At 37.6% G+C, this 127,357-nt stretch overlaps 8 protein-coding genes across 13 annotated transcripts in view; 6 read left to right on the forward strand and 2 right to left on the reverse strand.

Moving 5' to 3' along the window:
* The window catches only part of cux1b (cut-like homeobox 1b), a 20,480-nt gene extending 14,495 nt beyond the window's left edge, over positions 1-5,985 (forward strand). Inside the window, exons 16-23 of the mRNA XM_051129985.1 lie at positions 1,048-1,111; positions 1,254-1,366; positions 1,457-1,573; positions 3,623-3,706; positions 3,807-3,863; positions 5,064-5,144; positions 5,253-5,317; positions 5,442-5,985. Of these exons, the coding sequence (XP_050985942.1) occupies positions 1,048-1,111; positions 1,254-1,366; positions 1,457-1,573; positions 3,623-3,706; positions 3,807-3,863; positions 5,064-5,144; positions 5,253-5,317; positions 5,442-5,490 (630 nt within the window). The 3' untranslated portion in view covers positions 5,491-5,985. The remainder of the gene's footprint in view (positions 1-1,047; positions 1,112-1,253; positions 1,367-1,456; positions 1,574-3,622; positions 3,707-3,806; positions 3,864-5,063; positions 5,145-5,252; positions 5,318-5,441) is intronic.
* A 5,548-nt stretch (positions 5,986-11,533) lies between these two features.
* LOC127177202 (SH2B adapter protein 2) lies at positions 11,534-32,044 on the forward strand. 2 transcript variants are annotated; one of them, XM_051129338.1, is made up of 10 exons: positions 11,534-11,682; positions 15,842-16,733; positions 21,495-21,596; positions 21,737-21,828; positions 23,387-23,487; positions 23,643-23,798; positions 24,329-24,364; positions 25,283-25,488; positions 27,360-27,531; positions 29,187-32,044. In XM_051129338.1, exons 2-10 carry the CDS (start codon positions 15,873-15,875, stop codon positions 29,486-29,488), a joined length of 2,028 nt encoding a protein of 675 aa, XP_050985295.1. In that variant the 5' UTR covers positions 11,534-11,682; positions 15,842-15,872; the 3' UTR covers positions 29,489-32,044. The 2 variants fall into 2 exon arrangements, with proteins under 2 accessions (XP_050985295.1, XP_050985296.1); XM_051129339.1 differs by lacking the exon at positions 24,329-24,364.
* A 3,864-nt stretch (positions 32,045-35,908) lies between these two features.
* On the reverse strand, positions 35,909-36,999 carry dnajc30b (DnaJ (Hsp40) homolog, subfamily C, member 30b). Its single transcript, XM_051129340.1, has one exon. It carries the CDS (start codon positions 36,851-36,853, stop codon positions 35,984-35,986), a length of 870 nt encoding a protein of 289 aa, XP_050985297.1. The 5' UTR covers positions 36,854-36,999; the 3' UTR covers positions 35,909-35,983.
* A 427-nt stretch (positions 37,000-37,426) lies between these two features.
* bud23 (BUD23 rRNA methyltransferase and ribosome maturation factor) lies at positions 37,427-43,823 on the forward strand. The gene is made up of 12 exons (XM_051129341.1): positions 37,427-37,601; positions 39,610-39,647; positions 39,909-40,004; positions 40,096-40,178; positions 41,561-41,657; positions 41,746-41,842; positions 41,935-41,985; positions 42,351-42,436; positions 42,568-42,613; positions 42,690-42,751; positions 43,088-43,177; positions 43,483-43,823. The coding sequence occupies exons 1-12, from the start codon at positions 37,554-37,556 to the stop codon at positions 43,535-43,537; spliced, it is 849 nt and encodes a 282-aa protein (XP_050985298.1). The 5' UTR covers positions 37,427-37,553; the 3' UTR covers positions 43,538-43,823.
* Positions 43,824-49,927: 6,104 nt separating this feature from the next.
* stx1a (syntaxin 1A (brain)) lies at positions 49,928-76,901 on the forward strand. 5 transcript variants are annotated; one of them, XM_051129860.1, is made up of 10 exons: positions 49,928-50,164; positions 55,203-55,277; positions 56,472-56,571; positions 60,901-60,975; positions 61,619-61,701; positions 61,812-61,920; positions 65,676-65,749; positions 67,112-67,249; positions 71,427-71,537; positions 76,168-76,901. In XM_051129860.1, exons 1-10 carry the CDS (start codon positions 50,135-50,137, stop codon positions 76,243-76,245), a joined length of 873 nt encoding a protein of 290 aa, XP_050985817.1. In that variant the 5' UTR covers positions 49,928-50,134; the 3' UTR covers positions 76,246-76,901. The 5 variants fall into 5 exon arrangements, with proteins under 5 accessions (XP_050985817.1, XP_050985814.1, XP_050985815.1 ...); XM_051129857.1 differs by lacking the exon at positions 76,168-76,901 and adding an exon at positions 73,307-74,539 and having other exon boundaries at positions 49,929-50,164; XM_051129856.1 differs by lacking the exons at positions 71,427-71,537; positions 76,168-76,901 and adding exons at positions 71,219-71,329; positions 73,307-74,536 and having other exon boundaries at positions 49,933-50,164.
* Positions 76,902-78,979: 2,078 nt separating this feature from the next.
* Positions 78,980-87,459, forward strand: rabgef1l (RAB guanine nucleotide exchange factor (GEF) 1, like). The gene is made up of 9 exons (XM_051130060.1): positions 78,980-79,168; positions 79,691-79,875; positions 79,951-80,087; positions 81,573-81,748; positions 81,903-81,987; positions 82,647-82,779; positions 82,847-82,938; positions 85,221-85,477; positions 85,735-87,459. The coding sequence occupies exons 2-9, from the start codon at positions 79,697-79,699 to the stop codon at positions 86,149-86,151; spliced, it is 1,476 nt and encodes a 491-aa protein (XP_050986017.1). The 5' UTR covers positions 78,980-79,168; positions 79,691-79,696; the 3' UTR covers positions 86,152-87,459.
* Positions 87,460-90,688: 3,229 nt separating this feature from the next.
* otol1b (otolin 1b) lies at positions 90,689-110,125 on the reverse strand. Its single transcript, XM_051129730.1, is given in 6 exon segments — positions 90,689-92,446; positions 92,527-92,598; positions 92,699-92,708; positions 92,711-92,790; positions 94,426-94,832; positions 110,079-110,125. Coding segments are annotated over 6 exon segments (1,500 nt in total). The 3' UTR covers positions 90,689-91,562.
* sptssb (serine palmitoyltransferase, small subunit B) lies at positions 108,926-111,741 on the forward strand. The gene is made up of 2 exons (XM_051128580.1): positions 108,926-109,174; positions 110,649-111,741. The coding sequence occupies exon 2, from the start codon at positions 110,683-110,685 to the stop codon at positions 110,923-110,925; it is 243 nt and encodes an 80-aa protein (XP_050984537.1). The 5' UTR covers positions 108,926-109,174; positions 110,649-110,682; the 3' UTR covers positions 110,926-111,741.
* Positions 111,742-127,357: the final 15,616 nt, after the last annotated feature.

Consider the following 127,357-nt stretch of genomic DNA (forward strand, 5'->3'; position numbering starts at 1 on the left):
AGTTTGCATTCCAGGGGATAAATATAACATTATTGGGGTCGCTTCAACCCACGGACATCGAAAAACAACCCACGGCAACAGTGTTAAAGTAGCCCAATTCCACGGGAAAACCACGGATTTGGTAACACATTTCAGATTTTCTTTTGGCTGAGAACATTTCAGACCGAGGGACAGAATGAGGGTTGAATTTTTATTTTTTTTTTTGGTGCAAAAAACTTGATTTACACTTAAGGAAGATATTAAAATAATTAAACATAATTAAAAATATATATATTTAAAAAGGTTTAAAAAATAATAATAGTTTTATTCAGCAAGGATTATTCAAATTGACATGACAGTAATTGACAGTAAAGTAATTTGTAATGTTTCGAAAGATTTTTAAGTCAAAATGCTGTTCTTTTAAAATTATAAATATTCAGCAGCACATCTGTTTTCAACACTGAATGCAAATCAGCATATTAGAATGATTTCTAAAGGATCATGTGGTACTAAAGACTGGAGTAATGATGCTGAAAATTCAGCTTGGTAGCACAGGTATAATTCACATTTTACTTTGTATTCACACAGAAAAAAAAACTTATTTTAAATTGTAATAATATTTCGCATTATTAGTTTTTACTGTTTTTGATCAAAATAAAAATGGCAAAAGAGACTTTTCAAAAACATTGAAAATACTACTGACTCAAAACCTTTGCATGGTGGTGTAGTAAGTTTTATGTAATGTAAGTGTTGGCAAGTAAAATCACTGACTTCCTGTTGAAGTCTTGACCAGATTTTTTCTGGAGAATGGAGTCGAACACTGAAAATGCAGTTAGTAACTTGATCGGAGTGTGAAGAATGCTGATGCACACTTTGTAGGAGGAGTAAAAAAAACTGTATGTGAATCTGTTCCAAATGGCAGCTGTGGAGGATTACAGTATTCTGCAGGAGATATATGGACTGACAACTGAACTCATCCCAATGACAGCTTTACACACAACAACAAAATACATCTTGACACGAATTACAACAATTTATGATAGTGATAGATTGTTTTTTGTCATCTAGGGTGCAGACAGCAGCGTGGTGATCGTCCCTGAGCCCATTAAAGAGGCCACCGCTCTGTTCTCAGGTAAACTAAAGCACATATGACTGCTGCTAATGTTTATATCAGCAGCTCATGACTCATATAGTGCTGATGTGCACATTATACGGACTGTCATCAGTCACTCTAGTCATCGGATGTTCATACAGCTGTTTTTCTGTGTGTTGAGGTGTGGGCGGCTCTCCTCAGAAGGATCTTCCGCAGGGTCAGAAGGATTCTCTGCTGTCCATCATCTCCAGTCAGAGGGAGAGATTTCGCTCCCGTAACCAGGAGCTGGAGGCTGTGAGTGCACGTCACGTCACTGTAATGATTCATGTTGCTCTGAGAAAGAGAGGCTGAATGTGCCGTGTTGTTGTTTTTCGTGTCCTTCAGACCAACAGCTCCCTGCAGCAGACCTTACAGGCTCTTCAGAGCGAGCTCGACAGTCTGCGGGCCGACAACATCAAGCTCTACGAGAAGATCAAGTTTCTGCAGAGCTACCCAAACAAAGTAAGTCATATCACAGCGAGTCGACCATCATCTCACTCCTGTGTGGATGTCAAATAAACGTGGATGTTTTATCACTAAAATGATGAAATGGTCTGTAGCTTCTGTAGAGCATAGGTGTGTGCGATATCGACAGAAAAATAATATCTCAATAATATCTGGGGTATTTTTCTGGGATAAGATGCGGTCAGCAATCTAATGAAAGCAGTATCAACAAATCTTTGCACTGAAGCTGCATCTGGAGTGGTATTTTAATAGACCTGTATTTAAACAAACTGTTTAATGCAGCTCAGAGGTGGCTTGAATGCATTTACACTGGGATTACACATCACCACTTCTGGGTCCAGATACCACTAGAAAACAACAAAATGTGCTAATATACACTCACAATGTGATGTAATACTACCAAAAAAATAATAATCCTAACCTTTAAGGCCAATACCGAAATCCCCGATATCCAGACAATGATAATATAAATCTAAATAAATATAGAAATTATTTGTGTTTGGAACGCTGTGAGCATGAAGACTGTAGCGTACACCGTAAGTTTAAAAGCGCTTAGCTTAATTGTTTAATATGAATAAACAGTGCTCATAAATGGCTGCTGAGATAGTATTCTCAAGTAAAGCGAATTGAGGCTTGGACGCAGAAACAACATTTTTTACATCACCACTTAACATGCATAAATAATGTGGGATTTTTAAAAATTATAATATTGAAATACAGATGTTAAAAAATTAAATTATACTCAAATATGAAGCTAAAAATGCCAGTAGCTGGCGACTTGTCCCTGTCCTAATGAATGAGTCATTCATTAAAACAACTTAATCAAATGGCTGATTCGTTTAAGAACCAAGCAAGTGACTCTTTATCAGAAGAATCAGAATCAGAAAGAGCTTTTATGCCAAGTATGCTTGCGCATACTAGAAATTTGTTTTAGTGTCATTAGCTTCCAGTACACAGAGACAACAACAACACACAGACAATAAACATAAGATGAGAATAAAATACACACATGTAAATATAAATAGACAAAAATTTGAAAAATAAATTGAGAAATGAATAAATAAAAAGTGGTATGTACAGTTGTGCTACAGAATAGAATAGAATAGAATAGAAAGAGGTAGAGATGCAGGGATGTGCTAGGATGGGGGTGGTAACTAATAAAAAAAATAAATAAATGATTGCACATTATATTGCACAATGAACATTTAAGGAGAATTGCCTGGGGGGAAAAAACTGTTCTTGTGCCTGGTTGTCCTGGTGTTTGGGGCTCTGTAGTGCCGGCCAGATTTTAAAAGTTCAAAGAGATGATGACTTGGATGTGAGGGATCCAGAGTGATTTTCTGAGCTCTTTTCCTCACTCTGGATGAATACAGTTCTTGAAGGGTGTGCAGGGGAGCACCAATATGAATGGGTCATTGATTTGTTGACTCAACTTGATAGTTCAAAAACATTTATTTATTGAAAAATTAAACCCTGCTGTGTGTTGCTTGGAGATGCACAATAGTTCTGTGGATCTGATTGGAACTGTTTTTGTTGGTAAAACGGTAAAAACTGAAAATATTTTATGTAAAATGTAACTCACTTAATATGAATTTCTTTAATTAACTCAGATTTTCTGAATGATTTTCAATCATACTGATATTTAGGGGAAAAACACTTTTGTTTGTGTGATATTGCTTAACTATGCCATCTAAAAATATAAGACAAAGCATCATACAGGGCAGAATTCGTGTTGAAATTTGGGGAAATTCTAACAGCTTTCTACTCGGCTCTTAAGACTCTCAAGACGTGTTTTTGTTTGGTTTTTGCAAATTAAGTGACATACTCAGTGTCAGCTTGCACATTTTCAAAACAATAATTATGAGCTTATGGTAGATGATGCATATCGCACACACCTTAGCAGTGCCGTGAATATTGATGGTCTGAACGTGGGCTTCAGTTAGTGTAATCAAATCTGAAATATCTCATTCATAGGCATGAATGAGATTGTAGGCCCCATTACAGCAGATTATGAATGCTAAAGACTGACGTGTGTGTATGTATTAGGCTGGAGACAGTGATGATACAGTGATGCGTTACTCGTCTCAGTATGAGGAGAGACTCGATCCCTTCGCCTCTTTCAGCAAAAGGGTGAGAACACGAACATATTTAAATTTCATTTTTGGAATTGTTTATTGGTTTTGTGCATTCAGGTTTGTTTATGATGCTTAAAATGTGATTTTCTCTTCAGGAGCGTCAAAGGAGATATCAGAGCCTCAGCCCGTGGGACAAGGCCACACTCAGTCTGGTGTGTAACCCGTGTTTGTGTTGATGTCTTCACATACAGTAGTGCACGCAGTGTTCTTTTACACATGAGCTGCTCAGTTCCCAGTAAATACTGCTGTTACTCACATCAGATTATAACAGTAGCAAACAACAATGTTCAGCTGTCAGTCAAGTCCCATCCTACATGTTTTTCATTTTTATATATACCACAAAAAAAAAAAAAAAAAAAAAAAAAAAGCTGTGGTTTAAATTTTTAAAAGCATAAAAATAACAACAGCCCTAAATATTTGATTGTAATTATTCTATTAAAAGTGTTATTATAATCTTTAAAATTATGTATTTTTTAAATGTATATATTTATATTACATTAGTATTAAAAAAGGAGTAGTTTAGAGTATTTGTTTTAGTGGTTTAATTGGTTTATTGATTTTTATTTATTTATTTATTTATTTATTATTTTAAGCACTAGTTCACCCAAAAATGAACATTTGCTAATAATTTCAGACCATCCAAGATATAGATGAGTTTGTTTGTTCATCAGATTTGTAGAAATGTGTCATTCCATCACTGTCTCACCAAAGGATCCTCTGCAGTGAATGGGTGCCGTCAGAATGAGAGTCCAAACAGCTGATAAAAACAACAATAATCCACAAGTAATCCACACCACTCCAGTCCATCAGTTAACATCTTGAGAAGACAAAAGCTGAAACAAATCGATCATTAAGACATTTTTAACGTCTAAAATACAAGTCCATACTTCGTAATGACAAGCCAAAATATCTCTAAAGAAATATTTTGGATTTTAATGTGCGAGGACAACATATTGTTTTCACTGCAGGAAGCTGTATTATGAAATATAGAGCTGTATTTTGGCCAGATTCAATGGTTTGAAGTTAAAAGCATCTTAATGATGGATCTGTTTCTTACAAATGCACAGCTTTTGTCTTCCCAAGATGTTCACTGATGGACTGGAGTGGTGTGGATTACTTGTGGGTTATTGTGATGTTTTTATCAGCTGTTTGGACTCTCATTCTGACGGCACCCATTCACTACAGCGGATCCATTGGTGTGATGGAATGACACATTTCTACAAATCTGATGAGAAAATGAACTCGAATCTTAGATCTTTTCGCAAATTTTGTGTTGTGCTCTTGTGTTGTAATGTTCTGTCATTTCCCTCCCCTTTTGCTGTCTGTGCTGATGTTCGGCATGTCCGTTTTAGGGTCGTGTGATCCTGTCCAATAAGACGGCCAGAACGGTGGCGTTCTTTTACACGCTGATTTTGCACTGCCTCGTCTTCCTGGTGAGTCACATGATCCTTAGTTTAAACTGTCCATCACAGCTCATGTTGACCTGCTCTGAGCCGCTGTGCTGTTTGAAGTGTTTTGACTGTGTGTCTGTGTGTGATCAGGTGCTGTATAAAGCCGCCTGGAGTGAGAGTATCGGCCGGGACTGTGCTGCATTTTGTGCAAAGAAGTAAGTGTTTTTACCCTGTACGAGTTTCCTGAATGAGATTTGATCATATGAGCCTCTGGTTTTGAACCACTACATGTTCACATACCCACACACTTCATCTTCATCTTTCTTTATCTTCCTGCAGATACTCAGACCACCTGCACCGTTTCCATGAGAATGGAGACGTATTGTAGTAGCGGCTTCTATCCACTAGAGAGCGCCGTTCCCATCAATCATATTTTTATGACATGAGAATCATAGATTGACATTGAAATACTGGTACTGGGACCAGGTTAGTTTGGGAATATACTGGGTTAAATAATATTAGTATTATCGATACTGTTCATTTACATAACGAGATGTTCTGCAGTTCATGTTGAGCATTTCTTCTCTGTTTCTGGCTATTTTCCTTCATTAAATCAATCAAGTCAATCATCTGTAACATCTGTAACATCTGTCTAGGGGTGATCTCTTGTTCTTACATACATGATACTAATGCTTTACAGAAAAAAAAATGGTGGTAAGGGTTTATTTAACCATGTGCCAGATATAGACACAAAGCATCTGACACTATATTTATTTTTATTAACCTTTATTTAAACAGATCATCTTTTTCTCTTCATTTTGTATATTCAACTGTTGGGACTTTAGGGATAGTCTCTTAAAATTAAATTTAAGCTTTCATTGAACGTGTGTTTTTCTTTATTATGAGATTAAGCTGTCGTTAGATCGCTGTCTCCATGCCTAGACAAATAAGATCCAGCCCCGGACGCCAGATCCCGTCAGAAAATATCAGTTTGTCCAGTCTCAGAACAGCTCGTCAGCAGAGAGGTCTAATACCTAAACCCTGTTAACAGGAGGTCCAAAATACCCAAAACACTACTAACAGTCTTCTATCACCCAAGAAGTTGACTGAGGAAAAAGCCAATGAAAGTGAAGAGCAGAAGCAGGTGATGAAGTAATGAGGGTAGAAAGGAGCAGAGTTTATTGAATAGTCCTAGTTGCATATATCTCAATGCTCAGACTTCGTCTGAAGAACACAAATCCAACAAGTACTGTTATACCAAACTGATTCACAACAACATCCCATAAACCTTGAGTTTCTATAAACATTCCCTTGTATCTCTTATTCATGAAGACAAACAGCCCTTGAAGCTACACAGTCATAAGACTAAACAACAGTGGAAAATATATATACAAAAAACAACTATAACATAATATAAATGACTAATCAATTAATGAATCAATAAAATTAATATATAAATGACTATAATGATTATTATAAATGATTATATGATTAAATGAAATAATAAAATGATGAAATGGTTAATGATTATAAATGAATAAATGAATGAAGAATATATCAAAAGAAAGAAAAACACAACGCCTGAGGCGAAACACACACAGTTTGCATTTGAGGATCGTCAGATCCTTCACTACTACAGATGATCATTCAAATGTTTGGGGTCGGTAAGATTTTTAATGTTTTTGAATTTATTGGATTAAAAATACAGTAAAATCAGTAATATTGTGATATATTATTTCAAATTAAAATAGCTATTTTCTATGTGCATGTCTGTTAAAATGTAGTTTATTTTTGTGATCAAATCTGAATTTTCAGCATCATTACTCCAGTCTTCAGTGTCACATGATCCTTCAGAAATTATCCTAATATGCTGATTTGCTGCTCAGGAACCATTTCTAAATATCAGTGTTGAAAACAGTTGTGATGCTGAATATTCTTGTGTGAACTGTAATGCATTTAATTTTTCCAGGATTCACAGATTCATCAGCATTTATTTGAAATAGAAATCTGTCACTTTTGATCAGTTTAATACAAGTATTGCTTTCTTTCCAAAAAAAGCAAAAGAAAGGGAAAAACATACTGACCCCAATCTTTTAAATGGTACTGTACACGAACCAATATTTTGAGATATTTCCACATTTTCTTTACTGAGGAACATCTGTGGAGCAGCTTTAAATATATGAAATGTGTGAAATGGCGTGCAGTACTGCACTCTGAAAGCACCATCATTATTAATAAATGATCAGCTTCCTGTGGGCTGCTAGCGGTGGTCAGAACAGAGAATATCTCTGGACGTACATGGATAATGCTCAAGCAGTGGGCTTCGACTCATGGGTTCGTCATTTTCATTGGGGAACCAGAAGTTAAAGGCTCATTGTGTAATGAATAATTAGTGAGACAGAAAACAATCTCCTCCATCAGTCTGCAGACATCCAGCGGGGTGTTGTGCGCTTGAATAATTCATCTAACGGCTCTTAATGAGTCCAAACCCTCAGCAGTTCATTCTGCTGTACATGAGTGTGTAGAGATTTCCCAGGAGCGGCTGGAGCTGACCAAACACGAGATGTTTTCAACATAGCTCCACTAACATACATGATCCGGGTTCTACTCCAGATGCTTATTGTGCTTAGTTTTATTGTGTTATTGGAGACTGAGTTTCAGAAAGCACTCCTTTAGTGAAGCGCAGCATCAGTGCAGCTCCTCTTTTCATTTGACCCGCGCGACCTCTGCTCCTGCGTTTCCCAGCATGCTGTCAGCATCGAACGGCCGCTGTAGCCACAGAGCTGCATCATCACAGTGGCCTGCCTGATTTCCTGTGACATCGTCTGTTGGAGTTCTCAGCCCATGTGACCGGACCCGACCAATCGGAGTGTCTGAAGCAGTGATGCGAGAGACTGATCTTCACTGCAGCTGCAGATTATCTGTCTGACTGAAGCTGCTTGTGTGTTTAATCTCAGCTGCATACTTTTTTTGTAGTTGTTTATGACTCCCTGAACCTGCAGCCTGTTTGATGTGAAATCCTTGATGTGAAGTCTGAGGGAGTCAAAGATAATGATAACCGATGTATTCACACGCTACTTCAAAGAATCCAAAAATGTGGTATTAACGAGAGCAAACTGCATGATCCAGTGCTGATGCTGAGCTTGAACAGAATTATAACTCTGATCCTACATATCATGTTGAAACACACATTCTTCCATGTTTAAACACCATTTGACATACACAGAATGAATATGATTTCACTGGCTGCTCCTGTGCTTGTCTGTAGACTCACAGTCCACACATTCAGCCCTTGTTCTGAAGGGTTTGTCTTTTTCTGACGTGATTCACATATCTTCTGTTATTTGACATGGCTGTCTGGTTTAGGAAGTGAATCTCTCAGAACACATTTCACATGAGCATGAGTCAACAAATGGCAGGACGATGGACAGACACTGGCAAAACTGAGTGTCTTCCGTGCTTTCATTTATCATCAGTCGACACGCAGAGTCGACACACATTGTACAGCTACTTTATCTTTTAAAGTAAGTAGCAGATGTGTGTTTGAGACACTGAGAGTGTTCCCATGAAACCTGTGTTGTTTGATGAGTATAGCACATGTGTCTAGAGTACAACTCTTCATGAACGTGTGGATTCTCTCTCCTCCCACAGTCCTTTGCGGCTCAGTGAGTGTTTAGACGCTGTGTTGTGATGTTCAGCATCGTTGTGTGTAAAAATTCAACAGGCATCGAGATCCAAGACTGTGGTCTCATAATTTATGTGCTATATTTGTACATCTAATAGGTTGGACAGAAGCCTGCATGATAGTTAGGGTATTTCACTAGCAGCTGAAGTTTAGCTGAACTGAGTTTTGTTCATTTCAAATGTCCTATGTGAAAACACCTTTAAAGCAAACTCGATCTAAAAAAGTGGCACACGAGTTCAAGGATTTCATAAAAAATGTTGATTGTGTTCTGTCTGATCTGACACCTCACCCTTGAAGAAGTCCACTTCCAAAATAAAGATTCACATAATGTACTCACCCCCTTGTCATCCAAGATGTTCATGTCTTTCTTTCTTCAGTTTGAGGAATACATTTCAAGTATTTTTCTCCATATAATGGGCTGATATGGTGCCCCGATTTTGAACTTCTAAAATGCAGTTTAAATGCGGCTTCAAACGATCCCAGCCAAGGAAGAAGGGTCTTATCTAGCGAAACGATCGGTTATTTTAATAAAAATAATACGTTTTAAATATTTTTAATCTCAAACGCTCGACTTGTTTTGCTCTCCCTAAACTCTGTGTATTCTGGCTCAAGACAGTTAGGGTATGTCGAAATATCGTATTTTCTCCCTCAACTTCAAAAATCATTTAAAAATCATCCTACATCACTGCAAAAGTACCGACACAGTCTTTGCAAAGTGAACATGCAAAGATCAAACACCCTTAACAAAAAAGGTAAAACAGTGATATAGGACGATTTTGAAGTTGAGGGAGAACATGAGATGGGAGTTTTTCGACATACACTAACTGTCATGAACCGGAACAAAACCAGTCCAGACAGAGTAAGACAAGACGAGTGTTTGACATTAAAAAGTATATAAATTGTATTATTTTTATTAAAATAACCGTTGTTACGCTAGATAAGACCCTTATTGCTCAGCTGGGATCGTTTACACCCGCATTTGTGATCGTTTGAAGCCACATTTAATCTGCTTTTTACAAGTTCAAAATCGGGGCACCATATCAGTCCATTATATGGAGAAAAATGCTGAAATGTTTCCCTCAAAAAACATAATTTCTTTACGACTGAAGAAAGAAAGACATGAACTTCTTGGATGACACAGGGGTGAGTACATTATATGTGAATCTTTGTTTTGGAAGTGGATGTCTCTCCTTTTAAGTAAGATTGACAGAAAGATGAGAGATGGGTTACAATTTTCACTTTAGACATTCTACTAACTATAAGTAAGTTTGCAATGACATGTAAACTAACTCTCATTCTAAAATGTGACCCAGGACCACAAAATCATTCATGATTGATACATCCATTGAAAACTAAATAAATAAGCTTTCCATTGATGTGTGATTTGTGACAAACAAATTGACAATAGAATATATTTCTCTGAGATACAACTATTTAAAAATCTGGAATCTGAGGGTGCAAAAAAATCAAAATATTTACAAAATATCTTCATGCAGCATGATCATAAAAATGTTTTTGACTCATACAATGTATTGTTGGCTATTGCTACAAATATACCTGTGCTACTTATGACTGGTTTTGTGGTCCAGGGTCACAAATAGCCTACCGCTTATATACATTCAGAAAGTTTTCAAGTTTTGTAGATATTTACACAAAGATCAGTCATTATTCAGGTGGCGACACAGCATCTGACCACTGATTTACAAAAATCATTTCAAATTTAAGAAGCTACTGATGAACACATTCTTTTTTATTCGATTCGCTCTGTAGGTTATTTAACCGTTTTAATGTCTTTAGGAGGCTTTTGTCTTTCAAATACATTAAAATGCACAAATTCATAAACTTTTTGTCATCTGATCCTCTTTCACCTAATATATTTACTTGAAGTGCCCCTGAGATTTTAAAATAAATAAATGATCACATCTGCATGTCCATTGGCTCTCTGACATTGGTTATCGTCACATGACATGCAGGTGAACAAATAAAATAATTCATTTTTTAAAACTTAATCTTTTTTTTATAGATTTTAAGTTTTCAATGTAACATTTTTAATCATTTAAATTTATTATAATTTATTAGTTTTTTATTAAATTAATAAACCCCCTGTAGTTCCTTTACAAGCACCAGTTCGGGAAACCTTGACATAATATATTGTTTAATGCACTTCATGTTGTTAATAACAAATGCACTATATTTTCTTACTCTTTGTATTTTTATGCTATGGTACAATATTATTCTATTTAAATCAATGTGATAAACGAGATAATTCAAAAGTAATCTAAAAGTAATCAGAAAGTAGATTATATTACCTAAAATGTGTCATTTTTGTCATGTAATTTGGAATCAGTAACGGATTACATTTAGGAAGTAATCTACCCAGTTTTAATTATAGTGAACAGAATGACTAAAGTAGACTATCAAAATAAAGTGTAACCGATAAATGTAACAACAATCTTACTGATATATGAACAGAAGCGATGGCTGCGCATACAGTATATAGTATAGTATGGAGTATATTGTAAGCACAAGCTAGTACTCCATAACGTCTCCATGAACGTACAGCAGCAGTGTGTATTTCCACTCATGTGATCTGATCCTAGTGAGTTTTCAGCCTTGATGGAGGAGGAGGATGATGCTCTGAATCACCTTCACTCAATGGTGACCAATGACTTCATGACGTGGCCCATTTAAGGACCAATCAGAAATCGCGCCGCGTCCCCTTTAAGAGCAGCTGCATTGCCTGGAGAATAGATGTGCGCGCGTCATGTATCAGTCTCTATACTGCTCACTTATGGATCATATAGCGATGCGATGTGCTGGACTCCTTCACAGACCTCCGTCGATGGATCTGGAATAACAGCACCGGCATCAGATGCAGTGACGCATTTATCGGAGGTGAGAATGAACGCGAGTGATTCAGGGGAGTGCGTTCGCACGGACGCGTCCGAAAACGCGAGTCGAACGCGTCCTGAATGAACGGCCCTTTGCTCTCATTCATTATGCGCCGCTTTACCTACGTATATGCTGTTTCTTTATTTGTTTAATGCTCGTGTAAATGCACGCCCGTGTGCGGTAACTAATGATTAAAGCGTAATACGGGTCACAGTCGCTGGTTCTGGAGATGCTGGTTCAGTGTTGGTCATCTGCACTGTGTTTTGTATCGATGTAAACGTATGTATGCGTGCTTGTGCGTGTGTGAGTTATTGATTCAGGCCTCGTGCACCGGCTTCATTCACAGGGATGCACAGCATCATCCACCCAATAATAGACAATCTGAAATAATCAAATGATACATGCATGTGTGGACACATGCATACACACAGCATCTTACTGTACACAGACACACATACAGGGCCATCCTGGGGTTTGAGGGGCCCTAGACGAGAACATCTAATTGGACCCTACTGGTGTAAACATTAAAACATCCATAAAACCACTGCAAATGAGAATGCTTTTCCCAGCATCAATGTTTTAGGTTAAAACTGAATGTAAAATGGAAATATGTAGTCTATTTGAAATATGTGTACGAATGATACAAGAAGTTTAAAAATATTGTCACTTCTGTAAATTCCCTCATAGTTGTGTGTAAATGTTAACTTGGAGCAACAAAATAATTGTAAACAAAGTGTGGCAGAGTTAAACATACTGGAAGATTTTATATATATATATAGATAGATAGATAGATAGATAGATAGATATAGTCAAACCAACATTTATTCAGACACCTTTAACATTTCTTATATTATCACAGTTTATTCGCTATAGTTTAAAATGCTAATAAATACAATAACATCTCAAGAATTAAACTGTGCCAGAACAAATGTATCTTAATAATGTAAGATAACTTTGATAGAAAGGTATGGCCAGGTCAAAGTGTCAAATCAAATTTTTGGTCCCAAATTTTTATCAGTTTTACTGTATGAACAGTTGGTTTTATTTTGCTATCCTCACTTACATAAATGAACTATAGTGTCCTGCACCCACTAGTAAAAAAAATCTCAAAAAATACATCTGGTGTCTGAATAAATTAAGGTTTGACTGTATGTATGTAGTTTGGTCAGCATCACTGGCAAAGTGCGTGCTTAGACAAAAAAGAGATCAAGAGATAAATGCTAAAATGTAGAATTTTTTTCACAGACTCTTTTAACCTCATTTGCTATTTGCCCTGTTAGTCTATAATTAGAAATATTCACAAAAACTCTTTTACAATTATAATAAAATTGTACAAAAATAAATGTTTATTTCAAATATGTGTGCCAAAATTAAAGGCACCCATACAAATCAAATAATTTGAATATTTTCATAACGCTTGGGTTTTAAGGTTCCTCCATTGATATGAACATTTAACTGATAAAACATTATTTCCTGTTTCACTGGGCTGTAAGCATAAGGCGACACGCGGGCCAAATTTTGAATCATCCATCACTATCTGAGAAAAAGAGAAGAAAGTAGTTCAGTGGTTGAAATGCTCATTTCCCCTCTCTGGGCAATAATTAAGAAGTTGAAATCAACTGAAGATTTTAACAGTGGACTTGGAAGAAGATGTGTGTCTGCATTTGTTTTACACACAGTGCGGTGTTTGGTTTGAGCAGCCAAACAGTCTTTAAGGATCAGAGTTGGAGAAATGCAGGATCAGAAAGTCTCTAAAACAACAGTAAGACCACCTAGGTAACCAAAACTTGTTTGGGAAAGTTGCCATAAAAAGCCTTTGATGTAATCAAACAACAAACCCATTTCAGGAAGCTTCAACTGGGCTGTGGTCGGATCTTCCAGCAGGACAATGATCCAAAGCACACCTCAAAATCAACAACAAAAGAGTTCAGTGACTACAGAATGAAGGTTTTACCATTGACAAAACCACATAGAGAACCTGCTAGAAAAGAGTCCACAAGCGTGGTCCTTCGCAATCTTAGAGAATTTGTATGAAGGAGGGTCTCTCATTACACATTATGAAGAAGACTTTGAGCTGTTATATCAGCAAAGGGAGGCTCTACAAAGTATTAAATGCAGAGGTGCCAATATGTTTTTCTTTCAGTTGTTTTACTTTAATTAAAGGTTAGATTTTTGTGAATATTTTAAATAAAAGACATTTTTCCATGGCCTGTTTTTCTTATATTTTTCAAGGGTGCCAGTATTTGTGGAGGCCACGGTATTGTACGGTATCAGTGATCTTGTGTAATACACTTGTCTTAAAGTCACGTGTTCAGTGAATGGCTCTTATTTTCAGACAGATGCTGGTCTGTGTGTCTTTGCACTCAGTGTCATTCTCTGCATTATGATTGGAAAATAAGTCTACTGTCCAGAGAGAAGAAACTACTGTGTTTGTGACACAGCAGTGATTAATTGCTCAAAAAGTTTTTTTTTTCTTCATGTTTAAAGTTATCTAATTGTGTCGGTGGGTTCATACATATATGAATTCTTCATGTGCACACTTCTGTTTGACTGTCTGCCGTTTTAGAGAGCTTGTGTTTTCTTTCTGACAGTGCTGTGGCAAGGCAGATTGAGGTCTGCTTTGGTTAACCCTGCTGACATGTTGTTTTGCTTCTGCTGTTTCTTTATGCCACAACATTTACAAAATATAGGTTGGGTAAGTGTTGCATGTACATCATGTGGTAATGGGTTTCAGTACCATTCCCATACTGTGGGTTCGGCATGAGTATGAGTAAAGTCTTCTCTGTTTCATATATTGTTTAAAAAAGAACATTTCCTTTAAACATCCAAGTTCCAGCATCCAAGATGATAAAATAAATGTTTTTGAGCAGTACAGAAATAAGGTGCAGCCTTGGCCATCATATATTCAGTTGTAATGGATATTATGTTTATATTATCATACTTAGGCTTCATTCACTTCATTCATTGATGACTTGGTGAAATTTTCTTTTCCCAGTTCCTATTTTTCAGTCCCAGTTGCTTGTTATGACTTTTGTTTATTAACTTACGTGTTTGATTGCACAGTAATTCTAATAATAGTTCAAACATAATTTATTATAAACTAATTCTAACATTTGTTATGGTGCTTGCCTAGTAGGATTTCATTACAGTAGACCAAAGCTGCCTAGTAAACCTTGAGACCTTGATTAGCTTGTTCAGGTGTGTTTGATTAGGGTTGAAGCAAAGCACCCCGTGTATAAAGCAATATAAAGCAAATAAGCAATAATAATGTACAATCATGCAATTTGATTGGACTAACCAAATTTATACTTGAAGGTGGTGATTTTTCCAGGAAAAACACTTCAGCCCTACAGTTGTATTTTGTGGAAGTTGCACTAAAAGTGGACTGACTTTGCTGAGACATTTGTGATGACATGCAGCTTTGGCCACATTTACACTTCCGTTCTCGATGGCCAATTCTGATTTGCTGACTGTATCTGAGTTTTTTCTGATGACCAGCTAATATATATTTTTAAAAAACGACCCATCTAATTATCTTTATTTATACTGTACATTTCACAAGACAACTTCAGTAGACGTACTGACAGGCTGCCACATCTGCAAAACAAAACCAGCTCAATTGCTGTTTAAAAGTAAAGTTTTTTTTTTTTTTTTTTTTTTACAACTTTACCCTTTTGGTGAAGGTCCCCTTCCATCAAAATAGACTGGGGGAGAAATTTTACTTTAACACGCAGTCTAAAAAACAACCCATGGCAACAGTGTAAAAGTAGCCCAATTCTGCAGGAAAACCACAGAATTGGCAACACTGTGTACTGACTCTGAAAAGCGTCCACCTGAGTTGATGTTATTTGCCATGTGCATTTTTCAATGATGTGCAACTCACATTGATGGTAGAATATCCAATCTGTTCTCTCAAAAGGCAAACACAAATGCATATATATCCGATTCATATCTTATTTATTTTCAAAGGAGGCCTGAAACTAATCTGAGAATATCAGAATCCATGCACTTTTTTCCTGCTTACATGTTCATGGGTCATATCCAATCTGTGCCGCATGGGAGAAAGAAATAGGGTCACTTGAACCATGTATTATAAATGTGGTCTTTTGGTTCACACTTTCTGATTAGCTTACTGACCTGTCTCTCTCTCTCTCTGTGTCAGTGGTTTGCCAGGGCATTGGCATGGCCTAGTAATGAATGGCGACGGGGCTCCCAGCAGCCCGGAGCACTCCTCCTGCACGCTGCCCGATTGGAAGGAATTCTGTGAGCTTCACGCTCGAGCTTCCGCCGCCGATTTTGCCTACAAGTTCCGACGATTCATCAGCGAGAACCCATGCTACGACGCGCCCGGTGCTGACGCCAACTTTTCGCAACATTTTGCTCAACACTTCTTGACCTGCTTCTCTGCCGCCCTCGACCAGATTCAAGGTCCCGGCTCCCCTGGCGAGTCCTCCGCTCCAAAGTACAGCATCGTGCCCTTTGTGGGCATACAGAGCTGCACATTGCCCTTCAGCCACGACCTCTACCATCGGCGGAAAGACGTGGGGGCCTCGAGCGAATCGCTGGATAGCATGGACAGCGGAGGGGGAGGAGCCAGCGGACAGGAACAGCAAACTCCCACCCGTAAGATGGCAACCGTTAGCCAATCCAGAAGTTCGGAGGATGTGTCTTTAGGGCGACGTAAGGCTCGCTTCAAGAAAGGCTTTTCCCTCCGCAACATGAGTCTGAGCGTGGTGGATGGGGTGAAGGAGATTTGGCACCGCAGGGCCTCTCCAGAACCAGACCCCTCGGGGACCACCAGGAGGACCAATGGAGCTGAGTCCGTGGGGTCCGAACACTGGAGCCAGAAGCTACGGCTACCCCGGGGCTCTCAAGGCCATAAGGCAGAGCTGTTGGAGATCCAGAGGGAGGGTGCCCTTAGATACATGGTGGCTGATGACACTAACTGTATGGGGGCGGCACAGTGGCAGAAATGCAGGTTGCTGTTGAGGAAGACCGCAGCGCAGGTGGACGCAGGAGAAAAGTTCCAGCTTGAGTTCTACGTTCCACCAAAGGTAGAAGAACACTCTGATAAACTTTCATTAGTATGCAGGTTTGATCAACAAAATCATTCTTATATAGCAGAGGTCTTCAACCCTGCTCCTGGAGACCCACTGTCCTGTAGAGTTTGGCTCCAACCCTAATCAAACACACCTGAACCAGCTAATCAAGTTCTTCAGTATGACTTGAAAATGGCAGGTAGATGTGTTGGAGAAGGCTGAAACTAAACTTAGCAAGATGGTGGGTCTCCATGAGCAGGGTTGAAGATCTCTCAGCTCCCTGATCAAAACACCTGAACCAGCTAATTAATCTCTTAGGTAGCACTTGATAATTACATCCATCTGTGTTGGAGCAGGGTTGAACTCCTCCAGGAACAGAATTGGCACCCCTGGGAAAGATCTTAATCTATCTGCATGGGCAATGTGGACATCTTAGACCAGTGGTTCCCAACCACATTTCTGGAGGCCCCCCAACACTGCACATTTTGCATCTCTCCTTTGTCTGAGACACCCATTTCAGGTCTATACTAATGAGCTGATGATCTGAATCAGGTGTGTTTAATTAAGGAGACATGGAAAACAGTGGTTGGGAACCAGTATCTTAGACCATTTTTTTCCCCAATATTGTTTGTTTTTGTGTTAGTCTCCCTCTGGATTTAGACTCTTATATAGCTAAAGTTGGAGTCAGAAAATCAATTGTTTTTTTTTGTTGTTTGCAGTGGGTACACTAGTCACATTGAATTGCTTGTGACAAGGCTCAGATTCAGACAATGACAGTACAAGCACATATTAGACATTTAGATGAGAATGGTTTAGATCAGGGGTCACCAGCCCTGCTCCTGGAGAGCTACCGTCCTGCAGATCACAGCTTCAACCCCAGTCAAACACCTGAAACAGCTAATGTGGTGTTCAAGGCTACGTGATAATTACATGTAGGTGTGTTGTAACAGGGTTGGAGCTGAAGTCTGCAGGAGGGTAGCTCTCCAGGAGAAAGGCTGAAGATCCCTGGTTAAGATGAATCAGTGGTGGGCAATGGGTTAGTACAGTGTTTCCCAATCCTGGTCCTGGAGAACCCAAAACACTGCACATTTTAGATGTCTCCTTAATCAAACACACCTGATTCAACTCATCGGCTCATTAGACTCCAAGACAGGGGTCACCAAACTTGGTCCTGGTGGGCTGGTGTCCTGCAGAGTTTAGCTCTTAGACTCCAAGAAAAATTGTTGAGGGTTCTCCCAGACCAGGATTGGGAACCAGTGGCTTAGTAAAAGTAACATGCTATTCAGAACAGTCAACAGAATGGTAAATACAAGTAAAATAAAAATTAAGTAGTAAAACTTCATAGCAAATAGTAAATAGTAAAATGATTGTCTAAGTGTTCAGAAGTGGCAATCACGGAGGGTTCTTGTGGTAGATGAAGAACTGCTGGCTGTTAAGTAGTCTGATGGCTTGAAAATAAAAGCTGTTTGTCAGTCTGGTTGTCTGTGATTGGATGCAATGGTACGGCAGCTCCAGACGGCAATGTCACAAGCAGGTGGTGAGCAGGGCGAGCGCAGTCCTTTAAGATATAACTGCGTGTCTTACTCAAGCTGCGTGCTTGGTAAATGTGCTATAAGGCCGGGGGTTTACTTCCACTGATGAGCTCAGCTGTTCTCACCACTTCCTAAAGAGTTTTGCAGCTGGAAATAGAGCTGCTCCCGTACCATACAGCAAAGCAGCATGCGATGCAGTGGTTCTTGTAAGGGAGATTTCCCTAGTTCTCAAAACTTACTGATTTTCTGCTTTTAAATTTACTGTATCGAGAACCACAAGATTTGTGTTTACGGTTTCCTTTTCTCCTTTATAAATGCCACTCACAAACATTCTTGCGTGTGAGGCAGATTCAAATGAGGGAGCACAAGATTTTGACTTTTTCTAAATTATGTTTCTTAAGGAAAACATTTCAGGAATGTTCTCCATATAGTGGACTTCTATGGTGCCCCGAGTTTGCACTTCCAAAATGTAGTTTAAATGCAGCTTTAAAGGACTCTAAATGATCCCAGCTGAGGAAGAAGGGTCTCATCTAGCAAAACGATCTGTTATTTTCTGAAAATAATATATATATAAATTATATGAATTGAAAAATGTACAATTTACATACTTTTTAACCTCGAATGCTTGTCTTGTCTAGCTGTGATGTGCATGCTCTGTGTAGTCCGGGTCAATACAGTTAGGGTATGTTGAAAAACTCCCATCTCATTTTCTCCTCCAACTTCAAAATTGTCCCACATCACTGTTTTAATGGTACTTCTGCAGTGATATAGAATGATTTTTAAGTTGGAGGAGAAAATGAGATGGGAGTTTTTCGACCTTCCCTAACTGTATTGAACCGGAATACACAGAAACCACGCAGAGCTAGACAACACGTACATTTGAAAATTTTAAAATTTTTGAAATTTTTTTTTTTTTTTTTAGAAAATAACAGATCGTTTTGCTAGATAAGACCCTTTTCCTTGGCTGGGATCATTTAGAGCCCTCTGAAACTGCATTTTGGAAGTTCAAACTCATGACCACCTTAGAAGTCCACTATATGGAGAACATTGCTGAACTGCTTTCCTCAAGAAACATAATTTCTGAAGAAAGAAAGACATGAACATCTTGGATGATCTCATTTACATCCAACTATTTTTAGCTGTACAAAACAGCTTGTTTTGCTGCTTGATATTGCAAATTGGTGTGTCTTACCATATTATTTTAATGTGTTATTATAATTAAGCACACATTTGTTTGTAGTGCAAACAGTTTTATTGTTTACTGCATGTTGTTATTCTTCTCATTATTTTCCTAAAGCGAGCTCATGAACCGGAAGTCTTGCTCATAGGCTTACTTCTGCGTTGAAGAATAAGGTGGATATATATATTCTGCTAATGTCCATCTTGTGCACTGAGCTCTGTCTCCTCCCTCATCATGAGTGGACACGCCCCTTAGTGCTGATTGGCTACAAGTGTGTTTTTGTGCTCAACCCAATTCACTTTTCAATAGCATTTTTAAAAATTGCTTACTGCACCTTTTAATGGTTCTTTTTGGAGGTGAATGTTACAGTCACCATCCTCCTAACATTGTGCTTCAAACGCCATACTAGCTTACAGAGATGTAAGTAAATGTCAGGATTTTTTGTTTAATAATAATAATAATAATAATGAAAAGAAACTTTTAGAAAATGAAATTATTTATTTCAGTTTTGGGATATTGTAAGAACCATATTATTTTTTTGTGTGTATTTTTCAACTGTCAACAACTTCTGAAAAGTAAAAAAAAAAAAATTTGAGAAGCTGCTCTCAGAGTAATTTTAGCATTACACCAAAAAAACTGAGAACCACTGGGTCTAGGTTTAGGGATTGGTTCGTTTGTAGGCTACTCCCATGTAACCAGACCTCAGACTAAACGACAAGGCTGAGAACCGTCCACTTTGCCAGGAAGAGCCCACCTGACTGACCAGCCACATTTGTTTGGTGTGCATTTAGGTGGGTTTATGTGTGGGATTTTCCGACATGGATTACCACAGTAATGGATGTGTGCAAAAAAGTGTAATTCACTTTCAAATTATCTTTCAAAGACTTACTGAACTTCAAATCTAGTAAGCAGTTATTCTTAAAAGCACTGATGGATTGATAAACTGATAAGTGCTTTTCCAGTTTTGTGTGAAGCATGCATGAGGCAGTCAGCGAACAGGACTGTGAGATGGTGATATTTGTCTGTCAACTTTATTTGAAGACTGTCTTATGGTGTTTGATTCCACTTGACATGAGGACAAACATTGTGGCTCATGCATAATAATTTGAGTTTATTTTTTCTGACATTGAGTTAATCTAGTGTCACTTCGGCTGGCTTCACATGAGGTGATTTCATGAATGAACAGATGAACCGGACGTACGTTAGTACTAAAGTTTTCCTCATTAAAAATGAGTCAGATCCAGACTCTTAAAATCCAATTCCACATTTTGGTTTTGTTCAGAAAGGTTCAGAGAGATTTTGGGAAGCTGATCTCAGAGCAATTTTAGTCCCTCAAGACAGTACTAATAACTTCCTTTTCCTGAGCAAACTAAAGACAGGGTAAAAATAGAGGGGGAATGCGTATCCATGTTAACTACAACACAAACAGACCTATCAGTGAGTTTCTGTCTCCTTGTATACTCACAGTGCTCGGAAACTAATAAAGCGCATTATGACTGTAAGAGAGATTCCTTGAACAAATGGAGTCAAAAGCACGTGAGAGACAGAAGCTGAAACAGAGAGTTCAACGTCATGAATTAGTCAGATGAGGTCTGTGTCTTCAGGCAGTAAAGCTTCAGTCATCAGTTTCACACTGATGTTTTCAGAACAACATCCTCTTTCCTAACATGAGACTATAATTGATGAAACTAGAAGTTAGGCAGATAAAAAGACTAGTAGTTTTAGAAAGTATGCATGTACATGTGTGGTTGGTTGTTGCAGGAAACACAGGGCTCAACAGTAAGAATGTCCCTTGAGAGAGTTTTGGTCCGGATGACGGACCTGCTCTGTTTTGTTGATCATATGTTTTTATGCCTTGCAATAATTTTTAGGATGCATATTGTGCTTATTTCAATATGTCACTTACATATCACAGTTGTCTAGCTGGCTTTAATAGGTGAATTTTTTTTTTTTTTTTTTTTTTTTCGTTTTTATAAGTGTGAATTTATATCTGTCATAGTCAGTGCTCACTAGATTTTCATGTTGTACAGTATGTGTATTTGAACGGCTGATTTGTGTTTGTAGTCATCTAAACCCAAAGTGAGCGTCCCGCTGTCCGCGATCGTGGAGGTGAGGACCACCATGCCTCTAGAGATGCCCGACAAAGACAACACATTTGTGCTCAAGGTACTCTAGAAATCCTTCATCTTAGACGCTCACGTATATGTTATGTATGTAATTTATCTTTGAGAAATGTAAGCTTGTTACCTAGTGGATCTAGATCAATGCTGTCAGTACAAACTGTGGTGTTGTGTTGTTGATCACAGGTAGAAAATGGTGCTGAATACATTTTGGAGACCATCGACTCTTTGCAGAAGAACTCGTGGGTCGCAGACATCCAGGACTGCATTGACCCCGGGTGAGACTCCTCTGATGGAACCAAGGATTATTAGAGTCCTAAAATTATGTTCCTTCACAGTACATCAAAATCACATGACAAAATCACAAACTAAATCAAGATATGCACTGACTGACAGACGTTGACACATTTTTGAGTGATTCTCTGATACTATACAGTCTTTACACTGGTCATAACCTTTTATGAGTCAGCGGCATTAAATTATATTAAAGTATCCCTTAGCTTACTGCTAGTTGGTCAGACTAGTGTTTAAGGCACAAACATAACGAAATGTACTTGATGTCAAGTCAAATCAAAAGTATTTTCACAATAGTCATGGTTTCAAAACAGCTTTGCAGAAAGTCATACTATTGTCTATAAGTTCATGCTTAGTATTTTTGTCTTGTTTTTATTTCCCACGTCTAAACATTTTTAAATCAAGATACATTTACTTGAGAAGCAAAATAAGATATTAAGCATTGTTTTCTGAAAAAAAAAAAGAATCAAACTTAAGTGAGATTTTATCTTAAAATCAGGGGAAAATATCTGCCAAATGGATTAAGAAAAATAATCTTGTTTTGCCTTTAAATTAAGATTGTTTCTTACCCCATTGGCAGACATTTGTTCTTGTTTTAGAAAAAAAACATTTGTACTAGAAAACGCAGAAATACCAAGAAAATTATGTTTTACACTGAATGCCTTTGCATTTTACTGTACAGCAAGTTTTAGTGCTGATAGTACCAATATGACAATATAAAATTATATTTCAAGTGATCCTCCAGAATTAGATGTAGCTGTATTGTAATTATAGTGTTGTCTAGTACATGTATGAGTGCAGCAGTAAATGTCTGAGCATTTAAAGGGAATTAACAGATTACGATATTGGTCAGCATTGTTCAAAGTGAAAGAGGGTGATTCTCAAAAAATGCTGATATGAATGGATGTCATAGGTCAAAAGGTCTAATACTTGAGAACACACTGGGAAAAAGTATTTACTAATCTGAACTGCATGTGAAGTCACCCCTGGTGAAAAATGAATATACTAAAATGTATTTAAAATACATTTTTGTTATGCTAAGTATACTATAAATACATTTACACATTATGTACTTAACAAAAATACCCTGCAATTGTGCTTTTAGTATACTAAACTGGTATATTTAAAGTCTGCTAAATTGGAACTAATTTTGTACTTAATGCACTTTAATTGTCCAACTAAAGATATACTGAAGTATATTTGATTGTGCTAAAGTGGAACTTCAGATACACTTTAAATATCTTACATTTAAAGACTGATATTATTCAAAGATCATACAGTCCAGTAGTGACATTAAAACACATTTTAGGCTAAATATTAAGAAATGTGCATTGTGCACAGGTAGTACTCCAAACAACATATAATTATTATTTTTCTATCAATAAGTCTCGAGCAATATGTCAGTTAATATGTTAATAGACTTATAGAAATGCCTTTTAAATCTATTACCTTTTTACTAGGGACATCAAAGTAATGTTTTAAAAGGTTGCATTTGAAAGAAGATTGATTTTTCATGATGTAGTTGCTGTCTCTGTGTTATAGGGACAGCGGCGATGACATCGAGCTGGCGTCATGTGCTCACAGCCAAACGCACAAAGACTTCTCGCTGGTGTCGTCCTGCAGCTGTGAGCTGTTGTGTGATGGTACGTCATCATGACGCGTCTGCTTCCACATGTGCAGCCTGAATCAATAGTTCAGATGAATGCAGATTTCTGATTAATTCTGTCTGTACACATGATGTGTTTCTCTTAAACTGAAACAGGAAGAGTTGGGTTTATGTTCTGGATGTGTTGTTCAGGTTCACACCGTGGGTCTGAGCGGCTGTGCTCTGTTGCTGCTGATCAGTCGACTTTGGGCCGCTGTCAGGAGCCGCCCGTCACCCAGCACCCTTCACATGTCCCGTTAGAGCGGTTCCTGCAGTCGCCAGAGGCCCAGAACACTAACACAACGTCAGGTACACACACCGTTACCTCCACAATGCCGCTTGGCTCGGGACAGTCATCTCTCACTGACTTTAGAACAGAATGATTCACTGGTTTCAGTGTGAAAGTTATTTTTTAAATAAAGAAATAAAGAAAGATTCCAGGCAGTTGAATCCAAGGAACAGTGATTGAATTCAATGAGTCAGTTTCACTTTCATTAGGTTTCTTTAAACGCTTCCTTTAATGTATTTTAGGCAGTAAAAGGATAAAGATGGACTTCATGCTGCACCAAAAGTAACTCGAAAGAAAACTCATGACTATTACAGAGTAGTACACACAGCCTGTGCGTGACACATTTCAATAAATAATTTCATGCAAATATCACCACATAAAATAACATGCTTTTAGTTTTGGATTGCAAATAGGAGAGACAGAGGCTAGTCGTCACACAGAGAAGCACTATACATCAGTTACTTATTTTCAACTGTAACATTTCAGTTACACTGATAAAAAAAAATCCAAACATTATCCATTAACTTTCAAACATTTCCGTTAACCCTAGAACATAACACGGTGAAGAGCAGAATGCAAAATACAGGTAAAGCAACTTTACAAAATCAACACAGAAAATTACTTACCATATTTTGTGTCCCATTTTTACAGATTTTTGTATTTTTATTTTTTATTTTGTTGCTTTTTACTTTTAATTCTGTTCCAAAATGACAGTATCATCATGCTATGTTGAGTAACAAGCGAACACAATAAAACACACGAGGATGAGAGTTTTCATAAATGTCAGGTTGGGGCAAGTTGTCACAAGTTTATCTGGGCAAATTGTCCTTTGTGTTTTATATGATGTAATTTCACGTAATGTAGGTTTCAGAATTATTTATATATAATCATAATGATAGTAATTTCTTTATATATGCTATTCATGAATAACCATTTTATTTCAGACAAATATGGAAAATAAATTGTTAGACAAACAGGGAAATTAAACTGGCTGGAGTCGCTTTGCAGCACATTTAAAGTAGGCATTATGTCACGACACACCAGGCCGTTTTATTGTTTGGGATGAGAATGATCTTGTTTGTTGTGTGTCAGTGTAGAGTCCAGACACACTAAATCGTTATTGTTTTGGTAAGTGTTTATAAAAAATATATTTTACAGATATAATGTTCCTTGCTTTTTTATTCATTATTATCGCAGAACCACTGTGTTCAATCTAAAAACATACAGGACAAGTCATTGCATAAACTTCCAGTGATTTTTCTGTCAGGTTAATGATATTTTTGATCAGCTAACCCAACCCCTACCCCTAAATTTACCCATCACAGAAACGTGCACAACACTAGATTTACATCAACATCTTTTGGCTGATTTATAGGCCTTTTTAACTAGTGCAGATCAGTCAAATGTCTCACTAATGGAGTATTTCACTAAACAAGAGATTTACTAACAAGTATAGTCAAAACGAGTACAGACACACACCATTCACATTGCTCTTGTCATTTAGGAAGCCCAGGTGAAACACCAAGGGAAGTGGAAGGAGATGCCAGTTTGGCGGGTTACCCATGGTTCCACGGGACCCTGTCGCGGGTGCGGGCGGCCCAGCTCGTTCTCGCGGGCGGCGCTCGGAGTCACGGTCTGTTTGTGATCCGCCAGAGCGAGACGCGTCCGGGAGAATACGTCCTCACCTTCAACTTCCAGGGAAAAGCCAAGGTGAGCAGCGGCATTCAGCGTTTGTGACAACCATGACATCTGTCATACACCTGCAGGGAACATGTTGTTATTCAAGACTCAATCCAGCTTCCTGTATATATATATATATATATATATATATATATATATAGGAATATACTGGGAAACTAATGCTGATATTTTTTAAAATTCTTTTTAATATTCTTAATATCTTAAGTCATTTTGCTTCTCAAGTAAATGCAGATATTTACTTTACCAAGTAAGAAAAATTATTTATTCAGTGGTATAAATATTTACACATATTGCACATGTGCACAAGGGCCATTCTACAGAATTGGTGCAAAGTCATAGTTGAAAACATGTTGAAAAAATGTGTCTTTTTCACAAATTTTGTATGTATGCAAACTGTATAATATACAAGGTAATTGTGCAGTTAATTCTCATATTGTATTTTCAGAAATTTTTGGAATATTTGTACTCTTCCCAATTTTGTCACTGCAACACAGTAAAGTTTAATTAGAAGGGTTATATTGACCTATTAAGATTTTGCTTACATTTACATTGTAAATATATTTGTTTGCTATTTTATTAAAAAATTGTCAATTGTAAAATTGAAAAAGGTATATCAGTAACAATTGCAACAAGAGATTTTTTTTGTATTTTGAATCCAGTAAAAGTTAAGGATTCAATAGTGTGAATATACATCAAACCAAACACTATCATAACATTCTAGTTGATAACTCAGTATACTTTATTTTTGACAAAACATCCCATGTTTCAGTGACAATAATGTTTTCGTAGTGACTACATCACATTACAGTATTTTAACTATCATACTACACACTATTAAACATACTAAAATACTAAACATTTGCATAACTGCACTAAAATTTTGTTTATTTCCCACAAATATGAAGATTATGTGTTCCCTTTTGTCACTGCCAAAACAATGAGACATACTTTTATTTAGATACTTTTTTAGGTACTTTTGGGCCCAGCTCAGAGATGCTAATCAGCACATGGTTAGCAAGCACAGTTCTGAATGGTTGTACACGTATAAAAACTAAATTTAATGGAATAACATACAAAACGTGCTTAATTACATAAAAAAAGTGTTCGGTAGTGACATTCCTTAAAGGGTTACTCCACCCCAAAATGAAAATTTTGTTAATAATCACTTACCCCCATGTCGTTCCAAAACCGTAAAAGCTTTGTTCGTCTTCAAGAACACAATTTAAGATATTTTGGATAAAAACCAGGAGGCTTGAAGTAAATACTACTGTCAAGACCCAGAAAAGTATGAAAGACAAAATAGTCCATCTGCCATCAGTGTTTCAATCTGAATTTTATGAAGCGACGAGAATACTTTTTGTCCACAAAGAAAATTAAAATAACAACTTTTTTCAACAATTTGCCTCATCTGCATCACCGTAGTGCCAATATCCGCTGGACGCAAACTGCATACACTGTTCTGTGTCAGACACACCACACGGATACATCTATGTTCTTAAAACAATAATGGAATAAAATGCAAAAATATTTCTTATATCATTTTCATCATTTGAAATTGAGGGGTTAGGGTTCGGGACAGCCCCTCCCAATTAAAAGTACCCAATAAATAATGATTTTATATATTAAGCTTACTGATATTTTAAATATTATTGCGTTTCAACAGATAATAGAAGGAACTTAGTAAACATCTAATATTTGGGTACTTAAAGTGTGTTTTTTGGTTGTGGGACAGCAGTTTGTACCAATTCTGTAGAATGGCTCATGTATAATAATATCACCAAATGACAAACAACTCAAATGAACACATAAATAATTAAAATGGACAATTGTAAGAATTTTGCAGTTTATAAATCGATGTGTCATGTTTGTGTGTTTGGCAGCACCTGCGTTTGTCTGTGAATGACAACGGTCAGTGTCACGTTCATCACCTGTGGTTCCAGACGGTCGCCGACATGTTACGGCACTTCCACGCACACCCCATCCCGCTGGAGTCCGGCGGCTCCACCGACATCACGCTTCGCTCATACGTACAAGTCCAGCGGTCGCCCACAGGTGCCCAACCACAAACACACAGTATACACACACGGTGATGAGACAAAACCAGATTTCCCAGGATCCCTTCTGAAAAGCAGCTGACAAATGACAACACGATACACCCAAACAGACAGTGAGAGAGGATTATTGTCTGACTATCCAGCTGATGATTCACGTCTGTTCTGTGATTCATGGTCTGTGGTACCAGGCACTAGTGGCACTATTGTTCTAGTTGACCTTGAGTGAGATTGTTATAGTATCAGCATGAAGTCTGGTCCACATTGCAGCTTATTCTGGTCAAAAAATGGTCAGTGAGTCAAAAAGAGACTGACCTGAAGTGTCCAAACACAGTTTGCTTTGTATAGTTGGATGCTGTTAATCCTGAATACATTATTAAGAGAAAAGTGGAGTAAATAAATCAGCTCTCATATCCAGTTTACTTGGCATTATGTCTGAATCAAAGTTCATGAACTTTTTTGACTTAACATGACTTAACATTTAGAGCAGGGTTTTTATGGGTTAAGGTCCAAAATCAGAGCAGGAAGTCTTAAAGGAGAAGTCCACTTCCAGAACAAAAGTTGACAGATAATTTACTCACCCCCTTGTCATCCAAGATGTTCATGTCTTTCTTTCTTCAGTCATAAAGAAATTATGTTTTTTGAGGAAAACATTTCAGCATTTTTCTCCATATAATGGACTGATATGGTGCCCCGATTTTGAACTTCCAAAATGTAGTTTAAATGCAGCTTCAAATGATCCCAAATGTGGTTGTAAATGATCCCAGCCGAGGAAGAAGGGTCTTATCTAGCGAAATGATCAGTTATTTTCATAAACATATTACAATTTATATACTTTTTAATGCCAAACGCTCGTCTTGTCTTACTCTGCCTGAACTGTTTTTGTTGCGGGTCATGTCAGTTAGTGTATGTTAAAAAACTCCCATCTCATGTTCTCCCTCAACTTCAAAATCGTCCTATATCACTGTTTTACCTTTTTTGTTAAGGGTGTTTGATCTTCTTTGCATGTTCACTTTGCAAAGACTGTGTCGGTACTTCTGCAGCGATGTAGAATGATTTTGAAATGAGAAAATACGATTGGAGTTTTTCGACATACACTAACTGTCTTGAGACAGAATACACAGAGTTCAGGGAGAGTAAGGCAAGACGAGCGATTGAGAATAAAAAGTATTTAAATTGTATTTTGAAAATAACTGACCATTTCGCTAGATAAGACCCTTTTTCCTCAGAAGTTCAAAATCGGGGCACCATATCAGTCCATTATATGGAGAAAAATGCTAAAATGTTTTACTCAAAAAACATAATTTCTTTACGACTAAAGACAGAAAGACATGAACATCTTGGATGACAAGGGTGTGAGTACATGATCTGTAAATTTTTGTTCTGGAAGTGGACTTCTCCTTTAAATTGATAAAGTCATGGTATTAAATGGTGCATATACTGCAAAAATGAATATTTTCCTCAGTATTTTTGCAGTAGAAATATCTAAATATCCATATCTAGAGACCAGAATATTGCAGAAATGTAGTTCTTTTTTACCAAATTTCATGTTATACATGTTGTCAGCTGTTTTATAATGAACCAATAAAACACCACCTTGAAGGTCATGTGTTAGTTTTCAGTGATTTGACTTTTCATCTGGGTGTGTCTGCACAGATGCGACAGCTCCTCATATCCCACCTGCTCCACGGGACGCCCCGGTCTGTCGGGCGGAATCGACCCCGCCGACACATCAGCTGTCCGGCGCCGCCGCCCCATCAGACCCGGTGTTGTCATCCAGCTCGTCCTCGTCGCCGATGGCTCAGCCGGCAGGAGTGCTGATGGGCACCGGCCTCCACAGCCGCAGCAACAGCGCAGAGAGACTGCTGGAGCCCGCGGCCGCCGGCGCCGACGACTACCACGACAGCGACGGCTCGCGGCGGACTAGAGCTGTGGAGAATCAGTACTCCTTCTACTGATGTCCCGACGCTGAACTCCAATGAAACACGTGCTGCTGTTCTGCTCGGCTTCATGATAGTCAAGTGTTTTTAACTGCTACATCAAACTCCAAACTAGCTGGAGAGGTTGGTCAGTTATTACCACAAGCAGATGTCAGAATGTTTTTCTCTTTGTGTTGTTTCTGATTTGATGCGTGTGATTTATCCATGTTTAGTACTGATAGGTTTCTGAAAGAAGTCACAAAGGCTGCATTTATTTGATAAAAATACAGGAAAAAATGTAAATATTATTACAATTTAAAATAGCTGTTTTCTGTCTGATTATCTGTTCAAATGTAATTTATTCCTGTGATCACAGCTGGATTTTCATCATCATTACTCCAGTCTTCAGTGTCACATGATCCTGCAGAAATCATTCTAATATGCTGATTTACTTGCTTTATTAGTGCTGCACAATATTTTTGTGGAACTTTATTTTTCAGGATTCACAGATGAATAGAAAGTTCAAAAGAACAGCATTTATTTGAAATAAAAATTGTTACATTACGAAATGTAACAAATGTTTTTTACTGTCACTATTGATTAATTGAATGCGTCCTTGATGAAGACAAGTATTAATTAATTTACTTTTTTTAAAAAAGCTTACCCCAAAAGCTGCAAAAACATTTTCAACGTTGCTAATAATCAGAAATGTTTCTTGAGCAGCAAATCAGCATATCAGAATAATTTCTGAAGGATCGTGTGACACTGAAGACTGGAGAAATGATGCTGAAAATTCAGGTTTAATCACAGAAATCAATTACATTTTAACATATGTTCACATAGAAAACAGCTATTTTAAATTGTAATAATATTTCACAATATTACTGTTTTTACTGTGTTTTTTGATCAAATAAATTCAGCCTTGGTGAGACATTCATTACAAATATTAATTATTCCAAACTTCTGACCGGTAGTGTATATTTGATATTCCTTTATATAACAACACACATCATCAATCATCAACAAAAATTCACTGAAAATGATCATCTGAGAGGTGCCGTCTTTGATCAGTCACTCCATTAAACTCTGTTTTCATGTCGAGTCAGTCACTGTGCATTTCTTGGAGTGTTTTAGCTGGTTTGCACATTCATGTTCTCTTCATGGTCTTCATTCAGTGACCGTAAACCCCTCCTGACCAGGATGTTTTTACTTATCACTAATTGTGGCATCTGGTGCAGTGGCTGGACGACACTAGCATCATCATCATCGTCATCATTATCGGGATTTATGCATCTGTTAGAGAAGAGGACTTGTTCTTCCTGAGTTACCTGTAGATCTTCTTGCAGTGTCTTTCAGCTCTTGTTGGGGATTCGGTGGGATCTGAATGGACTGTCTGTGATAAATGATGTTGTGAACAATATAGTTGAACGGTTTCAGATGTGTTCATCAGCGGTCTGTCAGTTCTTTAGAGAGATCAGCACTGATCTGATGTGTCTATTAGCAAATCAAACTTAATGCTAATCATATTTTAATTATGTTCACCTGTGTGGCCATGCATTATTCTAATGTTAGTCATTTAGGACATTGATAGAGTTTGGGATGTACTACCTTTGTTGTTGATTTATACAATAGAGTGTAAAATGTAATATTTCCCATCACTCATCTATTTGGTATTTTTCAAATAATGGCCAGAAATGTAAAAGACAAACCTTTTCATGGGCTGTGATGATTTGGACGTCACTACACTTTTATGTAAAGCATTTTCGTGGTGTTTTCCTGCACAAAGGGCTTCTAAACATCTAACCATGAGGTACTCATTCTCATGTTGCTCCAAACCTGTAAAAGTTTCTTTGTTCTGTTAAACATAAAAGACGATGTGTTGAAAAACCTCGGTAACCAAACAGTTGCTGGCACCCATTTGCTTCCAATCATTTTTTCCCATTTTTTTGCTATGGAAGTCATTGGGTACCAGCAACTTTTTGGCTACCAGCATTCTTTAAAATATCTTCTTTTATGAAGAAAGAACTCCTTTTTGGAACAGCATGAGGGTAAAATGAATACATTTAAATTTTTTAACAAACGCAACAGAATCACTGATAATCAAGGTAAACCTTTATAACGTCAGTTTGATTTAAACACTTATATTTTAACATAAAACTGTTTGCTAAATAAGACTCTTTGTTTGACCACTTCACACTGAAGGCAGATGAGAATCATATTTTAGGAGATTCTCTCACATCTCCACAGGAAGTGAAGTCAGACCGTCTGATTGGCTGTTTCCTGTTCAGCCCTGATGTCATGTCCATCATTTGATTTCTGTAGCGTGTGAAGCTGCTGACGTGATTCCTGCTGTCAGAGGGCCGTCTGTGCTTTTCTTCGCACGTTCCATGTGCTGAAACATCATTTTTTGGTCGTATCTGGATGACGGGACGGTTCTCTGAATCACATGAATAAAATCCACAGACCTTCACAATATTTGCAGTTTTAAACAGTGACTGCACAGCATAACGCGTCTGTTTGAGTACATGTACAGTATGTTCCCAAGTGTCATTATTCTCATGAATTGTGTAACACTTAAAAGACGAGTTCTTGTTTCTCATGTGTTTGGTTTGGTTTGTGTGCTGTCAAGTGTTTTTCACTGATGTGGTTGAACCTCAGATGTTACAGCCTTCTTTATGCTTGAAGAACAGTCATGATTTTTAACTGTTATAAGTGACAGAACCAAAACGGCATGCACTTCACCTTTAAACGGATCATTTGTTGTTAAATGTGAACTGGTTGTGTCCCAACAGTTCAGTGTCACCCAAACCTCAATCTATTTTGTGTTTAGCTTTTGCTACATGGACGTTTTGATAAAAAAAATTTGGCTTAACAGACAAAACCTATCAATGCAGCTGCAGTAGAGGTCGACCAATAGTGGATTTTGTGGATATGTGAACTGTGGGATAATAAAGTGGGGAAACAGGCCACCCAGTGGACAACTGAAATGTTGAAAAGACATCCAACTGATGTTAAAACTGAAGTAAAAAAAACCAAAAAAAACAGGTCAAGTGTGCAGATGAAACTGACGTCAAAACTTGACATGCTGTTCATATGATGTAAAGTGAACATCAAACATATTGGTGGGATTTACTATTTTCACCCAATTACCACTGGAAGAAATTGCCATCCAAACTAAATTTAAAATGATGTTACAACATCTTGATTAAGTCTTGACTAATATTTGATGTCAAATTGATATCAAGGTACCTGCTAGATAATAACTAATTAATTATATGATCAGTAAGTCATGGTAATTTATGTTTATTACAATAATTTAACTCATCAAAATATGCTGAGCAGGGCAATTTTTTTTAAGTGACTTGTTAATCATATTTAAAAATGCAAGGCAGCAACTGAACATTTTTAAGTTGAAATAGATGGGGGTTTTTATAGTGTAACAATAATGGCTTGACCATGAAAATGTTTTGTAATTATTACATGCTAAAACAAAACTACACAGAGAAACATCCAAGCTGAATCACAAAGTAACTTCAAATAACATAAAACAGGTGCAAACCAAACCAAAGAACGCTCTGCAACATATCAAGGCTTTTTGGACTAAATATGATGAAAAAAATATTTATTGGATGCATATTTTGTTTTTTCACGTTTAAAATTTTCCTTGGTTTGAGAAATAGATGAATGTTTAAAATCTTTGTTTATCTGCACACTACCAACAACAACAAAACAATCGGAGCAGGTTAAATTCTATAAATTATAAATATTCTATAAACAATATAATATAAATTCTAAATGATACTGGTTGACCTCTGTGCAGTAGCACACTATTTATATATAAATTGCCATTGTTTTAACAGTATTACTCAAGTCAAGTCACCTTAATTTATATACTGCTTTAACAATACAGAATTGTGACAAAGCGACAGAATTGTTACTTCTCTAACAGTCACCTCTCCTGCTGTCCAGTTTGGTCTTTTCAAACCCAGTTTCTATGAAACACATGCTATACCGTGTGTTTAATTTTTAAATGTCAAAGGGGGTTTACTAGGGTGGTCCAAAGACATGTTTTTAGGTTAGTTTTTTTTTTTTTTTTGGTGAATAGTAGTGTTGAAGGGTCACTCAAGCATCAAAATAAAAAAAAATAAAAGAAAATAAAGAAAAAGTCACAGTATGTAATTTGTTGATTTAAAAAAAATAAATAAATACACACTGAGGAAAAAAACAAATACGCAATTTAGATGCAACATGTTAAATTGACTGTCAAGATAAATACATAAAATACACGCACTAGTCTAACGGTCAGCTCAGTCATGCTGTGACTGTTACTGAGTCAGTCAGGAAGTAGTGGCCTAGCTTTTACTTTATTAATTGACAAGAAAAACATGCTTTTACAGATACTGTCAGTACTCTTGTAAACACTGAAGCTGAAATGTTCCAGCTACTTTTATCAGCAACATCTTGACCAAGAGATGCTTTACTGAGTTTGTTGTGAAGAACTTGACAGACATACAATAAGCTCAGAGCTGAAGCTGAAGTCGGCTGATGGGTCTGGCTCACATGATATTTTTGTAAACACTATTTTAAAGGTGTGCATTGAGATTTAGGACATTTTAGCAGGCAGAAAATGTCCACTGTCAAGGGCGTAGTGATGTATGGAGCAAAGCTCTCACAGGAATCACTTTCAAACCTATCAGCCTTCTGCTGGTTAACACAGTGAATCTGTGTTACTAATTACTAAGTGGATTCTGCACCTTAAGGCAATGCAAGTAGCTGTTGACAGTCATGATACTTCTTGTGCCACAGATGATTATAATGTGATTGTGAAAGTGCGAGTGCTTGAGTGACCTCTAAATACACCCAAATCTGCTTTAGAGTTTGAATATATTTTATTCAGATGAAGTTGTTTGGATAAATGGTAGTATTTTCGAGGTAGATTTTTAAACAGTGTAATAGACACCCTCTTTTTAATTCACTGATTTGTGTCATTTCTGTCATGATGGAACACAAACGGACCTTCAGACTGATGCAGAAATGTGAGTCCAGTTGTGTTTTACTGAGTTTAGAGTGAAGAACTTGACTGGCCTGTCATTCTGCAGTGTAGCATTAACGTTAGAGGGGAGTGTTCACATATGTTTGGCCATACGGTGCACTTTTTTCCTAATGATATATTATTTCCCATTTATGATTTTAGATCACACATTTGAGGAGAAAGTATTTTGTGCTCATTTTCTCATGTGACATGACAGACGTGTGCCAATCATCATCATGATCTTTTAATGCAGCTCCAGTTGTAGTTTCCATGCATCTTTCACTTCTTGTTTTATTTAGTCATTATTTGTTGTCTACTACTGAGTTCTGATTTTATAGGAATCCTTTATGCTAATAGTGGAATGAGTTTTAAACATTCTGAGATTTTGTATCAAGTGATGACCTTCACATTAAACTTTATATTTCTGTGAATAAAGTGAACGAAAAACCACAAAGAAAGGTTTTCGTGATAAATGCAGTCTGGAGAATGCAGCGAGATTTATGATTACACAGACTGAATCATATGTGACCCTGGACCACAAAACCAGTCTTAAGTCGCTGCGGTTTATTTGTAGCAATAGCCAAAAATACATTGTATAGGTCAAAATTATAGATTTTTCTTTTATGGCAAAAATCATTAGGATATTAAGTAAAGATCATGTTCCATTAAGATATTTCATAAAATTCCTACTGTAAATGTATGAAAACTTAATTTTTGATTAGTCATATACATTGTTAAGAACATTATTTGAAGAACTTTAAAGGTGATTTTCTCAATATTTAGATTTTTTTGCACCCTCAGATTCTTTATTTTTAAATAGTTGTATCTCGGCCAAATATTGTCCTATCCTAACAAACTATACATCAATGAAAAGCTTATTTATTCAGCTTTCACATGATGTATAAATCTCAGTTTTGAAAAAATGACCCTTATGACTGGTTTTGTGATCCAGGGTCACATATAGTGAGTGTGTAAGACAAGGCATCTTAAAGAACAGAGGTTTCAGAGATTATTTTATACTAACATACCGCATTCACATCAGTGTTTCCTACACAACCCCATGGAAAAATATTTTTATATAAATATAAAAGCTCTTTTGCTCTTTTAACATCAGCAACAAATATGCTGAATACAAATGCTTTAATTTATATTTTATATATTAATTCGGTGTAGATTTTGGCCTAGGACCAGACAAATCTTCTAGGACTCACAAAATTTGTCTCATGGCCAAGTACTGTGCAGTGCACTGGTTTGCAGTGCAAATAGTTTTACCGTTTGTTGTTCTTCTTGTTAGGCTAATGAATCAGAAATTTTGCAAATTCACAGGAAAAGTGAACAATAATGTAAATGCAACACTTGCTATTCAAAATGCATAGACTGTCTAAATACATTCATGAATTCTGACAAAAAAAATGAAACGGAGACCATTTCATGGTTAAAAAAGTTCAGATCTAACAACCATTTACAATCAAATCCCGTCGCAATTCAAGTGCACTATTCTTTCAAGATCTCAGGCTTATAAGAATGACGCCTCCAAAAAGCAGCAGAAACGCAACCGTCACTTCGTTCATTTTCATCAGTTTCCACTTTCTTAATTTGTCCTGCTGCTGCTGCCGCTGTTGTTCTCGTCTGTATCTCATCTGCTTTTCTCTCTGCAGCTGCTCGCCGTAATGCGCCTGATAAAACGCGTCAAAGTCGAAGTGAACGTTCGCGTCAGGGGCGCGTCGAGGCCGCTGGCTCTGGGGGTTTGACGCGTGTGAGGATGAAGGTCTGCCGGCGTTCTGCACGTCGGTCTGGTTGAGTACGCCACGGTCGTACTTCTTCCTGAGGCCGCTGTTGCCGAGCACACTGTAGGCTTCAGCGACGAGCGCGAAGAGCCGCGCCGCGTCCTCGCTGCGGTTCCGGTCCGGGTGGTTTACAAAGGACTGTTTATAATACGCGCTCTTGATCTGCGCCTGCGTGGCGTTCGGGGAAACTTTCAGAATGTCATAGTAGGCGGTTCGGCTCCGGTAGAGAGGAGCGGAGCTCTCCTTTGCTGTCCTCCAGGTGTACGCACGCGTTCCCCGCAGCGGCGAGTGTTTCTCCAGCAGCAGTAGGGTGCAGTAGCCTCGGACCTGCGTTTGTGTATTCATCAAGCATGTCCTTTCGTGAGTCCTGACAGTCCATACAGAGACAGCGGGCTGATGAGAAGTGAGCCGATCACAGGTCAACACTCCCACAGGTGAACTTGAACTGGCGGCGCTTACAAACTCATCTGCACACGGACACATCGCTCGCGTATCAGCCGCGGACACATGATGATGCGTCCGGAGTGTTATAAAAGCAGAGAGTTTGTGTGCTCCACTTCTCCAACAGCCGCTGACCTCCGCCATGGCCACTGCAGCCCAGACCCTGCATCCGGCAAACAATGATGTTAACCAATTAGAAACGGGATACGCAGGAAGCAGCGTACTATTGGCCAATGAGATGTAGAGTAGACAGAAAATTGCGTGAGTGGGTGGACTTCCGTTACTGAAAGGCTAGTATGGGCGTGATTAATTATTTACGGTGTGTCTACATAATAACTCTGTCATTTTAACACCTGCATCTGTTCTATTAAACTGTAGTATTTCATTATATCGGTGTTAATTATTGTTCAGATCGCCATCTGGAGCGCTATGTTGACGCCGTCGTCACATCTGTTACTTTTCTCAGCGCTTTTGAGAATGGACAAATCACAGTCGTCTGTGGTTAATACATAATTATTTGTATTAACGCATTGTGTAGAGACTGATGCACAAAATCTCCATTTGTATATCGAATACCACTCTTTCAAATGAATACATCTAAAAAATTATACTCTGTAGTATGTACATCTCTCGAGTGAGACAAAACACATTGTGGGATTTGAACCCGGTTTAAGTGAGGATTGAGATTTCTGAGCCTCTGAGCGCCGCCTGCAGGAATCACACGTCCGTCGCTCATAGATGACGTAATCAGCGCTGGACACACGCTTTCCTCCATGTGTTGTTCCTCTGGCAGTGTTGTGATCTGTAGTAACTGTTTGCAGGTTAATTTTCAGTTAGTATCATCATGTCTTCAAGCTGTCGTAGACCCGAGCATATGGCACCTCCAGAGGTGGTGAGTAAACGCGCTTGGTTTATTGTCACACTGCAGTCATGCATTGAGTTTTGGTTTTATGATTCAACATGTACTTTACATACAACATATACAGGACAGCGAGCTCTTGTCAGCAGGACAGGTGACTAATGTATTTATAATCTAGATTAGTGACAGAACTGTAAATATGATGAGTCCGATGATCTGTTAGTATCCGTGACACACAAACAAACACAACTAGTAAGTTATTATTTACATCCACCAGTAACTACTCCATCTTTACTGTACATTCAGGTTAATCACACTTTAAGCACACTGTTATTATTTTTATAGTGTCTTCTGAGTGAATTTAATTGCTAAATGATCATTATAAACAAATATTTATACATTATAAGTTAAACTGTATCACAAATTGAAAAGAACAGGATGCAGTTTTTTTTCAAGTATTTCAAGAATATTTTTAAAGAGTACATTTAAAGATATTTTTTCTCTTTTGCGTTTTTAAATGCTTCTAAAAGTACGTTCTGTCAGTGCTGAGAACTAAGAGAAGCACAGAATATAAAGAACATGAAAACCTTAAGGAATCAGCTGTCCGTGACAGGCCTAAACCAGACAAGACAGCAGCACAAAAACACACTCAGCAAAAATTTGGCTAATTATTATCAGTGAAGCCCCAGAAAATATAGAGATGTCATTTTTCAACATCGCACAGCCATACAATAAACACCTTTGAGATGAAACAGTAAGTCTGATCTCAGCGTCTGGCCTCACTGATGCTCCTGTGTCTCGTTGAACATTGCATTTTACAGAATGATGCAAATGCTGCTAACATCTTTACTCATGGATGCACATATTGTCATTCAGATGCAGGAGCCTCCGTTAAGTGATGGGGTCACCTTGATCCTGAAGGGTTTTAGTTTGGGATCCAATGCCTTTTCACACGTTGATAATCAGAAAATATTTGGATATAATTAAAACACTTGTTGCTTCACAGAGCCCTTCAAACTGTACTGCAAATGCTTAATATGAAGCTTGAAAATGAAGCGTCATAATGTAAAACATCACCAGATGGAGGCTGTGCCTGTGAATGAACTACTGCATTTCAGATTTTACAAAATTAGTAGGGTCATTCCATGTCTAATCTACCAAATTTGAGAAACTTTGAGAAAAGAAAGGCAGCTATAAATGGTGTTGCTTTGCTAAAATGTTCAGTGTCATAGATGACTATTCACTATATTGTAGAGGAGGGTCATAGTATTTTTTGAGATTTGGAGCCAAATTATAGAAGTGGGAAATGACAATGAACAAAATCCCTTATTCCAAATATCACTGAAACGGATCCAAATATAAAATCTTATAAATGAGAGCAAGTTAATGCACCTCAACCTGGCCATTTTCTTGTATTTATGGCACTGAGAGTCCGGGGTGTTCTACACAATTGTTTTGACAGAAGGAAACGTGATACATGTCTTGTTTCAACATTATTTATTCTTCAGACATTCCATCTTAAATACAATAAGTATCAGCTCTATACAAAGTGACCCACATTTGTTTTCAACAACTGAGAATAGGTCAAATTTAACAATTCGCCTATAAGCCCCATATCTCTAAAAAAGACCATATAGAGCCTTAAAAATGAAGATACCAAAAAATAAATAAATAAATTAAGGACCAGAATCTAAAATTATATTAAGATATCTTTAATCCTTTTTTTATTTACAGGCATGCAAAATTTGGTATACAATACCATAATGAAGTCTGTAATTTGGCTCAAAACTCCAGGAGGAAATTGTCATTTTGATCCCCTCTACAAAATAGTGTATTATTTGTTAAATATTCATCTATTGCAATTGGCTTTTGTATTTATTAATGCAAATCATACATTTAGGCACAGTGAAAGAAAATAACATTGATTATTAAGCAAACCCGTTAATCAAAGGGAATCTCCACATACATTTGCCCATATACTGTATGTGCTGATTGATATCATTTATGTAAATGCTTTTTGTTGTTGTTTTTACATTTACAGTTCTACAATGAAGAAGAGGCTAAAAAATACTCCCAAAAGTGAGTACATTGACATTTACAGTAGTAATGCTGGTTCAGTCAGGTTTGTTGTTCTACTTTTCACCTGCACTGCCAAAATTGTACATGCATTTTGTATATATAATTTTGCACTATATGTGACCATTTGAACCGTTTAACACTATAAAATAATTATTATTCACTGCAGTGTAAGTCATGAATGCATACACAAGTTATTTAAGCACGCAGAGTACGTCTATGATGTGGATTGAGGGATGACGTGTGTCTGTCTGTGCTGTGCAGCTCTCGGATGATAGAGATCCAGACGCAGATGTCAGAGCGAGCTGTGGAGCTGCTCAGTCTACCTGAGGATCAGCCCTGTTACCTGCTGGATGTGGGGTGAGCGCTGTGCTGCTACTCATGATGTTGGTCTGTATGAACATGTGTTATTAGGTTTGTAATGCTGTGTTCACCTGCTTGTATCCGTCAGCTGTGGCTCTGGACTTAGTGGAGATTATTTAACTGAAGCTGGTCACTACTGGGTTGGTGTGGACATCAGCACAGCCATGCTGGGTGAATATACTACACACACCAACAAGGGGTTTTAAAACAGGAAACATTGTTTTTCATGCACTGGTCAGTTTTTAGATTTTGGCAAGACACTCCAGGGGAATATGAATGAATAGATATCTCCGTACTTTCCTGGTTAATGGATTCCATTAATTGCAAAAATTCTGAAATGTTTTCTGTTTAAATACAGTTCTAGAGCAAAATACATTTCTAGAAAAAAAAATCTGAACATTGGATAAAGCCAGGTTTAGAATTTTTTGTTAAGATATTAGAGTTTAGCATTTTTTAAAGAGGGGATTGTCATTTTATCTTTTTATCTCTCCATAAATCTGAAAATGCTGTCAACAGACAGAAAAAAATCAGGCAAATTATGTATTAACAAACCCATCTGCAGATCCCTTCAGAATATAGACAAGAATAAAACTGTAAAGTCTAGTGTATGTAAGTGGAGAAAAAAAACACACATCCTTTAAAGATACACTACCAGTCAAAAGTTGTTGGACCGTAAAATTTTTAATGTTTTTTAAAGTCACTTCTGCTCACCAAGCCTGCCTTTATTTGATCCAAAGTACAGCAAAAACAGGAACATTTTCAAATATTTTATATACTATATATTTTATATATTTTAAAATGTAATTTATTTCTGTGATCACGCAGTATCACATGATCCTTGAGAAATCATTCTAATATGCTGATTTTCTGTTCAAGAAACATTTATTATCAATATTTAAAATAGTTGAGCACATTTTTTCATGATTCTTTGATGAATAGAAAGATCCAAAGATCAGCATTTATCTGAAATAAAAAAAAAAAAACTTTTGTAACATTACATTACATACACTATACCATTCAAAAGCTTAGAATCTGACACTGACACTGTTACATATACTTGCCAACGCAGGTTTTTACTGGCATTTGGCGCTTGCCGAGTGTAAATTTTAGGTGTATATATATATATATATGTATAGGAACTGGGAGGAATTATAGAAATTAATATTTTTATTTAGCATCATAAATTCATTAATCATAAATTTTATTTAGCACGATAAAGATATTTAGAATGTTACAAAGATGTCTGTTTCAGATAAATGCTGTTCTTCTGAACTTTGTATTTATCAAAGAAACCTGAAAAAATTCTACTCAGCTGTTTTCAACATAATAATAATAAATGTTTTTTGAGCAGCAAATCAGAATATTAGAATGATTTCTGAAGGATCATATGACTGGAGTAATGATGCTAAAAATTCAGCTTTGAAATCACAGGAATAAATTACATTTTAAAATATATTCAAATAGAAAAGTGTTATTTTAAATAGTAAAAATATTTCAAACATACTGTTTTTGTCATACTTTCTAATTGTGCTTTTAAACGCTGTGCTGGTCAGACGTTGCCTTGCAGCGAGAGGTGGAGGGAGATCTTCTGCTGGGAGACATGGGTGAGGGTTTGCCCTTCAGACCGGGGATGTTTGACGGCTGTGTAAGGTATGAGCTCATGAGACTGTGTAAAAGCAGAAGGCTGTATAGAAAGTTTGATGGGGGTGTGAGTGTTAAATGTGCATGTTTCCATCAGTATTTCAGCGCTACAGTGGTTATGTAACGCAGATAAGAAAACACACAGCCCTCCGAAGAGACTGTACCGCTTCTTCAGCACACTGTACTCATCGCTGGTGAGTACAGTCTTTGACCTTTCCTGTATATGTCATACTGTGATCATTATTTTCGAACAGTAGGAATTGACAAACGTGTATTGTTGTTGTAGGCGAGAGGAGCACGCGCTGTCTTCCAGATATACCCTGAAAACTCGGAGCAGGTAGGTATCTAAAACCAGAAAGTGGACAGATATTATTGTCACAAGGTCCCCAGTTTCCCAGCCTGCATCCAGTTTGGACGACTGATGGATGGACATTCACGCTGTGCTAGAGCTTTATTTAACTGGGCCAACTGGTCCCATGCTATTATTTAGCCAGTCATTGACACCACAAATAAAACTCTATCAGCCACTCTATTTGCATTCTAATTAGTTAATTCATTTCAATGTTCCCAGCCAATCAGATTCACATACTCATTCATATTCATTATTATGATTTATTCTTTACAGTCATTTTCAGTAATAATGTTCACTTGACATCAGCAGATTTTAGGTTTGATGTTTGTGTTTTGTCATTTTTCTCTCAGCTGGAGCTGATCACGGCTCAGGCCATGAAAGCCGGTTTCACAGGCGGGATGGTCGTCGACTATCCCAACAGCAGCAAAGCTAAAAAGTAACTATTTTTCATCTTAATATTTTGATGATCGTTAATCAGCAAACATGTCTTTAATTGTATTGTGCTGGAGTATCATAATGAGTGACATTTACATTGTTTTTTTTATTATTTTTTTTTTTTAACGTTAGATTTTTCCTGTGTTTGTTTGCTGGTGTGTCAGGTGTCTTACCCAAGGTATGTACAGCCTCAGCATGAATACACACACACATGGATACAGCATGTTCATGATGAGCTTGTTTCTGATTTTCAGGGTTTAGATTCAGAGTCGTCTGACAGAGGCGTATCAAATCAGGCTCAGTTCACAGCACAGAGGTAAACACGAGGCTGTGCATACATTATTTCACCCATATTTTGACATTATATTTTTCACAAACATAACATTTTTTTAAACATTTTGCATTTAATATTCGTTCTGTTTATATAAAATCACTTTTGTAAATTTAATTTGATGTGAACAGCAAAATGGGCTTCAGCCATTAAATATTTCATGATGGTTTACATTTTGGTTTAAACAGGTTTACATTTTGAATTTTTAAGCAACATATTTCGAACTCTATATTGCAGATCACTGTAGAATGTCATTTATGGCACTAAAGTGAATAGTGGGTGCTATACTGTACATTTCCTCACTATCTGTTCTTTTTAAAGGTCTCGTTTCAAAAATATGAAAGGAAAGTCCGCCAAGAAGAGTAAGGACTGGATCTTGGAAAAGAAGGAAAGACGCCGCCGACAGGGGAAGTACGTTTTAGCTTTTGTTATTATTAATATTTCACTGTATCGGCGGTGTGCAACAAGAACTCATTATCTGTACTAATCAGCTACTTTGACCATAATACTGAACTGAATATATTGGTTCTTGCCTTCAGTGGACAGTTTCTGTTTACTCATTGGTGATAGAAACAAGTAATAAAGTAAAAAATTGTAAACGGGTCTTTATTGAAAGACTGAAACTCTAGGAAATCCTTTGAGAATTATGGTACTGTATGAGTCTAATTTATTTTTGATATTCATCTGTGGTGTGTGTTCTGTTTCTCTTCTCTCAGGGAAGTTAGGGCTGACACTAAGTACACGGGTCGTCACAGGAAACCTCGCTTTTGATCCCTCAACTGCTTCACGTGAGCATCTCATCTTCACTGCACAGAAGACTGTGGGCTATTCAGTCTACTGGATCCAGTTACAACTCATATCTGTATTGACCAGTCAGAAGCCAGAACCAGAACTATGCGCTTTGAGGAAATGTATTACAGAACAATAAAAAAAACCCATGTGGAGTGGGAGTGGGAGCCTCTATAAACAATTAAAGGACTTCGTGTTTAATAGGATCAACATTTGGATGATGTCTGAATTAACAGAAGCCTTAATAAACCATATTTTATCTTCTCAATTGTGATTCTTAAATGTGCATGTAAATTATATACTGCACCCATTATGGTGCAGGTTTACAGTGAACCTGAAGCAGTGCATTATCTCCAAATATTTTTTGAAGAAGTTCACTTACAAACACAGTGTGAATGCGAGAGATTTTGGTAGTTTATCAAGAATTCAAGTTTTGTGCATTTGTTGACTTTCACACCGTTTCATATTTTTGCTGTGGTGGAAAAAAGCTAATTTCCCACATTATTAATCACTAAAATAGAAATACAGGTTTTTATTTTCATTAAGACAAGGGCAGCATAACAGTTTATACTGTATTTATGTATGAAGTAGCGTGCCAGATAACATAAATGATGTGTTTTCATCTGCGCTGTAACCTTGAAGTGCTATTTACTTAAAACATGTATTTATATGTACTTCAATTTTCACAGTGAGTTCTCACCAATTATTTTACACAAGTAGTATATACTATGCAGTTTGTAATAAGACAATAACATGAGGAAGTACAGTTTCAGAGTTTGTAATATTTTCCAACAGAATTTCTTGTGTTTCGTAAACTTATAGTGAATGCAATGGCAAAATGTACATTTATAAATGTAAAATTTGGCAAGAAATATTAATTATAAACTTAAAGCGTGTTATTTCAGAGTCACCAAAAACACCTTTTTCTTTTTTTTTTTTCTTTTTTTTTACAAATTTAAAAGTCAACCCAAAATATTTTGAAATGAACAGAAATATTATTAATGAAATTTAGAAAGTTTATAATTTACTGGACTATGAAGCATTTTAATAGACTTAAGCAACCAAAAAAAAAGTCAAGCCAAAAAGCTTCCCACTGTATAACACACTCAACCTGTTATTCCAAAAACTTACATAAGCAGGTAAAAAAATAAGAAATATGAGGTCTCTTAAGAACTGATCTTTTTTTCTTTGACATGCTACTGAAAAGACATTGTTTAACAAATAGATCATTTTTTTTAAGAAAACAGGACACCCCTATTATCAAGTTGATTCAGTTAAGGAGTATTTCAAAAAGAATTATTTATTTTTTATATATTATATTTTTGTTATTCCAGATAAAATAACTATGTGGAGAAAAAAATGATAGATTAAGGACTGACTGTGGGAGAAGCTAGAATCAGAGTTGCCAGGTTTTCGCAACAAAACCCGCCCAACTGCTACTCAAAACTACACCAGTCACCTTTTGAAGAGGGTCCCCAGTAAAAAATCGCATTCCAGGGGGTAAAATACGCATTTTTTGGTGCGGTTCCCCTGGTAAAATTCACATTCCAGGGGCTAAATATTGAGGTCGCTTCAACCCACAGGCATGAAAAACGACCTGTGGCAACAGTGTTAAAGTAGCCCAATTCTACAGGAAAACCACTAGTCTCAGCCTCAGACGTCTGATGCATAAGGCACACTTAGCTAGAAACACTTCAGGAGTTTCAAAGTCATCATCAGATTGGTTAGATTACACAGGATTTCCGGGAGACGTGTGTCGCATTCTTTAACATTCTGCCTGGAAAAAAAATGCTGTGGCGCCAAACCCCCTCACGAAAGAAGACAGCTGTCGTTTTTACAGCTGTGACAATGAGCGCTTATCAGGATCAACTAAATGCTGGATTTTCAAATGTATGTGAAAAATGTAAAGTTTGTGGCACAGAATCTTTAAAATATGTCAGAGTTTAACACACCATTCTGTTATCGTGGCGACATTTACACTCCCCTAAACATGACATAGCACAAAACGAAACATGATTGGTTGCTGTGCCTGTCAGTCATATAGCCTCTTGGCCTCGGGTCTTGGCCATTCTAAGCGGCCAAAGTTCCCAGACCTTCTGCCGTCAGTCTGAACGTCTGGCTATGCAAGACTAGAAAACCACAGACTTGGCAACACTGGCTAGAATGAACCCAGGATCCTGATCAACAGCAGTGGATTCATGTGAGGTGAAGATTCAAGGAGATGTACATGCAAGGTCACACCAGAGGCCTGGAGGGCCAACCTATGTATGATGATGCTGACTCACACACCTGGTTACACTTACAGATGGTCTCAGGCTCCAGGACAAAAGTGGCCTCTAGCATTGTCTCTGGATCTGAGATGGTGCTGACAGGGTCTTCCTCCACATTACTAGTGGTATAAGGGGATTCACATCCAATCAGAACCCACACCAAATATGCAACAAAGATCCCTCACAGACCATTCATGAGTAGGCATGCCCTCAAATATTCACTAAGGCTGGTGTAGAAACATATGCAGAGCAAGCAGTCTGGGTAGTTAATCTGTTAATTTTGGGTCTGATATTTTTGCAGTCTCTACTAATGAGCTGATGATTTGAATCAGGTGTGTTAGATGAGGGAGACATGCAAAATGTGCAGGGCATGGGTGCCTCCAGGATGGGTTTGAAAACCACTGCTCTAAACCATACGGACCAATCACAATTGAGCACTTGTGCAGTGGGTGGAGTCATCCACTATATAACATGCCACTGGCCTCAGAATCTTTCTCCTTCAAGCAATGTATTGGAATATAACTCTCACCTTTGATTTATGCCTTTTCAAAAAAATATTACTCTATTTGCTGATCCCCTTTTAGCATTCTGGAACCAGGAAGATGGCCCTAAAAGACTGTAATGCGTGTGGGGGTCCTCTTTATCTCCTGGACTTACACAAGCCCATGCAAGGTGCCTCTTGATAGATTCAGCTGTCAGCACTGTGAGGAAATGACAGTCAGAGTTATGCACACAAGGTCTGCCGAACACTTTTCCGGCTGCTCTCCACTTTCCCCTACTGCTGCTATTGAGCTGTGGGAGCAACCTTAATGCTGGCTCAGCACCCATGTAAGCCATGACTGCCAATGCCTTCGCTCTTTTATGTCGAAGACAGTCTTCACCCCTCTTATGAGGCTTGCGAGCTGATCTCCTTTGGTACCTTGGATGATGACACCATGTCCACAACAGCCTCGGCAGAGAATGACCAGTGTCGCAGGTCACACAAAGTTAATCCAGTTGGGGTTTGGGCCCATTACACTAGAGCAAGGGTGACCAAACTTAATTCTGGAGGGCCGTGTCCTGCAGATTTTAGCACCAACTTGCCTCAACACACCTGCCGGGAAGTTACTAGTATGCTTAGTAAGAGCTTGATTAGCTAGTTCAGGTGTGTCTATTAGGGTTGGAGCTAAACTCTGCAGGACCCCGGCCCTCCAGGGCTGAGTTTGGGCTCCCCTGCACTAAAGCCATGGGAGATGGGGGCTCAGCAGGCCGAGTTGGAGCCAGTGGGTCTGAGGATCAAGGTGAAGATGGAGGGAAGGAGAAGCCTGGCAGAACCAGAGGGATAAAGGGACAAGGTGCAGCCAGAGGCGTGGAAGACCATGGTGGAGGCAGAGCAATGACTGACCAAGGCGGAGCCAGAAGGACGAGGGAGCCCGGTGGAGCTGACCCAAATGTTATGTGTTGGTTTCAGTCAAACACAATAAAAAAAATACGTAAACCTGAGTACATAACTCTCTACATGTTTTCGGTTGCTGCTGAGGCTGGCATTTGTGCATCTACTCTGATGCCGTTATGATAAAGCCAGCATGGCTGTCGTCATTAATTATTGATTGACTTTATTGTTTGATACTGTTGTGTAGTGCCAGCAACGCTGCCACTTTCATTGTGTATGCCTGCTCAAAGCAATACTTGTTTAATGTGAGTTTATATTGGCTCGCTCCCAGCTGGCTAATGCTGAGGGTAACTCATGGGTAGCTCCTGAGTTCTCACCAGCAACTTTGCTCTAATGCAGGGATTTCCAATGCTGCTCCTGGAGAGTTACCGTCCTGCAGACTTTAGTTACAGCCCTGCTCCAACACACCTGCCTATAACTATTAAGTAGCCCTGAACAGCTTGATTAGCTGGTTCAGGTGTGTTTGATTGGGGTTGGAGCTGAAATCTGCAGGACGGTATAGGTCTCCAGGAGTAGGGTTGGAGAACCCTGCTCTAGTGTTTCCACAAGGTCTACCATGGTGTGGCTCGAGTCTTTGACACGTTACTGTTCTGACTTGTATTGCAACTTTTCCCTCACTTATTAGTCAGGTGGTTGCTGTAACACAGTGGGATTTTTTTTTATCCCCATCGCATCAGCTACTGATGCAATGTCAAGTGAATCCAACTTGAAAGGGAATGTCTTGGGTTTCTTAACTTAAGCGTGGTTTATTAAGAGGAGGGAACGAGATGTAAAGTTGCCATGTTCCAGTCTCCAGAGTCTTACAGAAGCAGCTGCTTTTTCAGTCGAAAGATTCGGAGACAGTGACAGTCCAGTGTCATGTTATATTGCAGATGGCTCCACCTACCTCATGTGCGCGCAATCATCATTGGTCTGTAGGGCCGACGTCGCCTATCCCTGCCCTACTGCATTGTTCGTGTAAACCAGGGGGGCCGAAACTTGGTCCTGGAGGGCCGGTGTCCTGCAGAGTTTAGCTCCAACCCCAATTAGACACACCTGAACTAGCTAATTACGCTCTTACTAGACATACTAGAAACTTCCTGGCAGGTGTGTTGAGGCTAAACTCTGCAGAATACCGGCCCTCCAGGACTGTGTTTGAGCAAACCTGGTTTACACGCACAATACAATAGGGCAGGGATAGGCAACGTTGTTCCTGGTGTCCCACTGTCCTGCAGAGTTTAGCTCCAACCTTGACAAAACACACCCGAACAAGCTAATCAAGGTCTTCAGGATCACTAAGGCAACAGCCAGGTGAGTCTTTTTTCAGGGTTGGACGGAGCTAAACTCTGCAGGACATCGGCACTCCAGGACAGACATTGTCTGTCTCTGCAATAGGGCTTCAGTAATCTTGGAGAAAAAGATTACTTACCCCATAGTGCAGTGTTTGTCAGTTCTGTTCCTGGGGACACGCAGCTCTACACATTTTATTTGTCTCCCACCTAATGAGCTGATGATTTGAATCAGGTGTGTTCAATAATGGAGACATACAAAATGTGCAGAGCGGTGCATCCCCAGATTGAGAACCACTACCATAGTACCAGCTACTGATGCCATATCTTGTTCCATTCCTCTCAAGAAACCATGGCTACTTTAGGTAAAAATTATTTTACAATATTTAAAGGAGAAGTCCACTTCCAGAACAACAATTTACAAATAATTTACTCACCCCCTTGTCATCCAAGATATTCATGTCTTTCTTTCTTCAGTTGTAAAGAAATTGTTTTTTGAGGAAAGCATTTTTCTCCATATAATGGACTGATATGGTGCCCCGATTTTGAACTTCCAAAATGCAGTTTAAATGCGGCTTCAAACGATCACAAATGAGGTTATAAACGATCCCAGCCTAGAAAGAAGGGTCTTATCTAACGATCGGTTATTTTAATAAATCGTTTGAAGCCGCATTTAAACTGCATTTTGGAAGTTCAAAATTGGGGCACCATATCAGTCCATTATATGGAGAAAAATGCATAAATGTTTTCCTCAAAAAACATCTTTACAACTGAAGAAAGAAACACATGAACATCTTTGATGACAAGGGGGTGAATACATTATATGTGAATCTTTGTTTTGGAAGTGGACTTCTCCTTTAAACTGCATTAATAAAATTGGGAACAAAACCAAAAATATTTAAAGATTTAAGAATAAACTCAAATGGATCAAAAACTTTTAAGAATCAAGAAAAAGCATGATAAAAGAAAATGATTAAAAAACTAATATTTTAATATAATATTTTAGTATCATGACTAATATTTTTTAATGGTTTTTTAAGAGACTTATAGGTTGCCATTTTTAAAACTGAGAATGGTCCTAATAAGGTTTAGAGGGTGGTAGATTACCATAAATACTAAACCTCGAGCATAAATTAAAACATATTTTTAATCTAATCTTTTTAAAATTCTTCATAACAGTTAGATTGGTTCTTTAAGATGTCGAAATTTCTTTCATTTGGAAAAAAAAAAAAAAAAAGGTCACAGTCATCACCTTCTTGAACGAACAACACAAGTTATCTAACGAATTTAGATGGCTGAAGTTCAGACAGATTTCGATTGTTACATTGATTCACTGGGAGTAAGAGAGCTGGTGAGTTTCTTAAAATGAACAACGTGTTCGCGGATATCCGGCAGGTAGCAGGTTGGAAATAAACTTTGCAGGACGGTGGGTCCAGGGTTGAAGATGTCTAGTATGCAGTAGCTACTAGTGTGGAGTGAGGCGAGCGGGCGTTGCGCGCTGTAGGGGTTAATGAGCGCGCTGCGCGTCACACACTGTGAGCGGATCCAACTTTAAAAAATGAAGCTCTTCTCTGCGAGCGATAAACGCGTCAAACTGAGCGAATGAATCATGAAGGACCGCACGCAAGAGCTCAGACATGTAAGTATGATTTATTCAGTCAGACTGAACTTTATATTGATGTTCTATGAAGGACAGACGGGCATATTTCATACTGACGTCAATGTGCGTCTTTTGTGATAATTTCATATTGATCACTTCTCAGAATCACAGATCGATATTGATGGTTATTGCTTGATGCTTGTTGCGCTATAGTTGTAATTAAGGTTATTGTGCGAAGTTGGTGAATATGAGCGCAGTGAATACGTGTTGTTTTTATTTGTTTTATTATTTACACTAACCTTTTGCACAGACGAATACGCGGTCAGATGATTCACAGGTGCAGAAAATCCCCATTCATGGGTTTGTCTGCTTGTGAGAAGAGCTGAGTTGTATCACGATTTATTTACCTTTGAGACTGAAATTAAATCATGTTAATGTTAAAATAGAAAGAGTTTTGTATTTGCTTACTACAAGCTCGTTTGCACACATCAAAAGTCAAATCACATCATTAACAGTTACATCGCTGAAAACTAATTTATCATCATAAAGTTCACCAGGCAGGTGTAATAGACGTGTTTACATGAGAAATGATGCTTCAACTTTGTGATTTTCTGTGTGGAGTGATCTGAGTCGAGCACAGTAATCATTAACCAGTCTATCCTCACTATCACTGAGCAAACAGAGGACATGAGAGTGATTCTGTCCTGTTGTGATTCTGGTTGTGTGTCATGTATTGACTTACTATTTAGTTCACTTCAGGTTTAAAGCAGCAGCACACAGGTACATATGACACTTTACAGGTGTGCAGGTGGAATGAATGCATCACTCACAATGTGTTGTGTCTACTGACACTATGACCCAGTCATGGGTGGGAGTGAATTAGAGGTTGAGGGCAGCAGGATGAAATCAGCCAGAGGGGTAAAACTGACCCTCTGTAGTCTGTCATTCTCTGGTATACTGCTTTTCATGTAGAATGCATTGCTACGGTGTGTTAACAACAGCAATTAAAAAGTCTTATTGTTTACATTGACTCAAGTTTAATTTTTATGTCAGTGCTGTTGACAAAAATGTCTCAACAGTTTCTTTGATTTTGTTGATACGATATTTACAGTAGATTATATTTTGGTGAGTTTACCTTTTCGCTGGTATCTGGTTTAGGCCTGTCATGGACAGTTAATTCCCAGAGCTTTTCATATTCTTCACATCTGTGCAGTGGGTCAGTTCACAGCAGTGATAGACACTTTTTCATTAAGGGGCGACATTTGCCACCTTAAATTTATTTACTGTTTGTTGGGACATTTTATCTTTTTATCATTTTATCATTTTTCTTTCTTGTATGCATCATCTCATCCTTACATTAATTTAAAAAAATCAGTTATAATAGTAATGCACAGTTAGCAATGAAATGAAATCAATAACAAAGTTCATTTTTCGAAGTGGCACAGGCACCGCATCTATATCAGCATTTACATGTATATACAATTAAAATTGCATAAATAATGCTATGAGATAATTGTTTTAAAAATAATATTTTAAACATGGAAATGTTAAACTATAATTGCCAGTAGGTGGCTGCAAGTCACTGTCTTAATGAGTCATTGAATCATTTATTCAACCAATTTGTTTAAATGGCTGATTATTCAGGAATCATTGCAATTGCAGTTGTGCTCCTTTTAAAAAAAACAGCATGCTTGTTCATGTGATATTGCTTAAAGCAACTGTATGTATGTGTTTTTACCTTGAAATACCAGTTTCACAATCATTCTGATGATACACTGATTTCTAATAAGGCGAATAGCTTCTGTTTGTTTCCCACACTGCCCCCCAAATGTCTGTTGTGAGAGTATGTGAGTTTGGTGTGTTGCTGTACGGCAGAAACAAATGCATGCGTTCAGCCAGCATACAGTGATGTATTTACCACAGTGAAGTCCACACACCTAAATGTAGGTGGCTTTAAAGTTGCAAAGATACAAAACTAGCTTACTTTTTGTTTATCATAGTATAGTATAAGTATATCATATAAAAATACAATACAAAAACTCTGAATTTCGGGGTCATTCTAAATGCTGTGTACTATTAGTGAAAGTGTGCACATACTTGATAATATCAGCTGCCACATCTTTAAAACAACAATTCTGATATTATATTTCAGACATGACACATATCGCCATACTCTCATAATGACACACACAGGATGAAGCAGTGTTTCCTGAGGGTTGTTTATATGTTTATTTAGGGCATATGGAGGTTGTGTTCTAAATAAAGACTCATCTGACTGTGAGCACACTCATTTCCATTCATTCACTGTGCTCTGGTCATTTTCAAACACATGCTGAAAATGAGCCTTGTCAGTTACCTTCTATTACAATGAGCCTTTGCAGTTAACAAGTATCATAAGCAATTAATCATGAGTTTGACTGCAACATATAATTGCTGTAATAGTGTTTACCATCTGTTCGATTACATTAATGCCATTAATTAACTGATTTTTACTTTACATTTATGCCATATGTACATCCACTTGACATAGTCATTACTAGTAAGCTACTACTAAATATACTGTAGAAACTTAAATTTTCTGTAAAGCTGCTTGCAACAATTTTTATCGTGAAAAGTGCTATATAAATAAACTTGAATTGAAATGAATTAAATGAGTAGTTTTTTATATTTTCAGACATAAATGATCATTTCTTTCCACACAGTTGTCTTAAAGTGCTCTCTGTTGGGGCTGGGTGATATGGACCAAAAACCATATCTCTGTATTTTTTATGTGAATGGTGTGATTTGACGGAGAGATGGGAAGCCTTTGTTCCCCTTCTGCTCATTCATTTTCATTGCTAAATAAAATGTATTGAGATGGGTTATTCCCATTTCTAGTCAGATTGTATGTATTTTCCTTTTCTGACAGTAGTGGTGATGCAAGGTTTTCCTACCGGCATATTAAAATGCAATAAATATTTTTTTATGTGGAAATGTAAATAAATGTATATCTGTTCATGATGTGAGATTATCATTTTAAGTATTTAAAAAAAAAAAAAAAAAAAAGTAATTTCACGTCCTCCCCAATGTCCTCCAGTTGTCACGGTACATGAGAGGAAAGGTGCAACATGAAGATGAAGTGCAATGAGAAGTCTTTAATATAATCCACAATAGGTAAATCCACATAGAAAGGGCAGGAACACACATACACAATGATGAGACCAGACAACAAACATTGATTTGAATGCAACTTATAAAGACAGGTGATTACGATGAACTTAATTAAGACACAGGTGAAACAAGGTTAACTAATGATGACACAACGAGGGCAGGATCAGGAAAACCATATATGGGCACAAGAGGGGAAAAACCAATACAAATAGTCCAGGCTACGAAAACAAATAAAGTGAATGTATCTGTGTTTTTATCCTGTGAATTATATGCAAAATTGGTTAAAATATAAACATTACATGGTAAAACAAAGTAATTGTTTTTTTTCATGCAGAAGTTGAAATCATTAAATAAAGTTAGATAGGAACAAAGAACACACATTTGCAAATCTGAACATATAAAAATGACAGCCTATCACATTTAAACCCCATTATAATAGTCCATGTGCTACTTTATAAAAATACAATTATTTGTGTTTCATTGGAAACCAAGGAACATACGAAGTAAACATAGTAACAGAAACTGAAGCTGTGATAAACAAGAAATATTTTAGTAAAATGTATATTTTAGTGATTTATTGCTCGGTTTGATTCTATTCTGTTCTGTTCTGTTGAAGCTGGGCCATTGGGCAGTCGTCATTGTTGAACCCTGGTTGCACTTATCTAGACTACCATCAAACTTCTCTGAAAGTGACTTTTTATGGGATAGAGTGAGATTACAGAAGGGAGTGGGTAGAGACTGCATGTACTGCATTAGACGCTCATTAGTTTCACAGTGATATTAGAGCTGTTTTTGCAGTACATTAAAATACTTCAGTCTGATAAGCTATAGTCCTACATAGGGTCATGTGGATGCTGGAGCCGGGGTGTCATATTTAGACATATTTTTTTAAAACATTACAGTTATGTAGGCCTGTCACGATAAAAACTTTTTGTTGTACGATATATTGCCCCAGAAATAATTGCGACGAGCGATATTATTGTCATTTTAGGACCATTTTATGCCACTGAATATATAATCATAATATAAGAGCATAATAATGCAAGAAGACCTACACACTTTAAAGTGACAGCATACTTAAATCATGGAAATTGAGTATCAAAATATTAGATACCTTAAAAAAATTGAATAAACAGTAAATAAACATTTTCAACAAAAGGTATCAAGTAGAAAAAGGGAAAATGCACAAAGAATTTGTATGGAGATTTTTCCATCTACAGATTTTCCCTGACCTTCTTTTCTCTGTAAATTAAGGGTGCACAAAAACTGCTGAAAAACACAATCCCTACTTAGCAGTCAGATGTCCCTATGCACAAGGTACAGATCCCTAAACAAGGTCATATCTGCAGATGAAACTGTTTTGTAGAAGCATTTTTTAAATTTGAACGAGCACCTTATGACGACACCACATCATGTGCGAGAAGCTGCAAAAGACACAGGCGCAAGTGGAATGGTGACATTATTTTTTATGTAAATATAATGGGCAATATATTGCATCACCAAAAATGATTGAGGTCATGTACATATATTGCGTGATAAGTTGATATATTGATTATTGTGACAGGCCTACAGTTATGTTACCTAAACGACTGCACATTTCAGTATAGGCACAGTCAGTTGAATGTATTTGCGTTTTTACAGTTGGTGGTAAAAATGTTTCATTGCCGGATAAAAAGACTATTGCAAACTAAAATAGCAGTGGACCGTTTTTTTGTTGCCAGCATTGTTGATTGTTCTGTCCCTAACGATTGTACGGGCACAGATCTAACAAATGGCTCGTATGCACTCTAAGTCACTTTGGATAAAAGCATCTGCGAAATGAATACATGTGAATGACACTGCAACTGTCCCTGCAATTATTACAATGACAAGTTCATTTTTTAATGATAATGAATCACCTAATGACTACTGTATTGTTGTTCATCAGGGAAAAGAGACGGAAGAGGTGGATGAGGTGGCCGTCAGTGTTGAAAAGGGTTTCATGGATGAGTTCTTTGAACAGGTTTGATATTTACATTACTTTTTCACTAATGAAATCTCTGGGATGTCTGTTTCCTAATCAGCCACACACAGGAAGATGCTGCTGCATAATGCTCTATAATGACACGAGATGAACACATCATGTTCAAGACTGCCATAAAACAGATTCACACAACTTAAATGTGTTTGAACAGAGTCCGCAGTGAACTTTGCTGTTGCATTGTATTTATCAAGTAACACTGACTGCTTTTTTTTTACCTGTTATATAAGATACATATGTAAGCATACACAATACATATATACAACAGGAATTGACCCATGCACAGGAATTATTTATTTACAGTATTATTTATTAATTTAAATTTTGTAAGACCCTCTAAATTTTGTGACTCTTAAAGAAACATGGCACTTTTTTTGAAAATAGGCTCCTTTTCCAACTCCCTAGAGTTAAACAGTTGAGTTTTACCATTTTCGAATCCATTCAGCTGATCTATGGGTCTGGCGGTAGCACTCAATCTCGCTCAAAAATGACCAAAGAGTTTCGATATTTTTCCTATTAAAAACTTGACTCTTCTGTAGTTACATTGTGTACTAAGACTGACAGAAAAGGAAAAGTTGCAGCTTTCTGGGCTGATATGGCTAGGAACTATACTCTCATTCGGGCGTAATAATCAAGGAACTTTGCCGCCATACCATGGGTGCAGCAGCTGCAATGATATTACACAGCACCTGAAAATAGTCTCCCTGTCCTTGATTATTACGCCAGAATGAGAGTGTAGTTCCTAGTCATATCAGCCTAGAAAACTGCAACTTCATTTTCCGCCAGTCTTAGTACACATTGTAACTACAGAAGTCTCAAGTTTTAAATAGGAAAAATATAGAAACTCTTTAGTCATTTTTGAGCGAGATGCTAACGGCCTAATCTGATTCAATGATCTGTGCTAAACTATGCTGAAAGTGCTAGGAGTGCCGGAGATCGGCTGAATGGATTCGAAAACGATAAAACTCAACTGTTTAATTCTAGGGGAGTTGGAAAATGAGCCTATTTTCAAAAATGGTGGCATGTTCCTTTAATTCATTTATTTGTGAATCCACTCTGTGTGTGTGAATTTATTTGAATGTGAGTCAATTCTAACCCTTCAGAGATGTGTGAAACAAGATTTCCTGTTAATGAACAACATGTATTTGATCCGTTCTGATCTTCCTCTTCTCTCAGGTAGAAGAGATCCGAGGGTTCATTGACTCTTTGGCAGAGAAAGTAGAAGAAGTGAAAATAAACCACAGCGCCATCTTGGCCTCTCCAAACCCAGACGAGAGTAAGACCCTGCTACACATAAAGCCTTCGTAAACTCACAAACGCAAATGACAAATAATTTGCGTACCTCAGTGAGAACTTAAGTAAACATTTTACTTAAGTTCAGGCAAAACATCTGATGTTACAGGTCTAATTGTTCTGTGTTTAGTAAATGCACAAGTGTGACCTTTGCGTACAATTTGTGTGTGGTTACAAAAAGCGGATGGTGGGAGTATAGTATGTGTCGTAATATTTTGGTGCGAAATTTGCCTCTTGCGCACTGTGGGCGGACCCTCATGAACATTCTGGTACAGTATTTTTATAGCGACAACTGGACCAAATATTGCCAGCCACAAAAGAGAAGCAGATGTGTACCAACTGTAAAACATCACACTGAGTTCTTCTCTGGTTGGGTTGTGTTACAGCCTGATGACGCTCATGACTGACACACTAAAAGCTAGTGTTCTCCAACAATTACAGCAGGTCTCTGTTCTTTAATTTACTCGCAGTAAATGACTGTACTCTGTACTGACACAGGAAGTATTAACGGATTGACAGATCTTGTGGGTAGTGGTGAAAGAGATAGCTAAAACAGTTCCTGGGGACAGAACGAGCAGCACATGACTTGAGTCTAAGGCACAGATTATAACTGTGTCCCAAATGACGCACTATGCACATATACACTATGTTCTTATGCACTATGCACTCAACCATGTAGTGTATGAATTATATAATCTTATTTTGTCATTCATAAATGGAGTCTGATAGCCCCTCCCCCTTCACTATGTAATTTAAGTTAATTTATTCATGAAACTCATACAGACTTACCTTGAGAAATCAAGATTAATAAAAGCAAAACATGAAATATAGTGTCTATCGACCGATAAAAGCAATTTATTTCACTATCGGCCGAATGTATCCAATCAATCAAAAGGCAGCGAGTCAGACTGAAACTCATACTGGGAGGGAAGAAAATCTCTGTTGAATTTAGGGCTGTCAAAATTAACGGGACAATTAGGCATTAATGGTTACAAAAAACCTCTCTACGCATCTGGATGCATGTAGCGGGCATCGCATCCAATAATCACAAAGAGCTCTGTGCTTGCTCTCTTCTGATAAGTCTCAGTTTTCAAATCCTGTACAATCTATCATGAAAACAGCAAATGCCGTTTCAGTGCTTTTAAATGTGACATGACAGATTGTTATTGCACCTCATTTTAAGCAGCAGCACGGAGCGCGACTCTTTTCCAGTTTAAAAAGTTACAGCGCAAAATGCACAATATAAGCTATGATGAAAGATGTAGTATGGCTTACCAAAATGTATCATGTCTAATGTAATCGCTCAGTCAGTGTTTCAAACACGGAAAGATGCCAGTAAACAGATTGTGAACAGTATGTCACTTAATGTGACATTTACCTCAGCAAAGTTGAATCTGCTGTTCACAAATCATTAGTTAGCCATAAAATAACACTAAAGTGGAGGTTTTTTTTTTAAAGTTTATGGGACATTCTACCAGAAACGTACATTATTATATTATTATTAACAAAAGTGGTTAACATTTAACCCGTTCTTTCTCATCAGTATTATATGTGATTTTAACGGGAGTTCCTCTTTTGCTGTGCTATAAGCCGAGCTTCGGCCGAGCTTCTTTCCTTTTCGCTTTTGAATTCACAGCCGTCACTTTTTACAATAAAAGATAATTGTCTGTTGTGCTTACATCTATTCACTGTTTAAAACTAAAACAAATGCTTGAAAGACAAGCTAACTTATATAATGTTAATTAACATAAACGAATAAGACGAATAAGATGAGGCATGGCTTCACGTGATCAGAAAGATCTGACTCCTGCAGCACGCGCTTTATGCATGGAGCACAGCAGACGCTTCAGAGCAGAGCAGAACCTGCACTGGCACAAATGCTATCACGTTTTAACTCGCACATTCTCAAAAAACTGTCACAGTCTAGAGCCCTGCAAATGATAGGGTTCCATGTGTAGTTAACAGCATCGGTTAGGACAGGTTTTTTTCCTTAAGAAAATCGAACTATTGGTATCAGTATCGGCCGATATCAATCTGAATAATCGGCTACCTGTATCGGCAGAGAAATTCAGAAACGGTGCATCTCTAATAAATACCAAAAAAAAAAAGTATCCATGCAGAACTGGAACTGGTTGTCAGATGACAGTCAGAAATAACAGATAACACATGTGAACATGATAACTTGTTCTGATAAACACAACAGATATATTCAACTCAGAGAAGAAAGTACTACAACATTAAGTCCATGAAAATGAAACTAACAGAAGATAACTGTGACAGGAACTTGCACTGTAACAGAAGAGATCAGGTGGGATGAGAGAGAGGAGGTTGGGGCTCTGGATGAGGAAAAGGAGCAGGAGAAGGGCTGTTGGGAGTGGCCAGGTGGTATAGACCACTAGTCAGTGGAGGGAGCAGCCATGGTGGAGGATGTGGCTGATGAACTCAGAGTGACTAATGACAGAACAGAGGAAGGAGGAGCCAGTGTAGCCTTGGTGGGGATGCTAGGTGAAACCCAGGTGCCAACTGACCGTGATGGTGCAGGTAGAGGTGAGGACCCAGGCCAAGCTGAAGAGCTGCAGGTGATGAGTGACACAGAAGGTCCTGGAGCCCGAAGTGAAGCTGCGCCGATGAGCAGCCGAGGTGGAGCCAGGGTGCCCAAGGACTGAGGTGAAGCTGGAGGGAAGAAGAAGCCTCAGAAGAAGATGCAGACAAGTACCCGTAAATCTATGGCGTGCCTAGAGTGACGACTGACCAAGGTGGAGCCGAAGGGATGGGGAAGTCCTGAGGGAGCTGAGGCAGCGAGGAGCAAAGGGCAGAGGGCTGAGGCAGAGTGATGGGCTAGGAAGATTGATGCGGAGCTAATGGGTCAACGGCTCCAGCGGAGTGAATGAGACTGGGAATGGCTGGTTTCAGTGAAGAGTGCAGGAGAGGAAGGCTTGGTAAGGAAGCAGGCTCAGTGATGAACAGGTCGGTGATGACAAAGAACTTTCAGTGCTGGATGTGATGACAAAGACTGAGTGAAATCAGCGTTGACGAAGACTCCGAGCTGAATGGGACCTGCGACAACAAAGACACAGTGCAGGAAGGGATCAGTGGTTCATGGGTGGGCACGGTGGGCATCAGTACTTTTGTTTCCCAATCCATTCTTCCAAGCCATTCTTCTGTATCCAGCTCCACCAGTATACCCACTGGCATGAATATTGTGGCCAGCTCACACACCTGGTCAGTCGGGATCTCAGGCCCTGTTTACACTTGGTATTAAGATGCGTATTGGTCGATCGGATCACAAGTAGACAATGGAGACACGTACCCATTTTTTTCCCTCTCTTCTGGCCACTTTCGACCAGTTCTGACCACATTACCCCCATGGTGCTGATTACGTCAAGAGGAGGGTGAAGGGGTGGATCCTTCTGTCAGGGTCAAAACATGTGCAGGAGGGCTTAAGTTATTGCGCACCAATGTTAATAAAAAGCTTAGACAAATTTCACACATTCGCACAAAAGAGAAAAAGCAGCCGCTTTCGTTTCAGCAGTGGTAGCCTCAAGACCCCACCGAACACTGTGGATTCACACTAGAAGTCAGGAGTGGTGGAAAAACATTGTACTCGGTGAGTTTAATGATCATCAGTGGCTCGAACATTTACGTATGTGACGGCGCACATTTAACGTTCACTGCGATAAATGGCCACAATTGTTTTTGAACCATCAATATTAGGTCAGTAGGCGGTCTTTTGTGGTTGCTCGAATGCATTCGACCACATGAACGTCTACACCACGAAAGCAATCCAGTCGAATGCGTTTTCAACTACTTGTAGAAGTGGTTGAAAGTGGACAAGCTCAAAACGTTCGTTTATTATTTGAAGCTGTTCATCATCAAGCCCCCTCCAAAAGTGAGAACTTATTGTATATCTCCTAAACACTTGGATTATATGGCATGTGTTGCATGGGACCAACACCAGAGTAACAAAAGGATGACTTCATTTTCATTTTTGGGTAACCACTTTCAGAAGAACTGAACATAAATCTACAGAAAATCTACATACATACATGAATATTCAGACAAAGCACTGTAACTCTGTGTGATTACAAATGAGTTCATTCAAAGACTACATAAAATTACTAAAAATGCATTGCATTAAATGAACAAAGTCTTATTCCTAGAAGGGAATCATTAGTAAATAATGTTTATGTCTTAGTATATTCTGAATATGCTAAATACATTATATACAAGAACAGTCCGATAGCTGGAGATCAGTAAACATGCTGTTCGTGTAAACATGTTCTGTGTGTCTTTTTCTTTAATTTTACAACAGAAACAAAAGCAGATTTGGAGGAGTTGATGACAGATATTAAGAAGCTGGCTAATAAAGTACGCACCATGTTAAAGAGTGAGTCCTTCATCCTCAACAACACACATGTTGCAACCACTTACATGTTCATCCCACACAGTGCTAGGGAGGGCTATTCCAGCGTTTAAGAGCCAAATGGATCTACAGTATGGATTTTATGATATTTTGAGTATTATCTGGCCATAATTGTGCTCTTGCAACAAATGTGATGGACTGTAGTGAGATAGGAGCTCACTTAGAGCTTTATAACTAGTCAGCAGAATTTGTATGAAGTGTAATAGGGAGTCAATGTAGTGACAGTAAAATTGTCTGATATGAGCACTCAAGCTTCAACTGGTTGAAAATGCAACATCTAATTTAATAACTGTACTGGACGTCCTCATAGTATTGCATTACAATAATCTAGTCTTGATATCATGAATGCATGAATACGTTTTTTTGGCATCAGAAATAGAGAGCAGTCCATATCATTTGCATCTACTATCATTCACTAACGTGCCACAAGATGATAAAGTGATTAGTGATGTGTTTTGTAAATGCAGAGCTGACTGTAACATCATGATACTGATATCAATATACACAATCACACATTCTAGAGGGATTTGGAATAACGTTGTTTTCATTCATTTATCTTTAGCACTAGTAAATAATTAACCACAGGGATGACTCCTCTTTTTTTTAGATATCCAGCAGAGCATAGAGCAGGAGGAGGCACTAAACCATTCAAAAAACCCATCAGCTGATCTGAGGATTCGGAAAACACAGGTGAGTGGGTTTAGACACGTCTCCGTTACCACATGTCAGTCTATTACTCACTGAAGACTGGAGCATATGTTGTTTTGTGTATAATAATATAAAAGGTTTCTGTTTTTCAGCACTCCACCCTGTCACGTAAATTTGTGGAGGTGATGACAGAATATAATGCAACGCAATCAGATTACAGGGAACGCTGTAAAGGACGGATACAGAGACAGCTGGAGATCAGTGAGTAAACACAAACACTGGTGACACTTTAGTTTTGGGACCAATATTATTTAGTATTAGTGTGCATATTACTAGCATATTGGCTATTTTTTAGTACTTTAAAAGGATGCGTTTATGCCTTCTGGATGACAATATTTTATATCTGTTAATCCAACCTATACCTAAACTAGCTTACTAACTATTAATAGGCAGAAAATTAAGAGTTTACTGAGGCAAAAGTTGTAGCTAATAGTTGAGAATGAGATGAGAATTGGACCTCCAAAAATATCCACTACGATAATATTTACATAAATAATAATTGTAATAGCTATAAGCAATTAATAAAAGAGAATAGTTTCAAAACAGTCAGCAATAATGATCTTCTATGAATTTAGGTTTTAGTCTCAATTGCTTCTGTCTCTTCACATAATTCCTGACTCAGGTTAAAATGAAGAAGTTGGGTTTTCCATAGCAAAACTTTTATTCTGTGGTCTGTGAACTATACTGTATGTTTGTGTTGATTTTGAGAAGATCCAGCCATGGCCCAAATTAAGCTTCCTGATCAGTCAGGTGTTGATTCAGTCTCTACTGGTACTTGGGGTTCATTAAACTATTTATCCTGACAAGATAAGACAAAGCCTCAAAATATCCAGCATCCAATTCAATACTTCAAAGTGGGGATGAGGTACTTATCTGCATCTTTCTGTCGCCTTCACCTGTCACTTTCAGCTCATCAGACTGTGGAACTCAGGTGCAGGAGGTGCTTGAATTTATTCTTTGATGACAGCAAAGTCTTTTTAATGGCACCCCTCCCAAACATGTAGGTGGTGTACTGGGATAATATGATAATTATGTATATATATATAAATAAATGATATATAATTATATGTAAAGGATGTACTTCTAAACTTTAATTATTGCCCAGAGAGTGTAAATGTGTGTTTTACCACTGAACTATTTTTAGACATTATCTGATTTGTTCAGCTCCGCAGCGGTTGGGCTGCATTTACACTGACACTGACACTGACTGTCAGAAAATCTGATTTTTTTACTCATATCTGTCATGGATTAGGTATTGTTGCATATGTGTAAACACAGAAATCCGCATGGGATCTTCATATGTTCTGAGCCAAATCCAAATGTGGTTTTAAATCAGATACAGAACTGATATTTAGACATCTGCCTGTTGTCTAAAGATGTAAATCCGATTCCCATTTTAATCCCAAGCCACGTTTACTCACAATAAAGATAACATAAAATGGCTTTGACACTGAATGTTATATATTTCACAGCAACAAGATGATAACATTTCAGTTTAATTAATTATATTTTATCTTACTGTGCTTCTGTTTTTTTACTTCATAATCAATGACTATTTCATCAAATTTTGTGCTGCAAACATCATTGGCATTTTTATTATATCCATGCTTGATCCCTAGATTGGGATAAACCACATATGTGCATTAAAGTCAACAATATAGAAATAATTTGATCAAATGTATATAGTATAACCAATGGAGTTGAAGTGAGTTGTACGAGTTGTAGTTTACAGGAGAAGTCCACTTCCAGAACAACAATTTACAGATAATGTACTCACTCAGATTTTCCTCAAAAAACATAATTTCTTTAAGACTAAAGAAAGACAGACATGAACATCTTGGATGACAAAGGGGTGAGTACATTATATGTAAATTGTTTTTCTGGAAGTGGACTTTTCCTTTAAGTGAACGTAAACAGGTGGGACGAAAAATGAAAGCTGCATTTAGCCCACTGAACATCAGGTTCCATACGCAGGATTCCTTTAAATTAGGGTCAGAAATTAACCATTTCATTTATGGGCAATATTTTCTCCTAGAAATTGATTTCAAGTAGCATTTTTTTACAAATGTTACAATTTTTTTCAAGTGTTTTTAATTTGAAATACTTACATTTAACCAGTTACTTTAATCAGTCTGAATATTATAGACTGGTAGCAATAAAAACAAACTGTTATATATATTATATGTAAATAATATATTTAAAAATAGGAATTCATTAGGGTAGGGCTGCAATATTATGACAAATATCAAATCATTATTGTAAATTATTGCTCTTGATGTTGTAATAATGATTATTGATGTTGATTAATAGAATACATATGTAGAAATGTATATTAAATTTTATTCTGGCTACATAGACACATATGTCGGTTCATTACATTAGTTTAATCTAGTGCAAGTTATGCTAAAGCTGTGAAATGAATCTTTTACTTTACATCTTTTCTGCACTCCATTGTTAATGAAGAGCGAATTTGTGAGCATGCAAAATTCAGTCAAACTCAACAAAACTCTGCACTGACTAATCAAAACTCCTCTGATTGGCCATTGTGTTCATTAGCTCAACAGAAATGTATGTGATTGATTATGATGCTCAATGAGGCCAAAAATTGACAAATTTATACTTTTTATTTATTTTCACATTTCAGGCGCAATTTAATCATGCAGGAGCAATTTTTGCCTCTTTATCATAGATTCCCTGGGAATCAAACCCATGACGCGTGCCGTTGTTAGCATCATGCTCTGCTGTTTGTACGTCAGACTGGGTTCTGTGTCAAAAGGTTTTTTTCTTGTGACTCCAAAAGAGCACACATGCTTTCCTCACTGGAGGACTTGGAGGTCACTCTGAACTGCTTTTAGTTAAAAGTGCATTTTATTTATTTCCCTGATTCGTTTATGCCATCATGTTTTTGCCAACATTCGGATGCCAAGGCATATTGAGCTGTTTTGTGTGGTACTGTCTCGTGTTCCTTCGTCCTGTGTAGGATCATATGGTGCTGGGGAGAACAGATAACCCCCATCCATCTGTCATCGGCTTCAAGCTGGAACCATAATAATCATCCTGCCAGCTTGGGTGAAAGACTGCTAGTGTTTGCAATCTGTTACTGACTACCAGGAAAATGTAGTAAAGCTGCCCTGCTGGGTCACGAACACACACGCCACGACAACGTCCGCAGTATAGCTCCGCATTTGGTGTGTAATCAAGAGTGAGTCACGATACATACAGATCACAGATGTGTGATCACACCACACAGTTCGTTATTAACTCAATGAGCTACTAATTACAGACTGTCAGGGGGGAACAATGCTGCGTGTCACCTCAGTGTTTCAGACTAGTGATTCTCTAGTCTCATTTCAAAAAGTGCAGTAGGATTGTTTTTGTGTAATTAGTCCTTTGGATAAACATTTTCTCCATAATGGATTTCCTCATAACTTGACCCTTTACATTATATTTTCTGTAAAACCCAGAACCAGAATGATTAACCAGTTATCACTGATAGGAAGTAAGAGTTGTTGTAGTAGTCATGTTTAGATATTGGGTAGAGTTAAGGGATCTAAATTATGGTCAGGCAGAATAAAGCATTAATTTGTAAGTGCTAACAAACAGCCAGTATGCTAGTAATTTGCATGGTATTAAACAACTAGTTAATAGTATTGGTCCCTAAACTGATGTGTTACCAAAAACATTTACCCATCAACCCCTGTGTCATATTGTAGTCTTGAGAGATGTGACAATCAGTAAAGAACAATGAAAGGTAACTAATCTCTAATCTATTTAAAACAGTTATTCAACCTCTCACATGTCACATGACATTAAAATATATGTGTAGAACAAATATGCATTGTATGTGTGTCATTTTACATCAAAGACAAAAATGTTAACCCATGCTACTTTGTCCTATAACACTAGCAAGCTGTTAAGGTTTTTTTTTTTTTTTTTTTTTTTTTTTTTTTTTGCAGCGGGAAGAAATACAACAAATGAGGAATTGGAGACCATGTTAGAAAGTAACAACCCCTCCATCTTCACTTCAGGGGTGAGTGGATGTATACAACATCATGTATACAACATGTAAAATCTAATTAGTTGGGCTTACTTAAAAAAAAAACATGCAAACCGATTGCCTTAAAAAAAACTAAGTAAAGTGAAACAGGAATAGTATGTTGTAGTGACAAATGCTTAGTATAGTTTACTTAAACGGGAGTTCTAGTAACTAAAAAAGAACTGTAGGGGGTACTTGATCCTTTACTTTAGGTTTACTCTTGACTTAGTATAGCTACTCACTGACTCCCAGAGTGCATTGCGACATGAATAAATTATGCAATTGCTTTGTTTTACTGTTGTTTTTTATTTTCCAGTTTTATTTGCTGTCTTGTGTCAGTAGTAGCACATCAAAAAAAGGCAAATAAAATGGTTGTTACGGTTAATAAAAATAAATGAAATTGAGTTGTTACCATTGTTGTGACTCCCGTGCTGAATGTTGAAGTCTGTGTGACTCAAGCACATCACCCCAAATATTAAAAGATTATAGCTACCCAAATTAAAAGCTTCTCAAAGCATCTATGAGGAACAATGAAATGATAAAAAATCATTAATCAACATAAAAAATGATAAAAATCAAAATCAACATAACAATGCACTAGCCAATTAGAAAATAGGTCACCTTCTAAAAGCAATCTATTTATTGCTTTTTTTCTTTTGAAATCAAGTTGCTCTGATTTCATGTTGCATAATAGGAAAAAAGCTATAATAATATAAACAAAGTTCCAAGTGCCCAACCACAGGGAACACTAATCACTATAATGATAAGTTAAAAAAACAAAAAGAACACATTTTCAGTTGTATTGAAAATTCAGCATTCAAGAGAACTACAGTAAGCATCATGTTTACACAGCACAAACAAGAATAGAACAAAATTTACAAATATGCTTGTAGCCTCTGTGAATTTGATCTAATGGCCATGAATCTTTCACTTCTTTTATTCTTTGTGTTCTACAGAATCAATATTATACAGTTTGCCGCAGTCTGCCTTTTTTTCTGTCCACTTCTTAGTGCCTGTTTTGGCAGTTAATTGTGAGCAAGTAATGTTTGGGTTAATCAACCGATTAATCAGTGACATTATCACAATAAGATAACCCTGCTTTCTAGAGCTACCTGCAAGTGGGTTTTATGGAAAAAAAAGCTTTGAGAATTGATGACTATGGTGGGATGGGGTGCTAACACATGCTTTGGTAGCTGTAAAGATTTGTATTTCGTGAGACAGGAGTTTTCAGCCACTCACCTTTTCAGAACATGCTGGACTGGGTTGTTTGTTGTTGTTTTTACTCTTATTAAACCAGCCAGTGATTAAAGCAGAATTATTTTGGAAATCATTCTTACCTTCTCATGTTTGCTCTAGATCATCATGGACTGCAACATCAGTGAACAGGCTATGAATGAGATTGAGACGCGGCACAATGAAATCATCAAACTGGAGAACAGCATCCGTGAGCTGCACGATATGTTCATGGATATGGCCATGCTGGTGGAGAGTCAGGTAAACATCACTGACAGATGACTTCACTGTTAGAGAGTGACTAATTAAACATGACAGCAGTCTGAACATGTGTGTATGGACATTCTGTCACATCCAAAAGCATTTTGTGTACCATTAATAACACAAAATCCACAAACTGACCAGCGGATATCTGTTTTTACAGGTCATAATCAAACCCAGTTAAAATTGGATTTAGTGCGACACGTGAGCCCCAGTCCTGCAGTATTCGAGACACTTGATCTGATGACTCACATTCACACTGTAGAGGACAGACAGCAGCTAAAGCAGCTGTAAATCAGTTGCAGTGTAGGCCAGTCCGTTATTTAGTACATGGTGTACCAGTCAGCTTCTCCTAAATGAACGAAACTACACAAAGGCTAACATAATGGGATATCAAGGAAACAAACCAGGGTGTAATCAGCAACCAAGGAAACAGGAAACAAGAACACGGAAACAATGGAATGAAATAAACTTCAAAACATCTGTATTTTAGCAGCATGACCCATGACCACTCCATTTGATGTTTTTCAAAGACCTGTTTAATACTCTAGGACTGGGGTTTTCAACTTTGGCCTTCAAGGTCCACTTTCCTGCGGAGTTTAGCTCCAACCCTAATCAAACACAACAAGCTAATCAAGGTCTTCAGGATCATAAGGAAGTTATAGGCAGGTGAGTTTGATGAGGGTTGGAACAATACTCTGCAGAAGAGTGAACTTTGAGGGCCAGTACTGACCATATGCACGCATCTTGTTTTAGACAAGACAGCTCAGTCATTTCTGGTCAACTGTACTGTGTCGTAATACAAGTGTCCTTTGCTCGTTTTCTCTACATAATCCATTCACAATTCCAAGAAAAGGTTTGTTTGTCTAAGAGGACCAAACGTCCATGTATACCGTTTCAAGAATGACAAATGACATGAGTAAATCTGCTAAATATGCGCTAGTCATTTTATATGATTGACAGTAATAACCGAACTAAACATCTGACAAGCCGATGTCAAAAACAGAGCTGTGCTTTAAATGATTCAGACTAAATTCAGAGTAACAAAACTACAGCAGTAACAAGTTGTGTTGGTTAAATATAGGCTACTTAATAGCTTTTACAGTTTAAGATAAAACTGTTATTAAATGTATGTAAAAAAAAATTGTAGTTATTAAATTAAATCTAAAATATTTCAAATTCATATTAATTCATATTGAATGCATTATTTATTCTTATACCATTAATATTTAACTTATTTAATTAAACTATATGTAAGTAATTAAATAATTATAGGCTGTTTGTGTCAGTGCTTATTTATTTATTTTATTGACTTTCTGCGCTTGCTATACTATATACTTGAGTGCGGTAAAAGTACTAAAAATTGTTGTACTAGTAATTTTATAATAAATCAAAAAGCAAGACATGAAAAACTGTGGGAGTTGAAATGGCAGCTGCAGCCAATGAGTGAACCTCTACTGCCATCTTCTGGTTATAAGAGTAATTTCATGTCATTTTCATCTTAAAAAGTCGTTGTTTTCCATGAAAAAGCATTTTTTCCATGTTGTCTTTATGAATGAAAAGTTAATCTTTGAAGTGAATTTTACTGCACAGCTGTAGAGTTGAAAAATAATAATGGCTTTAAAATATTACAAGATTTTAAAAATATTTTCATGACTATGAAGGCAAGTTTTTGATTATCAAGAATAATGTTTCAATGTTGTTTAAGAGAAGCATCTCTAGCTTGCTAATGTTAGATTAAACAGTTATGACAGTGTTTAGCTGTCAGCATTTAGATGTACAACTTCGTGTCTGTGTATTCTCTTGGGATTACCAGGCTCAGAATTTAAATTATATGTTGTTAAATAATATGAAACTGATGCCTAATATGATAATATGACCCCAGCCTCAGTCCATTCCTTGTGAAGTTCACCCAAATTCTTGAATCGATTTTGCTTGACAAGCCTCTCAAGGCTGCGGTTCTATCGGTTGGTTGTGCATCTTTTTCTTCCACGCTTTTTCCTTCCAATCAACTTTCTGTTAACATGCTTGGATACAGCACTCTGTGAACAGCCAGCTTCTTTGGCAATGAATGTTTGTGGCTTACCCTCCTTGTGAAGAGTGTCAATGATTGTCTTCTGGACAACTGTCAGATCATCCGTCTTCCCAGTGATTGTGTAGCCTAATGAACCAAACTGAGAGACCATTTTGAAGGATCAGGAAACCTTTGCAGGTGTTTTGAGTTGATTAGCTGATTGGCATGTCACCATATTCTTATTTGTTGAGGTTTGGTGGGTTTTTGTTAAATGTGAACCAAAATCATCACAGTTAAAAGAACCAAAGACTTAAACTACTTCAGTCTGTGTGCACTGAATTAATTTAATACATGAGTTTCACAATTTGAGTTGAATTACTGAAATAAATGAGCTTTTCCACAACATTTTAATTTATTGAGATGCACCTGTAAATAGCACATATAAAATGAGCTATATCGGAAATTTACGAGCTGGCTTATCATTATGCGGAAGTTCTAAAGAAGGCTCCGTGCATATGGTCAAGGACCTACCGCTCAGTCTGTTATCAGTTGTACATTATTAAACACTGCAATTACTCTACTCTGTCTTAAACAAATCACTAGCTATGTTTCCATCACCCTTGCACAGTATTGCATCAGAAATGTGTGATGAAAATGCCAAATAAAAAAAAATCCCTTAACTTGCAAAAAGTTATGCTCGCTTGGGGTGTTGACTTGATGGGATGGCATAACCTGACTAACCAGCGGAGTGATCTCATTACACAGCATTTGAAATGTTGTTATGGTCAGAGTATATTTCTGTATAATTTCCTCACAGAAATGTCTTACCTGACTGCATTCCCAAACACCTAGCATTAACCTCCTAAAGCAATGACCGCATTTACTGTGTTTTGTATTTATCAGGAAGTGACGATTTTGTTCTCTTTGACTCTTTGAATGGAAATGGTGCTTATTTGCAAATGTTTTATGCGATATTGCAATTTTGCTCACAATTTAAATTTGCAACTTTGAATGGAAACGCAGCTAGTGACTCAAAAACCAAAAGTCCCATCCTATATTTTTTCTCATTCAACATGCCGTGTCACATACTAGAATGGAAAAGACAATCCGCAATTTCCAGTTTCAGAGTTTGAGTTCTGCCTATTTAAACATTCAGGCAAATTGAGCTCTCCTTTGTGTCTTATCATGGTTGAACAGACAAGTACACATGCAAATTATGTCAAAATTACTGTCCTGTCATGTATTATAAGCGCAGTCAGTTATGTCATAAATGACTGTAAACAGTTAGGTGAAAATTGGACGTGTGTTAGTATATTAGAGCTGTGCACAGTGTTAAAGTGACAGTAGCCTAATATACCTGCTGCTGTCTGTGTCCTTATTGGTGCTATATATGATTTTTATATATAAACAGCGATTTGCTATGTGAAGACAAAGTGCAGTAATGACATTCTTTTGCAGAGAGTGAAGTCTGAACCGCTCTATGAATTAATCCAAGCTTTTCTGTTCAGTCTTTCAGCAGCAGCGGGACAGCTGGCGTTTTTATTGAATGTGAGGCTGTTCCTTTGTAACAGTTGCCATTTGGAGTCGATAGCCTTGTGGGCTCTGTTCAGACGTGTTGCACGGTTCTACTTTGCTTCTTGTCTTTCTGTACTGTCCTATCGCAAAAAAGGCAAAGCTGACAAAAATAGCAGAGGAAAGGAGGTCTGGGTTTTCTGAGATGTAGCTGTCATTGGAGATAAAGTGTGAGATGCAGTGTGCAGCCAGATGTAATTACAACATCTACCAGCAGGGGCTAAAACTTTGACCTCGTACACTTTATAGCCTAATTTGTAAACTTTTTCTGCAAAGTGTTAAATATACTTACCATAGTGTGCCATTACTACCCAACATATTCTCTGGTCACGTTCTTTCGGTAAATAGTGTTTGGTGAGCTGTATTTTCCTGTTTTCTTTCAGGGAGAGTTAATAAACAATATAGAGAAGAATGTCTGCAGTGCTCAGGAATATGTGGAAAAGGCCAAAGAGGACACCAAAGCAGCTATCAAAGTCCAGAAGACTAGCAGGACGGTGAGATATTGCAACAAATCCATTATACTCCTCTGAAATCACTTTTCTCTTTTTCTTTCTTCTTTCTCTGGTGCCGTCCATCTCCTGCTCTGGTCAGGGAGATATGATAGACCGTATAGAGTATAATGTGGATCATACAGTGGATTACATTAAGGATGCATTGTTAAACACCAAGAAGGCTGTAAAATACCAGAGTAAATCGCAAAGGGTGAGTGAAAGATACGTCAGTGCCGGCTCTATGTCCTGCATGAGCATTTGTACATCATCTCATTTCTCACCATTTCCCATTCCCACTCCTTCTGGTGTTATAAAAGCTTTTTCTGTGTGCTGTCAACATTAAAATGATGCTGATGGGTTGATTTGTTTTTTCAATCATTGAGGTACCATAGAAAATAGCCAGCAATAGTTCACTCAAAAATGAAAATGTGCTGAATATGTGCTCATCCTCAGGCCATCCAAGATTTGTTTGTTCATCAGATTTGTAGAAATGTGTCATTCCATCACTGTCTCACCAGTGGATCTTCTGCAGTGAATGGGTGCCGTCAGAATAAGAGTCCAAACAGCTGATAAAAACATCACAATAATCCACAAGTAATCCACACCACTCCAGTCCATCAGTTAACATCTGGGAGAAGACAAAAGCTGAAACAAACCCATCAATAATTTTTTTTTTTTTTTAACTTCAAACCATTGCTTCTAGCTAAAATATGATTCAATGCATTCTTCAGCAGTGCAGCTTCAGTCTCATTTTGTTTCACTGTGGAAGGAAAGGGTTTGGAATAGGAGTAACTGATGACCAGATTTCCATTTCTAGGTGAACTAAACCTAGTTGTTAAAGAAGAAGATCACTTCTAGAACAAAAATTTACAGGTAATTTACTCAGCCCTTGTCTTTCTTTCTTCAATTATGTTTTTTGAGGAAAAAATATCAGGCATTCTCTCTATATAATGGACTTCTATGGTGCCCCCAAGTTTGAACATCCAAAATGTAGTTTAAATGCGGCTTCAAAGGGCTCTAAATGATCCCAGCCAAGGAAGGGATCATTTAGCAAAACAATCATTTTTGAAAAACAAATTGACAATTTATATACTTTATATACCTCAAATGCTCATCTTGTCTAGGTCTGTGTGAACTCTGGTTCAATGTGTTCAATACACTTAGGATATGTCAAAAAAACTCCCATCTTGTTTTCTTCCCCAACTTCAAAATCCTTCTGCATCGCTGCAGAAGTACCAACCCAGTGTTTACAAAGTGAACATGCAAAGAAGATCAAACACCCTTTGCAAAAAAAAAAAAAAAATGTTAAACAGCGTAGTAGGAAGATTTTAACATTGAAGAAGAAAATAAGACAGAAAATATGACATACCCTAATTGTATTGACCCGGATTACACAGACTACACATGCACATCGCAGAGATGAGACAAGACAAGCATTTGAGGTTAAAAAGTATAAAAATTGTCAATATGTTTTGAAAATAACCAATCGTTTTGCTACATAAGACCCTTCTTCCTTGGCTGGGATCGTTTAGAGGTTTTGAAGCTGCATCAAAATCAGGGCACCATTGAAGTCCACTACACTCTTAAAAATAAAGGTGCTTTAAAAGGTTCTTCACAGTGATGCCATAGAAAAACCATTTTCGGTTCCATGAACCATTCAGTCAAAGGTTCTTTAAAGAACCATCTCTTTCTTACCTTTTTATAATCTGAAGAACCTTTTTTGACACAAAAAGGCTCTTCAGATGTTAAAGGTTCTTTATGGAACCATTTTTCCTCAAGAAACACAATTTCTTATCAACTGAAGAAAGAAAGACGTGAACATCTTGGATGATAAGGGGGTGAGTAAATGATCTGTACATTTTTGTTCTGGAAGTGGACTTCTCCTTTACGGTTTGTACCACTTTTATCACTGAGATATCATGAACTGAAGTGAGGATCTCTGCATGCAGCCCTCTTATTTTCTGTCCGTATCCCCCACAGAAGTTGATCCTGATAGGCGGTTGTGTGTCCGTCTGTCTTCTCATCCTCATCCTCGCTCTAGCCATTGGACTGAGCTAACCAAGACGCTCTGCTGTCTGTGTGCTGCTTGTGACAGACAGGAACTCAGGACCATCTGTTTGCATACTCTATTATTTATGTGTTATGAATTTACTGAAAGATAAAATGAGATGATACGTGAAATGGCTATGAAGGACAGTGTCTAGAAAAAGTATTCACTTTCTGGAAAGTTATGTTATTGTTTTACAGCATGACATTTAACCAGATCAAGGGTGGACTGTAGGTTTCTTTACCTGTGCACACCTGGTCATTGTAAACAGTGCAATTTTACAAAAGAGCTCAAGCATATGAGCGGTCAGTTTGTAAGTCCACCCATAAATTCTTGAATCAGTTGAGATGTGGCCACTTTTTAAGTAATTTCTGTGTAGCTGTGACTTTCTGCTTGAGCTCATTTGTTTTCCTGCAAAACAGAAAACATGACCCCATCCTGTTTTGGTGCTGCCAAGATACTGTACAATGCCAAGATAACAGACTATTGTCATCTGAGTTGATCAGTGGTCTAATGCCACTTATCAGTGTCAAAGTGTCTTGGAGGCCTGTCAGATCAACAAAGGAAGACTTTACCATTACATTTCACAGAAGGAGAAGTATGAATTTCAGCAAGACACTTTAACTTAAATGGTCAAAAGGTGAGATGTAAGATAGCTAAACACAGCTATACATTTCATATTTGACAGCTCTGATTCATGATAGAAATGTTTAATTACCGACAGTAAATCCAGAAATGCAAGAAACACGACAGGAGCCATTTTCATCATGTTAGGCTTGAGATTAAAAATGAATATGTTCATATTGTGAATGAATTTAACAAACTTGGTAACACTTTCCTGATAACCTTTAAACAAATTCATTTATCACCCTCAGACCCAGAATATAGTCAAACCTGTGGCTCTTTATAGGTTGTGGTTTGTACAGCCATTTAGCCTATAAAAAAACAAACAAACAAATAAAATGCATTACTTTTAGGGCTGTCAACGATTAATAGTGATTAACCGCATACAAAATAAAAGTTTGAGTTTGCCTAGTAAATGTGTGTGTACTGTGTGTAATTATGTATATATAAATACACACAAATTAATGTATATATTTAAGAGAAATATGTTATGTACAAAATATATTTTATTTATATACAATATAAATTATAATAAATACATATACTTGTAAATATTTCTCCTATATATGTACATGAATGTGTTTGTATTTATATGTACATAATAATCACACGCAGTACACACACATATATTAGGCAAACTCAAACTTTTATTTTGTATGCGATTAATCGTTTAACAGCCCTAATTACTTTACAGTAAATTGTGGTTCTTTAACTTTTTTCTTTCTTCTTCTTCTTTATTTCATTAATGATCTTTTTTTGACAGGAAACCCCCTGAGTATCGCAACGTTTGTATACTGATATGTCCATGGTTGGTCTGGGCTCAAAATTGAATGGCATGGTTCACCTAAAAATAACAATTCGGTTATGTTCTGTATCCTATTTTCATTCCAGACACAAATGCTTTTTGATGAATAAGACTGACAAGGTTTTAAAGGGGTCCTATTATGCTCTTTTACAAAGTCTTGATTTTGTTTTGGGGGTGTACTAGAACATGCTTTCATGCTTGGTGGTTCGAAAAATGCATTACTTTTAACATGATTTACATTATTACAGTACCTTTCTCCCCAGCCTGTCAAAAATGGCTTGATTAATTCCGGGTTTGATGAAGGCCCGCATTTAGAAAATGAAATGTGTTGTGATTGGCAAACAGCTTAGACGGTGTTTCAGTACTGCCACGCCCCTTGTCAAAGAAGCAAGTTCCATCTGCTCTGTTATAGTTGAGGATATATTAAGGCATAGTTGACGCTACAGTAGTGTTGGGTCCTATCATCAGCCTGCCAGATCGCCCATACATGGAATTATCATGCTAATTTATTAAAATATTTACATAGTTTCATTGCCGGAAACCAGCTCCATTATAAGGCTAAAAGCAGCCTAATGTTTTTAATATGACTTAATTTGTATTTAACATGACAACAATTGAATAAATACATTGTAAGTTACTAATTACAATATAATGCTTGCATTTGCTTAGTTATTCAAAAAGCAGCTACAGAAAATGAGCACAAAGCATTTACATTATCAAAGAACATCATCACTGATTAGCCTAGTCTAGTTCACATTTATGCATTTTTAAAAACAATCGTGTTATCTACATTGCATGATCAATAAATCTCTTACCACACACTGCACACGTCTGCGGTGCGTTATGGCCACCGAATCCATTTTTTGCACCAGTGATATTTTATGTGCTCTGTACTATTGAGGGTGAATACTTTTTTATTGGCACTTTTTATTTCTACGCCTGTGTTTGTGTTATTGTGTACTGCTGTGTGTCTGCTCAGCATTGTGGCATGTTTGTAAACAGCAAACAGTGTTATGCATTTGCTACACTCCTTACATTCAAAATGATGCCATCGTGGAGAGCAGTGCTGAGCTAATTGTAGTTTACTCTTATAACTTCAACTCTAACATTAGACAACACATATTAACCAGTCTGAACAGATTAGAGCAGTATATACGTTTTGTAAATTCATCAATAACATGTTATGTCATAATATATGGAAAACCCCAGCATCCTCAGACTGCTCTCCATGAATCTTTAAAAATGCAGTTCTGCCTGGGTCATTACAGCAACTCTTCTTGTCTACTTTCATGCTGCCTGGAATGTTTTTTCCATTTTTATGTTAAATTTTATTTTGATTTTTTTCTTGAACCTGTCCAAATACAGAAGAAAATCATTGTTATTATCTGTTGTGTGCTGCTTGGGATCATTGTTGCCTCCATCATTGGTGGTGTGTTGTCCTGAATCACACGTACAGCATGATGTGGGTAATAAAGAGAATGGTTGTTTTAGATCATGTTCTGCTCTGTGTGAGGTTTTGCAGTGTTTAAAGGCTGGAATATGCTACGCAAATTTCACTCTGCATCATACACTTACACGACTCGCAGAAAAACTGAGAATCACTCATTAAATGACTGAGGATCACACACTACACCTTCTGAACACAAACTGCAGAGACGTGCGCCTGATTGCTATGCCAGGCAGTGCATGACAAATGAAAACAATGCATTTACTAAAAATTGCTCAAAATGTGATTTTCTGTGAAATCTGTCAACTCCAAGTGTTCAACATCTGCAGGCTGCCTGTGACTTTCATCAAGTAGTGCTGACTCATCAAACCTGAGCAAAAGTTGTTTAGTGTATTCTAGCCGTTATTCTGGCTGTTGTATTTTCTTCTGTAAGGCTTGAAACACAAGTTGCCTCTGAACAAAACAAAATGTTTGGTTTGTCATTGTGATACTTTGAGGCTCTTTGAAACAAACAGATTCTCTTGAGCCAAGTGTCCCATTATCACGAATGAACCACTAGTCTTCTTTAAATTGCAAATAAAGATTTGTGCTTGTTTTATTCTGTTGAAAATAACCTGTGATTGTTGCAAGTAAAGTTCCAGTTTATTCACAATTCAGATTGTTTCCAGTTTTTGTTTGTGTGCTTTATATTCACATTAATGTCTGAAGAAAACACACATTACTAGGTTTTAAAGACCTCTAATTCATTATGAGTACATGAGCCTGTATAGTCTGTCACTTTAAATAACATAGTCTGTATTTTAAGTAAAGCATATCCACATTTTCGACTTCTTTCACACTTTGAATTTTAATCACAGACAGAAACAGAAGCAAAGTGCTGCAAACAATTAGAGAGCATATAAAGTCAAATAGCACCAGTCGTCACACACCCACACCATGATGTACTACGGTATAAAAGCATGTAAATAATATTTAATGTTTTCAAGTCTATTCATTATTTTATTTTTAATTTTAACATTTAACAATCAATAACATTTTCGAAAAATGTATGCAAAGCATATTCAAATAATAAATACAGAAATTGTGTATTTTATCCTTTACAAGTTTACAATATGAAGATGAAATGCAATAAACTCAGAGCTGAAACTGAATGATTCTTGTGTTGTTGTTGTCTTGATTTAAACCAGGGGTGCCCAACCCTGTTCCTGGAGATGGACCTTCCTGCAGAGTTTAGCTCCAACCCTAATCAAACACACCTGTCTGTAATTATCAAGTGCTTCTTCAAATCCTAATTATTTGGTTCAGGTGTGTTTGATCAGCGCTGGAGTTGAACTCTGCAGGAAGGTCGTTCTCCAGGAACAGGGTTGAACAGCCCTGATTTAAACACTTCAAACTCATGATTCAAATACAGCAAGATGTGATGCAGCATCTGATCACTTCAGTGCATGTTCACAAAAACTTAAAAATATAATAGACAGAATGTAAAAACAAATCATCCATGGACTGAGCTGCTGTGGACTGTAGTCCAATGATAGGCCTATGTTCAACGATATGGAAATCAGTGGTGTAGCAAGTCAGCCCACATTTGTATGGCCCTCCAAACATTATAGGTCAATGCTGGCTCCAGAGCTTCTTACTGTTGTCTTTTCTAAGGTAAATCACATGACATGACTATTCATAAGCTGTTTTATTGACAGCATAAGTGCTTTGAGATAATATTTAACGTTTTCAAGTCTATTCATTATTTGTAACACGCCAGCCACCCAATAATCGCAATAAGTGTTTTGTAAACAATAAATAATATGGAATAATAAAATAAGATTAAAGTTTAAAATAAATGTTTTCTAAACTTAAACAGATCATAGCCTTTAAATTTTGTCAATTTTTTCAAGAAATACAAACAATAAATGTGTTTTCCGCCTTTTAATGCAGTGTGAGATCACTTTAGTTCAAGCAGCATGTGAATCAATCATCTTTTTCTCTTTTCTACTGGTTACAGCATGAAATAAACATGAATATCAGAAGAGTTGTTAAAAATAAATCAGAACAACTTAATAAAACGAATGTCTCACGTAATTGATCAATCAGACCTTTTTATGCACTTATTATTTATTCTGAAGTAGGTGTAATTTTCTCAATGATTAACTTTATTCAAGGAATATAACAAAATTTAATTTAGTATTTTGACTTTTTTTTGACTACCTACCATATGAACGCATAATAGAAACGCTACCATATTAACTAAATTACTTAATGGAAACATTCTTGGCACAGCGGCCCTTATTTAAAACGGGATAAACAAACATCTGAGTTTCTCTTGTAGCTGGTCAGTCAGCCTTTCACAGGACAAAATGAGTGCTGCATTTCAACTCTGGCCAATAGGAACACTTGTATATGTTAATATTTATTATGTCAACATATATAAGTAAAAATGTATTATTTATTAAATAAAATAAAATAAAATAAAATAAAGAAAATAAAAGTTTTACCAAAAGTTTTCTGTCTGTCTGTCTGTCTAATAATGAGGGTAAGTTAATCATTGTTTGGCTTTTATCAGACACGGGAGAGCCATACACTTGATATCTCTGAAAGTGTGAATATTTGGACAGGCCAAATCCTGTAGTCATTTATCTATAGTTGCAAAATAAGGTGGACAATATTTTACAGCATATGCGTAGATGGACTTTTAATTGTATTTTGGACTTTTATTTTGACGACTGGCGCGCAGGAAAAGCGTCGCATACGTTGACATCGCTACCGGTGGTAAAAGGATTTCCGTCAACAACAAATAAATTTAATCAAAACATCAATGAGGAGCGGAAACTGGTTATTCGTGATCTTTCAAGCTCTTCGGGGAGTGTAAAACATATCCGTCCAAAACTGTTTTCAGTATTTGCATCTGTACAACAAGTTTGACACGTAAGCTAGAACACTATTGTCATTATTAGCACTTTAAAGACCTTGTTTATGAACTTATTTGTTAAACGTGTGCAATTACACTTGATATTTCTGTTAATTCAGCTTTGTTGTTCGCTGTGAGTACACGAGCGTTTTCTGGAATCGCGTTATTATATTTTTATGATATACAGATGGGATTATGGTAGGCTAATAATATACCGTGGTCCTGTGTGACTTCTTATGTACTTACCATGGTTTTTGTGCATTTGACGCGACTCAACTTGCAAGAGAAGTTTGTTTTAAAGCTTAATAATAATAACAATAAGAATTATTGTTATTAATATTATTATTTTTCAAGTGTCACTGAACTGTGTAAATGGCAGCATCCTCTGGATCATTTACCAGCACTCACTGACAGATCTGTCTGGAGAAATTCATTCAAATGTCTGTATTAGCTGCTAAATATTTATAATGCAGCTTGCCATGATTAGTCAGTTCGATTTGGCTTTTGTGAGGTTGTTGATGTAAGTCTGTTTGTTTCAGTGAAGGATGAACCCTCAGGTGGCACGCAGGGGCATCAGCGTCCAGCAGTCTGACCTGATGTGTAAGAGAGGATGCGGTTTCTACGGTAACGCCGTCTGGCAGGGCCTCTGCTCCAAATGCTGGCGAGAGGAGAACCAGTGCACCAGAGCCAAGCAGATAGAGGACGACAGGGCACTGGCCGAGAGGTGAGAGTCTGAAAGATGAATGATGCTGAATTGACTGCATTATTTCACTCTCCTGTGGTGCTGTGTGTCTGTCAGGTTACAAAGAGAGGAGGAAGTGGCGTATGCAAGCAGCCGTGAGGAGGTGCGTTCACAAACAGCCTCCTCCAAAACAAACAGCGTGCCCATGGTGAAGAGGCTTTTTACCTCCGCTCCCAAAACACCCGCAAGGAGAGGTACAACGATGAGATAACAGTGCAGTACACATAGGCTTCATTTGGGCATGGAAACCTGGACTTTGAACCTTTGAACATATGCTTTTCTTTTTTTCTGGTAATGCTCAGCTCTGAAGAATTTATTTGTGAGTGCCATCCCTAACAGGGTTTTTGAGTGTTTTAAAAAGGTCTTAAAAAGTCTTAATTTGCACTTCCATGACATTTAATGTTGTGTGCACTGCAAAGGCTGTCTAAACTGGAAAATAAAAAGCAAAATAAGTCTTGTTTGTTGATTTTTTTTTTTTTTTTTAAATTAGGGGAGTTTATGCTTAAAACAAGAACAAATATCAGTCAATGAGGAATGAAAACATGTTTTTCCACTGACTCCATTTTGATCAGTTTCTCAGAAAACGTATCTTATGTTATTTTGCTTCTCAAGTAATGCATGTTGATTTAAGAATTGACTTAAGATATATTTATGCTAAAAACAATTAAAAAATGCTGAGAACAAACATCATGCTGTGAAGATTTTTATAACAAATTAAGAAGTAATTGTATTGAAATCTTTACTGTGTTGCTAATATAACTCTTTGTTTCCTCCTAAGGCATTTACATTTTCTTGCATTTTCTTTTCTTGGACTTAAAAAGTTTAACATTTACCTTTAAAACCTGCAGAAACCCTGCCTAAATATCTTTGTACAGTGTTTGCAAACAATCATTTACATAGAGAATAATCTGCACTTGTTCCTCAGTCTCTAAAGGTCATGTTTAGAGTAATATACTTGCAATGCAAGTATGCTGGGCCTCTTTCTTTCTTTCTTTCTTTCATTTTTATTTAGTATTTTTTTTCCAAAGTGCTTCGTGTGAAAGTTATTGGGTTTAATAGTTGTCCATGCTCATGACAGCAGATATATTGCACATTACACAGACAAGTCTTGTGAAACTTCGAAAAACAGTGTTTATTTTAACATTTATCACCTCACAAAGTTTAATTATATTGTAACCATGATTTTTGTTTGGCACTGATTAAAGCATGATGATTTTCTCTGGTTATTATGTTACAAATGCTGTCGGTTGAGCTTATCTTACAATGTAAACTTACAACATTTACATGTGTGAGTTTATTATTTACTTTTAAACAAAAATATACTATTAAGAATACTGCTATTCTTAATAGTATATTTATGTTTAAAGTAAGCAATAAACACACGCATATAAATGTTGTAAGTTTACATTGCACGATGAGCTCAATTATGGGACCTGAGTGTGAATAGAGTTCATTTAGAAAGAAATGGAAAACGCATTGAAAATGCGAATGCAGTGAAATGCAAGTTTTAGTCTTTTCTGGGTATAATGCAGAGTCCTATTATAATGGCTAATTGCACAGGCTCGTGTCTTGTTTAAGCCCAGCCTCAGAAAAAAAAAATAGAGAATTTCTGCAATTCCAGGACTTTAAGTCATGTGACTTTGAGAACACATGATCATCTCGCTCTTGTTCTCATGCAGATGCAGGAGCTCCAAAGACGTCTGTGAGCCAGAGCACGTCCCTCAGCCGACAGCCCAGCGCAGAATGTGACCATGTTACACAACACTTCATTGACTTCCTGAAGACCTTCCAGAGACCTGGATATGACATTTTTAAACAGTGCCATGCCTTCGTTGAAAATATTGCACACAAAAAGGTAAAAAAAAAAAAAAAACAAATATGCTGATGTTTTCCAGCATTCATGCTTTGGAAGCCATAAAAGAAGAATCTTGTATCAGATCACAATTTGCAAGCAAGTTTTGTTAAAAATAAATATCTAAAGTGTTTTTTTCTTTCTGATTGTGCTGTAGGTGGCTGTAGGTGGTGAAAATTTCACAGATTCTGTGCAGGATTTCTATCAAAACATGTCAGAATACCTACAAGCCAACTTAAAAGGTACAACATGCAAAGTTTGCTGTTTTCATAAAAATAATAAACCAGAGAGCCTTTATTTTAAGATTTATTTAATTACCTATTTTAAGGGGCCACCTTTTGTAATGAAGTGCCATTTTTGATTCCCCTAGTTAATAACTGTGCCATCAATTACAAACTTGCTTATTTGATTAGTAGCGTTATAGAAATGCAAAACAGTGCTTGTTTTGTTTCTAGTCAAAATATCTAAAAATTCCTATATTAAGATGCATTTACTAGACAAGCAAAATGACATGATATTTAGTGTTGTTTACAGGGGGAAAAAACTAAATTAAGTGCAGTTTGCTTAAAATAAGTAAAATTATCTGCCAGTGGGGTAAGGAAAATACTGTTTTAAGAATATTTTACTGCATTTAAATGCATCTTAACTTAAGAATTATTAGATATTTTGACTAGAAACAAGACAAAAGTACTAAGTAAGATAAGCCTTTTTTTGCAGTGTATAGCTGCTAAATTAATTTAACAGGTGATGTGACAATATGCAATAGTATAGATTGTTATGCATGTGGATGGGACTTTGTCTGAATGAATCGCATACACCATTCTCGCTATTGATACATGCCAGTGATATCATAACAGATTCTTTGCCACATCTCTGACGGTTGTGTATAAATGTGTGTCAGGCTCTCCAGATTTGATGGAGACAGTGATGGATGAGGTGGAGCGGTATGTGATGGGTCGTCTATATGAGCAGCTCTTCTGCCCTGATCACACAGATGATGAGAAGAAAGATTTAGCCATCCAGAAGAGAATCAGGTGTGTTGAAAGTGTTTGCCAAGTCAAGTGAGTTGAAAATGTGTCTAACACTTTGTGTGCATTTTAGGTCTTTGCACTGGGTGTCCATTGCGATGCTGTGTGCTCCAGTAGACGAGCAGATCCCTAAAGTATCAGACAGTGTGGAGAGAGCCATAACAGGTATAGACACATGTGTGCACCATTATACACTCAATGCTAAGATAAGCAGATTTACAGTGAACTTGGTAGAAAACTTGCTGCATAAAACAGACAGTATTGGTGCTGCTATCTGATTTGGTGAGACACATTTGCAGCTGTCATACAGAAATCCATATGCACACACGTTGCTACAGTATTCAAAACATTAAAGCAATGGCTAAATTACGTTAATAAATTAAATATATTTGTAAATCAGTAAAAAAAGCCAGAAAATATTCACAATATTCATAATATTCTCAAACTAAACACTTTCTATTCAAACACTTAAAAAAAAAAAAAGGAACTGATAATTTACGCATCCCCTTGTCATCCAAGATGTTCATGTCTTTCTTTCTTCAGTCGTAAAGAAATTATGTTTTTTGAGGAAAACATTTCAGGAATGTTCTCCATATAGTGGACTTTAATGGTGACCCGAGTTGAACTTCCAAAATGTAGTTTAAATGCAGCTTCAAAGGACTTTAAACGATCCCAGTCGAGGAAGAAGGGTCTTATCTAACGAAACAGTTATTTTCTAAAAAAAATCACAATAAATGTGATGCGATCTAAGAAAACCCAACACATGGTGAAATTTTACCTTTTTTAGGTTTTGATACCATGTGAAAGCTGGGCCCTTTCAAGCCCTTTCCAAAACTTTCCAAAATTTTCATTTTGTCCAAAACAGCCGGGTTTAACGAGAGCTGTCTGTCAGCAGTGCTATACTACATCATTACACAAACAAATTTACCCTGAAGAGGACAGTTTTCCGTTGTTTATCTTGAACTTTTGATCACCCCTTGTATGTTTAGATAGCACGAATAGTAAAAGCGAGTGCAGCACAACTGTTTGCGCACTGCATATAACAGGCTGTCATCAGACTCCTCCTCTTTACTAACTTCATCCGATCCTTGGATGAAGATCTCTGGATGTGAAACAGTCCATTGTTTAAAGCACTGACATCACCAAGATTGAGCAGATTGGGACAAGTAAGATTGTTTAATTGAGCAGCAACTTCAGACTGAGTTGTTCACTTGCGTGCTGCCATCTCACAATATTTAAAAATAAATAAATAAATAAAAACTTTGCATGCCATAGTTGACACTGGACTGGCAGGGAATGTGCATTGATACACCTTTATTAAACATGTTATGTGGTGTATTTTGATAGGTTAACTGTTTTTGTGGTGTTAAGGGAAAGCGACTCTGCAGCGCGTTTTTAAGAGAAAGACAATCATTTCTGCTTGCTGCAAAACAAGTACATTTTGCCAAGATATTTTCAGAGATGATGGACAAGATGTTATAGAATAAAAATAATAATTTATAACAAGAGTAGTAATTTAATGAAAACTTAATTTTGACACAAGACTGACATTCTTTCTGACATATTTTTTAAATTTCCCGAACACATCCCAGCGTGACATTTGATGAGTTTTCCCAGATCGCTGAAAATGACGATCGTTATGCTAGATAAGACCCTTCTTCCTCGGCTGGGATCGTTTAGAGCCCTTTGAAGCTGCATTTATGGGTATGCTTGCACGACAACGATGCACTCAAAAACTGATTTTTTCCCCCCTGTATTTTAAAAAGGTTTCACGTATACACAACAGCGTTTTTAACATGATTCGCATTACACATATCCGCGAAAACTGCCAAAAACACTGTATTACGGATGCCAGGCCAGTAGTTAGCTTGCTGTTTGTTCGTGCTTGCCTTTAAAATCGATACGTACTGTGAATGTCTACATACCTAACACGTACTATGTGCACATGACGTCACTGTTCTCAGAGTTTCTTGTGCTGGGTGTTTACATGGAAACATTTTCAAAACTTACTCTTTGAAACCTGTTTTCAAAATGATGCGTTTCAGCCCCCAAAATGCTGTTGTCATGTAAAGAACAGGCAAAACGCATAAAAAGCGTCCTATTTTTGGCAGAAAACGTTGTGTAAACAGCCCCTAAACTGCATTTTGGAAGTTCAAACACACGGGCACCATAGAAGTCCTCTATATGGAGAGAAATCCTGAAATGTTTTTCTTGAAAAACATAATTTTTCATAATCAACTGAAGAAAGAAAGACATCTTGGATGACAAAGGGTACATTTTTTAAATCTGTAAATCTTTGTTCTGAAAGTGAACTCCTCCTTTAAGGTCATTTAAGATTCAGAGAAATGCTTAATGCTTTGATAAAAGTTTATGATATCAAGCATTTTGTTGCTAAAAGATCATGCACTGATGTAAATGTTTTAAAGTTTTAATTTTTTTTTTAATAGACCTGATCGACTTGGACTCTAAAAGGGTTCCTAAGGATAAGTTGGCGTGTGTCACCAGGTGTAGTAAACACATCATGACCGCCATCCAGGGCAGTAAGAAAGCTGCCGCCTCAGCAGATGACTTTCTGCCCACTCTCGTCTATATCGTGCTGAAGGCCAATCCGCCCCGATTGCACTCCAACATCCAGTACATCACCCGCTACTGCAACCCCAGCCGCCTCATGACTGGAGAGGACGGCTATTACTTCACTAACCTAGTAAGAATTCACCTTCACCTCATTCTGATGGTGTGTTATTACTAAAAATACAAAAGGGCTTTTCACACTTGAAATGGTTAACTCTGTGTAAAAGGAAAACTGGGTTAGCAACAATAACCTGGGATTAAGCACAGTGTGAAAAGCCCTAAAGTGCTTTCAAATTATGGGAATTATATGGTTTAAAGGCGTTTGGTTAACCTGCATCCGTAAGATGGTCTCTGCTCAGGCACTCATCTCCAAACTTGTTCCTGTTGCAGTGCTGTGCCGTGGCGTTCATCGAGAAGCTTGATGCGCAGTCGCTGAACCTGAGTCATGAAGACTTTGAGCTCTACATGTCTGGTGCGTCGTCTCCGTCGGGTCCCAAAGCCATTTCATCTGGCCACAGCTCACAGAACGGCTTCAGAGAGGAGCGCTGCACGGCTGCCCCACAGGTGGACCAAAGGACGGATCTGGTGTCAGGAGCAGGGGTTCGACAGGAGCGGAGAGCAGAGGAGACGCGGCCTCTGGAAACGGACCTCATCGAATGGAGGGATGGCCAGGAACTCTCAGTACTGGGCATTTTGGAAGGGCCTCCCATACGGACACAAACCTCTACCACATTCACTATTGACTCGGATAACGTAGGCGGCGACAGTCTGCCTCCTCCGTTACAGCCGCAGAAGTTTGCAGGATAGCTCCCATCTTAACTAGGCACAGACTAACAACAACTGGTGATTCGTTCCCACGGTTCTCTCTGCAGGTTAGTGGTGGTCTCTGTACCTGTAATGGGACTGAACACAATTCACACTTCAGCTCTTTATAGGGTGATCAGCAGTCATGTCCCGTTTATATTTTACTCCAAAATAAAAACAAATAATAAGAAGAGAATTTGAAGTCTAGTTATAGGACCATTATGATTTTTTGAGGTGTTGTGAAAAAAATAATAACACTTGATATTAAGTATTTATACGTGACGGTGGTATTGGCTGTACCGCGTTTCATTTGTGTAAATATCAATGTTAAAAATTGTATTGCATTAATGAGAATCACTACTGAGAATGAGAACCACAAAGAAAAAGAGAAATGTTTTATGTTGTTCTAAATATCATCAAAAAAAATCTCAAAAATAGGCATAATTTCTATTAATTTTGGGGTGAAATATGGCGTGGGAATGTTATCATGAAATATAGATGTATTGATTCTCTTCCTGACCTCCTTTTAAAATTTTCCGTTCACTTTAAATAGGACAAGAAGAGTGTGAATTTAGACAGACGGTGGGTGTAAGTTATAATTTGTTTAAATCTATTGTTTCTTGCACTGATTTTATTTCTTTATGCAGGTCACTGAAGTTTGAGAATGCATAACTTATTAGTATATATAATTTATTTCAGTTTTTCCTGACTTTGGATCTCTGCATCCAAGTTTTCTGGCCGTTATTTTCAGCATTTGTGGTCTTTTGAATGAAGGATTAATAACAAGGACGAAACTGGTGTGGGTTAGATTAATGTAACTACCCTTTTAGTATAACTGAGAATCTGGTGTGAAGTGAACTTTACTGTGGTCATTGTTATGCTAGGATTTGTTAAGGCATGCTGTGATGAACAGTAGTTATGCTACAGGCAAAGCTTGAATCCCAGGTGTGGTTTAATGAACACCAGCGCATTAGTAAACAATTTACTCGTACAAAAAATGAATCTTTAACATGGTACTATTTAAAAATTTATAACCAAATATTTATTTTCTGTATATGTAACTTTCGAGAAATGTTGTTACAGTATGAAAAAAAAAAAAAACATTTTATGATTTAGTGAGTTAATTATTTTAAACATACCTTTTGACCCTTTGTTCTATGAAAAATATTGCTTATGCATGCAAAGTTACAGTTTTGCTGTGGTATGTGGTATCCTGTTACAGACAGTTTGTAACCTCATTTAGTCATCTGAATGATCTGGGTATGAAGCCGGAAATATGCTATTTAAACAGACATAAATAAAATGATCTACCGAAGGAAAAGAAAAATTGTGTCTAATTTTATCTCCAGCCCCAATCTTAAAGTCTAAAGATTAATTTTGGTTAAAAAAGGCATAAAAAATAAAGAAAAAGAAAAACACACACTCAAAACACAGATGTAATTTTTTTTCTTTTTTGGAGCACATTTTCAAGTTATTTTAGTGAAGTACCTGTAATAACTGAACTTCAGAAGAGCTTTTAATATCTGACAGACTGAAGAAGTCTTGTGTGTATTAATGTGCTTCTCTAGTTGTGCCAGTTTGTTTAACTCTTCACGTAAGTAGCAGAGTTTAACCCTTTGTTTGAGTGCAGTGTTTGATTGACAGGTCAGTAGACAGTGTGTCTTCTGCAGCTGTTCAGACCTATTAGAGCACATGTGTTTGCTCTATCATTGGCCATCTCATTTTCAGCCACCTCCAAACAGTTGAAAATGGACAAGCTCAAAACATTTTGATCTAGTATGTAGTACTGTCTACCAGTGATCAGACTGACTAAAATGTGGATGAACTGGATGAAGACATTAGCCACTTTCACACGTTAAACTTGGTAAGTTACTGTTAAATTGACAGGTCTGACATTTAGATACCATTCTTACATCAGCACCAAAACACCAAATATATCTTAATATATCGAATGGAGAAATAAAAAGGCTGTTTTAAAGAGGCATTTCTCCTTTAAAGGAGAAGTCCACAAATTTGAAGTCCAAAACAAAAATTTACAGATAATGTACTCACCCCCTTGTCATCCAAGATATTTGTGTCTTTCTTTCTTGAGTCGATAAGAAATTGTTTTTTGTTCTCCATATAGTGGACTGATATGGTGCCCCAATTTTGAACTTCCAAAATGCAGTTTAAATGCAGCTTCAAATGGCTCTAAACGATCCCAAGAGAGGAAGGTCTTATCTAGCGAAACAATTGGTCATTTTCTAAATGAATTGACAAACAAGATGAGCGTTTCAGGTTAAAAGTATATAAATTGTCAATTTATTTTAAAAATGTCTGATCGTTTTGGTAGATAAGACCCTTCTTCCTCAGCTGGGATCGTTTAGAGCCCTTTGAAGTTGCATTTAAACTACATTTTGGAAGTTTTAAATATCTGCTTTCTATTTGAATATATTTTTAAATGTTAATATATTAATATTCCTGTGATCGAAGCTGAATTTTCAGCATCATTACCCCAGTCTTCAGTGTCACATGATCCTTCAGAAATCATTCTAATATGCTGATTTGCTGTTCAAGTGACTTTTATTATCATTTTTCATTATCATTTTTATTTTTATCAATATTTAAAACAGAGTACTCCTGCTTTCTATTTCTACTCAAATAGAAAGCAGTTATTTTAAATACTAAAACTATTTAACAATTTTACTGTTTTTGCTCTACTCAGTAGAAGAGCAGAAGAGTCTTCTTTAAAAACATTAAAAATCTTATAAAAAACTGTTAGTGTAACCATGAAAAGTTAAAGCATTATATTTAGATCTGCTCCCATTGCATAAAAGCTTGCAGTGCTGAGGATTGTAGCCAATCATAGTATTGTCTTTTGAGCACACGGATGCACTCATTTTGTCATTGCGTCTTGACTTATGCATTCTTATGAACACTTTAATTATAATACAGTGCAAATGATGTAAACAAGATTCCCTAAGCAGTGAAGACAGCAGGCGTTTTGACTAGAGTGCACAACTTAGTCAATAACCTCACACTGAAAAGTGATTAACAGCTCAAGCGATTATAAAAGATATAGAATGGAAAACTCATGGGACGTTCAAGTTTACGTTTCAGGTTATAAAGGAACATGGCAGAACAATATCATGGTGATCTCATTGGTAATGCGTTTCTACTGGTAACTATTTCTCTAATGAAGTTTCTAATGAAAGTGTGAGAAGATCAACAGCGTCTTACCTTTGGACAATTATCCCAGCATTCATGAGGGTGAGTCATTGTTACACAGTGTAGGCCACACCTGTCTACTTCACGTTTTCTTATGCATTTAATGTATGTGCTAAAAGCAGAATTTCTTTGTTGTACTGGTTCTTCTTTTTTTCTCTCTCTCTCATAGGTGTAATAGTTGCGTATGAGTCCCTCAGTTGTCCTCAGTGTGATCTCAAAACCATACAGTCATTGTTAGAAAGGGATCAAATACACAAAAATGCTGAAAAATCACAGTATTAGTGGGTCCTGAAGGAATTTTCTGAAGAGCAGCAGCAGTTTAACTGTTCAGGACAAACAAGGGACTCACAAACAACTATCACTAAACAAAAAAAAAAAACAGCTCTGGATAATTCAGGAAACAACACAGTATTAAGAATCAAGTGTATGTAAACTTTTGAACTGGATCATTTTCATAAATTCAACTATTATTTTCTTTTATGGACTATATGTAAACATTTTTTTTTATGTGAAATATCTTATTCAGGTAAGTACTAAATGAAAAAATGACATGCATTTTGTATGATCCCTCTTATTTTGGTAAAATAATTAACATTTTGCATATTCAGCACGGTGTATGTACAGTTTCTCGCTGTTTCTCATTTCATAATACAAACCAATTCATTTTGCTCTGTGGAACATTAAATGTTTTATATCTGATGAACTGAACACTTTGTGAACACTCCCCGTTGGTGACTCTGTCTGGGCAGGTCATTGTTTCGAAAGATGAAACACCCAGCTACATATAAAAGGGAACGGCAACACTTGGTTGCCGCTTTCTTAACCTTCTAACATACACGTTAAATCAGTTTGGGAAACAAGATGCTGAGACATATAGTGTACTTGCAAAATGAGAATTCTGGACCTGGACCTGAGGCCTGTGTGGACCTCATAATGTAAGTGGTTAATATATTTAATTATTATCCCTCTGTTCCAAATATTGAATGAGTTTTCTTGTTTGCCTGTTTGTTAGGACATATCAAACACAAGAATCAAACTTCATATCTTTGTGTTCTGAAAAGCATCATTCTTATTTTTTGAGTCTTATAAAACCATCAGTCAGATTCCTGATGATGTTAAATATAGTTTTGGTCACACTTTAAGGTCTAGTTCTCACTATCAACTTATGCCTTAATATATTCCTACTTTGCTGCTTATTAATAGTTAGTAAGGTAGTTGTTAAGTTTAAGATTAACGGATCTACAATATGGTCATGCAGAGGTATGCAAGGTAGTTAATAGTGAGAATTGGTCCTTAAAATAAAGTGAAGCGTTAATCAAAGTGATATTCCTTGCTTGATTTTATTACTTTAGTGCTCAGAAACCCATCAACCCAAAGCCTACATTGTGATTTGTATTTCATACAATACATAACATATTTGACCATTTTTGTTTATTTTGTTGACCTTATGAGTAATGTGAAAAACGTGTTGAGCGGAATATTCAATATACCCTGTCTGTATGTCGTTGAGGCTCATTGATATGAAACCAATCAACAATAAGCTAAAATGGAGCATGATGTTTTTCTTTGTCAGAATCATTTAAATCACGCATTTCTCTGATATCTGAGTGGTAAATAAGGACTGTATACCATAAGGCAAAATAATTAAAAGAGGACTTCTCTAATTAAAACAATTATTTCCTTTTCAGAAAGTTTTAACATATACTAAATGTCCAAAACAGTCTGTAAAAAGAGCTGCACAGTGCTCTCACAACACATACTGTGCATTGCATGACAATTTCGTGGATATGTAGCTTAGATGTTTGGGTTATTTTGTTTGTTTGGAACAGGGGTCGCCAAACTTGCCGGTGTCCTGCAGAGTTTAGCTCCAACCCCAATTAGACACATCTGAACCAACTAATCAAACTCTTACTAGGCATACTAGAAACTTCCCGGCAATTTGAGGCAAGTTGGCCAAGGCCCTCCGGGACCGAGTTTGGGCACCCGTGGTCTAGAATAAGATTTTAGTCAAAATTAGATTTAATTTTGAAATCAAATCAGCCTATTTGATGCGTTAATAAAATGGGATACTCGTTTTAATACTCGTTTAAACAGTACACTTCTTTCTCTCTATGATAAAAACACTACTTCTACTGTAATTGGTCATAAATTTCTCCCATGTCCATGTCATGTAAAGTTCAGTTCAAGATCTAGCCATGGAGAGTGTGTTAGTCAGGGTAGAGCAAGAACCCAGAGAAGGTGCTGTCATCCTCGCTGCTAGAGTAGACACCGTTCCAGTCTCTCAGCGTCTCTACCCATACCTGGTCTCCAACATCCAGCTTCAGGATCACTAGATTGGAAGCCTGGTCAATGTCTTGACCTTGTAGAGTATCCCTCGAACGTACCTTACGCATGCCATTCACCACCAAAGAAGCACGCAGTGGCTTGTTTCTCACCGTGATCTGGTAGGAGAACACATAAACTCCTGAGTAGGTGCAGTTGAATTTGCTCGTGACTATGTCGTAATGGTTTTCTCCGTTGTAGAAGACCTTGTCGAACCGAACCGGGAATCCCGATGGAGGAAAAGACTTGCTTGGATACAGGCCGACGCTAAAAGCAGACCGTACTCTCAATCCGCTTTGACCCATAGAACCCTTCAGTCCCCGCAGGCCTCGGTCTCCACGTTTCCCTTGGGGGCCGCGGTCACCCTTCATTCCCCTCAGACCTCTCAAACCTTTGACTCCTGCTGGTCCACGTGCTCCTGGCTCACCCTTTGCTCCGGGAATTCCTGGTTCCCCACGTTCTCCGGCGATTCCTGGAGTGCCGTGCATACCGTGCTGCCCAGATGGACCGGGATCTCCACGCACACCTGGTGGTCCAGGATCACCTGGCTCACCTTTCTGGCCCCTCTCTCCAAGTAAACCACACTCTCCTCTATCACCCTTTTCACCCTTATCACCAGTTATGCCTTGGGGTCCCGGTAGTCCATCTTTGCCTGGCTCTCCCTGATCACCCTTTGACACATTCAAATTTGGATCTCCTTTTTCTCCTTTCGAACCTTTGAATCCTGGCAGTCCGGCCGCACCCTTCTCACCTTTAACACCCATCTCACCTGTTTAAAAAAACATATTACATTTAATTACCTTTTTTTGGTATAATATTCACAGGGACCTGATGGATAACTATGTTCACCTTTCATTCCAGCCTTTCCTTGGATGCCTGGAGATCCTGTCAATCCTATGTTTCCTTGATCTCCTTTCTCTCCTGTACATGCAATGCAATGTTATTCCAAAAGACATCACCAAGACTGCAGTGAAAATAACCAGGATAATGTCCATATTTAATCTACTGCTCAAGCATGTACCTTTATCCCCCCTTTAGATCCGGAAAAGCCCTTTGGTCCTATTGGGCCTGGCATACCTTTGGGTCCAGCTGCTCCCTTCTCTCCAGGCGGGCCTACAATATGGCATTAAACAACAAGACAGAAGCCAGGTTTTTTTTCTCACATACCTATAGTAAATAACACACTAAAGTCCAGATTTACACAATAGCTTACACCAAAGCAAACCCTTTGGCATTTAAATCTACTGTTTGGAGACACTCAGTGAAAAAATGTGCTGAAAAGGTATTGACAGTTTTTATTTTATATAAAATAAATATTTCACAAAATATTTTGGAATCAACAATTTCTATAAAAAAAAAAAGTTGATATTAAAGCAAAAAACCCTACCCTGACAGCAAGCAACCATTGAATCAATGTTAAAAATTGTTGATTTGTCAGTGTTAATTGCACTGAATCAAAATCACTTTTTCACCTGCAATTAATGTTGAAATTTTTTTTACAATTTCAACAAACCACCATTATTGTGATCAGTGTTTCAGTTGGGCTCTTCACTCTTTGTACTTTAATCTTAGGTTTTCATTGCTACTTCTAACATCGTGCTAAAATACATTTGTTGAGGCACTGGGATCAAGTGATGGTAACTAATCATTGTGAGGTTATTTAAATAATTGCTCAGGTGTGTTGTGTTATTTATGTGTGAATAATGTGTGAAACTACAGTGTGAGATTGAAGCAGTAGTATTGCTATCATACTTCTATGAATTAGCAGGCAATACTAAAAAAAAAAAAAGATTAAATAGCTGAATCAAGTAGACATCAAGAAACAGCGTATGAAACTCAAAAATGATGACAATCAAATTTTGTCACCATTTTTGAAAGATTGTCACTGTTGTTGAGGTTTGTATGATGAGTGTTGTCTAAATATTTCTGTATATTTTGTCACAGCATCTTTGCATTTGTGAAACAGAACATTTACATCATTAAGGAAAGATCAGCTCTACTCCAACTTAATTTTAAGACATCTCTTTCTTTATTAAGGCATAAGTGTTTATATTGAAACACTATTGTAAGCACTGAAAGAGAATTAATGAAACTTAATGAAAAGCAAGAGTCAGGAGCCCATCACAATAATGGTGATTTGTTGAAATTTCAACATTTCTTTCAACATTAATTGCAGGTGCAAAAGTGATCTTAATTCAATGCCATTAACACTGACAAATCTACTAATTTTAATATTGATTAAATGGTTTTCACCTGCTCTGTTGCTATCTGGAGAAGGTTTCTGGGAGATTTTATTTCAACGTTATACCAAAATTAGAGTTTTGACAAGATTTTGATTAAAAAAGTATTGTAGTAAATTTCATAATATGACACTTGACACCACCCACTGGGGGAGGAGCCTACTAAAGGATTTTTTTAAAAAGGCAAGGTAATTTACTAAAGTTTGCAGTAGTCAAATTACTGGTATTCCCCGCTCCAAAAAAAAAACAAAAAACAAAAAAAAAACACTGTACCTGTGTTGTTCGTACATTACACACATCCAATTATCATCTGCATTGCTTGTTTGTGACCCTATGCTAATTTGCACTGCTCTTGGTAGATTGCTTTGGTCAGTATGGATATGAGCTGAATCTGTCAGTAGATCACCTGCAAACCCTTCCACTTCCATTGGCCTCAAGCTAATTTGCGCTGTTTAGTAAATCTAGCCCTTAAAATAACGTATAGAATGTATGACTTCACTTGGCTGACCTGGCAGACCTATGTCTCCTTTGAAGCCTTGTGGGCCTTTCTCTGGAGGGCAGCACTCACAGAAGTTGAAGTAGCATTCATTGTAGTCTAGCGTGTAATTGTCTTTGGCTGTGGTGGGCGATGCGGTGGTGTCTGTAGGGTAGTCTATATAGCTGTCAGCAGGAACTGTAGTGCTCTCTGTGATGTGCACAGGGAAGCGCTCTCTTGTTTTGGTGTAGTCCACAATCCTTGCTGTGACCGTAGGCTTGCCAACATACACAGTAGTTTGGACCACCTCTCGAGGGGGTTTCTTGGTGTACTGGTACTTCGGCCTCTGAGTGGGTTTGATGGTGTCACACAAGGTGATAAAGGTCAGTGCTATTACAGTTATGAAGATAGCGCGTTCAAACAACATCGCCATTTTCTCTCTGTAGAGAAAGAGGAGAAATGTGAAAAAGCATTCATGGAGCAAACATCACCATGCAAACTAACCTTAACCTTAATGCATAAAAGGTGGTAAAAGAAAAGGGAGCACATGCTATTTGATTAATTTCAGTCACCTTTAGATTGCATGCTAAATAAACAACAGTACGAAACAACAGTATTGGCAAGAAAAAGAGAAGGACACTTAAATCAAATTACTGATCCACTCATATAAAGCCTAAATCAGATATGGCGTAACGTCTCTAACATTAAATGTCATTGGTGCTTGCATCATGGCATCATAATGTTAAGTCCAGTGATGTGCAAGAACCAAAGAGGGTTGATGTTACTGGTATTTTTGACTTTGTCTCTGTATACATGAATTGATCAATGTTTTAATTTGATCTGAGAATGAATAATTACTTAAATATCAGTCTGTTCATCACATAAAGTGATTGTATCTCTTCAGAAAACATTGATAAAACCACTGCAGCCCAGCTGCATTATTTTAAATGCAGTGGTAATTCAGTGAAAAATAGGAAATGAACCCCACACTGAAACTGGTTTAATGTACATGAAGGTCAATATGATATTCAATTTATATTAAATAAACATCATGTCAATTTTTGGGCTGGATTTGCGTATTTTGCCATCGCCTTTGATGTCAATTTGATGTCTTTTTCAACATTAATTGCCCACTGAGAGTTGTTTGGGTTCCTTTTTTGTTAGCTTTTAAAACTTTTGGAACTCAAATATCAAAAACTTTAAAAAGAGAAATAAAACACTTTTTCCAAACAACAACAATGGAAACTATAAAACTAAACAAACTATCAAGTATCACTTAAAAACTAAGTAAAACCCTGTTTTTTTTTTAAATGATTGATGATTAAATTTATGCCAAAAATCATTAGGATATTAAATAAAGATCATGTTCCATTTCCTACCGCAAATATATTAAAACCTAAAGGAACGCTCCACTTTTTTTGAAAATAGGCTCATTGTCCAACTCCCCTAGAGTTAAACAGTTGAGTTTTACCATTTTCGAATCCATTCAGCCGATCTTTGGGTCTGGTGGTTTTTTGGTCCAGGGTCACATTTAAGCATCAGTTATGTACAAACATCGGATAAACATTTAAAAAATAAAAAACATATTTTGATACTGTGGGTTAGAAACGTTTCCTCTCTGACTTTGACATAGCCTTCCTAGCATTGTTGGAGCACACTGGTAACCAATCCTGCTCCTGGAGAGCCTGGACTGTCCAGCAGAATTCATCCCTAACCCCAAACAAACACACCTAAACCAGCTAATCAAGGTGTTCAGGGTTACTTGATAATAACATCCAAGTATATGTTTAAGCAGGGTTGGAAATGAACTCTTTAACTCATGATGCGTTAGTCAGGTCTGGTCTAGGCGGACCAAAACGGAAGACCCTTCACTTCCACAACTGAATGGCTCATGGCTGAGTTACTCACCGCAAAGGTCTGACGGAATCATCTCACTCGGTCCAGTCTGATGACTGATGATTACTGACTGATTACTGAACTACAGCATGTGTGAAGTGAGCAGTGCCTACACCTCAGTCTTAGGATGGACTTCTCTGAACATGAATCACTGCTAGCTAAGGCACCCACTGATTAATGTTTGCATCATCTCAGTCTTACGATGGACTAATTATAAACTATTATTGGCCATAGAATTTTCCTAATGCAAATGAGATGCGAAGTGTACCTCCATTATTCTGTGTGGTCAAAGACATTTCAGAGCTTGTGTATCTGGAAGCAGTTGTGCTCATGACATGGGTGTGTTTCGGTTTAAAGTTCACAACCCTACAATACCGAAGTAAATGGAAATAATGCTTAAAGTGTTAGTATATAATTATAAAATTATTATTATTTTTTTTTTAACGTAACCTCCCTTTAAATACTTTTAAAAAAAAAAGTATGCAATTTTAAATTATGTGAAAGAATTAAAAAAATACTTTCTTGTCTACCCTTGTAATCTGGTTGAGGTTGATATGGGATTTAGAAAGTAATTATTAATAAGTAATGCAATTTTCTTTAAGTATAGTAGTCTAATTACAATGTTTTAGTAGCTAGTGATTAGTAACCTTTTTTAGAATAACTCACCTAACACAACAAATAGCAATCTAATATGGTTTAGCAGTTCCATCGTACTTGTATTTGTACTATAGTGTATTCATTTGGAAACTTTTTCTTGGTTTGTTACTTTAAACTGAATGGAAATGCTACTTTCACATGAGAACAAGTTTAATCGTTTAATTCTCTGACACATTCTTGGTCAAAATCATGAAGTGTTTTAGCTTAAATCTGTTCCACCTGTGATCAAGTGGCAGTAAAGAGAGTAAAAGTGTATCTTAAAAAAAAAACTGTTGGGAACTGTGTTCTCAGGCTTCTATAGCAGGTTCTATAAGACTATCCAGAACCTTGCTATAGTGTCTCACTATAGCGCTATAGAGCTTTGTGACATAAAATCCTGGACCCTCATGAATCAAGCCATCTAACCAACAGCAGACAGGGACAAAAAAAATACTAGTTTGGCAGCAGGACCAACGTGACACATGATCTAGGAAGAATTTCTTCAGCAACTCTCTGGCACAAATAGGTGGACAGGTGCCAAGCTCACAGCTTTCACTGATATAACACCACCTTATAGACTGATTTATCAAAGCCACTACTTGGATCAAAACTCATCAGGCTTTCATTCTCAGAATAGTTTGTGACAGGTGATGTTGGATTCTGTAGCGTTCACTGAGACCAGAAGCTGCCAGCCGAATATAACAGCCTCAGTCAGGAAATCAGAGTCTCATTCCAATCTGTTTGGTGTCACTCCAAAAAAGCTTTTGTCCAAAAGAGCACCGATAATCTCAGGAGCTCACTTCAGCCTCAACTGTTTTCTGGAGGGAAATGGCTTATCTAATGAAGCTGCTTTTGAGGTAAAATGAAGGCTACTGGCACCCAGCGACCATGACCATGATGCGTTAGGGGCCGTTCACAGAGACAGACAGCTTTTTAAAACTTAACACAGTGTTTTAAAAACGAGGATGCGACACAGCAGTCAAAGATGTCAGTCTAGCGCTTGTTTGCATAGAAAAACAGTTAAAAGCAGCACAGTGAAATACAAAAGCATGTTCTGTGTGAACTGACCCTAAGCTGTGCAATGCTTAAATTCAATGGCTCCAAATAAAGTATATGGATACAAAAATTCTTAGAACATCTTTATGATGTTGTGTGTTATTATAACATTGAGAACAAACATTCTTTGCATGACATCCCATAATTGTCCTTATGATGTTACTTGAACATATTTTTTGTAACATTTAAATAACGTTCTAATCACTAAGAAATGGGACTTTTTGATATTCTTAGAATATTAAAAATAAACATTCCCGTAATGTTTTGGGTGAAAATAAATTTAATAGAATGTTGTAAGAAACATTTTTGTTAACCTTCAAGTAACATTATAATCGCAAGAAGAACACTTTAAAGGAAAAGTCCATTTCCAGAACAAAAATTGACAGATAATTTACTCACCCCCTTGTCCTCCAAGATGTTCATGTCTTTCTTTCTTCAGTCATAAAGAAATGATCTTTTTTAAGGGAAACATTTCAGGATTTTTCTCTGGTATGGTGCCCCAAGTTTGAACTTCCAAAATGCAGTTTAAATGCAGCTTCAAACGATCCCAAATGCGGTTGTAAACGATCCCAGCCGAGGAAGAAGGGTCTTATCTAGCGAAACGATCAGTTATTTTCATAAAAATAATAAAATGTATATACATTTTAATGTCAAACACTCGTATTGTCTTGCTCTTCCCAACCTCTGTTTTTGTTCTGGTTCATGACAGTTAGTGTATGTTAAAAAACTCCCATCTCATGTTCTCCCTCAACTTCAAAATTGCCCTATATCGCTGTTTTAACTTTTTTGTTAAGGGTGTTTGATCTTCTTTGCATGTTCACTTTGCAGAGACTGAGTCGGTACTTCTGCAGCGATGTAGGATGATTTTGAAATTACGATTGGTGTTTTTCGACATACTCTAACTGTCTTGAGCCAGAATACACAGTGTTCAGGGAGAAAAGACAAGATGAGCATTAAGATTAAAAGTATTCAAATTGTATTTAAGATAATAACCGATCGTTTGGCTAGATAAGACCCTTCTTCCTCGGCTGGGGTCGTTTACAACCGCATTTGGGATCGTTTGAAGCCGCATTTAAACTGCATTTTGGAAGTTCAAAACCGGGGCACCAAACTAGTCCATTATATGGAGAAAAATCCTGAAATGTTTTCCTCAAAAAACATAATTTCTTTACGACTGAAGAAAGAAAGACATGAACATCTTGGATGACAAGGGGGTGAGTACATTATATGTAAATTATTGTTCTGGAAGTGGACTTCTCCTTTAACGTTTTGGAAACAATGTTCCCACAACGTTTTTGTAAACTAAAGTTGTTACCCAGAAAAGTATCAGTGCTAGAGTGATTTATTGTAAAGAAAGATAGCAAAAACACTTTTGTGTACTTTTTGGAGCTGATGTATCCTCTCTCATCATATCCAAGAACCTCTGGAATCAATGAAGCTGAAAAAAGCATAAAGAAAATTCAGTCTGTCTAATGTTTCAGACTGGAACTTAGGCTATAAGGTATGCGGACCACAGCAAGGTAAAGGGGCGATACCCATCTGAAACGTGAGAGGAAGGGCTGCTTTAGGAGGGTAACACTCCACCTTGACCTGCTGGTGTCACTCCACCATTCAACACAAACCCAACCATAGTGCTCACTTTACTCCTGTCCATGCAAAGAGAGGCTCTGCTGAACACAGGCCCCGGGCCACTGACCCCCCCATTCCTGAAAAGCCTTATGGGAGCGAGACAGGGTAAACCATAGGACACGGAGCCGGTATCGCAATACAACCCCAGAGCCCCTGGTGCACTACTTCACAATCAGGAGCAACAGAGCGGACAGAAATAGATGCTTTTGAGTTCTAACGATCCTCACATGGAGGGGTTTAAAATTGCAAATAAAGAGACGTGCTTTCATTTTATCAATGCGTCATGTCATGAATGCATCGTATCTGTAAAGCCTGTTTGCTCCCGTTTAAGGGGATTTGAGGAGCATGGGGCTCATGTGTCACCTGAGCTGGAGGTGTCTTTGGTAACGGTTAAGGCTGTGCTCTGCTGGTAAGCCTTTAATGGAGATCACTATGACCTTGTCAGGAATAGAGAGGCTTTTGGACTATTCACCTTTTGCTTTTTTTCTTCAAATTCCCAAGACAGACTGGAAGGCTTTTTGATTCACAGGGTTATATAAAAAAATGGTTATGTAAAAAGCAAAAACTACAACTAAACAAAACACTGTCAAAATATGTGCTATTACCACTGTTTCACCTTTTTAAATAAATAAATAAAACTATTGCATGTGTTCTTTCAATGAATATAAAGTAAAAGCATGCTTAATAATTATAAAAAAAAATGTTTAAAAGAGTTTAATGCCATACCACAGGAAGAAATTTAAAACGTGTACATAAAACATTCAAAACCATGGAAATGACGTTTTGACAAAAGCTTTTGGAAAATGGCATTTGCAATCTTCTTAAGTCAGCAAATTTCACATTTTTAAAATGTTGCTAAAGGTTCTCAGCAGAGTTTAGAAATGCACCTATACTTTACAAAGCGGATGTGAATTATACATTATATTCAGCAGAACTGCTGGCATCCAAGAGAAAAGATCAGGGATTTTCTTTTAACATTTAAATAAAATGTAAATCCAAAATGGATAATAAGTAACAGAAACTGAATTGTGATAAAATGTAACTTTCGTTCTAAGTACTCTTACGTGACCACTGCATCCTCAAACAGAGCTGAGATCAAGTCAATGAAAAGCATCATTAAATGTGTTTACCAGACAGCAGGCTTGTCTCGTGTCCAGTGGCTTCAGCCGTTTCCTTCTGATGGAGCTCAAACACTGAAGACGGCACCAGATATGTGTCTGTATGTCTTTAGCTCATGGATTTTAGAGTAGAGCAGGGGGTGTGTACTACGGTTCTGGCCCAGTGCTTCACAGTTACAGTCACCCAGACTGAACCTCAACAAAGTGCTGGGCAGTGGTGTTACCAGAACTGACCCAGAAACCTGACCCAAGCCCACAGAACACTATGCACTCTATTCACCTGTTCGTCCTTCCCATTCCCTCTTATTTCCTCCCGCTTTCTCACTTTTTCCCCCTAGACTCTCATGTAGGGCTCTGCCATTTATACAAGGACTATGGGGGAGAAATAACCTTCCATTAGAGAAGGTTGCTGCTAGACTGCCAGGAAATCATATTTTCACACCTCAGACACAAATGGCTGTAACTACTATCACACCACCTCCTACCTCAACAATTATGTTTTTCAAAGGCCGTTTCTGCAGATATTACTTTGATTCTAAATATGTACTTATTTATTGTTTCTAAACTCAGACATTTTAAGAGAGTAACCAAAAGCAGTGTCACTCAGTGGAGTGGTCAAATCTATCAAATAATGTGACTAAGTTTATTATTCTGTTAATAGTCATGAGGACACACAACACTTCCAAATTACACTTTCAAAGAAAGACCCAGGTAGGAGCAGCTATTTTTGGCCTTGTAAATATAAGTTCCTACTGTAAATACATCAAATTGAAATATTCAAATTTAGGAAAGTGTAGCATAGTGAATCGGCAATTCAGAGTTTCTGTGAATGCCCAGTGCTTTAGATTCCACCACTAGAGGGAAGTGTTTACTACATGTAAAAGTTCACGAGCAGTCTGTGTGGAGATGCAGCGGTCTAAAATAGTCTGTAAGGGGTTAAAATGCATTTTCAAATCCTGTTTAAATACACTGTTTAATGACAGAAACCTTCACTTTTACTTTAACAGATTTCATGAATACTTATGAAAATGAAGTACACTAAAGAATGTGTACTTGGTGCGACTTAATCCTAACAAGTACATAATAAACACTGTCCTTAGCAGAGAGTGAAGTCAGAACTGTACTTTGCGTGTAGTAATCTGAGCTTTTCTGTCCTTTCTGCTGTCTTTGCAGGGTTGCCAGGTTTTCACAACAAAACCCACCTAATTACTACTCAAAACTAGCCCAATCGTGTTTCGAGGGGGGTCCCCAGTTAAAAATCGCATTCCGGAGGATAAAACGCACATTTTTTAGTCAGGGTTCCCCTCGTAAATTTGTATTCCAGGGGCTAAATATGACGTTATTGGGGTTGCTTCAACCCGCAGACATTAAAAACAACCTGCGGCAACAGTGTTGAAGTAGCCCAGTTCCACGGGAAAACCACAGACCTGGCAACACTGTGTCTTTGATACTATTGAAAACAACATTCTCTTGGATAGGTCTGAAAATTATATTGGTAATAATGGAACTGCATTGGCATGGTTTACATCATACTTATTTAACCGTTATCCTCTTGTACCAGTAAATGAAGAGGTATAATATTGATGCTTTGGAGATATTATTAAGAAAAACTGATGATACTCAGTTCTATATTTCTTTCTTTATCTCACAACAGTAATGGAATGCATAGACAACATTAAAATCTAGATGACTAGTAACTTGCTACTGCTAAATTCAGTTTGTGTACTTTCTTGTGCATTTGCATTCTGTTATCTTGGAGAAAAAAACTTAGTAACAAGCTTTAACTGGTTTTAATTGGCTAAGTTTTATAGGTTCTGATTTTTTAACAGGAAGACAACAGAGGATTAGGACTAATAAGATTTTATCAGATACACTGTATAATTCAACAGGTTCATCACAAGGATGTGAACTTTCACCAGTTTTTAACACAAATGTTTGTCAGAGTGTTTAAGGTAACATTTTTTGGTAAAATATGCAGATGACATTGTTCTTTGTTTTCACATTCAGACCAGGAATATGACCAGGTTCTGCACGATTTTATCTTTTGGTGTAACAGCATAAAACTGGGTCAAAAAACATAATGATTAATTTTAGTAAGGATACACTTGCTCTTCAATCTGTGATTATTAATGAGACACGGGTGAATGTAGTAAAGAAATGCAAGTATCTTGCGACAATTTTTTATAATATGTTGAATGTCGAATCATGAATACTTATTTTGTTATTACCAAAAAATCACATGAGAGAATGTTTGTGTTATTTTTAATGTACAGAGGCCCATTCATAGGTCTGTTATAATTCGGATGTTGAAAATATTTTGCCCTTTTCTCTCTGCTGGTTTTCTGTCTATGTATATTGTCTATGAGGAACAAAAATTGTCTGCATGATACTGCAAACATGTTCAAAAATTATTGGTTTTCCCTTACATAGTCTTGAATCACCATATTAACAGTAAGTGATGACGAAGGCATGTAAAATAACGGGACAACACACATCCTTTGCATTCTGATTTTGAGCTGATGCCCCTTGGATGGTGCTCAAGGCTAATCAGATGTTCTACAAATTGTTATACATTTAAATTTGCTTTTGTGCCTAAAACAATGTATTTTTTAATAAGCACAATTGATTATTTATTGTGTGTGTGTGTGTGTAAGTATCTCAGTGTATGCATATTAAATGTTGTCTATGTGTGTGAAGCACCACTGTAGCCAGAATTAATTGGCCCAAGGGGATTAACAAAGCTTTAAACTTAATGATGCACATGGGGAGTGAAGTTTAGCCAGTCTGGTAGGATCACACAAGAGCTACTGTAGCTGAAATTGCTGAAAAGCTGATCATGATAGAAAGCAATCAGAATGAACAGTGTGTCAGAGTTTTCTGTGTATTGCCCATAATGACATCATTTCTGAATCTGGCATTTTAGGAGTCTAGAAGAATATGTTCCCTATCCATGAGTGTCCAGTGTGCACTGTGTCTGTGGCATCTGTGTGAAATAGTCAGTGATGGGTCGTGTACATTCACTCAGAAAAGCACAGGCTGTAGATGTAGATGTATTATACCTAATGATAGCTCTGTTTTGTGTCTGAAACAAATAAGGTCCCAAGGTCTCACCACTGTGCTTGATGTTTTCTCCCCATCTAATTTGAAGAGAACTTGCTCCCCTCGTTGTAGGCAAAGGACAGAATGTCTTTTGTCAAAGAAGTTCTTGTAAGCTGCATTTTCTTGCTTGTCCTTTACAGCTACTTATGAGATGTGGCCGTAAAGTTTTTCTCCAGGACAGGTAGCAGTGCAGTTCTGACACCCTGTCATTAAATGAAGGAGACTTGCTCCAGTAGCAGCAAATAGTGTGTATCTGTAGCTCAAAATGGCCAAATGAGGGTTGAGCTGCTTAAAGATACAGCCCCATTTGATCGAGGCTGCTGGTAATGTGTTGAATGCCCCATCTCTCAAATATTCCATTTAGACACTGTGGCTGCAGGTGAGCTGAGGTCTTGAATCCAGAAATCCACCACCAGATAATGTTTTCCACTAAACTACACAGGTCTGCTCCTATAGACTAGGGGAGCGCAGGGCACAACCTAACACTTTTTGAATTTCTCAGTTTGTGTAAATCCACGTGGGGTTCAGAGTATAATTGTTATGCACACTAATTTTACACTTGTCTAGTAAAAATATGTCACTTTGTTTCATAATTACAGTGTATACTTTTTCATCATTTACCTCAAAAGAAAGCAAGTGAAATGTGACAACATGCCCCGTAGGTGGGGTACACTGTAACATGACCATATGACAGCTTAAAATGTTGTCTGATCAAATGAAAAAAATATGCAAGACGGACTAAAATATTTGGTAAATAAAATAAAATGATTAACTTTTTCAAATAAAATAATTGCCTCTTTTTTTTTTTTATTAAAAATAATCAAATTTTGGAGTTTGACAATGAACACATCGCAACCATGCGTGGGACGGCCCTGAACGTGAAGCAGCTATGCAGTATAGTTGAAAACAATGTGCACAAATAGAAGAAACACATTCAGACATTCAGAAAAACACTTCCCTCCCTCCAAACACAGCTCTCATAGAACACCAGACACATAAACAAGCCAAAATGCTTTACATTTCTTGAAATAATTTATGAACATTAAACATTGATTGTCAGTCTTTATTCACCTGTTTCTTGTGGTTTCTTTTTAAAATCCATAAAAGTAAATACTGAAAATGACATGGCTAATGTCATAGAAAAGCATAGTTTAATAATAGCGGGGCACAACTGATAAATACAGATTAGAGATTAAATTAATAGCAGATTTGTCTCATTTTAAATGAATACTAAAAACTGAGATGAAAAATTTACTTCAGACAGAAATTTATTTTTACTATGGCAAAATAAATATCCAGCGATATCTTCGAAAGGCTTTTGAATTTTGTGCACTTTTTTCCTCTATATAGTGTTGATATGGCAACTAGTAAATACGGTAAATTTGGTTATGCTAGCATGTGTGGAAATATTTAAACCACGTGTGTTACACTTAACCCCGCGTTAGTTTGTGCCCCGTGCTCCCCCCTACTCCTTAATACTCCTGGGTGGTAGTGGTGTGGTGATCAGTGGCTCCTTTCTCTGGGTAAGTCTGTGCAGTGAGACACTTTCACTTGAAGATCAAATCCAATGCCAGGCCACCAGTCTGCCATTCTGGCTTTTCCTCTACATTCATTTAGCCCTTGGTGACCATCATGCAAGCTGTCAAGGATCTCTTGTCATTGTACCATGGGAACTGTCCCCACGTAAAAGCAGTTCTTCAGTCTCCAACAATAATGCTATTTTGGAATAGTGATCATTGAATTCATATGGCACATTGTGTGGCCAGCCTTTCTTTATGAAATGCATTACTTTCCTTAGGTTGGAGTCATTGTTTGTGGACTTGTGAACGATGTTTGTATTAGACTCTGACATCAACTTAGTCTGAATTACAGCCTCAACATCCTAAGCTTGTACATCCTCCTGACTGTCTGAAATTATTAACTCAATGATTGGGTTGTAGCATGAGAGTTGCCACAGAGTGGCACTGAGCCCAAAACTACAGGTATTGTAGAAGTCCAGAGTTGGAGCAGAGGATAACATCGACTAGCACCATCAAGCCTGCAGAAGTTTGCAAGATAATCGAGAGGGTGCTCGCTGCAGAGCCAAATGGGAGGAGCTGGAGCTCTAGCTCCCCCTCGCTGGGTGTAATGGGTGGAAGTAAACACCCCAACTTCACCCTAACCCTACCCCTTACCCTACCGCTAAACATAACTCTATCTATTTAGTTCCACAGAGGTGGAGCTGGAGGTGATTTGGCTCTGCAGTGAGCACTACTTGAGAAAATCATGAATCAAGCAATGCCTGGTCTTTAACCATCTCTCTGCACTGGCTGGCTGTAAACAGTGCAACAAATTCAAGACTAGTAGACCCAAGCACTCTCCCTTAGACTTACATTAACACTGTGGTCAGTGAAAGAATGAGACACCTGGTGGTATCCTCACAGCATGGTCAAAGTTCACATTCACCTTCACACACTGACTAAACTGCTGAACTGCAGAATCCACTGCAAACTAAAAAAAAAAAAGCACACACCTCCTCTGGGCCTTGTTGAATTTTTACTAACATTGTACGATTCTGGTGTTTGTAAAAATGTGGTATAGAAACATTACTCTCTATTGGGTTACTGCTTCTGCTTGAATTTCCCATTTGCAAAAGTGTTCTCTTAATGAATAAATGCACACTGTATTAACAATTCTTCATTGTGCGGTTCACAGTACTGGAATGATTCTTGACTGCAATAGGGTGACAAAATTATTGAGACTGCACATTCAGTGCTTTTTTTTTCAAATAAAGCAATTCATGTTTATTTCTAAAGCACATATAAAAACAATAAATGCTGATCAAAGTGCTGCTTAAAAAAACAGTACTAAAAAAACAGCTACTAAAATTCATAACATTTTTAAATTGATTCAAAAGCCAAAAACAAACATTTTTAGAGTAGATTTAAAAGCATCAGTATTTGAGGAGAGTACCTAATGTGGATCATTCCATAGGCGTATTGTGGTGATTAACAAAGCACATGCACTGTTTAATTTTAAACAACCTAGACCTAGTCAACAGAGGCCTTAAAGGTCTAGTGTTTTCTTTGGTGGGAGAGGTGATATATTGAGATGCAAGACCATTTTATCAAATTACCTATTAAATCAGATTGAAATATTTGACAATATACAAGGATTCAATAAGCAGTAAAGCAGCCAGACTGGTTTTCTAAGTCTTTGTTACTGGTGCCTAGAAGGCTTATCAAATACCACTGCAACAGTCTGGTTTTCCTACACGGCTTCCTGAAGACTTTAGCACACCTGACAGCTGGATTTGAATTCTTTCCGAGGCATTCTTTTTTACAAGACATGGGGTTTTTTTTGTTGTTTTTTTTCATGGCAATAGCCTTGCGGACAGTGCGCCAACATATGGTGTGTGGCCTGTGTAAATCAGCAGATCATATATCCACCGCCACCCTTGTGTGAAACTGAGGATGAATTATTAGAAAGTTTGACAGTTTTGTTAAATGCTAATGCTAACTATTTAGAACAGAGTATAGTGTTAATTATATTAAAATTTGGAAGTTGTGTTTATGGATTTGATATATAATCATTACAATGATAAGCACAGTATGAATTCCTCAAGCATTCTATTTTTTATAATACAAATAAATAAATAAATAAAAAAGGTACAATACTGTTTCAATATCAAGGAATTTCTCAAAAACCTCTCATTGACATGTTAGTATGTTGTACAACACAAAAAGAGAATTTTGAAGAACCTTCACGCAGCCACACATTCTAGCCTAATTCTAAAGATAACATCATTTGAGTTTTATGAAAACTTTCATATACATACATTTTCATATAACACAAAGTCTAGGTGACATTCATTCAGTTCATTTACAACATGCACACATTCACTTCTCACCTGAAAATTGTTCAGTGTTTCTTTGTGCACGGTTACAAATTAAATTTGACATACTCTCAATTCAAAACAGCAAATGTCCACAAAAGGTGAGTATAATTTCCCTGGAAATTACTGTCAATAAGTGTACCATTTATACCATAAAATAGCATGGATACATAATGCATTTTTACCTATACTTGCACCTTACCTGCAATGTATTTTGGCCGTAACTAATTATTGGTGGATAAATGTCAATTGTGATTATGGCGCCCTTCACTCCATTGATATTTTTGTCTTTCAACTGTTTATTCACATATTTATTCATGTAGATACAAATCACTCTGAAGAACGAATGACTTCTAAAAACAGGGGATGAACTTATCTGGTTCTAAACTTGAACGAATGGATTGATGCTTTGGGAAGAGAGTTGAATGTTAGTATGTACACTCGTCATACAGCTCATTGTGCCTGCGCTTAAAAGATTTGTAGTATTTCCACAACACTTTTGATTATGTGGCTTATAGACTAGTAAACCAGTACACTCCCACACAACTGAGAGCCACAGTGACCTTTGACTTTCATTTTCTATAAAGGAAATACATGGGTAATGTATATTTCCTTTATGGAAAATATGCTATACTAATAACATAAAATTATGTAATTTGACATTGACTATAAGCTTATACCAATATAAGTGTTAAGTCTGCTGTGTTATCTTATCATACATAATGCAGAGGTCCTCAACCAGGGCTTCTCAAGATGACTTAAACAATGACTTAAAACAAAACAAGCATTAAATTACAACAAAACAACTAAAAATGAAGATATGTTTTGACCAGGATTCTCCAGATTTACAAGTCATGCAAAAAAAAAAAAAAAAAAAAAAAAAAAAAAAACAGTTCTATTTATGCTACATTGTAAACATATTAAAAAAAAAAAAAAACAATCAATCAACCAATCAATTCGTATTTCGTGAAAAATTACTCCACAAATGTAATTTTAGTGACTCCATTTTTGTATTAAAAACAAAACTTTTTGATATGCAAATTGTTTGTTTGTTTGCAAATATAGTAAAATACAGAAATGACCCGACTGCTGTCAAACATCCATGCGGCAGGTGACGTCACAGAGTACCGTACTGCGGCTACAGCATCATTACCGCAGAGAGAGAGAGAGAGAGAGAGAGAGAGAGAGAGAGAGAGAGAGAGAGAGAGAGAGAGAGAGAGAGTTCCGCTGCGCTGCGTTCTGTATCACATGTTAGAAAAACACAGGGAGCTTCTGAATGCGTTTGATCTTTCCTTTTGCCATTCTAGTCCTTTGCACGCACGCACGCACTGACACACAGGTGAGAGTAAATTCGAGAAGTGGGAGTGGTGCGTGTGTTTAACTGGTAGAGCAGCTTCGCAGCGAGACCACATACACTACACTACACACTCACATCACATCACAGACACTCTTCACTGCAGCGTTACCCGCGGAGGTGAGTGACTTTACATGACTCTCATCAGAGCTGCTAACACATTTACCGAGACTTAGAATGACTGGAATGTTCATTTGGTGTTGCTGAATATCAACAATAACTGTGTTGGCCATTATAGTAGCTCTGTTATTACTACAACTACGCAACTTACTATTACAACTATTACTACAAGTCACAACAACAGCTATGCCAATTATAATGATTTAAAGTGTTTAAAAGACTAAATGCAGTCATAACAGGGCACAGGGACACATTATGGATATTTCTCTCCCATGCATGGTTGAAATGTTATCATGCATGTTTACATTGCATCTTATATTTGAGGATAGTGCATGAAAAAAGCAAACTGTCTGTCTGACTAACAACCAGTGCAACAAAAAAGACCGGTGTGAAATGATGTTTAATGTTTCTGTTGTTGCTTGGATATGGAATTATGACTTGACAGTTGACATTGCTACCATTGTTATGTATAATCAGTTTTGTTTATGCTTTCTATGTGTCATCTAGACTTCAAACCACAAATGAAACGTATTACATCGATGGCTGTAGGGATCTGAATATAGCGCTGTAAAAAGATTTATGTGTTGCATGTAGTAATATCTAATTTAATTGGTTTTATTTAAATCAGAAATCGATCATGAGTTAAAAAAACAAATAAAAATCATTATTTGTTAACTAAATGTTTTCATTTTATGCAGTAGGACAATATATAGCCTTGTTATGTGATTAATAATTTACCATAATAACGACATTTTAAGTGGAAAACTGCAACCCAGTTGTTGTATTAGTTTGCATTTTTATGAGCAAGAGTGTAAATGTTTTCCTTGTTGTTGACACGAGTTCGCAGAGAGCGAGCAAACGTGTTCCTGCGGTGTTTAGCACCTGCATGCAGGACGTGCTGCACCTGAGCAGCTGCTGGGCTGTCGATCGCTCCTGCAGGGCTTTACACATGTCGAAGGTTCACCTTTACGTGCCCTTGAGCTTCACATCAACAATTAGCAAATTTAAACACAGTTCATTTTATCCAAGCACTCATGCGTAGTTTGCCTTACAAAGGTCAGATAGACCCTGATACAATTATTGCTTGGGAACAATAAACTACCAATAAATGAATAATATCATAACAGTTATAAGAGGTTACAACAAAAGACTCACTGACTGTCCATTTGTCATTACAGGACATGTTTTTAAGCTCTTAGAATGTTAGGGTGTATCATTAATGTTTGTTTCACATGAAGAAATTGTTATCGGTAGTATTAGACGGCGGCCCTCAAAATAAATAGTGGAATACACGAGCTGCCTAAATGACGCAGAGTTACTCATTCATGTCATAAATTCATGTGGTGTCATTTGAGATCCATATAAAGACATATACCACTCCTAAGCACCATTATTCCACATCGTTTCATCTGTTGTGTCTATTGTGATCTGTCAGTATGTAAGGAAGCGCCTCACCCTGTTGTCTTCCCCCCAGCATCTTGTAGAGAGGCCGTGTCGGCATCCTCCGCATGGATATGAAGAATATGAGAGAGTATATGGGCTGGCTGTACTATCAGTACCTGCTCATCACAGGCATTTATGTGCTGGAGCCGTGGGAACAGTCCATCTTCAACACAGTCCTCTTTACTATGGTGGCCATGGTCATTTACACCTCTTATGTGTTTGTGCCTATTCACGTGCGGCTGGCGCTGGAGTTCTTCTCGGAGCTGGTCCGGGGTCAACCGGAGAGCACCGTGGCCCTCATGAGCTAACGATAATGGAAAGACGTTGTTGTTGATCTGCTGTGTGATTATCGGCTTGAAAACTCTTGTTTATTTTCTACTCAGGAACAAACAAGCCAGATGAAATGAGGTGTTGTCAAAAGCCATGTTCAAGTCTTCCACGTTTGCCTGGATTCCTGCCCCATCGTGGGATTTTGTATGCAAAGATTTGGATGGATTCCTGTCTGATTGCTGGGAATGAGGTTTTGCATGAGATCACTTATCACATACAGACACTACTTTGTGATTAACGTTCTCGTCGTCACTGCTTGATAATAATGAAATCATGATTCGGACTCTATATTAGGAGTCTCTGATCAGAATGAGATATTATGATTATTTGCCCCAGTGCAAATTAAAAGTCATTGGATATTTTTATTTTTTTTATTATTGCACACTGAATTTTATATTCTGGATTTTTTGTAATCATCTATGCAATGTGACTGCACTTCATTAAAGTATATACATGTGTATTTTTGAATACAAATTGCTGCACTTGATCACAAATCAGTAGGCTGTCAATAGAGCCCACTGTGTTGAGTGGTTCTGATGGTGGTGGGATTGTCTTCCATCATTTCTTTAGTCACTGCTGCTGATATAGAAATGCATGCACACAAATGTTTGCATGTAATCTGTGCCCCTCAGATTTGGGATAAGCGACATTCACAGATTTTTAGGCACTTGTACATTTATTTATAAAATACTTTTGGCTAACGTTTTCAGACGCTAAAAGAATGTAGTTCTCTCAGCTCAGCTGATCACATTTTACCATGTTTAAATCAGTTCCACAGATTCCCTTTTTTGGCCTTATGAAATTATCACTGGAGATACCAAAATTCTTTTTTTTTCTTAATTTGAGTCTGGATGTCACTTGCATTAAATGACTTTTTTTTTTTTTTTTTATTATTATTTCACTGTCTGTGTGATGTGATGTCAAAATACGCCTCAAAACACAATGCACTGTCAAGTAGTATAGAGTAACACTTTTCATATGTGTATAATAGCGTATTTTTCATAAATAAATAAATTTCACAAAATATTTGTCATTTTTTTCTGTACCTTTAGGATATAAAACTTCTGTGACCTCAAAGGATATTTTGACAATGTTGTAGGACTTATAAGCTGATTTCATCTACAAGGAACATTTGTTTATATATATTTTGGAATTGTAAAGCAGGAAAGCAGCCAAACTGGTTTTCCGAGTCCAAAGTTATTGGTGCCTAGAAGGCTTATCAAATAGCAGTCCAACAATCCGGTTTTCCCACCTTGTTTTCTAAAGACCTCAGCACACCTGACAGCCGGATCTGAATTCTTTCCAAGGCATTCTTTTTCACAAGACATGCTTTTGTTTTTGCAGTGAAATCTTGCCTGTGTGAATCAGCAGATATCATATATCCATCAACATCCTTGTGTGAAACTGAGGATGAATTATATTGAATGGTTATGGTAACTTTTTATTAGTAAATTAGTAATTTCCCTCCTCCCTTAAACCTTTTTTTTCATCTCCTTTTCATCCAGTTTGTTGCAATAGAACAGTCTTTTTCTAACAAATCAGGTGTCACATATCACACATCAGCTTTCACAACACAAACATCATTAATACCAAAACAATGTTATGATTATAGTCACAACTCATTTGTGAAGTCATAAATTAAAGTTATGTCTCAAGTCTAAAATCAGGTCTGAACCAGCTGTGAACATGTTTTCTGTACATATTTGCTGTATTAATTTACTTCTCACTCCTTATCTGCATAATTAGTGACATTATGTACAGTATAAACACAGTGGTTATTAAAATCTGGTCCCAGGGATCCACTGCTCTGCACATTTTATATGTCTTTATATGTCTCTCCCAAAAGTTGAAAAATGCTGCCTTAGGAGAATGCACTCCAAGGTAGGAAGGCGTCAAGCCATGTCTGAATCCAGTTTTAATATCACTTCCTGTCTCCTGAGATACCTTCATCAGATCAATTTTTGAAGGCAGCACAGATGCATGATCCTTCACTGCCTTTGATATTCCACAATTCTGAGAGCTAAAAACATAAAAACTGTGATACGTAGGTTTTTAACCAACTTTCTCAACTTTTGTTGTAATTATATATTCACTTAGTTATCACCAAAGCTCTCCCTCTCTTTTGTTGCATTAAACCGTTATGCTGCCTCAGAGGTCTGTCTGAAAACAGTCCCGGCGCTACCTTCATGCACAAAAGCTACCTGCAAAGTCATTAGCTGATAAAGCAGTAAGGTGTGAAGTCAGCTGCCTAAATGTTCGGACACAGCCACACAGTGCAGTTCATGGAGTCACTTCTAACGAGCTGATGATCTGAATCAGGTGTGTTAAATAAGGAAGACATACAATATCTGCACAGCAGTGGTAGCCTGTAGAGAAATAGCCTACGGGTGTAGCCTGAGAACTGAGGACTATGCCTCACTTTGATCAGTACTGGCGCTCCTTAGAGCATGGGAATCTACGTCACTGCGCATTGCATTCTGGGTAGTCTGCGCCATGTTTTAGGACACGCTAAATAGCATACAATGACAATAAATACAAATCACTAGAGGAAAAAACGACAGTATTTTCATTCATATTTTTTAAGAGCTGCTTGCACTTGCTTAGAATAATTGTACTAATATTGGAATCCATTGCATTCATTCAAGCACTCAGTCGTGTGGCCAGAACACAACACATACACACTCACAGAAATCATACGGCCGCCTTCTATTGTACCACACACAGGACCGAATTAATTTCTCTTTTGCAGTTTTTAATAACTAGGTGGGACTGATATATCTGCCAGATAAAAAAAAAAAAAAACACAACATAGCTTGATCTCAGCCAGTTGATCATGTAAGTGAACCACCGCTCTGCACATTTTGTGTGTATCTCAGATGTCTGTTCTATTCAAAAGTAAGTGCCCTGTGAACTTGAAATATTCCACCCTGATTCCAGCAGCGAGTATTAAAGTGTGCAAGACATTAATTTAAATTGCATTTATTTACAGAGGCATATTATGTCACACTGCTCTAGTAAGTTTTGTCTGTGTGTGAAGACGCTGCAGGTGGTGGCGTAGCACAAATCCATGAATAAATATTCCTAAGAAAACTTAAACTAATTACCACTGCTCAGGGAGTAGGGAGCAATGAACATTGCGTTAACCAGAGCGATGGTATGTGAGGACTTTAATTGAGAAACGTTTATGTATTTAATCATATCATCTACCTCCACTATTACTCAGTCTAGACTGTAGTGTCGTTCCCATTCTCTATAGCTGATGTCGTTTATATAAGGCACCAACTACCAAGGGGACACCATCTCCACCGGAAAGTTTCAACCAAGGAGAACCAGTGTCGTTACAGTAAACTGCTAACTAAAGACTCGAGCCTGCAACACAAGACCAGCAACTAAAACACTGCATGTTTACTCAAGTGCTAATCTGACTGGATCAGTTTGATTATGCTGGATGGCATCTCGCTAAGCAATTTTCCAATCAATTTATATAGTCCCTGGTGAATCAGGTGGGTGCTGCCATATCCCACAGCAGGGAAACTTTAATAGCCATGTTGTTATCCATGATAATAGTTTTTGTTCTGAGCTACACTTAACATAATGAAATAATAAAATGGAGACAGAACAGAAAAGCCTTTCTCATTAAAGCTGTGCATGGACATACAAAGCAATCACACTGCTTTTTTATACTCTGTTATAGCTTTTTTTTTTTTTTTACCTTAATCTAGACTGTAAGATAAAAAAAAATATATAGAATATACATATTGAGACTATTTGCTATGACACTTAAAATTTATCTCAGGTGTTTACCCTGTCTCTTCCTAGTTTAGGGGTGTCCAAACTCTGTCCTGGAGGGCCGATGTCCTGCAGAGTTTAGCTCCAACCCTAATTAAACACACCTGAACCAGCTAATCAAGGTCTTAGGCATACTGGAAACTTCCAGGCAGGTGTGTTGAGCCAAGTTCAGCTAAACTCTGCAGGACACTGGCCCTCCAGACTGAGTTAGGAAACCCCTATTCTAGAGATAGCCAATAAGCTGAACTGAGAAATTGGAGAAGAAGTCATTATTTATTGCTAAGACAGTTGACCAAGAATCTGATGGTGACTCTGGTTGAGTTTAAGCATGGAGATGGGGGAAACTTACAGAAAGACAACCATCCACTGATTTAGGCAGTAGCCAGACAGAAGCCTCTCCTCAGCACATGACACATAAAAGCCAGCTTGGACTTTGTAAAAAAAAGTCTGATGAACCTCAATTCCATGTGTCATGTCGGAGGGAAACCAGACACAGCTGTGCAATATCATCCCAATGGTGAAGCGTGATGTTGGTAGGGGTGTCTTTAAGCGACAGGGACTGAAAGACTGGTCGGGGTAGGAGAAAATATGAATACAGCAAAAAACACATATTGTTGACGAATACCTCATCCAGAGCACTCAAGACATCAGGTTCACCTTCTACCAGGACATACTAAACTCATAGCCAAGATGATGGAAGAGTGTCCGGGACATAAATCCAATCAAACATCTCATTAGAGACTTGAAACAAATGGCTCTCCACCAACGGTTCTCGTTGTGCTTAAGTCGACAGAGCTTGAGAGGATTTGCAAGAAAGAATGACAAGAAATCTCCAAATCCCAGTGTGCAAAAGTTGTTGGATCATAGATCCACAGTCTGGCTTTGGATTCAGTTTTATTTTGGTGTAAAAATGAAACCATTCCAAGAATGGAATGGAGCAGACCAACAGCAGACAAATTACATAATTTGTTTTGAGCACAGACTGAGTTTGCGCCCACAAACTGATGAATATCCACCAAAATGCTGACATACGATTGCCAGTGACCTCCTGACTCCTGGATTTTAAAGCAGTCTGGAAGAATGGCCCCATCGAAGGAACGTGGGACTGACCCAGAAACAAAGCACTCATTGAGCAGCCCCCAGCACCTCAACCCCACTAAAGGCTCGTCTGACATGGTCCTCGACCACCAGGTCATCAGCTCATTCATAAAGACTCCAAGACCTGAAATGGGTGTGTCAGACAAAGGAGAGACGCAAACTGTGCAGTGTTGGAGGCTCCAGGAACGTGGTTGAGAACCACTCTTCTATTGATCACCCTCCTGAGAAAATTCTGAGTAAGTTGCGCATGAAACAGACCTTTCCGAAAACTAATGTCCCGGATTCACAAACACTTTGTAAACATCCGATTAGATAGTTAGACATGAGTAAGTTGATGAATTCCAACCATTCATAAATAGGGTGCTTGTACCCGCTCAATCACAATTAGCATAATCCCTGACTATGAATTAAAGCTATGAAAATTGTATGTCCAAGGACGCAGTGGAATATTCTGGTTAACAGAATATTCTGGTTAGCAGTGGAATACATGCCTAACAATAAATACTCAATAATGTGTGTACACCAAAGAGTTTTTAGTCAACTGCAAAAAATGTCAGACGCTCTTCTTAAACAACCAGCTGGTGGCGCTTGAAAAGGTTTTGGTGGTGCAGTGTTTTTCCAGCTGAGACATTTTAGTTGCTATTTTTTTAAATATCCACGATGGTAACATATTACTAATGTCTAATTTTTAGATATTAGTGATTAGTAACATATTACTAATATCAGGTGTGCATTTCTTTCGCACCAACTAACATGTTGACAGTTTACATCAGAACAGTTTTACGAATGATTTACACAAAAATTTGTTCTGCTCATGTTTCATAAATGAGGCCCATTGAGCACCAAGTATGACTGATGGGTGTTACCCTCGCCAGAACTCCCCTATTCACTGTTATATTGCATCACTGCATATTCACTGCATGGGTTCAGGTTCTGAAGGGCCCTCCATCACTTGCGCAACCAAAGGAAACTCAACAGGTTCTGCTCTATTTTATCTGTAATATAGTATGCCAGTATAAAATATATCTTCAAAAAGGTTTTAGATGATGTCAGTACATTCTTATTATATGTTTAAAAAAGTATGTGGATGAGACCAGGCTGTATATTCTTGACACCTACCTTATCACATCAAACCAGGAAGTCATTAATTACCACAGGAGAGCAGTATGGGTATCAGGCGTGGTTCAAGCAGCATGAAGGATAGGATATCAGTCAAAAGTATCAAAGTTGTCTGTGCCAATAGCCCTGTGGGCAGTGCACTGACATATAACGCCTTTAAGCGTGTCCCGAGTTCGAATCCCAGCTCAAGGACCTTTCCTGATACTGCTTTATACTGCTAATTTGTGACCAGTGTTCTGTTTTTTCTTTTTCATCTGCACTTCCGCGTTCATCTCTTCTCACGCTTTATAAATTACAGTTTATAAAGTTTTAAATATGATAATTTTCTTACACAAATGCATCGATTCTCTTCAGTAGGAATTAAATTCCACAGCCGTGTGGGGTACTTTTTATGATGTATAGAAGCACTTATTTGGACTTATATTGAAATCTCTTGAATCTTCTATTGAATCTCAACAGCGATTCAATGCCATTATAAAGCTTGGAAAATCCAGGACATTTTTTATGCAACTCAGATTGTATTTGTCTGAAAGAAAAAAGTCATATACACCTGGGATGGCTTGAGGGTTAATTTTTAGGTGAACTATCCCTTTAAGTTCATGTCAGAAATTCATCTGATTGCCAGTCAGGAGAAGTTAATCGCCTCTCATTACCTCCATATGCAGCACGAAAAATAATGCACAACAAAGGTGAAGTTCGGCATGACTTAACAAAGAGTTGTACAACTCAGAAATCGTCTAAAAAACGCATGAAAATCGCAGTGTATGCCAGGCTTTAAAAGTCCTCAAAACATAAAGAGACTGTGATAATGTGAGCTGCAGGGAATTCCAACCAAATACAAATGCATAATTTTCCAATCAAATCTGAGCCTCAGGTGTGCTCAAACTATGAGAATTAACAATATTTTAACACCAAAACATGAATCTTTGGTTACCCAGATAGCAAGAGAGCATGGTTAAAAGCATTGAATCAATGTTAAAAATAGTTGATTTGTCATTGTTAATGGCATTGAATTATCACTTTCGATTTCAACAAACCACCGTCTTGATTAAGTTTAGTTAATTCTCTTTCAGTGCTTACAAGTGTTTCAATATAAGCATGTATCCTTTAATAAAGAAAGAGATGTTTTAATATTAAGTTGGAGTACAGCTGATCTTTCATTTCTGATGTAAATGTTCTGTTACCCAAATTCAAAGATCCTGCGGCAAAATATAAAGAAATATTTAAACATCAACACTCATCATACAAACCTCAACAATGGTGACAATCATCAAACTAATTCAGATAAACAGATCAACTGCAATACATGCTGGGAATCATGAATGAGTTTTGTACTATGTTGATACCAAGCATGCATTTCTGCATAAAATGTTCTTTTGTTGATTGTCACCATTTTTGGGTTTCATATGCTGATTCTTGATTTTTTAATTGATTCATTTTAGTATTTTCTGTTAATTCATAGACGTATGATAGCCGTACCACTGCTTTAATCTCACACTGTAGTATCACACGTTATTCTCGCATAAAAACACACACTTGTGAGCAATTATTTAAATAACCTCACAATGATTACAGTCTCCATCACCTGATCCCAATGGATCTTAGTTTTCATTGTCTCAACAAATGTATTTTGTTACAAATGAAAACCTAAAGTACAAAGAGTCCAACAAAAGAGTCATAATAATGGTGGTTTATTGACATTTCTGCATTTTTCAACATTAACTGGAGGTGCAAAAGGGATTTTGATTCAGTGCAATTAACACTGACAAATCAACATTTTTAAACGTTGATTAAATGGTTGCTATCAGGGTATGAATAATTTATTTATTTTAATAATTTATTTCCAAATGAATAATTTTTGAGTGGTAGTTCATGCATGTGTAGTTGGCCTGGAACAAAATCCATCCACAATGTAAAGGCTATGGCATTTTCAACTGAATAGTATTAGCAGCTAAAGTGAAAGACTGTGAACAAATACAGACCTACACACCCAAATCGTATATGCTGTAATATCCTGTTCTTTCCTGTTGTAAATGAAATTACAATGAGCTGAATTCAGACATGCCCTGAACTTCGTCTATTCATCTCACCGACTACGGGGAATAAACACACAGCGTTACCGCCCACTCTGTGTGCCTCTTTCAATGTTTACTCAAGGCAAACTTTCGAAGGAATGTGTTTAATGAGTAGAACACTGAAGGATATAAAGTGGACCAGAATAACAAAAAGGAATTTTAAGACCATGCGGTAGATTTGTCTGTGTAAAATTTAACTTTTCCATTTAACACATAAAATGGACAATCATCTGAAGTGCTTCATCATTCTACCTTAGTTGCTAAAGAAATGAACAATGACTGAACAATTTAAACAAACCATTATACTGAACAGACTGGTGAACAGGTGTAACATAGTGAGAGTTTTATGGAGTTGGGTTCCAAGCTGTTTAGAAAATTACTTTTATATGGCGAGAAAACAGCACTCCTATGATACTACAGGTAGAAACTTTAATATTTGTCTATGTAAATTCAAAAGTTTGGTGGGGAAAAATAAGTTTTTATATACTAATGCTATTGCATGGAATAAATTACCAGTGTCAATAAAGGGAAAAAAAGATTTTTGAGTTTTAAAAGATTAGTAAAAAGATGGCTGTTGGGTGATGTTAGCTTGTTTTGTGGTGTGTTGTTGTTAATTGTGTCTTAGTTAATTGTATTTGTTTAAAATGTGAATTATCTGTACAAGTTTTTTTTTTTTTTTTTTTTTTTTTTTTTTTTTTTGTTAATTGGTATTTGATTAGGAGATACTGTTGCTTTATCTATTCTCTACAAAGCCTTACCCTTTTTATTAACATTGAGGGCCGCAATGGAAATAAGCCAATGGGTTTATTGTGTTTTTATCTTCGACAGTTTTTTTTTAAGTGTATAGGATACTTGTATTTTGTACAGTTTATACAATTCAACATACATCAGTTGCATGTTCTTAGTGTAATAAAATAATCCTGTAAAAGCCATCATAGATAGGTGTTTATCGCCAAAGATAAACCTCTACAATTCATTCCCAGCAGGCACCTTGATATTAATTCGACGTTAAATATTAGTCAAGACTTGATCAAGCTGCTGTTTTGATCAATTCAGTTTGGATGGCAATTTTCCAGGTAACTGGGTGAAAACAGGAAGTTAATCTCACTCTGAAATTGGCTTAAGGTGTATGAAGGTCAATATGTTTGGCGTTCAAATTTACATCCAGTGTTGGGGAAAGTTTTGTTTAAAAGTAATTCATTACAATATTCTGTTACTTCCTAAAAAAGTAAATAATTGTGTTGCACTGCATTACACTACTTTTGCGCTACTTTTTCTCATCTGGGCTGGGCTTGCTTATTTGTTTTTAATATAGAAAAACACTTTTAGCAAAAGTAAAAGCCTATTAAAACAAAAGGTTTGTGTCATATTCTGAGTTTGCATTGTTTTTGTGAGTGAGATGAGTAAATGCATGTTCATATTTAGTCTAGAACTACAGTAACATCGTGTTAACACAGTGCACACAATGCCTCTGCACTTACTCCCGATTTATCTCAACATGGCAATATGAGAGCTGTCAGTCAATACATGGGAAAACAAAGTAACTGGCATAAAAGTTAACTTAGATATTTTCTTGTAAATTCAAAAGTAATGCATTACTAGTTGCTTGAAAAAAGTAATATGATTCAGTAACTTACTTGTAATGCGCTACCTGTAACACTGTTCACATCAAATCAATGTTATATCAAGTTTTTGGCACCTGACCTGTTCTTGACGTCAAACTGACGTCTTTTCAATATCAATTTCCCACTGGGTTAGGTCCTGTAGTGATGGAATTTGAATATGTAGGGAGTGGTGTTAACCACAGGGAACTAAACCCTGGTTAATAAAAATCCATATATGACATGAGAACATGCTTTAATGCAGCTGAGTCACAGTAGTTTGTCTGCCAGCTATCTGTATGTCAACATTATCAGAGGCGAACAGAGGGCACATAAATCACTATCACACAGATCCCATTACGTAGACATCTGTGTTCCCTGAATGACAAAAACAAATGTCTGTGTATATTTGTTAATGAGGGATTTGTGGAGTAAAAAATTGTATTTTACAGTAAAAACATGAGATGTATTCTTCTGTTTAGTCTATTTATAACATTTTTGTTTATTATCAGACCTAATGACACTACTGTGCAAACTCAGCTGCACACAGGTGTGCTATCAGTAATCAGCCAAACGACACTTATGCTGAGAATGTTAGTTTACTAATTGGCTTCTTAGATTTGGGTTTTAGTCTTTCTGACTGTAATGCTGCCAGGTTTGACAGTTTGTCACACAAGTTTTTACATTCAGACTCATTCTTGACCAATATACCAGAACTTGTAAACTATACATTTTATCTCCTAGATAAGAGAATTGTCATGGGAAAAAGCCTCAAATGCCTGAAGTGCATGAATCCTGGAATCTATACTTGATAAAGAGTATGATGGGGAATTTGAACTGTAGGGTCAATTATATTTAGAGTATACTATATTTATTCTCAATAATGTTTATTTTTGTAGAGGCCTTTAAAACTTTCTCCAGTCAGGAAACAAGTGATTGTGAATCAGTTTCATCCACTTCAGTGCAAATCAAAGTGACAAAGGGTGCACTGGAGAGACAACAGCAGGACAACCCCCTGGTTTTGCAGGTGGTGGCCACAGACAATTGCTCTCTCCTTATCCTTTCTAGTTTTGTGTTTTGTTAGGTTACTCCTCAGTACTTGAAACATGAGGCAATACCTGCAAGACAATCAGGTTACACAGGTAGTCAAGCTCCTCCAGGATGGCACATCTATACAGTCATGGCCAAAAATATCGGCACCCTTGCAATTCTGTCAGGCAACGCAACCCTTCTCTCAGAAAATTGTTAATGTTTTGGTACTCACATGTTAATTATTTTTTTTGTTTGCATTGGAACAACACACACACACACACACACAAAAAATCAGAGAAGAAAAGTCAAATCTGATACAATTCCACACAGAACCCAAAAAATGCACTGGACAAAATTATTGGCACCCTTAACTTAATATTTGGTAGCACCCTGTTTGGAAAAAAATAACTCAAATCAACTGCTTCCTGTAACCATGAATGAGTTTCTAACACCTCTCTACTGAAATTTTGGACCACTCTTCTTTTGCAAACTGCTCCAGGTCATTCAGATTTGAAGGATGCCTTCTCTCAACTGGATTCAGATCTGAACTCATTGCTGGCCATTTCAGAACTCTCCAGCACTTTGTTTGTAACCATTCTAAGTGCTTTTTAAAGTGTGTTTCAGGTCATTGTCCTGCTGAAAGATCCATGATCTCTGGTGGAGGCGCAGCTTTCTGACACTGGCCACTATGTTGAGCCCCAAAATTCTGTGGTAATTGTCAGATTTCATGATATCCTTCACACAGTCAAGGCATCCAATGCCAGAAGCAGCAAATCAACCCCAAAACATCTTTGAACGTCCACCATGTTTGACTGTAGGGGCTGTGTTCTTTTCTTTTTCTGTAAACAGTGCCATGATGTCCTTTACCAAAAAGCTCTACTTTTGTCTCATCTGTCCACAGTACGTTCTCCCAGAAAGATTGTGGTTTTGTCACATAAGTTTTGGCAAACTCCAGTCTTGCTTTTTTATGCCTTCGTGTCAACAGTGGTGTTCTCCTGGGTCTCCTACCATAGCGTCCCTTTCCATTCAGATAGTGTAAGCTGACACTGTTGTACCCTGTGTCTGCATATCAGCTTGAATTTGTTTGGAAGTTAATTGGGGTTCTTTATCCACCATTCAAACAATCCTTCGATGTAATTTTTCATTAATTTTGCTCTTCCGTCAATGTACAGGGAGGTTATCTCCTGATATTGCTATACATTGCGCATAGTGGACACAGGAACATTAAGATCTCTGGAGATGGACTTGTAGCCTTGAGCTTGTCCATGTTTTTCCACAATTTTTTCTCTCAAATCCACAGAAAACTCTTTACACTTCTTTCCTTTCTCCATGCTCAGTGTGACACACAACACAAAGGTTGAGTCAACTTTTCTCCATTTTAACTGGTTGTAAGTGTGATTACTATATTGCCCACACCTGTTACTTGCCACAGGTGTGTCTAAATATAAATTACAGGAGCATCACATGCTGTAAAAGCAATAATTTCTTACAATTTTGACTAGGTGCCAATAATTTTGTCCAGTCCATTTTTGAGTTCTGTGTGAAATTTGACCAAGTTTGACTTTTCTTCTGTTTTTTTTTTTTTTTTTTTTTTTTTTTTTGTGTGTGTTTGTCACGGTTCATAGGTTCATCTGCCTCTTCTAGTCGTTTTGTGTACTACCGTTGATGAGATCACTTTATTAACTGTTCGTACAAAGTACTAGGTTGTTATTGTGAGCTAGGTAGCAAAATCTAGAGCACAGACAATAACTGTGAGCATAAAAGAAAAGACAAGAGGTGTTCAAAAAGAATTTATTGAACTACTCCAAGATACATGAACTAAACTACTAAAATACAAACACACATACACACACACTCACACAGACATGCATACAGTTCAAGGAATGAGAATTGCTAAGTTTGAATGGAATCCCAAAATTTCTAGTATTTGCTACTAGTTCATAAATCGCAACCTGAGAACACAAAAGCAGAGATTTGACTTTTAGCTGCTTAAGGAGATTTAACACCAGTTCAGCAAGAGATTAAGGAGACTTTGTTTTACTTGCGTTCGGGCCGAAACGGGGTTTTCCTCGATGGGCTTGTCTTAACAGAGGGAATCACGCCACTTCTGGTTGGTTGCTGATAGATCCTGGAATGTCGTCTTTGGGAAGCCTTCAGTGGCGATTGGACAGTTGGAAACGCTGGATGAGTCTTCAGACGCTGGTTGTCTAGTTACGGGATGATGCTCCCGGAGTTCAGCTGAAAGACTGAGTTCACACACAGATTCACGAAGCTGTTAGTGGGTTCTGGTGAGTTCTGGATGGCAAGAACGCCTTGCTGTTCGAGGGTTGTGAACTTAGGTGAGGGCTGGTGAAGTGTTTCTGTCATTGTGAGCATCTCAAGTGGTTCACGCCGTCGTGAGTGTTTCATGCTGTTCCAGCAGTTCGGTGTTTCACGAAGTTCGCCAATGTTTGGCGGTTCAGACCGTTCGAGCAGTTCGGACAGTTCAAGCAAAAATCTGTTAGGAACATTGGGTTTTAACTGAGCCAACAAAGTCCATCCCACAAAGTTCCCATTAATGAAGGTTATTGCTCAGGCTAGTCAGAGGGAAAACTTCAGATTCCTCTGGAATGTAGTGATGCTGTCGTTCTTTTCGTATTTGTTCGATAGAGGCCCCACACAAGGGTGCTGATATTTTTGGCTATGACTGTATATGCCATTGCAAAGAGATTTGGTGCGTCTCCCAGCACATTTAAAAGAGCATGGAGGAGATACTGGGAGATGGGCCATTACATAAGGTGAGGTGGACAGGACTGGACGGGTATCTGCTCCTTTGTGCAAGCCCAGCTACATGCAGCTCGACTGGCATTTGCCAGAGAACACCAAAAATTTGCAGGTCCACCATTAGCACCCCGTTCTCTGCACTGATGAGAGCAGATACACACTTGAGCATGTGTGACAGACATGAAGGAGTCTAAAGATGCTGTGGGAACGTTACGCTGCATGCATCATCATCCAGCATTTAGTCCTCAGAGGCATTGTCAGAGCTTACACTGGTGCAATGGGACCTGGGTTCACACAGCATTGCAGTTTAGTTTGCATACTCTGATTTTACACATGTAAACTAGTTAATCTTGGCTAGAAAATGGCCTGCAATGCAGTGATTCACAAAAGGCAAAGTTACAGCATTGCCACTCTTTGTGGACATTGTGTGATAAATGTTTTTGGAAATTTGGCAGATTTCTTTGCATATGACGATGAATGGCAGATAAACAGGTACTGTTTGCCGAGAGCTACACCTTTGTGCGACCAGAGTCGCACCAACCAAGGCCATACCCATGGAGGTCCAGGTGCTGTCTGTTCTTGGGTTCTTAGCTACAGGTGCTGGTGACCGATCAGGAATAACCCAGCCATTTACGAGTAATGTTATGCCAGCTGTACATAAAGGCATTATCCGGTTGTCCCCTCAGTACATAAAGAACCCATACACCGCTTAGGAGCAGCAGCATGTGATGGAGGATTTCATGCACCAAACAGGATTCTCCAATGTCCAGTGTCCAATGGTGGGACTTAAAGATGTGTTGGACTGCACTCATGTTACCGTACCATCACCTCTTGCAACTGAGCAAGTGTGTGTTAACAGGAAGGATTTTCATTCAATTAATGTCTTGCAATGCTTGTACAGAAGTTCCTAAGGCAGTTGCAAGATGGCCAACTGCTGTATCACAGGTTTACTTTCTTTGCAAACATCTCTTTTCTTGTGCCTTACTGCTGTTCTGTTTTAATGCTTACAAAATAATTACCTCTATACCAGGGATGGGCAACTTCAGTCCTGGAGGGCCACTGTCCTGCAGAGTTTAGCTCCAACTCTAATGAAATACACCTGCCTGTAGCTTTCTAGTGGTCTGGAAGACACTGTTTAGGGGTTAGAGCTAAACTCTGCAAGACAGTGGCCATCCAGGACCAAAGTTGCCCATCCCTACTCTGTACAGATGACAGAAGACAGAAGTTATCCTCTGAATTTTTCACCTCCATAGCACACCCACATACAGCTGAAGAAGCCAACTATAACCCAGCCCATGTCTATGCCAGGTCAGTAGTGGAGCACACTATTGCAAAACTAAAGTGAAGGTGGCGATGTCTGGATGCATCAAGAGGAAGGCTACTATACAAGCCCAGCAAGGTGTGCCAGATTATCTGGGCCTGTTGTGCTCTGCACAATATCTGCATGAGCCATGGGCTTGAGATGCCAGAAGGGAAAATGCACATGGTTGTAGCAGTAGATCCCTGTCAACTCCCTGCAACACACGTTACTCTACACGTTATTTCAACAGGTAAGACTATCCGTTTTATAAGAAACAATACACATTGTTTTCCCAAACAATCAACAATAGCAGACAGAGTCTGGTTAATCTGAACCAGAGCCTGTCGCCACCTGCCTAAGCTGAAACACTGCCTTACCAACTGACTCATTTGGCTTTTTGTGATTGCAGGAAGGCCACAGATAGCACCCACTCTTGACTAGACCAGCTTTAAGTGGATGATGGTCATGGCCTGGGAGAATCCTCCAGAGCGGGAGCAATTTCGTGTGCTGCTATCGCAGTTCTAAAGATCTGTTTTCTTTGTATAGGTTCATCATCTACATCTACCTACTGAAGCTGCTGCAGACAAAACATCTGTTATCATCTTCTGCACCAATGCCAACAACTGCAGTCTCACCACCAATGATGCTATTCGGCCATCCTCCAGGGCATTGGTCTCAAACTCAATTCCTGGAGGGCCACAGCTCCGCACAGTTTAGCTCCAACCCTAATCAAACACACCTGATCCAGCTAATCAAGGTCTTTAGGATAAGTAGAAACTTGCAAGCAGGTGTGAGTTGGAACTAGTTAGAGCTAAACTCTGCAGAGCTGTGGCCCTCCAGGAATTGAGTTTGAGACCTCTGCTCCAGGGTGAAATGCCACTTCCACCTCTCGTGGCACAAACACTGCTTCTTTGTCGTCCAACAAACCCTTTTGATTGTAGTTTGAAGTAGTTTCTTTTTTTTACTTCCTTCAGGGTCCTTGGCTGCCGCTACCTCGTTTACAGCCTGCACCACACATTGTCAGGCTACAAACTTCATTTTGTGTGAGATCCCACTGGGAGGGACCACATGTACATCACCACATGAACCTCTACCTCAAATGTAGGATGGTTTCTATGCAGCATTTTATAAACAAGGCCCCAGAAACTCACTGATGCCTAGATCCATGTCTGCCAGGAGATTCCCCAGGGCACCATCCATCATCTCATCAGGAGTTTGTCTAGACATTGTCAGGAGTGCATACAGGTATGTGGGGACCATACACTACTGACTGAGGGTGCTATGACACCTGGCACTTTGTTTCGGAACCTGACACATTTCCCTCCTTAGCTCGGTTCGTCTGGGCATATGTGAACACGGCAATCGTGCCAAAACAATCGATCCGAAACTGCCTGAATGAGGTGGTCTCGGCTGGATTGAAAAAGAACTCTGCGGTTCAGTTATTGTGAGAAAGCAATCCAATCCAACAGACCAACAGATCAGGCTATATCAGTGTATGATGGATAATTACAGTTATGTGAAAAGCAGTAGCTTTGTTGTTTTGCTAATACCTCTTAAAATGAGCCTGTGAATGTCTGTGGGTGCGCACGTCTTCGCCATTCAAATTCAAAACGCGCCTTTTCATTTTATAATG

The sequence above is a fragment of the Labeo rohita genome, chromosome 15 (genome assembly GCF_022985175.1).
Source record: "Labeo rohita strain BAU-BD-2019 chromosome 15, IGBB_LRoh.1.0, whole genome shotgun sequence".
NCBI lineage: Eukaryota > Metazoa > Chordata > Actinopteri > Cypriniformes > Cyprinidae > Labeo > Labeo rohita.

Coding starts and splice junctions, on each gene's coding strand:
- rabgef1l (XM_051130060.1), top strand. CDS start 79,697: ATGAACCCTCAGGTGGCACGCAGGGGCATCAGCGTCCAGCAGTCTGAC. Junction 81,749..81,902: donor AAAATATTGCACACAAAAAG/GTAAAAAAAAAA, acceptor ATTGTGCTGTAG/GTGGCTGTAGGTGGTGAAAA. Junction 82,780..82,846: donor GCCATCCAGAAGAGAATCAG/GTGTGTTGAAAG, acceptor TGTGCATTTTAG/GTCTTTGCACTGGGTGTCCA.
- sptssb (XM_051128580.1), top strand. CDS start 110,683: ATGGATATGAAGAATATGAGAGAGTATATGGGCTGGCTGTACTATCAG.
- dnajc30b (XM_051129340.1), bottom strand. CDS start 36,853: ATGGCGGAGGTCAGCGGCTGTTGGAGAAGTGGAGCACACAAACTCTCT.
- stx1a (XM_051129860.1), top strand. CDS start 50,135: ATGAAGGACCGCACGCAAGAGCTCAGACAT. Junction 60,976..61,618: donor AGTACGCACCATGTTAAAGA/GTGAGTCCTTCA, acceptor TCTTTTTTTTAG/ATATCCAGCAGAGCATAGAG. Junction 67,250..71,426: donor CCATGCTGGTGGAGAGTCAG/GTAAACATCACT, acceptor TGCTCTGGTCAG/GGAGATATGATAGACCGTAT.
- LOC127177202 (XM_051129338.1), top strand. CDS start 15,873: ATGAATGGCGACGGGGCTCCCAGCAGCCCGGAGCACTCCTCCTGCACG. Junction 21,597..21,736: donor ACAACACATTTGTGCTCAAG/GTACTCTAGAAA, acceptor TGTTGATCACAG/GTAGAAAATGGTGCTGAATA. Junction 27,532..29,186: donor AGTCCAGCGGTCGCCCACAG/GTGCCCAACCAC, acceptor GTGTCTGCACAG/ATGCGACAGCTCCTCATATC.
- bud23 (XM_051129341.1), top strand. CDS start 37,554: ATGTCTTCAAGCTGTCGTAGACCCGAGCATATGGCACCTCCAGAGGTG. Junction 42,614..42,689: donor TGTCAGGTGTCTTACCCAAG/GTATGTACAGCC, acceptor TCTGATTTTCAG/GGTTTAGATTCAGAGTCGTC. Junction 43,178..43,482: donor AGACGCCGCCGACAGGGGAA/GTACGTTTTAGC, acceptor CTCTTCTCTCAG/GGAAGTTAGGGCTGACACTA.